This window comes from Strongylocentrotus purpuratus, unplaced genomic scaffold, assembly GCF_000002235.5.
Source record: "Strongylocentrotus purpuratus isolate Spur 01 unplaced genomic scaffold, Spur_5.0 spur5_contig_843, whole genome shotgun sequence".
NCBI lineage: Eukaryota > Metazoa > Echinodermata > Echinoidea > Camarodonta > Strongylocentrotidae > Strongylocentrotus > Strongylocentrotus purpuratus.
The window spans coordinates 794976-910582 of NW_022145550.1; the positions used below are offsets into that span (position 1 = coordinate 794976).

Sequence of the window (115607 nt, forward strand, 5' to 3'; positions counted from 1 at the left end):
CAAACAAGATCATGTTATAAAATGAACGTCTATCTGGAAAAAATGCTATACACGAATGTTTCAAATCTCTTTTGTTGTCATCTCACGTCAATTTTACGCATGTAAAGTGTTAATTCAACCATGGTAGCGTTAAAGCGAAAACACAAAATGAAGATGGCGATGTAATGATCATGATCGTACTTCTAACGTGACTCGCATAAAGTATCCATTACTTGCTGCCGTGTGGACAATCAAAACATTACACACAAAATCACGCCGTGGTCAGGAGAATATCAGATGTTTATAACAACACCGAAATGAAACAGTTTAAAGGAGTTTGGAAGGCGAGGCGCACTAAAACACCATCGGCAGTTGTGTCGCATTCGCTTAAATGCCTTGGAGGAAAGTACTAGATTGATATACACGATACTCTACACGTAATACCCTACGGAAGACCTGACGCAGTCTGAGATAAGGCACTGACAGCCATACATGTTGATGAGGTTGGTTAGAAAGAGATATTCATCTCATATAATCTCACTCTCCTTATCTTTAATAAATTGAGCGCATGCCATCATTAAAAAGGAGAACGAAATTGATACTTAGTAGTGGGTGCATGGGTTTCACTTAACCTAATTGACGGGGATTGTACAACCAGCCTCATGAATACTTAAAAGAATTGTGATAGAGAATCGAAAGGAAGATGGGGGATTATATTTATTTAGAGAAACGTTTTTGGTCACGTACTGGTAAAATGTCGGTACTCCCATTCTCGTAAATGCATCGATGTATAGATGGAGGTGCCGTGGTTCATACACTTACTGACAATCTCAAGGGTTCGAATATCAGCCCAACAGTACAGTCCTTTGGCAAGACATTAATCCTCATTATTTTGTCACTCTATTTTGTTAAATGGATACCAGGGCCCCGTCTTACAAAGAGTTACGATCGATCCAAATCAATCGTAAGTCCTCCTATCAATCGCAAGTTTGCAGTCTCCTATCTCTTATGTACATAGTTACGATTGATATCAATCGCAAATAAGTTACGATTGATATCAACTCTTTGTAGGATGCGAAAGTTTTCTCAGTATGAGCATCTGTAAAATGGCGCCTGTTTGGAATGCTTCCCAGGGGGAGTGGAGAATGTGCATACAATGTGTGTGGGCAAGCTTGACTCTCATGGATGGGGTATCTTTAAAGTCAAGTGCTTTGAAATATCGTCGATGTAATAACGCAGAACCTGTATAAACTCATAATATTATTATCGTTATTATTATTACTATCATTATTGTTATTATTATTATTATTATCATTAATATTATTATTAGTAGAAGTAGTAGTAGAATTAGTAGTAGTAGTAGTAGTAGTAGTAGAGTAGTAGTAGTAGTAGTAGTAGTAGTAGTAGTAGTAGTAGCAGTAGTAGTAGTAGTAGTAGTAGCAGTAGGAGTAGTAGTAGGAGTAGTAGTAGTAGTAGTAGTAGTAGTAGTAGTAGTAGTAGTAGTAGTAGTAGTAGTAGTAGTAGTAGTAGTAGTAGTAGTAGTAGTAGTAGTAGTAGTAGTAGTAGTAGTAGTAGTAGTAGTAGTAGTAGTAGTAGTAACAGTAGTAGTAGTAGTAGTAGTAGTAGCAGTAGTAATAGTAGTAGTAGTAGTAGCAGTAGTAGTAGTAGTAGTAGTAGTAGCAGTAGTAGTAGTAGGAGTAGTAGTAGTAGTAGTAGTAGTAGTAGTAGTAGTAGTAGTAGTAGTAGTAGTAGTAGTAGTAGTAGTAGTAGTAGTAGTAGTAGTAGTAGTAGTAGTAGTAGTAGTAGTAGTAGTAGTAGTAGTAGTAGTAGTGGAAGTGGCAGTAGTGTCATCATCATCGTTTAGGAAGGAGAAAGAGGAGGAGCGCAGTGATATGGATACAGACAGAGAGAGAGAGAGAGAGAGAGAGAGAGAGAGAGAGAGAGAAAGCGGCACACGCATAATATAGATACTATATTGTTATACTAAAGGGAGAAAAAAATGAGTCAATATTGCCTTTCCTCCAGCCTGTAGCTAGTATGATGTTTGAAGCCCGGTATATGATGTGTGACGAATAGATTGTGTGTCTGAATAATTGATTTGAATACCTATTCATTTTTCATTAAGTCTCGCCCCCGTATATTGATATTGCTCTTGATCTAACAGCTCTTCCAGTAAATATAATAATATTGCTCTCTCATCGTCATACGTGCTCTTAGTGATATGATACGACGTTAGCATCACATTTTTCTCAATTCAATTACCTGTACATCAAAAGGTACTTTTTAAGATTTTTGACATGGACGATACTGTAATTGAATTGTATATCAATATGAGTTTTATAAGCAAAGTAAAATTTCTTTTAAAATTACTTAGCGTTTAGTAGTTAAAGAAATTGTTAATTTCATTAAGGATGATGTAAATTGTGTTTGTACAGTGGAACGAATAACGCAAACGTGCGTATACAAAGCCATGTATTTACTGCCATTGAAACGGATAATATTAATAATATAAACCATATTTGTCAAACTCTTAATGACTTCAAATGAAATTCGTGCAAATATCACTTCTGATATCATGGATATAATCTTGCTTGCAGTCATTATTTTCTCGAATATTTCTTACTGTGATAAAATACTTCAAGACGGAATAAAATACAATGTTGGTCTGCTGCTACCTTTTAAAGCGATACGGGAAAGGGAAGAGGTTTTGAAATACCGACTCACCGCGCAAATTTGCCCTCATAAAGACCAACTCCTACACATTCCAAAGGGAATAGCATGTTTATAAACGACTCTCTTGGGAGGGGGGGGGGGGTCTGACATGACATACACTTCCTCTCATCTTGAACTCACTCTAGAAGGCAGACAGTTATTCATTCATATCTCAGTCGATACATAACTGCTCCACATTTAAACTCCGTAATGTGTATGATAATATTATATTGATGTGTAATGTAAGACAAGTGTGAGGAAATAGAAACTACCTTCGGTGAATCTCGCGTCAAAAAAAAACATCGCCAAAGGAAAGGAGAGAATAAGGACTACGTAGCCTTAAACGAAGTTCACAAACATTGCTGGACGATAGTCCATCACTAGACATGTCGGACGTTTCTGTTTTTTTTACAGATGAAAATAAAAATAAAGTAAAGATGCCCTGGAAAAGAAAAAGAAAAGAAAAAGATGAAAGAACAGAAAAGATAAGAATAAAATGGGGTCTTCACATCCGCTGTGATAAACGATCTTACAGATGTCACGCACTTTATCAAGTGTACTGAGTTGTTTTGTTATACAAAAAAAAATCATTATCAATTATATAGGGGGAAATACGATATCGAAGCCCTCCTACAACAATGTAAGATACATTTGATAGATTGTCTACACCTGTATATGAATAAGATATTAGTTTTCAAAGTGTACAGGCTTCTTACATATAAGAAGACCGCTCAGTCAAAACCATCAGGTAAGTTGTTCACTTCGGTAGAAAACATGCGAACTCTGAATGTATGATTAACCGGTAGGGTATTTAGAAAGTGACAAACAAATAAGGGGCATTATATATCTTAGCAGTCACATATATTTATTACAACTACGTGTTTATTACTATTACTATTTATTTTTTTAATTAGAACATGGATAAATCAGTTCTTATATTTTTGTATACTGAACGCCGGATCATGCAATATTTGTATAAATTTGGTCTCAAAGTCACCATAATTGCTTTTTGTTTTGTTTTGTGGGGGGTAGCAATTTTCTGTATCTTCTTTGACCTATAACTAAGCACCAGCTCCGTGTGAGTAGATGGAGCAGAGATCAGTGGGCGTACTGGTCTGCAGTCAGTGGGCGATGCGTGCGATGGGAGAACTAGAGGTGTCGATAATGTTGACAATCCATGGAAGAGTAAATGTCACATTGTTCGTTATACTGCACCGAGTTCGGGGGCATGTTGGGTAAACACGTGATTAACTTGCTAGGCCAATCAGAGTTCATTCTTACAGGGCTTGATGGGTAGTTTAAGGGGTGAAAAATCAACTGTAGTGCAGAAAGGCGTTCTGTTTTTGCCTGACGTTGCATTATTTTTCCAAAAATCAATCCAGCAGCATTTTAACGTGTCTCCTATTAATTAAAAAATGTTTTGTGGGTAAACGAAAAGATGAATATTTTAAAAAGCAATTTGATTAGGTAGCGGGACGTGAAGGCGCCATTTTAAGTAAAACTAGTCAACTTTGGCCTTTTTGGATATTACGATAAAATGATTAATACCATGAACAAGCACATTTTTGCTGAAACAATAAACATATCTGTTGTTCTTTGATCCATCTCAACTTTGCTTAATGTAGTTAGTATACGGTAAACATGTTTTAATTTCACAGAAAGTATTGCTGTAAAACATTCCACAGATAACAAAAACACTCGGCAAGACAATATTATCATAAAGTTTGTTCTCATTTGTCGTAATGGATGGAACTGTATCCTGCTCTACTTAAGGCGTAAAGGGACAGGAAGGGAAACGTGACATGGTAAACTATGTAAGAGGAGTCATTTATCTGATCATTATTTCCATTTTTTATCACAGATCTGACGGCTGCATTATTTTATAACCATGGCAACGCGAGACGGCATCACGGTAAGTTCTGTCTAAATTCATTGTTTTATGTCATTCCAAACTGGTCTTGGAGTTGAAATTTATTCATCACTTTCTGCATGTTTCTCACACAAACAACTGTTTTAAAATGATACGTTAGAAAGGCGTTACAACCATGCATGAAGCAAATCAACGGATTGTAATGTAATACACATAATGCAGCAGTGTGTATGTTAACTATTTCTGTTTGATGTCACCTTTATCTAATATCTTAAAAGAATGTTCCACCTTTAACCAAATAGTTGATGAATTGCGAATAGGCTTCTATGCCGTACTTTATCCTACCTACTTAATAGCATATATGTTTTTATTTCCATGCAAATGGTTTTGGAAATCATGTGAAGCCCATAGTGTCTTTTCATATATTTTCTTAAATAGGATAAGGTCATTCATAGTACATAACGTACTGTATGGAGATATCTATATAATTAGAGACTTTTACATCATTTGCATAGTGATATTATCATCATTATCTGATTTTGGAGAAAATGTACTTCCGTTTAAGAGTCATATATCTCAATGATTCATGCTTTACAATTGATATGCCCACAGATTGCTTTATAATTTTTGTTTACACTTGATTTTAAATATGTAATTCCAGAGTTACTATAAGGAAAGAGATTAAAAAAGGGAAAGAAAGAAATACAGAAAGATAGATAGATACCGATAGAGGGAGAGAGATAGATAGAGAGAGAGAGAGAGAGAGAGAAAGAGAGAGAAAAAGAGGGATATATATATATATATATATATATATAGAGAGAGAGAGAGAGAGAGAGAGAGAGAGAGAGAGAGTGAAAGAGAGGAAAAGAGAGAGAGAGATAAACAGAGGACTGAGAGGGGAGATAAGAGATTGGAAAAAATATATATACAAAATATCTCTTTGATTAGCATTTCGTCTAAACATGCCCTACAAAACTCTTTTGACAAGTTTGGTATGTAACAACCTTTTTCGTTCCGATTCATCCTGCACTCTCATTGCCTCCGAAAATGAAAACACCCGAAGCACATCTTTAAAATAAAAAAGAGGAAAATGTTTTGGCCATTTGTGGCAAAGACTAGTCAGCGGGGAGAAATATGGAGGAAAAAAGAAGAAAGATGAAAAGATATTGATGGGTCTTTCTTTTCTTCTGAGAAATATCTGAGTAATTCGATCGCATGCGTTTTGCCCGCTATTAAGCAGACGAATATCGCCTTTTCAGACCGGAACATATTCCTCTTTCTATTCGTCCTTTGAAAGAGACAGGTAAGCGAGCCAGGTAATGACGTCACTGCCACAATGTCAGTAACTATGGAAACAGATGGAGGCATTAGGAGAAACCTACTAAGATGGAATAAAGTTCGTGGTGAATTATTGGAGTGAAGGGAGACAGTTTGTTAGGTTCTAGATGGCGGAATGTGTCGGGAGGGAGCCCCGAGGCATAGAGCCTTCGTTGGCACCTGCTCTCATGGATTAGCACTAGCTAAAATCTTCACTATTCGATAACTGAGATAGCAACAGAAAAAGAAAATTAGTTCAGCTGCAATAGAGGATAAATGTCTCAAAGTATGAAAGAATGAGGTTGAATATGTTATGATTGATAAAAATTATGTAAAATGAAGGAATAAAAGAGTTAGATAAACGACGGAAGAGAGAAGCGGAAGGACAAAGTGGAAGGGAAAAACGAGAAAGGATGAGAGGGAGAGAGAGAGAGAAAGAGAGAGAGCGTGGGAGGGGGGGGGGGAGATAGTCTTAAATCAGATTTTTTTTTCTTTGATTGCTTTAAAACAATTGAACATGTTGAATACATGTTCTAATTATCCCAAGTCCACATGTCATCGGGAAGAACTCTTTAGTACAGAAGTTGTTAGGCTAAATCCTAATAACCCCTCAGTTTGAATCAGAAATTGGCCAAAATGTGTGAAATACACAAATCCATGATTTGCGCTCAATGGCCTAGCTTTCATAACAAGACTAATTTTTCGTTTCTACTTCGTCATTTTGAGGGATGGTCGTTTGATATCAATTTAAATCTATTTCCTGGATGAATTAAAGTGGTTTAAAATTCTATTTCTAAAATTTCATCAAATGATCGTGAAATGATAAAAGGTTACAGAACTATCAATTGCAAACAATATCTTGATTCACCCTCTTGATATGAACCCCATCGTTTATGAACGGACCCGCAAGGGAGGGATGCCGCCCCCTCCTCCCCCATACGCCTAGATCCTCATCCTTCCGCTTATCGAGTCGATGAACACACGATGGAAGAGCTTTTTAGACGGTCTTGTTCATGAAGAATGATATGCTTTGAGAATCGCGTTGACACAGTGTTGAGAAAAGATGGGTAAAACCGTTAAGCAGTCAGAGTGAAAGAGATAAAATGGCAGGATATATTGTGATTTGAGAAGTGATTGATGTTATACTTCAGATATCTAGGAGGTTTTTTGTAAATGTCACCATAGCTGGTGGAATGAAGGTTATGATGGTTTGCTGATGCTTCTCTGCTCTTTGCGAGTGTTCATATAAAGCATCGAAATTGTGTTATTATTGTATTTAATTTTATTTGACTCGTATCATTTACATTAAATAAAGTTATTTCATACATGGATTATATGCTTTTGCCATTGATTAATAGAACAAATTATTCTTCTGTGACCATATTTCATCTTCGAACTGTTGTGTCTTTAATAAGCACACTCGCATTAAGAAGTATTATTTAGAATTTATCAAGGACTAAGATGTCATTAAAGCAAATTGATTTCATTTTTAGTGATCTGCAACATGATATATTTAAAACTAACGATGGTCAATATACCTAAAGAATACTTATTTGGAATGGCGGTTTGAATGAATTCTCATTAGTTCGACACGAAGCGGCTTCGTTGGTAATGAGATAGGGAAGGAGACCCATTCCGGTCATAATGAAGACAAGGCCTTGTATATTGCTGATATAATCACTTCGGTAGCCTTAAAGGTACTATCAGCGTGTCCACACACAAAACAATTTATCCCGAAACTCTATAACGATACGTCGTATAAAGAATCATCGTATAAATTCCAGGATGTCCACACACAGGAAACGTCGTCACTAAAGAATCATCGTATAAAATGCCCCCTGTCCACACACAACATTTTCCGTGATTCTTTATAGAGTTTCGCGATAGTGATAAGAGGTCTGGTCTCATTTCGCTCGAGGTCACGTTAAGCCCCGCCCAGTTAGTTACACTAGTTACACTCCCCCTGTCCACACACAACATTTTCCGTGATTAGGCGTGATTCTTTATCGAGTTTCAGTTCGAAACGATGCCCAAACCTGCGTTTCGTTAGACTAGTTTCGTTATACGACGTATCGTTAGTGAGCGTCCACACCTACATTTTTGGTCGTAAAACTATCGCGAAACGGTATCACTATCGCGAAACGGTATAGCTAATCATGATTAGTCACGGAAAATGTTGTGTGTGGACAGGGGGTATGTCCCATTTGCAGCCAACATCAAATTCTGTAGAACCTCGCAGGAATTATAAATATGTCACGTACGTCCATCTGTGAAATGTAAACGTTAGCAGTGTCCTAATATTTAAATTGTGCAAGGAAACCTGTTCACTTTCTAGACTTCACTGTCAGACACATTAAGTGACTGACTGACTTTCTGTTTTGGTCTTTGGTAATAAAGTACAGGAAATTGAGCTGCAAAGGATACATGAGAAGTCCACATCTATAACCCACTTTTTGTAATGGCCAAAATTAAACTGATTGAATCTTTGCACAGCACAAAACGTACGACCATTCTGTAAAAGGCTCTGAAAATCAGACTATTACTAAATGGATTGCAATCACTAAAGTAGTTTCGACAACTTACTAATGGTCGATATTTTCCCACTAAAAGACATTTTCAAGCCCTTTCGTTTTGAGGGAAGTTCTAAATTAGTTTTATCTTTCAAATGCCGTTTCATTTTCTTGACCTGCAAATGGGACATAATGCCTTTAAAGGAGTTTAACAAATTGATACAAAATTGTCAATCATGGAAGCAGAACATCAGAGAAACAAATTAGTGAATATTTGGAACGCATCAAACGAAGAATAAGACATCATTAATGTTTGAAAGTTCAATTCATTAATAATTGGAATGACCTCCGTTCGAATATTGTTAAATGGCGTGTGTTGTCGGTCATACATGGATGACTTACTAACAAGCATTTATGCTTTCTTATCAGTCAGGTAAAATAACAACCACTACTGCTTTTTTGTTCATATCGTTTCTAAATCTACTCAAACTTATTATTTTGTTTATTTGTTGATGGAACACATATTTTTCTGATGAAATAATAATGATTAGCAAAATGTGTAAAATCATGTTTGTTTTTCTGCTTTCACTCAAGTCAATATGATGTAAGGATGATAATCCATTGAGGGTTTATTTCTGTATGCTCATTTCAATGAACCAGGAATAAAGAGGCTATGATGTACTGAATTTCAAAGAAAATTACGTCGTAATGAAATGAAATGAAATCTGGAGCCCGTGTTACAAAGAGTTGCGATTGATCCAAATCAATCGCAAGTTTGCAGTCTCCCTATCTTATGTACATAGTTGCGATTGGTATCAACTCTTTGTCAGAGGGGCCCTGGCGATATTTTAAACTGATGGGTAGGTAGGTATTCTAGAAAACGGACTAACTTTAGTCCATGGTTTAATCCACCGACTAAGTATGGAATGCCAAGTGTCCATATAAATATTTTTTGAATAATTTGATATGTCCCTTAATTACCATGATAACAACATTCTATCATAGTTATATCGTTGTTTATTAGTTATGTTATTACATTTCATTTTAATTTAGTGACAGTTTAAATTATTATAAAAAATATTCATTTGTACACTTGGCATTCCATGCTTAGTCGGTGGATTAAACCATGGACTAAAGTTAGTCCGCTTTCGAGAATACCACCCATAGAGACTAAATAGAAGCTCATTATTTGTTGCACCCTAAACACCCAAATTTCATTTTTAAAAGCACAATAATGCATTAGTATAACAGTCATGTTAGTCTCCTGGTCGCAATGTTATATCCATGCTCGAGATGGAATGTGACCCCTATGGTGCAATAAGCTTTGAAAGCTTGTCTCATTATGGAGGTGTCGTGGTCATTCACTTGACCCTCAAACCTAGGGTTGAGGGTTTGTATCCCAGCTCGGCACTAACGTCTTTTGGCAAGATATTAATCCACATTTGCCACCCTCCACCGAGGTCTAAATAGGTAATGACAATTGCAGGGTCGCATGAAGAGCAGTATTTCGATTGACGTGACTACCCTAGGAAAAGAAGACCCAATTAGATCTGTTATAATTATATATGATATATTGTGAGGCACGTTTACATTCCATTTAATTTTGAAACAAGTATCGTTTTATGAAATATAACTTCACTATTCATCAATCTGTTCTCGCATTTGACGAGAAGGACAGCGTTTCTTTTATACACACATTGCATGGCACCACCCTGGTAAATGTTCAAACTACCTATGCCAATGTAAAGGGGTAATTTTGGCACAAAAAGTGGACTTTTTATCGTATAAACGATTCACATTCGACCTCCTTTGTTATTGCACCGTTTTGGAGGCATATTCGAACCTCAGTTTTACAGAGACACGGTTTTGATAATACAATGTACTGCCATCGTTTATCGTATATAAAATCTTGTATGGTATAGATTTCTCATCACGAGTTGTAGCGACCTTTTGAAAATCGTGACGGAAATGTACAAGAGGACAGCCCAGATGTTATCTGCTTCGAAGTTTTTCGAAAACTTCATTCTTTTTAGGTTCAAACACAATTAAACGGACAGGTTGGGACATTGGACACCTTGGCAAATTTGAAACACCGACGTCTGTAGTTGTGAAATATTTTTCATGACAGACTCCAAATGTAAACTATTTAACATTAAATGACGCACATCCGTTTGCTCTGGACAATACTAATTAAGACGACTCAGTGGCCATGATGGCCTTATCTTAGCGCGAACTCTTCCTAAAAGAAAACATAAAACACAAGGAAAACACTTGCGCTGCGTTTCTTTTGTGATTGGCTTCGGACGTATATAGAAAAGACAGGAATAGAAAGAGACCAACGAAAGAAAATAATCGTCTTACAAATCATTTCGTGATGATTGTTTTACAATATTTCGAAACTCAAGTCTGTGAGCGATTGATGCAGTGGAATATTTATACCAGATTTTAAAAAGAACCTAAAATTATCATTGAAGGTTTTTAAAAGATAAGTGAGTGGTCCTGGCAATGCTTCATTTTTAATTTGGAAGAAGCCCAGTAAACTTCTCATTGCCCTATTCAGACCAGACATTACTAGGCAGGGAATCCGTGTATGTCTGTGTGTGGGGGAGGGGGGGGGGGGGGAGGGGCACAGCTCGTACATTCACTAATACCCTTTTCACATCTACCAAATATTGCTTAACCCCGGGAAATAGGTGGGGCTAAGGGGGCTCTTAGCCCCACCAATTCCTTCCTTAGCCCCACCAATTACCCGGGGTAATTTTAGCCGGCTTTCTGTTCACATTACGTTTTGCCAAAGTGGGCTAACCCTACAAATAGTACGGGACTATCTGGCCCTGCAAAATAGCAGGGTTAGCCGGGCAATTGCGGGGTTAGCCGGGCAATTGTGGTGCTAAGCTGCGTAGTGTGAATCCGAACCGGGCTAAGGAGAAGCGGGGCTAAGCAACAGCCAATCACAGACAGCGTGGTCGTGTGGTCGTGAATTTGCATTTATCGCGCGCTATGCATGCAGTTCACGTTACGCATGCATGCAGTTCACGTTTAGTCGAAAGGCGCATGCGCGGTAGCAAAAGCATTAATATTCATGAGCTATCGAATAGTCCGGGGCTAAGGCGAACGTAGTGTGAATCGCGTGAAATTTCTTAACCCCGGCTAAGCACATAGTCCGGGGTTAAGAAAATAGATGTGAACAGCAAAAAAAATAGTATGGGGTTAAGGATAGTATGGGGTTAAGGATAGTCCGGGGTTAAGAAAAATAGATGTGAAAAGGGTATAAGGTATTCCTATTTTGCTCAGGATCGAAGGGGGAATGTACCCACAAACACGTCAAAAGTATTCAAGCCATTAAACTGCATTTAGGTTTTTTCTCGATGCCTTGAGTCTACAGGGGCATTTCCTGGGGTTGTCCTATGCTGGCGATGCCTTAAGTCTACAGGGGCGTTTCCTGGGGTTGCCCTATGCTGGCGATGCCTTGAGTCTACAAGGGCGTTTGCTGGGGTTGCCCCTATGCTGGCGATGCCTTGAGTCTACAGGGCGTATCCTTGGGTTGCCCCTATGCTAGCGATGCCTTGAGTCTACAGGGGCGTTTCCTGGGGTTACCCCTATGCTAGCGATGCCTTGAGTCTACAGGGGCGTTTCCTGGGGTTACTCCTATGCTAGCGATGCCTTGAGTCTACAGGGGTGTTTCCCGGGGTTGCCCCTATGCTAGCGATGCCTTGAATCTACAGGGGTGTTTCCTGGGGTTGCCCCTATGCTGGCGATGCCTTGAGTCTACAGGGGCGTTTCCTGGGGTTTCCCTATGCTAGCGATGACTTGAGTTTGCAGGGCGTATCCTTGGGTTGCCCCTATGCTAGCGATGCCTTGAGTCTACAGGGGCGTTTCCTGGGGTTACCCCTATGCTAGCGATGCCTTGAGTCTACAGGGGCGTTTCCTGGGGTTACTCCTATGCTAGCGATGCCTTGAGTCTACAGGGGTGTTTCCCGGGGTTGCCCCTATGCTAGCGATGCCTTGAGTCTACAGGGGTGTTTCCTGGGGTTGCCCCTATGCTGGCGATGCCTTGAGTTTGCAGGGCGTATCCTTGGGTTGCCCCTATGCTAGCGATGCCTTGAGTCTACAGGGGCGTTTCCTGGGGTTACCCCTATGCTGGCGATGCCTTGAGTCTACAGGGGCATTTGCTTGGGTTGCCCCTATGCTAGCGATGCCTTGAGTCTACAGGGGCGTTTCCTGGGGTTACCCCTATGCTAGCGATGCCTTGAGTCTACAGGGGCGTTTCCTGGGGTTACTCCTATGCTAGCGATGCCTTGAGTCTACAGGGACATTTGCTTGGGCTGCCCCTATGCTGGCGATGCCTTGAGTATACAGGGGCGTTTCCCGGGGTTGCCCTTTGCTGGATACGCCGGTCTTAAGTTTATTTTTTCACATGAAACAGAATATTATCGATAGGTGGATGCACTATAAGTGAGTGGTTCACTATGCGATGTATCCGTATTGATGAGGTCATTCTCGTGTGGAGGATCTTGTTAATATACCTCATTTAAATTAAACGCATTACACAAGACGGTGAGAGAGAATTATGATATGATCTAGGTACCTACGATTATCACCCATGCGTACCATCTCGCCTGGATGATTTATCTTATTTATTTCTCAATCTTTTTTCTAAAGGTCACTGTAAATTTCGTAACTAAGTAGAGTTCACACGCCTCCCCTGGCAATCTTCAGTCGTATGTGGTTTGAATATATTTCATTATATTTCTTTAATGTTATAATTATAATGTTTCTTGAAAATCTGTCTCGCAGTCATGAAGCTGAATTGTACAATTTTCTGTTAAAAATCGATATGAGAACACATATTAAATACATATATTTAAAACACATATTATGAGTAACAATCTAGTAAAAGTGATATATAGTAGAAAAAGATTTAAAAAAAATCAAAGTTAAGGTCGCTAAGAAGAGAAGGCAAATGATATGATTCATAATTTAAATTTAAACAAATTGCAAAGAAAAGAACAGAAAAGACAGCTGAAGAAAAGGGAAGACTGAATGTAAGTTGCTAAGTAAGGGCCCAAAAGATATTTCTTAACTTTAGTAATGAAAATATGTCTGTAGCATGTACACATTCAAGGAGCTTCTACTTCATACTCGAGCAGTTGAAATGTCGTCCCTCACTGGCAAATTGGATAATAAATTGCACAGAACATGAACACTTCCCGAAAGGTTCTCGGTTATCGCACTTTCAAAGTATAGATTTTCGATCCAGTCCTCACCTGTAGTCTGAGTGACCGTCGGCTGGTAAACGAAATTAACCGGTTGTTTCCCATGAGACGTTGTCATGGCAACTCCCGCCATTCTGAGAAGCAGAATGTTCTTCGATTCTTTACCCTGTATTCTCGAACTGTGAGTTTCGTTACTGACGTGCATGAGAAGGGTCTATTTATGACTTATAATACGTGGCGAAGCGTCTTCCAGTTTGACAAACACCGCATCATTGAGCCTAGTGATTCTTCAGAGCGGAAGGCCACTTTAGCAATTTTGCGTTTATCTTTTCAAATTTCATTGAAAAAACATTTTTAGTGCGTCATTCAACCCACATGGGCTTCCATTTATTGTATTCATTAAGTTCGACCCGTCTTAAGATATTTATTTTCACGAAAGTTACAACCAGAATCTCCAGGAAATTGTAACCTATTGGTAAAAACAGTAAATATGAGTAGTAAATCGATTATACGTAAGGTTGTTCCTCTTTTAAAAACATTGCTTCATTGACACTAAAAACGGAAAAAAGGAACATTGAGTAACAGAAAATAATTTATGGTAGAAAAATGCCTTTTCAGTGAAAAGATATTCTGACTCTTATTTCTGCAAAGCACAATTTTGTTTTCGTTTATCATCCTATCTTCATTTGTCTCCTTTCTCATAATATATTGATGACTGGTCAATGTTTTTAATTAATGTCACATAAGAGTCTCCAACAAGTCATGTGGGGTGACGATAGATCAAGAGGGATGAACTTATAATGTTCAAGTACGGTAAAGATTATGTTGATATCAGATGAGAAAATCACAATGTTAATGGAAAGTTTCAAATCTTTAAGACTAAAATTTACATGAACAGGACTTAAAAGAAATGAGTAAACTTCACCAGCACACAATATATTGGAAGAGATGGTTACTTTCCTGTCATTAGAATTCACTTTACAGTGATTTAATTTCTAGTAGGTGTAGAGGGAACGTTCAGAACGGTACTGTTTTATTGCAAATTTAAATGGAATTTATGGGAACATAAATTGATTCGTACAATGAACCACTAATTTCTTTGTTATTCCTTCTTCTGAATTTGTTACAGCGTAGCCCATATATCTATATATGCACTAATTCATTTTGAAAGATCTCGTTCAGCGTGGTCATTTTGTAATCGAGAGCTTAAGCATTTTCTTGTGAAATTGTTGGAATTAAAAAGATTGATGATGAAAATAATTGTTGTCCATTATGAGATTATATTTATCAGTAATTGTAACAATTATTCTGTCATAAACAGATAAACAAGATGATACCAAACTCTATATGTCTGAGTTGTTTTCCTCATACTGTATAAGTGATTTTTTTTATACGGAAAATTTGGAGAGTAACTAAAGGAGATACATCATATTATTAAGTTCGGTGTAAAAATGTCAGAGGAAAAAATGTCAGAGGTAAAAATGTCAGAGGTAAAATGTCAGAGGTAAAAATGTCAGAGGTAAAAATGTCAGAGGAAAAAATGTCAGAGGTAAAAATGTCAGAGGTAAAAATGTCAGAGGTAAAAATGTCAGAGGAAAAAATGTCAGAGGTAAAAATGTCAGAGGAAAAAATGTCAGAGGTAAAAATGTCAGAGGAAAAAATGTCAGAGGTAAAAATGTCAGAGGTAAAAATGTCAGAGGTATAAATGTTAGAGGTATACAATAAAAACAAAAGCATGTGACAAGCTTGTTATAATTACACCCGGGTTATATATTTAATTAGGCTTATCGAAAAAGAACAGCGAGGGATATTCTGCAGTCGTTATTTCACCGCTGCTTTATTTTCCACTTTCCCAGTTTAAATTTATTTACCTTTCGGCCCAAAATTGTGACTTTTTGCCCGATTATTGCCGAAGGAAGACGGGGGGGGGGGGAGGGAGGAGGGTATTCTTCTTCTGGGGCACGGTGACCCGGCTGCTCTCCCCTTCCTCTTATATATATGCTTTGCTTTATATATCCTTCCGAACAGTGGTCAATGCCTAGGCAGAGCAGGCAGACTAATGGGACATGGTTTCTACTCCGAGTTTCGCGCCTTGCAAGCAGTCATGAGGCAACTGATAGCATTCTTAAAAGTACATGATTATCCTACAACCTTGGTACAAATACCCCTAAAATAACACTTATTAATAAAAATACAATTGGAATTACTCATGAGTATTCTTATTGCATTGCATTCAGGTATTGTAGTCTTATTTTTCATTTCATTTCATTTATTTTCATATTTCTCATAAACATACATTTATTTCAAATGAAGTACAAAATTGTTTTTATTTTAATAACAAATAATAATAACAAAGATAAGTGGTCAATATGAATTTGTGATTTAACTAAGAGAAATATGATGGGACCTACATGAAAGCAAGCTTGTAAGGCTGGAGGCCCCAGTAAAGTAATTGTGGTAATAAATGGAGGACGGATATACATGTATTGTATAGCTCTTATTTTGAGCGTATTTATACCAAGGTTGTAGAGGAATCATGTACTTTGACGAATGCTATCAATTATTGTCTGATGATCGCTTGCAAGGCATGAAACTCGGAGTAGCAACCATGCATGTCCCATTAGTCTGCCTTATTCAATATTTGTTTACCGGTATATTATGCTTTTGTATAAGCAAATGGTACTGGTACACTGAGCAAACTTCTGGGGGGAAAGATTTCTAAAATCGAGAAGTTTGGCCATGTTTTATAGGCTGAGTTGTCGCTCCACGGTGTAATCATTAAATAAAAAGAAAATTCAGTACAGCCCACAAAATAGGATCAGATATCTATGAACCTCCCCCCCCCCCCCCCCCCACTTCTCCTTCACTTTTGAAGATTGTTGGACATTTCAACTGCGTGGCAATGACTACTATTATATGTAATTTCCAATAAATGCATATTTCCGACAATTCCACTTTCTTGTGGGCTTGGTATTTTGATACTCTGAAAGTAGGGTCCATGCTGAAACAAAGCAGAAAGCCATGTTATCAGTGCTAACCGCACCATCACATTCCCGAAGTGCGCACGTTGCAATCAAAATATTGTCGATTACTATTGCGGTATAAAATAGTCTGGGAAAAATCAATAAGCAGCTTTAATTGTTACTCCGATACAAAGCAGAAAGCCGCCCACGTTACATCAATTAAAGAGAAGGTTGAGTTCTGGGGAAAAGTGAACAATAATATGTGAGCGTTTGTTATCATTCTTATTATGCAAGTGTGGAAGAACATCAAAGAAAAAAGTTATTCCTTGAAAATCTATTTCAAATGACTTCATATCCCAGATATGACAAGTAACAGCTTTAAAATGAGGCCCGATTTGTATGCCATAATATGTTTGTGTAGTCCCATATCAATATCTTTCTGTGTACAGTGCTTGTTACTTTACCAAGACTGGGCCAAAGATTTTATCATTTTGATGACTCCAAAACCTTGCACTACACACCAATACTTACATGTTTATGCTAGATGATCAACCTTTTCTGATTGCTTCCACACCGTTTCTTTCACAATGCAACTTCGCAAGACCAGAACTCAACTTTATCTTTAAATGCCAACCGCACCATCACATTTTAGAGAAGTGCGCGCTGTGCAGAGGTTCGGTTTAAATGACATCGTTATTTATAATTGTCGGAGAGTTTAAAATGGGGATGAGCTTCTGAATCGAGACAGTCTTTTACTTTTTGGAGCGGGTTTTTAGTTTTCGGAGCGACTTTTTACTTTTCGGAGCGACTTCTTGATTTTCTTATACTTACTCCACTTCCTTTGCCGCCATGAGGTGCTAAAGCTTTAGCAGAGTTCGGGGCGCCCAGCCCTTATATGTAACTTTTCGTGATTCCTCGGGATTATGTAACTATTTTGTACTAAATGCACTACTCACTTTAACACTTGACTTTTGTCGAGAATTTTCATTTCTTCGTTTGGACTTTGTTCGTCTCTGGAACGTTACACGGGCTATGTTGCAGGCTGCCACCGGCCAAACCGGTCCGTTTCACAAACATTAACAAATCAACCAAATCAAAATATCAAAAAATGTTAGACATTCATTATATGCAAGCCTGATCACAACAAAATAAATTTCAAAATCTATTTTCCACATTGTATTATCCTCAGGACATGTACGAAATACTTTGCTAATTTTTTTGCTTGTACCTCTGACATTTTTACGACTGACATTTTTTCCTCTGACATTTTTACGACTGACATTTTTACCTCTGACATTTTTACCTCTGACATTTTTACCTCTGACATTTTTTTCCTCTGACAATTTTACCTCTGACATTTTTACCTCTGACATTTCTACCTCTGACATTTTTTCCTCTGACATTTTTTCCTCTGACATTTTTACCTCTGACATTTTTACCTGGCACCGTCAGGTCTTGCTATCAAATCTTGGATGAGTGATATGAGCTTGTAATCTTCTAATGTATTTGAGAGTTCCAGTGGGAAATCAGACGAACAAGTAGGATTCTTGCTTTTAACCCATAGTGAATTTCACCCACTCCCTCGCATTTCAATCACAATCTGGTTATTTGGAACAAAGCAAAAGAGTAATGAACATGGAAAAATAAAATCCGTTCAAATTTTGTAAGAAATGAAATGTATAGATTTCACTTGTAGGGTAATGAATTTCTTCTTTAAAGAGGAGTACTCGATCTTGCAAGACTTCGTCGGTTGACGTGGTTCGGAATCATTCAAGACTTGTTTTCTCCTTCAAGTTGAAAAATGAAATAGGCCAAACTCTTTGATTACTTCAGTTAGCGACGTCCGTTTGATGCTAAAACCTCGTTTTTTGTATTACACACACCGGTTTTTAGAATTTCTATATAACAGCAAGAGTATAAACATGGAGAAAAAAAAATGAATGGAGGTGCGATGGCTCAGTGGTGGAGCAGTAATCTCATAACCGGGAGATCCCGGATGCGAATCAGCAAAGTCGATACGACTTTGGTAAGAAATGAATGTAATTACCAAGTCCCTCGCAGAGGACTTAAAGCCGTCGGTCCCCTCGATGATTAAAAAAAAAACACATCACGCTTTATAGGAGTCAGGCTAAATAAAAAACATCAAGCAATTGCATGCCACACACAAATATTTTTGCAAAACACCGTAAATTACTACCCTCACACAATTTTATTAGAACATGTTACCTATTCATGACCAAGATCCCGAGGTCTTGTGGTGTAGTGGTTCATTCACTTGACTCTTTATCCAAGGGTTAATGGGTTCGAATGTCAGCCTGGCAAATGATACGTGAAAGGCAACAAATCCATTTATGACTCCTAACTTACAAAACATTACATAACATGACCCCTGAATATTTGAAAGACATATTTGAGTTTAAACCCTCTCCATACTCCTTCCGTAATGCACATAATCTCTCTTTACCTAAGCCAAGAACTAATTATTGTAAAAGAACTTTTGTGTACAGAGCTTCTTTTCAATGTAATAAATTATCCCTTGATTTGCGTCAACTACCCACTTTTGCCACCTTTAAGACTAACCTAAACAGACTATAATCACCTTGTTGTAGTACCTCTTTATGTATGTTTATATGATGTTTGTTTTTTTTGTTTTTTGTTTTTTTGTTTTTGTTTTTTGTTTTTTCCTTTAAGTATTTGTATTAAGTTTTCGACTGATACTTTGTAATTATTTATTTTTTTAATTTGTAATATTATGTATATTTTGTATATTGTAAACTGGCCCCATGGAAGACCAGCAGCAACAATTATCGTTGCAGCTGAATATGGGCAACCAGCCGTATATTTGTATTTGTATATGATTATTTTTTATACGGAAATAAAAACAACAACAGCACTAATTGCTTTTGTAAAGAGACAAGTCCACATGTGCCACTCCTCACTATTGGTACCTAGCAATTTCTTGGGTAGTGATTGCATGGCCCTCAGAAAGAACAGCTGGTGCTGATGGGTAAACATAATTATTACTTTCATATTACTATTATAATACCATTATTATCATTATTTTTATTACGATTAATATTATCATTCATATTATTATTTTCATTATTATTATCTTTATTATTATCATTATTATTATCATTTTTATTATTGTATTATTATTATCATTATCAATATTATCAATATCATTATCATTATTATTATTATTGGAAGACAATTTTTGGTTTGTTAGAAATAGGCCTTTGTAGAAATACCCTTTCGACTATTATCGCCGAGAAACCACCCATCGTAAAAATCCCTCTTTTATAGTTACCAGAGGACATAATATCCCTGGACAACTACATCATAATCTATTTATCCCCTAATTAGTTTTCGTAGGGTAGATGTCATGGTTCTCGGGGCTGGGATGGGTGTAGTGCTTGAAAGGGGTTTTCCCTGAAATGGGGGGGGGGGGGGGGGGGCACCGTCATGATACGGATACTTATTGTTTCGTATTCATTATTTTCCAATAAAGTGCTTCTTACAATTTACTTCTTTCATTGGGTGCATTATCAAACATAAACTGTGTTTGTGTAATAAACACTTAAAGTCACTAATTAAGAGGACATTTCTCCTCTTATTCAAAATCTAAGAAGTTATTATTACTAACTTTTCCGCCCCTCTCTCATTATTTCTCTCTTGTTATGTATACACTTATATAATCAATATCCACTGAGTGACTAAGACATCATCAAAGGCACTCTGCGCCTATTAATTTTGACCCCATTTCCTCCTCTCTCACACACACGCACACTCACACACAATACACACGCACACACACCAACATACACGCACACCCACATGTGTACTCATTCGGAAGGCAATGCATGGCTTGTATTGACGTCATAACAATGTGTGCGTGATGGGAGCACGTATAACCGTCTGCGCATTAAATCCCTTAACGTTTTTACTTGAGTATGGTAGGTGACTAGTAATGAGTCTAATGCTAATCGAACCCACCGGAGGCTAAGCTCTACCGCAACCTTTCTCTCCATTGGAAGCATGGGAAAATGTCAAATGTTAATAAGCCCCTGTATCAGAGACAAATGAAAGTAACTCTAAAAAGGAATCATATTCCCATTCTGGGTGTTCTCTTACCCCTACATCAATGTTTTGTGTTCACTTCTATATAGAAGCGTAGGAAGATCCCAATGAACGCGCACTGGGACTCCCTGCGTGGAGCTTAGCGGGGGCCCACGGGCAGAGGGATACACAAACAAAAACTACCCCAAATCATCAATTAATTTTTCATCAAGGCTTATCAAGTATTCAAGCAGGAGACTAGGATTCGAGGAGAAAGTGAGAGAGAAATGTAGAAGATTCACTCCTCGATCACTTTGGCTGCTTGGTGTTTAGTCTGTTGATCTCATTCTCTGATACCACCGTGTAAACAGTGACCATCGACAGTTGTCCACATTGACGCCCATAATGGCTCATCGATGTTGCTTGTCAATATATGATCATGAGACATCCGGTCAATATTATTGTTGGCGTTTATCAGCTGTATCTACACACTTTCTTCTTTTCGTGTCACTTAGTCCGCCATTGCTTCTGCCAAGTCGGAAATAGAATTCATGTGGTGCTTCAACAAACTTGAATCGACGAATAGAATGTCCTTCCTGTTGTGATGCTTCTTGAGGACATCGTGAAGGATCACACTGTCGGACTTAATTCTATTTCTATTGTTTAGTCCATGAGAGGAGATCGATAGGATTTATGTATACGACTTCTTCTTTTCGAGAACAATATCGTATGACCTAGGCTGCTAAAAACAACTTCTCACCGCAGAAACAATATACTTTTCCAATTTCCAGACGTTGAGACTATTTCTATTCTGCTATATATTTATCTTGAACTAGAGGAATATGCCACTCAGTGATGGATGACGATTATTAAGACTTTCACCCATTCGCAAGATAATCCTTTCACGAAGAAAGAGCGAAGTGCATTCTTGAAAACTAAAGATTCAACTCCGAGCAACTAAGACGGGTGCTGAGAGTCGGACGCTTTCAGTTCTGCTAAACAATCACCACGTAATGCTATTCTTTGCATCGATTATTTTGAACATTAAGGGAAATTGAAAGAAATAAGTTTTTGGGTGTTGTATGTCACTGGCGTATAAAGCTCTCGGACAGCCACCACCGTTAGTATTAGAACTTTAACATTGACTACTACCATCAAAACTACTTGATGAAATGGAATCGGAGGACACTCGGATCGATTGTTGTGAGGAGGTAAGTTATTCTACAGCTTTATTAGTATCATCGAGAGTAAGTATAAAACACGTTGTGAAGGAATTAGATTACAAAAACTTTCCATACCTACCTTTTGCACCTATTGCCTTTCTTCCCTTCGGTAAAGAAGTACAAATGAGTTGCAATCGCAGTGACAAACTTTTGATTCAAAACGTGTGATACTGAATTATTAATGTAGTACCCTATGCCAAAGACAACTATGTTTTTCAATTCCACTGGGGAAAATGTAGATGATTTTTGTATATTTGAATATACTCCGTACTATACATATAATTCATCGATCATGAGGGTCACATTCAGTTATAGTCTTCACGCATTTCTTTTTGACATTTTAACTCAATTTTTCTGGAACTATGTACTTGCCACCTTTGATATTTTTAGTGGCATAAATATTTGGATGATTTATTATCGAACGTCTTTCAGAAAAAGGCTTTCTCTGCTTCAAATCAATCACACTCTGGTGTTCGCTAATGTAGATGTTAGACTGTCATCAGCAGTAGATATGAAGCTGTTATCAGCCAAACACCACTCCTCTCCCCTCCCCTCCGGGGGAATACGATCGGAATGGCGACATGCAAAAAGTATCAAAGGTGGATGGGGGTACCCCACACCAGTGACGGAAGAATTAGAGAAAGAAAATCGCGGAAAGAAACATAGATATGAGAAGAAATGGAGAGACGGAAAAGGAACGAAGAAAATTTAAAAAAGGGCAGAAGAAGAAGAATGAGAAGACGGAGAAGAAGGAGGAGGATGATGAATAAGAAGAATAAGAAGATGAAGAAGAAGAAGAAGAAGAAAAAGAAGAAGAAGAAGCAGAAGTAGTAGAAGAAGAATAAGAAGAAGAAGAAGAAGAAGAAAGGTAAAAGAGGACAGCGATCTGATGCCGTCTCGGCCCAAATACTTGGTACATGTTGTATCTCTGCTATCTTGCATTTTATGAATCACCCCTCTCATCTGCCCCATCCCAAAAGTGCACCCTTATTGAGATGGCTATCCTATTGAAGGGATTATCTAGAAGTCACGGTAAGTATCCAGAGAACGCGAAGCTTAATCGCTATTGAGCTTTCTCTCTCAAGACATGCAAGGACCCCTATATCAGTGGTAACTCAGGTTATCCATATCAAGGTGGTGTCAATATTCTCACCTGTTAAAGAAGAAGGGATACGTTCACCCAACCCACAATTTATCCCATCTTGCTGCGTGTTGGCGGCGAGTTCTTCTTGTTTTCATCAACACAGTTGAACTGATTACGTCTAGCTGAGAGAAGTTTTATCATGTTACCAAGACGAATGAAATCTTGGAATCATAAATCACAATTTGCTCAAGGATCGCGAACACGCCTTTGACGTCAGAGCCAGCCTTTGATAAAACCTGGTGCAAATTAGAAGACATGAATAGCGTTTATGGGAGCATGTGCGTTTGGCTTCCGTTTCCTAAGGCTTGTGATCAAGACTTCATACATCTTAAATATTTACTGAATATCCGGGTACTGAATTGGATGGAAAGTCATAACAACGTGTGTACGTGTGTAAATCATGCGATTAGGTTGGAAATGCATCCAAGAAAGAAAAAAGTTCAGAAACACAGCAAATGAAAAAGACAAAAGTCATTTGAAGGGAAATGGTCATACACACAATTTTGCTGAGGTTGTGGTTTCTTTTGATTGCAAGTTGTGAAATAAAAGCACGAATAAGGAAGGAGATGATTTTTGAAGAAAAAAAAATGATTTAAAGGAGATATAATACAATATGAAGACGAGAGAGCGAGAGAGAGATAGAGAGAGAGGTTGAAAGACAGGGAAATGGGGAAGGGATGAGAGTGAAAATGAAAATAGATCAACATGATACGGATAGAGACACGTTGATTATGCCCATGAAAATACAGTGTCCGATGTATACTGTACTGATTACGTCATATTTCATGACATCCGAGTTATGATAATACAGGCACGTCTCGGCTTTTTGGAAGACTTATTAATTGAGGAAATGTGTAGATATTGAATAAAGCAAAAAAACGTGCACGTTCGATCACATTCATGGAAATGTATTCAGTAATACCATTTCTATTATGTCGAGTATGGATAAGGAATGGAAAATGTTGTTTAAGTTTGCCATCATTCGTGAAATAAACAGAATTAATATCGTTATAGTGATTAAGCATAGTACAACTACCGAATGCGCGGTAAAATCCTTTGAATACATTAAATCCATACTTTTCACTCTGTTCTGATATCATAAATATTCTTCTAGTCCATAACTATCAAGGCAGATGGGATCTACGAGAACAGACATTCCCAAACTGAACATGCTGCCTCATTGTATTGTTATTATTTGGATTAGGTTTGCTTAAGCCATTAATGATGAAGTTGCAATTTGTATTTGTAAAGCACGTTCTTATTACCTATAATACACCCCTTTGTGATACAATGTTGTCCGTAGATATTGTACAGAGTAGTTCATATTTTTTGTCTTTGTTGTCTTTTTTATTTTGTTTGTTACGTCATAGCCCTCCGTGATGCCCGTATATTACGAAACATGATTTATGTTGTTCATGTAAGTTATACTCAAACGGACGTGACGTAACAATTTCTAGTTCCCTCCTCTATCTTCTACTAACGATTGAGTGAGAAAGAGGGAGGGAGAGATAGAGTTATATCCTTACTGACAAGCTCAGCTTCCCTGAAAGCGGGTATACTTGACGAATCTTGACTCTAGTGACCCTCTCAACATACATATTTATAAGTGCATGGGACTGTTGTAGAAAACGAACTTTTTCTGAGAAAACTAAAGTGACAGTGTGAATGACCGTTTGAGTTTATCAAACTGACAGCAAATGATTTTGATAGTCGTGCGGGTTTCTTGCATTTCCTCTCCGTCTATTGTTAACGTAGTATGATGACATATACTATCCATTTCATTTGTTCTGTTTTTTAATTAATGATTTTATAGTCAGTATTCACTTACTTGTACATGACTGCATATAGCAAAACATGGTGACATATTAATTTCTTGCGTTAATATATTTTTAATTAAAGTGAAATAAACAAGGAGATAGAAAGCGTGGTGGTCGGTTCAGTGGTAGAGCAGCGGTCTCGTAACCTGGAGGTCCCGGGTTTGAAACCAAATCGATGCGCTAGTGCCCCCCTCCCTCGGAGAGGACTTTAAACAGTCGGTCCTCTCTTTGCTTATTTACCAGCAAACACTTGCTTTCTTAGCAGTCAGGTAAAACGAAACAAAGCAACCAAAGAAATAGGCGTAAAGGACTACTATATAATGTTGATCGCAGTCGTTGATGTCCAATGTCTAACTGTACACTCTATGAAACTAGAATATCAAATCAACTTTCAGTAGGGCTGAGAAGTAATAGGGCTTCCAACATTGTGGATCGAATTCTTTTTATCTGCTCTATTACGTTGGACCCACACTATTGAAAATCTCACAGGAAATGATATAAACAAATAATCTGTATAATGTATATTTCAAGGCCCTCTCTTGGAGCTGACACGTGTCATTAAAACACCTCTAAAATCTGTAAATAACCTTGGCTTGTTAATGAATTCCCACTACGAATCCGTGCATGTCCCTGGTCATAAGCTTGTATCTGAGTATAGTCATTTTTTGTAACGTATGGCATTGTCAGGAAAAGCATGCACATAATTGTGAGGATCATCGTTTAAAAAAGAATGCTTGAAGTGAACGTTTTAACTGATCATGATTCGTATAATATTTCAGCCGATTAGACTGACATAGTAGATTATCAATTAGTATTGGTAGCGAGTGCTCCAGCTCTTTGTAAGTCGTTGACATATAAGAAAACTATCGAATCGAAAAACAATCAAGATTGTTGGAAATGTAATAGAATACTTCAAGATTAGAATTGATGAAAGTTCGTTTAAAGTGCTTGGGCTTGACATTTATTAATGTCCAAATAAATAAAATGATTTATCTTTTTTTTCTTTAAACAGCGTGGCACTGGCTCCTTCACAAACGCCCTTCACGAGAACCCATACCTGACCATAGTGATTCTAGTAGCCGGAGTAGCCGGGGGTCTGGCATTGGTAATCGCTGTCATCTTCTTCTGCAAATACTGCGTCAAAGGCAAGAGAGGTCTCAACAGGTAAGACATGTGCTGAGAGAGCAAGAAGGGCGTTAAGTTATATAAGGAGTTAAGATATTGTTTAAGATGATGACGTTTGATCCTTATCAAATGACTGGTTGAAAGCGTATACGTGATCAGGCATTTTTTTGCCTAACGCGTAATTTGGATAATGACCGTTCATTATCTAATTATAATGGACGGTTATTAGTAAAATCATGTTATAAAACATCATTTTATAAAACAAATAAAACATAATCTTATAAAAACAAATAATACACAACTTTTTGTTCAAGCACTAGTAAAATTACCCACACCCGGAACCTTTGAAACAGTCCAATCACCCTCGGCTACCGCCTCGGGCGTGTTAGACTGTTCCAAAATTGTACCTTGTATGGGTAATTCTTACTAATGCCCTCATTGCTGTGTACTATTTGTATAATATTAGTGGATTATAGTGCTTGGCAGATGATGAAATGATTTGAGTTTATTTGATTTGATATCATTGATTCTGGCTAAGTGATTGAAGTGCTCAAATCATAAATTTATGCAATAAAACCTGAGGTATATTATTATGTGATTTTTTTTCCCCCAATATCATTCTGGTCTTCGTAATAGTACATGGATGCCAGATAATTAATTCTACATAACTCATATGAGATACTGTGCATGTATAACGTGTGCTTTAGTTAGGTTCAAATGCACAATCTCGTAGGTTATTCATGGTACTATGCCAAGGTCATCTTTTCATTAAATCTGGGTCAAGCTCAAATTGATTGACTAGCAAGAGGAAGGTGAAGAAGAAAGCAGATGCACTCAATATATTGACACGGTTTGAAAAGACGGGGAAAAACATGTGATCACTGGACAGTGAGATTTTTCATTTGGATATTGACTAGCTGATGATTCAGTGTTGGGGGGGGGGGGGGGCACGGGCATTTTTGGTAAAAAAAGGGAAATCGGGAAAGAGAAAGGATTGAGAATGCAAGATGAAAGAGGGATAGATAGAGGTTATGATAAGAGGTAACGTGACAAAGAGCAGGCGGGGAGAAGACGACAGGAAAAATGAGGGGAGAAATTAAGAACATGAAATAAAAATTGCACCGCCCCCACCCTCTGCCGATCACCCTATCTTTTTGTATACTGTAACTGGTACGTGCTTCCTATAAGTTATAAGAGCGCTTACTGTATGATGTGGGGTTTCCCCCTTCTCGATAATTAATTTACATGATCGGTTTTCCATGAAGTATATTTTATTGACAACAAGCACTTCTTCTAATCACTTCACAACGATTATAAAGGACGATATTAGTGTTCGTGTTTAACTCCATCTCTCCCCTGTCTCTGTCTCGGTCTCTCTGTCTCTCCCTCAGTCTCGCGGTCTCTCTCTCTCTCTCTCTTTCTCTCTCTCTCTCTCTCTCTCTCTCTCTCTCTCTCTCTCCCTCACTCTCAGTGTCTCTCCTTTCTTTTTCTGTTGTCTGTATGTCTGTCTGTCTGTCTCTAGTCGCATTTAGGGATCAAGGAATATCGGTAATTCACATATTCCCCCCATCTTCAATTATTAACATCGGTGTCCTTCGAGACCAATATTTCTCCGAAGATACTACCGATCCCTTCTTCAGTCCAATTATTACTAAATAGTCTCACACCCACGCGTACACATCAAAAGATTCTTCCTTTCGAACATTGCTCAATGTAGTGTTATCTCGGTCATTGATCTAGTTTATTGAATACGATCTAGATCATTATCAAGACTAATGCAAATGGCTTTTACGCATTGATTAAGTCAGTGAGGTGGAATAAATTGCGGCATAGTCAGTGTGATCGTCTAATAGACCACAATATTTAGTGAAATTGAATTAAAATTCGCCGAACGAATATGATCAGACTTGCCTTGAAGTGAGTCTATGAGCTGCGTCTCATGACACGGTTTAATCCTCTTTCGCCTGGTTGATTTCTAATATCATTTCGGCGACCAGAATAAGAAGATGCGGAACAGGGGTAATACTATGCCTCTCTTTATGTATTGCAAGCACGGAAAAAGCTCTCTGCAGGGACGTATGAATATCGTAAAAAAGAAAGGGAGACAATATTTCTAGAATTGTAAGAAGAGGCAGCGGTAGAGAGCGATTTGATTTCAGGCTCATGCATGAGTACCTCATGTTCTTGACTTAAGAGATGGAATTGTGCAGGCGACAAATATGTCAAAATACAATGTAAAGTGTGATTGTGCAATCGAATGGATTGGAGGAAGAGTGGGATGGTGAAAGAGAGGGGAAGGAAAATAATAAAGGGATATAGAGATATTGCGAGAGAGAGAAGAGAGGGGGAAGGAAGAGCAAAGATAGGGGTGGGAGGGGGGGGGGGGGGTGAGAGAACGAAAGACCTGAGAGAGGAAAGAGGGACAGAGAAGTCAAGTATATACCTGTGACTTTAAGCTTCCTTTGGGTTAGATCTGGATAATAATAATTAATGTCTGTATCCGACAAATTTGGCCTATGATTGTACCAATGATAAACATTAACCAAGAACTAAAAATGCCATCTCATTTGCTCTATATAAATATATAATTTGTTTTGCTGTACCAAACGGTTTATCAAGGCCATAGTGTACACGCAGTTAAGCAATGCTTCTATTTTGATCGGTAAAAGTCAGACATACTTCAGTTTCTGAGTCAAATGTATTGCATACAGAATTCAAAACCCTAATTTAGAATACAGAAAGTAAAAACGATGCTAGAAACGAACAAATTGGGTCAAAAATAGATATTACATATTGGATAGCATTTCTCATTATGAGCACTTGATTCAATGGAGTACTGGTTCAGGTCAAAGCTCTTCAGTATGGAGAGACAGTCTGAGAGTAATTGGAGGAAAAGATACTTCAAACGTTTATGAAGGATGCGTGGGAAATACGAATGAACTTAAGTATTTCTGGTCATTAAAAGGGCGCTTAGAAATAAAAAAAGGTTTACATTGTTAGCCAATTCAATATTTTATCTTCACAATGGTTCTTCAATCAGCTTAAGATACGCTAATGATTGATTTAACCACTGAAATGATTTATTATTGTGATAATGATGAGACGATGATGATAATAATGTTATTATGATGATGATGATAATTATAATTATATTACAAATATTGACAAGTTAAATATCAGCCAAAATTATTCCGCTTAATTATATGCTTGGTTGAATTTTCTCGCTAATGGAATAGCGTGCACACAGTGGCGTAAGTGATCACGAATATATGTCAATTTCATCCTTCATAGAATGAAAACTAGCTTAGAATGTATTACGTATCCCCTAATGCTCTTAAAAGTACGGTCCATAGTGAGCGAGACTTATAAGCACGTATATATCGCGATGGAGGCAATATTACGCGTGATTTAATAATGTATTCGTATGATAAAACAATTATCTGCTTCCGTCACTCATCGTGTATAGTGATGTACTGATGAATATTATGTATCACACTAATACAGAAGAAAATATGTTCGTCCCTGGTGCATGCAGGCAGAGTTGCTTAACTGTCAACACTAGTTTTAGATAAATTAACGAGAATGGACAATAAAAGTACATCTACACCGGCCCGTTTTTATATTGCATACCCATCCTGAAAGGCAAAACTATACACTATCAAATCACAGAAACAGATTTATAATTGTATAAGTATTATAAGTGCTGAAAATAGTGTCTCATCGTTGTCAATTTGAAACCGCAACTGACTTTACTCGTAGTATACATGACAATGGTTTGAGAACATTAATATAATTGTGTTATCATCAAATAGTCATAAGGATTCCATCGGTCATATGAAAATAAAACAATAAATCAAATTCACTATTATTGTTATTTCTTTCAAATCCTGCCGTGGGCGGGTCTTAATGTTTGCGGGGGCCTTTAGATACTACTGAGGAAGACTATATGAACAAGAATTACCTGATTGTATGAATCAAAAGGACGAGTACCATTAATTCATTGTGATAGTGGGAGAGATAATCAGTCCTTGCATATTTTGTAGGGGGCGAAGTAGCAAAATAAGAACCCCTTCAACATTCCCACCTACCATCTTCACGCATTTTCAAAATGTTATTATGAATCAAAATAACAATTGTGAGGATCGTAGATTCATTGTAACAGCGAGAAAGATAATATCATTAGCTGCATTAAAAAAAAAGGGGGGGGGGTAGCGAAGGAGAAAGCCCCCTCTACCATCCCCACCTACCATCTTGCCACACCCCTGACCTGCATTCTGTTTACCCCTCACCTCCTCTCTCATCTCCTCCTTCACATGATTGAACTGACATCCTAGAGGTATCGTGAATTATGGAGAAGTTAATCTATTTTATGCTCGGGTGTACATCACCCATACGCACCGCATCACACATGCATATTTTCTCTCTCGCTCATGCGGATTTTCTCAAATGTCGACCGCTAGCATCCCCTTCAGTTCATCTGTATCTGACGCAGAGGTTGGTGCTGGTGAGTTTGGATTAGGGATTTTTGAGCGGGCTGAAGCAATGTTTGTCATATTCCAGTGTCAACTTAGATATAATAATAATAATAATCTTTTAAAGTCCACTCCAAATTTTATTAAGTTAAACCAAAAATGGAAATTCTTTTTGCCCAATTGATCGTGAGCCCGGCAGCCACTGAGCAGCGCCAGATCGAGGTTGCTCTATCCCTTATTGTTGAACGCCAAACACAAGGTAGCAGCAACTCCCGTCTTTTAACGTCTTTTGGTATGACGCGGCCGGGGTTCGAAGATGAAAATAATAACAATGACAGTGATGCTAATGATAATAATAATATCATTATAACTACACTAACCAAAATAAAAAGGAAATATTATTCACCCACTTTTTCCTAAAGTGTACATAATTATATGGATTGTGATGATAATAACTTTATGGTGCTATATCTTAAGGGTGTATAGCTTCTACATGCAGTATCAAACGAGTCGACGGTGTACCACAAAGGGATCCCATCTGGTCGCCAGAATGTACTTAGATACCAAATGTGAATTTCTCCCTAGAATTCATGAGTTCTAGAGCGATTGTAATCTATTTTGCCATCGCTATCAAGAGCATAAAATCTACACACTTGACAAATCTATTTGTGACCTGCATGACCTTTCCAGCACTTTAACTTCGATCGATTGCAGAGTGCACTGTAAAATATGAATTCATGGTCAATCTCATAGAGGAAAGGAGAATGAGAGAGAGAGAGAGAGAGAGAGAGAGAGAGAGAGACAGAGACAGAGAGAGACAGAGACAGAGACAGAGAGGGAGAGAGAGAGAGAGACAGAGAGGGAGAGAGAGAGAGAGAGAGAGAGAGAGGGAGGGGATTACAATTTGTAAGGATTAATACAAGACTCTGACAGGATCTTCATTTTGGATGTCCTCTGATGGGTTTGCAGCTGGACAATTTGTGGCAGTCAAGAGATACACTCTAAATAATATAAGCTCTTCACTATTCGACAGAATTATTATTCGACTGAGGGAGCGAAAAAAACGGACGTTAGCGTGAATACTAGAAGTAAACCTTTCCTAAAATGATGATATTCCTACTTGACAGTGAATTGCACCGATACAGTTAAATGGTAATTTCATCGAGCTACAAACAAGACTTATGCGGTTAGTTATGGTATCAGAATTTAATATATATTTTGTTTAATTACGACGTAACTATTACCCATCAAGTAAAGCGATAGATTAAAATATGAAACTCATCGATGAGGTATCGAATTACTTGATATCGATAGCCTTCCTTGATGCGTCTTTCCAAAACCATTCAAGTTCATCCTCGAACACAGATTAGGCGGATGTTTTTGGCTAACTATCTTTTTCTTTCCTCCCCCAGGTGTGTTTTATTTCATGAACGGAAATATAAAACGCTCACGTTTAGCTATCACGTTAATTAATTAATTCTTCAAATTCTTCAAAATGAGGGGTTAACATTTTTTGATTCTGTAGAAACGTCGTCAATTTCCGTCAATAGGGACTTATTTTCCATGTTGAGTGAGTATCGTATCTCCACTTGTGCTCAGAAAGGCCTTGGCTGTCCAATCCCCCTGTTGAATTATTCATCACGATTTGACGTCACAGCTACGGTATCTTTAATAGAAAAAACAATGTTTCATGAAGAAGAAAGAGCGGTGGAGCGCTAGGAGCATGAGAACGTTATCCGTCAACATAGATTAAGAGCCCCGATCACTCATCGGGAAGTAACTATTAAATTGCGAAAGTATGAAATATAACAGAAAAGCTATTCTAGTATAACAACAGAGGTGAAAAACATTCGTCTCGAAATTGGAACAAATTGATTGAGTTGCTGTCAAATGCATCAATTGATAAAGCCTCGTTATATCCGATCGAAATGATTTTTCACGCTTTCCTGTAAAAACAATTTCGTATCTAGTTAAATAATGATGTTGCGCTCCCCCATAATTTGCTATGTGTATGGATATCTCGTCATTGTTCTAGGTTTCATTGAAGGTGTTTTCTTAATCATAATGAAAATGTGTTTTTGATAGTCTTTTGTGTACATGGCGTGTCTAAATATTTTTTCTGAGTAATGTATCACATTCATTAATTCCATTTAATTATTTCCATTACCAACAACAAGCACATTATAATAACAATACAAATATCATAATTTTAAATACTATGCGAAACCCAAAACATTTGAAGAAGATATACCAAGCGTTTTTGTCTTCCATAGCCTATGAAGCATTTGATTTGAACTTTTTTGTCTGCATGCTACTAAAATTCATTTCGCTACCTCAGGCTGAGTTATTTATGAGATCCATTCGTTGAGCAGTCAGTTTCATTGTTCAATTGATCGTAAATTTTGTAGTGCGCCATGTCTGTTCCAATAGACTAATTCGTAGATACAATCTGCGCATGCGCAGATAAAGGTCACCTGTACAAAAATTGTAAAACATACCGAGACTAATACTGGATACATGATCACGAAAGTTATGTAATCATTATTCATGCATGCACCTGTGATACATTCTCTTGAACACAGGTGGAAGTAATCCTGTCAAGAGGGCAAACAAAGAATCACCGCCATTAGCTGTGATAATTGCAAAAGGCACAAAGTAGGATTTATCTATGTTTAAAAAGAGATCTGTTGATAGTTGGGGTCATCTGAACCATGTGCGAACTACGAACTGGTCTATTGACACCTCTCTCACCTAGAGCCATTACGCGTATGTTTGTAAGTTATGCATTTTCTTAGTGTTTCTCATACGAAACAAGTAAATCATATAACATGGTATAAGTATAGGTCCCATTATTGTCGAGCCAATACGAAAAGAGTAATTATCATCTTGGTCTTCTTTTAACATCATTTATTTCTTCAGAACACCAGCGTTTTTTAATCGTCTCCCCTCCGAGGTGGAAGCTGAGAGAGCAAGAAGGAGAAGACTGATTTTAGAAGCAGCAGCACAGAGCAGAACAGAGCAAAAAGCTTTCATCACGGTCGATGGATCACCCGATAGGTAAGCATAATCACATCCCAGGACAAGTAGAATAGCACATCCGGACATTTACCATTGGACAAACTAACCCTAGGACAACTACCCCGAGGACAACTGACCTATGGACTACCACTGCCGGACAAATCAAATTTTGATAAACACCCCAGAACAAATATTCCGCGTACTACACCCGGGCAACTACCCTGATGCGACACTTATACCCATACAAAAACTGCCTCTGGAAGATTATTAAACACAGGACGATTACCATCCATTAATCACCCCCCCCCCCCCCCCCCGAAAAATGCCCAACATTATTTAGGCCCACATGATTGAAGGAAGAAAATAAACGCTTTGAGCAGGAAAGGGACAATAGTTCTTGGTTTGTAGTAGTCTGTTGGCTGAGAACTGCCTGGCATGGATACGGGCCTTTATACGGGCCTTTATCTAAGCAAGTCACAAACTGTTTTCTTTATCAACCTGCAGACTGTCAATACTGATCTTTCGGTCAGTTTATCATCTTTTGTGGAGAATTTACCGTAACTGGGTAATCAAGTACTCATTACCTTGCGGCTTTTGCAGTATCAGAGGTGCTTAACATGTGAATGTCTTTCCACTGAACTATAATGTTGCGATGACCTAGGGTAACATTAAGGTCAGAGTTCAATGGTTAAAGTCAAATGTAAATTGTAACTTAATGCACTAAATAAAACAATAAATTTCAACTTTGGACAAATTATTACGTAGAGCAAATTATATTGTGTAAACTATTTATATAAGTAAAGTCTTACTTAATTACATATTGATTGTTATGCGCTACATAGATTGAATATAATATTCAAAAGAAACTTATCCAGTCATTAGAACTTTGGCAAACAACCTTCACTTCGTAACCCAAGAAGAATATTTACGTACAGTGCTTTGTGAGCTGTGGTGTGTTATTTTCTAGCCTCCATTTCACAAGATGACAGGAGCGTATTATTTCTTCTGTCCCTTCTGTTGAAATTGAGATACCCTTCCCAATATCAATTACCATGACAACGTCACCTCCCAGTCTTTGGTGTAGAGTTACACGAGTCTCAGCGAGTCACTATGACAATGATTTGACAATTTAGGTCGTGGAAGGATATGAAGAGTTCGAGTTTGGAAAGAAATAAAGATGAGGTGAAGACAGAAAAGAGTTATTCGAAAATATGTCAATCTTATTACACTAACTTGGATATTTCGAAAGGCTTACTTATTGAATCCAGATAATTGATTAAGGAAGCGTATACTACGGTTTTTCTTACGCGATTATTGAATTATATATATATATATATATATATATATATATATATATATATATATATATATATATATAGTAACATGGTATTGTCTATTGTCTACTTTAAATAAATTCGCCTTTAAGTACAACAAATCAAGCGCATCCCATGCTACTATCATTATTCAATCTAAACACACACATCTATTGGTAAATATTTCTCAACTACAATGTTTTAATCACAATATATTGCGCTTGTTCAGCATACTTATTTATGAACACGAATTCAATATCCATTATAGAAATTCGGTAATTCAACAAACACGCCTTTTTCAATTTTCTTTAATTAAAGGCTACATCTTAAATCATACTAATCAAATAAACTAAAACGATATTTTCTACAGTTTAGCATACCTATTGGTGAAAGGTTATTACATACCCATTTCACTCAGATAGCTACATAAAGGCGTTTATTTACGTCATTACCATCGATTAGCGTATTATACCTCGGGTGATCAACATACTATTATCTGTCTCGGATCACTAATCATCACCATCAATATCCATCGTGTCTTGAGGTGAACTTCGTGGATGCAGCATACATCTCTCATCAACAGTTGGGATGTTCGAAGAATGATAAGCAATGAGTAAGATTACTCTCTGTGTGACTAAATGGGATATCTGATGAGAAATCTGCCCGAGAGTCGAGACACGGTTAACTGCCTAATAAGTGTGATTTGATGATAAAAGAGTTCCTATCATCTTAACACATATCCTGTAAATAAACATAAGAAGTCATAACGCTGTCTTGTTTTCGTTCTGTCTTTTCCCACTTTCCTACTTCTTTCTATGCTGATTTCCCCCTTAATGTCTTCATATTTTAATATTTACTTCTCTTTTCCCTTTATACAATTTATCCTTCGTCATATAAATTGCCTTGTAGCCAATGTTAAACGGCCATGTTGATAATAAGTCCCAATCCAAAACGGACAAACAAACTTACAACGAAGTTCAAATGTATAGCTTGCAGGGTGAGTCGGAAATAAAGCACAGTCCTCACTTTGAACATGACGGACAATGAAAGCGGACAAAATATACAGTTGCTCAGGTAGACAAAGGAACATCCTTTCACTGCTTTTATGTAAAAATGTGTGAAACAGGTGTCACATGCATATTCACCTGTTCTATACATTTTTACATAATAGCAGTGAAGGGATGTTCCTTTGTCTACCTGAGCAACTGTATATTTTGTCCGCTTTCTTTGTCCGCCATGTTCATAGTGCCTTCGGCTACTTGTTCGTGGAGGCTGATGACGCTCGGCTACTTCCGTCATTGTTCGGGATGACCGATGACGCTCGTCGAGCCGTGGGCACGTTCTCTCCAACATGGCCTCCGGGAGCGTTTTAGAGTGTAGACGAAGGAAGAGGCGAAGAAGTAGGTGTGAATATCCACGGAAGGGTTTCGTTCGGTGAAAACACCAATGTTTCCGAGAATGAAGGCTAATGTTTCAGTTTAATGAGAAGGGGGTGAAAATTTGAGCGAGTCTAGGTTGCCATTGACGTAACTCTGTACGCCACTCGGACATCGTCTCCGCCGGTCGGCTACATGAGGAACATGAATGAGAAAATGAAGAAATAAATACCGGCGCCATGTATGTACATGACTTGCATTGTGGGTTAAAATGATATTGGGTAACATTTGCCCTGGTATCACTTGCCCTAAGGTACTCAAATAGAAAATGTCGATTAATGCACTCATTCTTATTTCACGAAGTAAGAAGACCTGTAATATTATGTTTAAGGTCATGTTGAAGCTCGACACGTACTTCTATGTACTCCTTCCCTCGGGTATGTTGAAGCGGCATTGTGTGTCATTTTGTATTAAAAAAAAGAAAATTAGGAGAGATACACAAATTATATAGGCTGCACGTGACAAAGAAAATGTTTTTTAAATGTCATGCTAAATGGATAGAACATTGAATGAATGTTTGGGAATGGAAATACCCTTTTAATGGATGTTACACACAAATAAGATTAAAACGAATGGTTAGCATTATTTTGTTAAACGTTAAACTTTCTAAAGAAATAGCTACGGTAAATGGATAGAACATTATTAAAATGAACTAGATCTCAAAGATTGTCTGACGAAAGAGAAATATATTTATCGGACAAAAGCTGTATGAGCAAGGTTGAGAGATTAAGCATTCTGTGATTGATATCAACTTCAGTAGACTCAAAGATTTCCAATTAGAATTCATATTTTATGGTATATTTAGCTTTAATGAGTTTTCTCTCTAGTATTAAAGTACTTGACATACAAACGTGTTTTGAATGACGGCAGTTTTTCCTTCAGGCACTCGTCTATCCTCACCCGATTCAGAGAAAATTATGATACGAGTTTCAGAAATAGATTTTCATGGAATTAATATGACGGTGTATTGTATGGTGACATAAATGCAGACTGCTATTTAATTCGTTTTTAAGAATTTGCGGGCATATTATTATAATTCTTCTGTCTTTCTATCTGCTATTTGAAAGACTGATTGTGGGCTAATAATTTGCGTCCCATGATGTATTTGAATTAAACCACTGATTTTTGTTTGGTTTAATTCACTGAATGAACAAAGAACTGTATATTTAATCAATATTTTAATATACCGGTTATATTCTGCATTGTTCATGATACATGGTCATGAAAGATAAGTCTGAACAAATACATCAACTTTGCCAGATTCACGGACACAATATGCACAACACTGGTGTTTTGCTTTGATAATAATAAACATTTCTATGACATACGTATCATATTTTCTAAGTTTCGGTCAGTGCCGTCGTATCGATAAATGTGTGTGTATGTGTAAATCATTGGTTGTACGTACAGTATATGACTTCCAGTAGAGCCTTTGTACACACTGAAAAGCCGGCAGTGTACTTTTCTGGCCTTTTTAAAATCGATATCATCTTTTGTTCATATCAAATGATCTTAGAGGGTTTATGTATGAGTAGCTATGTATACACGATGAGAGCAGCTGAAAAGCTCAACCAGGGGATATGTTTGACACCCTGGTCGTCCTACTCATGTATGCTTTATAGCCTACAATCATCATCTGTTGCAACGTCGTGTACTGAATTCTTAAATTCTCCCTCTATTGTTCTTTCTCTTTCTCTCTCAGTCTCCCATCTCTATGTCTACTTTTTTCCTTTGAAAATTAATTTACGTTAATTTCTTTTACTCACTTTTAGATATATATTTTTTTATATCCTCTCCTCCTTGATTCTCTCTCCCTAATTCATTCATTCTCTCTCTCTCTCTCTCTCTCTGTCTGTCTCTGTCTCTCTGTCTCTCTCTCTCTCTCCCTTTCTCCCTCTCTACCTCTCTCTCTTTCTCTCTCTCTCTTTCTCACTCCCTCTCTCTCCCCTCTCTCTCTCTCTCTCTCTCTCTCTCTACTTCGCTATATTATTTCTCATTTATCAATAAACCCGTGTATTTCATTTTCTGTCTATATATCTTTCTGCCATCCTGTCTCTGTTTTCATATGTGCCAGCAATTGCCGTTGACTATACATTTTTTGATACATTCTGCGTTGAATGACAGTTTACCATAATTCACAAACGAATACGATGAAAGAATAAAGATAACCTTCATCTACACAGTATTTTATATTACAAGCTACGAATTCTTTGATGATTTTTTCCCGGTAATATTTTGATGTCATTTGCCTGAAGCTATAATATTTAATTTTTCATGTATTGACTATTTTGTTAGGGAATTTTAACCAATTCACAAAATCTCAATTGATGCCGTGAATTCTCTCCCCCATCGTTTGTTCATTCAATTTCCCCTCCCTCCCTACACCACAAATTCATCTGAGAGGGCGCCATTATAACTACACATTTGGTCTCATCCTGACCTAATTACCGTGATGCATGTATATCATAGTGATTACTGACATCCCTCGCCTGTATAACTAATCACCCCATTACTTCTCAGTGTCGTTCTGCCTTCCGTGTACAGAAACCTGGCGTTAAACATCATTTTGGCCTTTTCGCCGCCTAAAGGTTCCATTATTATAATGATGTAAACGAAAACCACTTGCATTTTAAGAGACATCGAAGTGCAGTGCCTTTACCCCAAGGCATGACACCTACTTCCTAAACAAGAGAGGAAAATAGGTTTTTAGAAAGAGAGAAGCGGAACAGGAAACGTAGTTTTTGGTGTTAACAATCTTTATGTGTTTGAAGTCTTAGCGTTCCATGCATTGCGATGCAACCACCTCATCCTTGACAGGGTGATATCTACAATAATGCAATCAGAATTTAAAGAAATGTATTAATCAAAATATGAGTAAGACTAAAACAAAATGCTTCTATAGATTTTCTTCATCCTTGAATTTCCCATCATTCATGTTCTCTCCTCTATTAAATAGTTTTAATCGAAGAGCTAGCTATTCCAGGGGGATGTTTCACAAAGATCCTAAGTCTAATATAACTCTATTTGTAGCCTTAAAATAAAATATTTTCAAATGAAAAAATTCAAGTATTTTAGACTTTTCATAAATTCCACATCAAGAACATGAAATCTCCTTGAATCAACATTTCATGCCCTTTTAAATAACTTTTACAAAATATTTTCAAAGAATCTCACGGCTGTCCATAATGATTAAGTCCAACTTAGAGATAAGTTCAACTTAGGATCTTTGTCAAACACCCCCCCCCCCTGTCTTCTTCTTCCTCGCCTTCCTCGTCTTATGGTAATTGCGTTTATTGATTAAACCATAATCATTACTCTGATAGTTATGGATTCGTCATTCTGTTTACACTGAATAAATAAGAGTATTTTCTGGAGGGACCAATGGTTAGCTGCTTCCGAGACCTTTACACACAGACACAGTATTAATGATTCAACCAAATCTAGAGTCAGCGAATTATGATGCAATACACTTTGATACCAACTACATTTATCATGTTACTTTAAACGTTCTCTCATCTCTCCCTTCCTTCTCTTTCTTTCTCCCCCCTCTCTCTCTCTCTCTCTCTCTTTTCCTTCTCTCCCGTTTCCCTTCTCTCCCCTTCTAATAGGTTACTCCGTGAAGATGGAGCGGCTAACGGAGACGGTGAAACATCTGAAAAACTCGTCGAAGATGAAGGTAAGAATATTTATCATCACGTCGAAACAATAACTGAGCGATTCAGTAATCCGACGCTTTGCGTCATCACTGTTTATAAATAGAACATGATAAAGGTTTTAAAGAATGTTTTTGGCAGGAATTATTAATTAACACTTCAGTGTCGTGTTATGCTTTCATCTTGGCATTATTTTTCATTTCATATCGTCTTTCAAGCATATTAACGTCATCAAACCAAAGGAAATTAAAAGCTTTTCTGTATGGTGCATTGTTATTTACACAAATATCACAAAACCTTCGGATAAGAGCTTGGTCTAACATGTTCTAATGCGATCACAGTTCACTTGTATTCCTTGCTTTTATGAGCTATCACCTTTCAACCAACGATGGAAATGCCAGTTAAACTATAATTTCTATTGAGGAAAAATGTTTTTTGATGGCGTAGATGGCACTAGTCACATATAATATTACTGCTGAAGCGACGACTTGGCTTGGCTTGTTTATATTATATTTATATTTTATATTATTTAGTGCGCTTCGTTGCTATCACTGGGTTCTGATGATAATTAATCTTACATATTAAAAAACATTCTTATATTTATACTAGTGATTGCCAATTCTTCTTTATCTCTTCGTTTTCCTTTAGTTTTTTTTTCATTATGGATCATCATTAAAAAGAATAAATATACTTTTCAACACATTTTACTGAACGTATTTTATTTGTTTGTTATTACAGGAGAAAATCGTTGGAGCCCACCAGCTTACATACCCCCTACCTGTACCCTTGGTGAGATTACAGAGTGCGATAGTGAGAATCTAGAGGGTATGGAAACACCCCGTACACCATGCTCGAATCATACATCGAGGAGTAGAGAAGTTTCCTTCTCAATCTCAGACAGAGATAACAGGTAATTACCTCTTCTTTTTCTTCTTCTTCTTCTCCTTCTTCTTCTTCTTCTTCTTCTTCTTCTTCTTCTTCTTCTCCATTTTCTTCATCTTCTTCTTCTTCTTCTTCTTCTTCTTCTTCTTCTCCTTCTTCTTCTCCTTCTTCTTCTTCTTCTTCTCCTTCTTCTTCTTGTTCTTGTTCTTCTTGTTCTTCTTGTTCTTCTTCATTTTCTTCCTTTCTACTTCCTTCTTCTGATTATGTTCTTGTCCTTGCCTTTTGTCGATGTTCTCAAAGACGTTAAAAATTCTACCCAAGGCAATCTCAATAGCCCTGTCCATCACCCTATGAAATGTGCCAAAATATCAACGGCATTTGAACAAGGCCGGTCTCTATCGGTAATTCAATACAGGGTATTGAAACTGTCCTTGAGTTGGCTTCTAGAAAGTCTTTGAAATCGTGTTTTTGTTTCGTTTTTGTCCTGTCTAATTCCCATTATTTCGCTTTCTGATGAGAAAATAGACACCCGGATCAACCAAATAATCTCACTGGCACAATTTTCTTCAAATTATCCTACCCCATCCCCCAATTTTAAGGGCATATTAGGAACAGTCAAAAATGGTAAAAGCAGTGCATCGAATATAGATCACAATGCGTATTACATTTTGAAATATTTATATCTTAAATCTCAAACGTGTTAAGCATGTTTGATTGGATAATCCTTTTTTTAAATGTGCCCAGGCCATGACTCACATTTGTAATACTCAATTTTTTTCTTTCTCCAGATATTGCGATCATAACGGTGACGTATCGGACAACGCTCAGGTTGTGATCAGACGTCACGGTGACGTCAGTCCTTTGCATCCACCTCCCGTCGATGAGTTTGAGCGTGTAGGTCGATACCGAGGAAAGTCACCTAGGACTATGCTCAATCCAGGAGAGGTTGTCAAGAGCGAAGGAACCAAGACGGGTGACTCCCTTACAGTTCATGTCCAAGTCCATAACCATCCTGTCAATGATCATGCAGCCAAATCACCCGATTTCAAGAACAGCAAAGGTGACGTCAGCCAAATACGACATATTGATGAAAGGCAGAGGAGCCCTATCAGGGAGGGTGGAGGAAAGAGAGAACGCGACAGAAGCGCAGATGACAAAGTGCCTATCAAGGGAGATCGTTCACCGTCTCGAACGAGACGAAAAGACACACCGGATACTGAAAGACATCCGCACCCTCCTCCTGAGCGAAAGGAACCCACCATGCACGGTCCAAGGGAAGATGGTAAGAACCAGACCGTGCGAGCGAGTGAATACAAGGACCTTTGGCAGCTGAGGTCAACGCTCGAGATGCAGCATTCGTCTGAAGAATCAGGATCGTCTGAGTATGATCCAACTGTGATAGGAGCGACCGTGGAAGAAAATATGCTACCTCCTCTCCTGCGGAGTCCAACTCTGGAGGAAGAGAGTAGTGGACAGGAGAAGAGTGATGGGAAGAGTGGTATTGATGATAGCTTTGAGCAAGCTGTGAGTAGTATTAGCGCGGAGGAGTCGGACATATCTGAGCGAGATCGGGACAGTGGTGGTTCGGGGAAAGATGGTCCGAGGAATCTTCGCAGAATGCATGGTGACAGCGGCTATGCATCCATTGAACAAAAGACAGAGACTGAATGGAAACGACGTCAAATGTTCGCAGCCAGTGATCACGAAAGCACGAGCTTTGAAAGTGCACAGACCTTTACCATGTCAAGTGATAGTAGTAGTCCGACAGTAGACAAGCCTGTGGTGAATGCTGTCGTAGGGCGAGCAAGTGAAGACAGCAAGCCCATGACACGTAATAGAGGTGATCGCCGTACTGCGTCAACCAAACGACGAGAATTTGTAGCCGGTAGAGAGGAAGCTATATTTGGCAGTTTCAGCTTTCCTGAAGAAGAAACTGAAACGTCTGGAACTGAATCCACTGTTACAACTGGGAAAGAGAGTGATCAAACGTTAAACGAGAGACGAGGGGCGCTGCGTGAGAGGAAAATCCGTCGTACAAGTCCTCTAGCTAGATCAAGAGAGGATGGACTAAGTTGTTACCCTAAAGGTAGAGATTATAGTATAGATGAGAAAACTGATGCCTTGTTCAAAGAGTTTATAAAACAAGATGTTCTCTTTGATACCAATTCTAGAAGATCTCGTCCATATAGAAGCCATAGATTACAGCTTCATAATAAGCAGCATAGTGATTCTATGTTAGAATATCCCACCAAGGTGTTATGTAGCCAAGGGGGTAATGAGCCTAGGAGTATCAGTTTCGATTCACGAACCTGTGGTGAAAGCTCCGCTAAAGAACGGCTGACTACTCTCTTGCCTGGTACCGGTAGAACAAAGTCTCTTATATCCCAGGATAGCATTGAAGAAGAATATTTGCGACAGGAAAGGAAGAAGGCCTATAGTACAGAGGGATCACCCGAGTCGAAATCTTCACGGGAACCTTCCCGTGAGGCGTCCCGGGAAGCATCGAGGGAAGCATCACGTGAGCCTTCTCGTGAACCCTCTAGAGAACCATCACCAACAGGTGATCCCAAATCCCATGCGACCACGCCTTTCAAACATTATGATCGACCTGAAAAGACTCCTTCACACGACCTGCCTCCTAGGTTAGAAGACGTCAAGAACAGAAGAAGCGCTTTCCGGTTAGTTAAGAGGTCGCCCCAGATTCGACGAGCGGGAGCGGCTTCTTTCCATGATGGTGCTGTCACTGCCTACAGTGCTGATACATGCGAGATCGATGATGAGATAAGACGTACGAGAAGAGAAAGCATTCCTTCCAGGCATTCGTTAGATCTTAGAGATCTACGAGACAGACAAACCCTCGAACCACCAACCATCCTTGTAGGAGGATACGAAACACCAGATGATCAACAACACACACCAGAAAGGGATGATAGATTACCAGCACGGCCAAAGGATCCCTTACCAGTTTCCCCTGGTAGAAGACCTCCGCCTGAGGATTTTGCTCGACCGGCTCGATCAGAAGAACGGTCACGTAGCCCTCGAAGCAGAAGGCATCAACGATTCTATGATCCCAGTCCGAACAGAGGAGAATCACCAGGAAGAGCTGTGTCGCCTGGTCGTGGGTCAATTAACGCTCACTATAGGGCTTCTAAATCACCAACAAGGCCTCGGCGAAGTATGGAGAGTCTTAGTATGGACAGAGGGGATCGAGGTTACCACGACTCACTGGACGGAAGGAGAGATTTTCTGCAAGTGCCTGGAAACCGGGGAACGGGAAGATCTGCTAGTTCTTCTCCTCGACATCGGCTCAAGAAGCACGACACATTTGGAGGTGTTAGTCGACCATTCAGCGAGGAGTGTCTCTTGCGAAGTGATGAACCAATTCGTGACCATCCAGAATATCAACAAACCTTTCACCAAGGCAGGTATGTACGACCTATAGATTTCGAGAAGTTAGAGAAGAGGCATCAGAAACCCCATTCCAAACAAGCAGAGAAGATCCTTCGATTCGAAACAAGGTCTGGTTCCGAAACAGCTCTACTTGATTGCAGGGAAGAGCGTAGCAAGAGGGAGGCACGTAGGTCACCGGTGAGGGCGCATAGCGACCAAGATGTCCTGTCTGATTGGAGAAGGAATGGGGAGCACAAAGCTAGATCACCGGAGAAATTTTGATAAAGGTTGAATATTTTGCCCCCTTTTTTAAAATGATTTCCTCAAGTTTCTTTGCAGCTTGCTTATATTTTATTTTTGAATTATGCAATTCCGAATGTGCTTTGCTTTGCCCACATTTATCAAATTCTATGGATTTTTTTTTATATTACAACCTACAGTGCGTGTAGAATTGTACCCTTTTAACAAAAACGAAGTTTGTTATAATAAAGGGGTAATCAAATTGTAATTTACTGTTTTAGCACAGTATATGAAGTCAGGTTAGCTTTATGAATCGTACACATCGTACAAATCAAGTTGTATTAAAAACAGAACAAATTCTTTTGATAGCCATTCGTTTTTCTATCAAACATATTACACACCACGTACATTTGTACCGTCTGACTAAAATGTGAAATCTGATTTCATTTCCCTCTGAGGTAAATGCACCACAAAACATGTACTTGGTTATCATAAAGAGTAGGAATAGTCATTTGTCAAAGAACGTTCCATAATTTATTGATGGAATTTATATGCAGTTAGTAGCCCTGCTAAAGGTCAGACCAGACTAATTTTATGTTCATGTATGTTCACAATACATGGTAATATGTGGGACACTGAAATGATCATAAACCTTGCCTTGCCCTTTATAACCTTTATAATGACATGTGTTTCTCATAAATTTTAATCAGGTGACAATGCAAGATGCAACGGAAACATGGCTACCTCAGTATATGCATTCTGTCAGTTTAAGGTGAACTGACTAGTTACCATCTTTAACATAGCAAAGTTTGCCAGTGACAGTGTTGACTTTAGAATGATAGAAATTCTTTGATAAGGCAGACCGATATGAGGTAGCAGTTTGTTCGTTCATTTACATTTTATAACGCTTTATTCCAATCCTTCACCCCCCCCCCCCCCATGAAATATATTTTTTTTTATCCTTGCCATAAGCTCACAATTTATAACCGTTATAATGTTGCACCACTACTACCAACAAGCTAGTAGTCTCCTTGCTACTACATTGTACTGAGACAGTGGTGTTTCTAACATTGGGTTATGGACCGGGCTAACCCTCATTTCGCCCTACCCCACGCACACTTTCATGTGAGCATGACAAACTACTTTAAAATACCCGTATAGAAAATACATGTATTTGAGGAAAAATGGGCTAAACTCTTTCAAAATACTTGGAAGCAAGCTGGCAAACCCACTATCTTATAGCGCTGGAGTGCTTGCCAAATTGAAGCCCAAATATGTTTCAACCCGTATTTAATCTATGCCTTGATACTACAAGTTGAATGAAATGAATGATGCGTGCTAATATTAAACAAAACCACATCAAAGGCTAGACGAACCGCTGCGGTAATCTGCGTCAATTGTTGACGCAGTAAACCGCAGCGGTTCGTCGCGGCATATTGTATGAACGATGCTTAACGTGACATATTACATGTTATTATCTAATTAATTTTGACAAAATATTACAAAATAGAACGCTTATTTCAAATTGAAAACTTCATTCATGACTAAATACTTTGGGTTTAACAAAACTATCATCAGACGCGTCAGGCAAATGTGTCTAGGCCATTTATATCTATAAATGTTAACTTTGTCTAAATTGGGAGCCGTATATGCTGATTCATCAGTCCTTGCTTGCGATGTATTGTCTGTGATGTTGTGACAGTTAGCATGCAACGGATTAATCAACCTTAAGAAGAGAAAAGTCTGTCGTGCCTTACATATTACATTTTTGTTTCAAATTCAAGACAAATGTCAAAGCCTGCAAAGCGCTAAAAGGTAAAAGAGAGGTCGCTATCTACCTTGAAAGCTAGTATTATGAAGATGTCAAAACTCCCGCGTAAAAATGTCGTTCCTTTATTCATTTAAGGTGCTCTATATGGCATCTATTAGTTCAGTAGTCCATTTTATGCATGATCTGTCTAAGCTTTTTCATGAATACATTAAATGTAATAAAACTCTGTGCCCTCACCGCGTAAAGATGATATCAACACGATTATGCAATCATTGTATTTCGACTTCTCTTGTCAAGTTTTGAAACATTTATTTCTGTTTTTGTATGACATTCCGAGACAAAGTATGTAACAATTTAGATAAGAGATGAACATCTTGGCTGCCTATATGTGTATATAACGTTACAAGAAATATTTTTGTACATACTATACAAATACATTTTCAATAGGATTTAGATTGTAGATGAAGATTATAATAAATGATTGTTGATGACTTGCACAACTCCTAATGCTATTGAATGCAATCACCATGCAATAGAACTATGATTGTAAAATAGATATATGATACAACCTAAATGAAATGCGTAAATAATGTAAAAGTAGTTATTAAGAACGTACAATGTAGATAATTACTTGAATTGGAAAAGCCTTCGAATGAGATTTTAAAGCATGCAAGATAATGACACATGTCACATTGGAACAACGAATAAAATGAAATTGAATATATTGTTTAAATATTATGTCTTACTTTGTTTATTTAATGTCTCTTTTAGGAATTATATCGGTGTTCAGTTATGCTCATTTAGACATTCCCAAGCACTAAGATTTGTATATTTTGGTGGTGCTTAATAGCACAAGATAAACAAGTCTAAAGCGATTACGTAGTAAAATGAGTTATGTCTTCAAGTAGAATCCTATGTATATCTACTAATACTCCTTAACTTGATACTCATTACTGGGTAGTGTAAAAGAGAGAGAGAGAGAGAGAGAGGAGGGGTAACGGGTGAAGAGGGGAAGGGGAGAGGAGAGACAGAGAGAGAGAGAGAGAGAGAGAGAGAGCGTGGGAGGGGTAGAATGTGAGATGGGAAGGGGAGAGGAGAGAGCGAGAAAGAGAGAGAGAGTAAGAGAGAGAGAGAGAGGGCTGTCGTTGTTTGCTAACTTATCAATAATGAGGACATACAGTTAACAACTAAATTGTTCACTCTTACGAAGTTTGATTTTTATTTTTTTTTAATTAATATGTTCAAAATGTATTTGACCCAATTTATGTTTCTTGAGAATGTGATATATTAAAGCTTACATCGAAAAGTATTCAACCAGTCCATCTTTCATTCTTGATTGACGAGGGAAAAAAGAGGGAAATTTACAAGGGGTATGAGCAATTTGGTTGACTGTATGAGTCATTATGTATCATAATGATTAGTTTAATCACATTTTCAGCTCACGCTACTTTCAAATTGCTAGGACAATCTTCTTTAAAATGTTAAACTTATGTAGAAATAAGACGTAGAATAATCTCATTTTATGGTTATTTACCTGTACCTCAAAAGCGTTAAATTAGGATAGAAGTACAGAAAGTTGTCCTGCCCAAATTTAATTCACTTGAAATATATTGGAAATAAAAAAAAAAGGATAAAAATTACTTACACAATCATTAAACCTTAAAATGAATGGGCTTTCGTTAATTTGTATTGAATTTCATGCTCGAACGAAAGGAAAATCATATTTATGCCATCTTTTTGTAATATTATGCAGAATAGAATTGATGCAGATTATCAATTACAGTTTGACAACGAGCAACATTCATTCGACTGTCTTAATTCGGCGCACCATTGAACAATGATATTATATACATGGAGTCAATTATATTGAACTGAATTGAACTGCATTTATTTCCTTCTGCATTATACAAATCAAATTACATTTCAGCGATACAAAATAAACAAAATACACACATTTTTTTGAACGTGTGCACAAGAAGATGTAGAAAACAGCGATTTAGAAACATATTCAATCAGGGCATCTTACTAAATATAACGTGTCTCATTATCCAGCGTTTCTGGGTTTTTTCTTTAACATTACATTTCGCTAGGAATTGAGTAAAGCGGAAGTAATTGTGTACGGTGTGGAACATTATTTGCCCATATAATTCAGTATTATAATTTCCTACTTATCAAATTTATTCTGATATACTTCAGTTTAAAAGCTAGATTTTCTAAGTGTATAGTGGTAGATAATTACATTTATAAATATGCATGGAGACAGTTAAATTAGAAACAAGCCATAACCAAACGAAAATCAATATTATGTATGACTTTTATTTTGTCATCACCAAAATGTATCCATGTTTTGTATCATATTTATGTTCTTTGTAAACTATGTCTGAGCCTTTATTTTAAATGTGAGTGAAACAAATATCCATGTTGAACTTGCATTGTACAAATCAATACATTGAATTGAATATAATAATAATAGATGTTGACATTAAAACAAAATTTAACTGATAACGCACTACCAAAAATTATTAATTAAGAAATCTGCAGATGAAGGGTAAATTTGTATTTATTTTTTATTTAAAGATTGTAAGCCAAACAATACAGTTAGAAATATGTTTCTGATATCAAATTAAAAAAAAAAAACTTTCATAACAGATTAGCATGTGGTCATGCGCACACACCCACAAAAAATCCTTTTCAAGAGAAGAAAAAAGAAATTGTGCATGATCGAGTATAAAGGCATATGCATCAACGTTAGCATAACAGTACTGAATAAGAATCGAAATAAAAATAAACAGAGAGAAAATGTCAATATTTAGATCTTTAACATTATCCTCATTCATGGTCGGACGTTCGTTGGAAGTGGTGGCAGTAAAAACAGATGAATAAATATCACATACCAATCTAATGAATAGCCCCATATAGCACCAATAGTAATAACCAGTGTAGAGGTATCGTGGTATAGTGGTTCATTCACTTGACTCTCAGTCCAAATGTTGATGGTTCGAATCCAAACTCGGCACTAACGTCCTTTGGCAAGATATTGATAATTTGCCACTGTGCATTGCTTTTCATTTGATGTTAATTTGTCACTTAATGTACTTCTGTTTGAAACAATGTCACGCAAAGTTTAATTGTAGGAATGACATGCGTATTCGATAGCAGATATCTGACAGTACACAGGGTAGTGTCCCCAGAGAACTGAGGTGCACAATTTGTGATTTCTATTCTAAGCATATTTATATAAACAGATCCTGGACAGAAGTAGAGTTCAGCTTTAATAGACATGGACATGATGGAAACAAAATACAATGATGAATAACGAAAAAGATGTTAAATGAAAAGAAATAAAGATCACCCACTCAATCAAGATTGATAAAAACAAACCATTTCAAAATTAACCTCAAAGACATTTATAATGAAAGATATGAAGATATGAATAAATAAAGAACGTCGAAAGAAAGAGAAAACATAAAATGCAATATGAATACATCAGACAAATAAGAGGATTATATAACGTGAAATCAGAAGACAGAAAAGATCATAGAGAAAAAGAATAAACAAATTAACATGAAATACTGAATATCCGAATAAACATCGAGCATCATACTAAGATGAGGTCTAGTTTTAACTTGAATAGCCCGATTGCGAAAAAGGTTGGCCATAGACGAAAAATGAAACCGCAATTCGCCAAAGAATTCTCCTCCCACTCAACATTGGCGAAATTGAATAACCCTTACGCAATACCAAATTGACTGAATCAAGCTTTAATTTGAATGAGCATGTTTAGAAAATTCGGTGACTCGGAACGAAATTGAACGCAACAAGTTTAAAAATGAAACAGGGGAGCGAGTGGAGAAAATTTGCTCAAACATGAATGCACGTTAATGAAATTGATTGCTGCTTTGACGAAATTGGCCGGGAAAACCTAGAAGTAGTATTAATCATTCGCAAACTTACAAACTCCTCTATCATTAGAATCGACAGTGATATCTAGTTTCGATAAATATCATTATAAAATAATTTTATTATACAGGAGCCCTGTATAACCAATGAAACTAAACAACAAACAATATTTTTCCGTAAAACTGACGCGTACCGTACAAAAGACCCCATATACAAATTTAAAACAAATTCGCTGTCATATTGACTATTTTCTGTGGTCTGCATAGTCGTTGAATGCCTGTTGTTGTTGTGCTAGTCGTTTACATCATGGAAAAACCCAGTCATTAGCTTGTTCTCAATCCAAGCATCTCCAGTCGGATCTTGAGATCGAACTCGTGCCATCTCTCTCGAAGCTTCGTTCGTCTGATATCGTAGCAAGGGTTTCTCATCGTCGATGATTCTTTCAATGACGTCAACAACCTCTTCCACTGGTTGGGAGATGTTTTTGAGAACATCTCTCCTCATCTTAACGCGATCGCAGAAGTATTTCCTTGTTTCAGGATCAACTCTCTCATCATCCATCTGTGCCAACAGATCATCGGTTATATCCGGATTGTTCTCCACCTTAGTCGCAGTCGGACCCGGTTGGACAGCCGTCACCCTGTAACATCAACGGGAGAGTGTATATTAATACATCGTACTCGTACTTAGTCGCAGTCGGACCCGGTTGGACAGCCGTCACCCTGTAGCATTAACGGGAGAGTGTATATTAATACATCGTACTCGTACTTAGTCGCAGTCGGACACGTTGGACAGCCGTCACCCTGTAACATTAACGGGAGAGTGTATATTAATACATCGTACTCGTACTTAGTCGCAGTCGGACCCGTTAGACAGCAGTCACCCTGTAAAATTAACGGGAGAGTGTATATTAATACATCGTACTCGAACTTATTCGCAGTCGGACCCGTTAGACAGCAGTCACCCTGTAACATTAACGGGAGAGTGTAGATTAATACATCGTACTCGTACTTAGTCGCAGTCGGACCCGGTTGGACAGCCGTCACCCTGTAACATCAACGGGAGAGTGTATATTAATACATCGTACTCGTACTTAGTCGCAGTCGGACCCGTTGGACAGCCGTCACCCTGTAACATTAACGGGAGAGTGTAGATTAATACATCGTTCTCGAACTTATTCGCAGTCGGACCCGTTAGACAGCAGTCACCCTGTAACATCAACGGGAGAGTGTATATTAATACATCGTACTCGTACTTAGTCGCAGTCGGACCCGGTTGGACAGCCGTCACCCTGTAACATTAACGGGAGAGTGTATATTAATACATCGTACTCGTACTTAGTCGCAGTCGGACCCGTTGGACAGCCGTCACCCTGTAACATTAACGGGAGAGTGTAGATTAATACATCGTTCTCCACCTTATTCGCAGTCGGACCCGTTAGACAGCAGTCACCCTGTAACATCAACGGGAGAGTGTATATTAATACATCGTACTCGTACTTAGTCGCAGTCGGACCCGGTTGGACAGCCGTCACCCTGTAACATTAACGGGAGAGTGTATATTAATACATCGTACTCGTACTTAGTCGCAGTCGGACCCGGTTGGACAGTCGTCACACTGTAACATTAACGGGAGAGTGTAGATTAATACATCGTACTCGAACTTAGTCGCAGTCAGACACGTTGGACAGCCGTCACCCTGTAACATTAACGGGAGAGTGTAGATTGATACATTGAACTCGAACTTAGTCACAGTCGGACCTGGTTGGACCGCCGTCAGCTAAATTTTTTTTTTCCCAAACAGGTTTGCCAATGCTAATATTTCCGGTCATCTGATTGGCTGATATGTTACGTCATTAGCAATGACGTAACCGTTAGGGTGAGTGATAGCGTTATAGAAATCATGCAGAATCATCTTTCATCAACCCATCGTTGGCTCAATCGGTAAGGTCAGCGTAATACATTTATAGATTTGTGGGTTCAAGTCACAGTTTATTCCGTTTTTTTGCCTTTATAAATAGTGAGGTAAAAGCAATAAAAAATCAAAGCCTAATTGTTTGTGATCTCTTTCCAAGCTGATAATGACGTATCAGCCATTGAGAAGAACGGAAATATAAGAAATTGCAAACCTGTTTGGGAATAAAAATTTCGCCCGCCGTCACCCTGTAAAATTAACGGGAGAGTGTAGATTAATACAACGTACTCGAACTTATTCGCAGTCGGACCCGGTTGGACAGCCGTCACCCTGTAACATCAACGGGAGAGTTTAGATTAATACATCGTGCTCGTACTTAGTCGCAGTCGGACACGTTGGACAGCCGTCACCCTGTAACATTAACGGGAGAGTGTATATTAATACATCGTACTCGAACTTATTCGCAGTCGGACCTGTTGGACAGCCGTCACCCTGTAACATTAACGGGAGAGTATAGATTAATACATCGTACTCGTACTTAGTCGCAGTCGGACCCGGTTGGACAGCCGTCACCCTGTAACATTAACGGGAGAGTGTCGATTAATACATCGTTCTCGAACTTATTCGCAGTCGGACCCGGTTGGACAGCCGTCACCCTGTAACATCAACGGGAGAGTGTATATTAATACATCGTACTCGTACTTAGTCGCAGTCGGACCCGGTTGGACAGCCGTCACCCTGTAACATTAACGGGAGAGTGTATATTAATACATCGTACTCGTACTTAGTCGCAGTCGGACACGTTGGACAGCCGTCACCCTGTAACATTAACGGGAGAGTGTATATTAATACATCGTACTCGTACTTAGTCGCAGTCGGACACGTTGGACAGCCGTCACCCTGTAACATCAACGGGAGAGTGTATATTAATACATCGTACTCGAACTTAGTCGCAGTCGGACACGTTGGACAGCCGTCACCCTGTAACATTAACGGGAGAGTGTAGATTAATACATCGTACTCGAACTTATTCGCAGTCGGACCCGGTTGGACAGCCGTCACCCTGTAACATCAACGGGAGAGTGTATATTAATACATCGTACTCGTACTTAGTCGCAGTCGGACCCGGTTGGACAGCCGTCACCCTGTAGCATTAACGGGAGAGTGTATATTAATACATCGTACTCGTACTTAGTCGCAGTCGGACACGTTGGACAGCCGTCACCCTGTAACATTAACGGGAGAGTGTATATTAATACATCGTACTCGTACTTAGTCGCAGTCGGACCCGTTAGACAGCAGTCACCCTGTAAAATTAACGGGAGAGTGTATATTAATACATCGTACTCGAACTTATTCGCAGTCGGACCCGGTTGGACAGCCGTCACCCTGTAACATCAACGGGAGAGTGTAGATTAATACATCGTACTCGTACTTAGTCGCAGTCGGACCCGGTTGGACAGCCGTCACCCTGTAACATCAACGGGAGAGTGTATATTAATACATCGTACTTGTACTTAGTCGCAGTCGGACACGTTGGACAGCCGTCACCCTGTAACATTAACGGGAGAGTGTAGATTAATACATCGTACTCGAACTTATTCGCAGTCGGACCTGTTGGACAGCCGTCACCCTGTAACATTAACGGGAAAGTGTAGATTAATACATCGTACTCGAACTTAGTCGCAGTCGGACCCGGTTGGACAGCCGTCACCCTGTAACATTAACGGGAAAGTGTAGATTAATACATCGTACTCGAACTTAGTCGCAGTCGGACCCGTTGGAAAACCGTCACCCTGTAACATTAACGGGAGGGTGTAGATTAATACATAGTACTCGAACTTAGTCACTGTCAGACATGATTGGACCGCCGCAACCCTGTCCAATTACTAGGAAAGTATAGATTTTTATATTAGACTTTTGCTTTAGCCGTATTACCATACAGTTTTGAATATTTACACCATAATGCATTACACATCTAAGACTTAGTAGTCTCTATACAGATTGACAGGAGTGGAAATCCACTCTTCTTATCACGAGTCATAAAAGAAATCAATTTGATTTGGAGTGGAAAACCACTCTTAGAATAGTGGATACCACTCTCAAAAGAGCAATTAGAACCACTGTCTGGTTTGGATTGCGCAATACTTTTGGAGTGGACGCAACTCCAAAATCGAATTGATCCTATAATATGACTTCTAAAAGCGTGGATTCCCACTTAGCATTGTTAGCAACATGTATACTAAGAGTAAGAGAGTGGAATCGAACAACAAATTTGATAAACATATATGTAAACATTCTTCATGTAGAATCAAAAACATTGACTTCAGGGTTTTGGCTTGGGTTTGTTTTATTTTCCGCCTGGAAATTCAAGTACACATGTATTATTGTAGCAACGTCGATCTGGCGCTGCTCAGTGGCTGCCGGGCTCACGATCAATTGGGCAAAAAGAATTTCCGTTTCGGTTTAATAAAATTTGGAGTGGACTATTAGGTTATTATTATTATTATTATTATTATTATTATTATTATTATGTACAAATATAAGAAGAGGAAGATTTAGCATGCCTTTGTTTAGAGCCATTGCCATTTATAAAATGGCGCCGGTATTTTTAAAAGGTCCGATAATGATGACACTGATAAAGTTACAAATAATCACTATTCTTGATAAAATAAAACAAAACTAATTCGATCATACATTAGCTTAATTCTTACCATATATTGAATCGTCTACAGATCATAGCCAAGCTTTCTGAGAATCCTTCGAGAGCAAATTTAGAAGATCCATACAGCTCATAGAATGGGAAACCTGCATTGACAGTACCAACAGTCTCACTAAATAATATCGAATAGGAATATCGCTTTATATTTGCTGTTTCAGGATTAAACATAGATACACGTGCCTGCAATATAGCAGTTTCAATGTTCGGGGTAAATTTTATTGTCAGTATTAAAATGCTACATTATTAAAACGAAATTTCGATTAACACAATGCATTATACTGATAAATATCACACATAGTGCAAATATCTATACGAAATGCCTTTTAAAGTAATGTTATATAGAGAGCAATGTCCAGACTTCATTCAATATCAAATACATGTGTTTCAATTTGTTTACAAGACTATTTTGATAAGTAGAACTGGGCAGCATTGGAAAAAAGATGTGGGCCTATTAGCATAAAATCATATATATCGTTTTCACTCTGGTAGATTAACAAAAATTAATGAATTAAATAAAGTATGAGATTACCTGCGAAACCTCCGATGGAGCTAATATTGACAATTCTGCCTGACCTCTGAGACTTCATGATGGGAAGTACTTCCTGTGTCAGGCGAACCACGCCAAAGAAGTTAGTTTCGAACATCTTCCTGAATATGTCGAGATCTGTCGCTTCCAAAACACAAAGTCCTGCTATCCCAGCATTGTTTACTGTTAAAAAAAAAGAGAGAAGAAAAACTGCAGTTGATACATGATAACAGTTTCGTCAGTACAAAACGAGTTGGGTATAGTCATTTTTCCGCATAATGATACATAACGAGTTATAGATCAAAAGATATATGCTGGTACATTTTTTACATTAAACATTTTGTCGGCAAGCATTAGCTTTTATGTTCAATGTATAGGCACTTTGTCCCTGGCATAAAAGAAAAAATGGCACTGGAATAAATGTGCAACAAATTCCTTAAAAACAGACAAGTAAACATGTGAAATAAAGCATACATGAGTGATGTAGGACCATTGTGAAATGAAGGGGTGTTGGTCGGGCCAGCTTTGTCGACAGGCTAGCCAAAACACATCTCCCCAAAGTCCCCACACGTTCTTATTTGACGACAGAACATTAAAATGCTTTAAATGGTGGGGGTGGGGTATCACACTCCCTCTTTCGACGGCCTCTGGATAAACAACATAATTACCACTAAATCCCTGTCACACGAACGAATCTGACATCAGACCGAGAGCAGAGTGTGCATAATAAATACTTACCCGAACCGCCGAGTGGCAAATAATCGGTCGGTTTGGTGGTATCGCTGATGTATTAACAATTATCTTCTTGCAATTAACACATTGTTAGATTGGATTCAAGAAATATGAACTATATCATTTTTTTTCTTCAAATCGTCTAGTATATTCTTCATATTGTCTTGACTGCATTATATTTGTATAGTACATACCTAGTATATCCAATCGCCCGTGCTTTGACTTGATGTAAGAAACAACATCTACAATCGTATCCTCTTTCGTCACATCCAACCTTCGTACGAATAAACCCTTCTCCAGACAATCGCCAGCTCTGTGCTCGATGTCGTTCTTCGACGTCATGTTCCTCATCGTAGCATAGACGGTAATAGGATCTTGAGATCGTCGGGCGAGTCGCAGAGCCGTCTCCATCCCTATACCAGACGAACAGCCAGTAATCAAAGCGATTCGAGACGCCATACTGAAAGTGTTTCAAACAGGAGGTCAAAAGAACAATTTATTACAATTTTAACGCATTTCATTTGATTAAAATAAAGTTCTTTCCGCAACGCTACCTGAAAAACGACTTTATCAAATACACAGCATCAATTCAAATTTCTACGGATTCGTAATTATAATAGGGAAACGTATTTAAATACCCAACGAGGAAATGAGGACCTGGTAAAACGACGAAAGCCTTTGTGTACGTAATAACCAAATGCCCTCATGATGACCATATTGTAAGAATACTACCCAGGGAGTGGAGATGGCGCATATTGTGCGTGAATGTATCAGATGACCGGGGTAATAATATCAGTAAAGCGCTTAGAGATGGTACTCTGTATTAAGCGCTTCATACATTATGATTATAATTATTATTATTAATTTTATTTAACAAAATATCAAGTTAGTCATTGATCAATCACGTCACGCACCTGTACATCGATTGTCTATACAAGCACAGACCGTACCACATGGTACAATAAAGCAAAGGATATAATGTGGAAACATATGGTTGGTTATAATTATGCAGTGAGAGAGGGGCAGGCTTCTATGAACATCATGAATAAAATATTAGAACTCACTCAGAAACTAATCCTAAGATCGGCATGTAGGGAAGAATAGTCAGAACAGCATCGCATAGCCTTCATTCAACGCATTTATGTCTTGTCCTGCTACAATTTGTGCAATTGCTCTTACTTCATACAAACTAGTGCCATTTATATTATACAGATAAATGCAATGTGTTTGCATGATCTACTGCATGAACCCACTCCTATGAGCGACATATATCTTCAGTGCGACTACAGGAACAATTATTCTCTAACCACGGGCCAGTGATATAGTATACTATCTGCGGGCGCAAACTCTATTTGACATTTTATCACAATTCATGAAGCCTTGATAAGAGCCTAACTCCGTCCGTCTCGGTCTTTTCTGGAGCATAGATATGCAACTTGCATTCAGCATAGTCTCACCGTGCAGACCATAGGTGTATACACGCGAAACGACCAACAAGAGTGTGTGCGTGCAAACTAGATAAAGCATATCGATCCCTGATGATCTGATCAGTGAACTCCCGACCTATATATGCCTGAAATGTATGAGTCGGGGTACATTGTTCCCTGTTATCACTGTAGTCTGCATCCTAAGCTTCCAAAATTAAACGTTGTAAATACATAATCGACACATGTTTGATATTTCAGGTTTTCCTAATCTGATTCTACTCACCTGCTTGTAAGCTTTTAGAAATCCCAGAAATGAAATACTCTATCACGCAGTGTGTAATACTGAACATGTACGAGTACCTGGTAGTATGCACTCGTTGTATCAAAACATATATATGCACCAGCGAATGAAGAGCATTAATGAACTTTGATCTTGACCTCGTGATCGGAGTAGATTAGTCTCATACAGACCGCAAATCGTCTGTGATGATACAGATACATGCAGCTTTTCAGCAGGTACTGCAACACGGCCGTGCATGGGATAGGAACTTTTTAAATTTGCATCTATGTATTTGTTGGAATTAATTTTTGGAAATATACAGAAAACTATAAAATAATACCAGTACAACTGTGATAATGACCCTTCCAACTTGCATTTATATTATTTCACATTTAATGTGCGAGTGTGCATTTGGTGAATGTATATAACTAAATTACTTGATTTCATTTGAGTTTGAGATGTCAAAATTGTTGATGCTATTTTTAATCGTCCTCAATTTTGAAGGGATGCCTATTTTGAGCTTGACTAAATTCCTACATCTCAGTACAGTATTTAGCTATTAACACTTCTTTGAATTTTACTATAATTTCGGTACGAATGCGGCACTCTGTGTCTGGGGAAAGGAGTGGGAGGGGCATTTAATGGAGTCTAAGCATCTCCCCTACCGGTCAATCTCAATACAAAGTATGAACCTTAAAATCATTCGTCCCCATCTAAACATTACATGTGACTAATATTATATTACACTTCTATTTTGGTTTCTGCAAGCTGGATTCATAGACAACGAGAGAGAGAGAGAGAGAGAGAGAGAGAGAGAGAGAGGAAAAGAGAGAGAGAGAGAGAGGGGGTGAGAGAGAGAGAGAGAGAGTTAGAGAGAGAGAGAGAGAGAGAGAGACAGACAGACAGAGAGACAGAGAGAGAGACATACACGGGGAGGGGAGGAGGGAGGGAGACTACCCTCACCCTCCCTCCTCCCCTAAAACATCAAAATCGATGACTGAGGTGAGTTGAGTCGGTATTTCTTCTTTATTTCTTCTACTTCCAAAATAACAATGATACTTCCAAACTTACATACAAAATATAGCAGCCTGACTTATCGAGTTTGGGCGGTGTCTTTGCAACTGGGTCATTGTGATAATTGAGAGATTACGCCTAATCTGATAAACGACGGAATAACAATGACGATGCGGTAATATCATAATTAATAGTAAATATCATACGCATTAACATTTGGGTCTAGCAAAAGGGTGAAGCGATATCGATCTCCGCACTGATACATCACCATGACACCGGAACGCAGACGGTAGACTGCCAATCATGTCCACTACTATTAGGCGCTGAGGATATATTTGTCTGTACCTGGTACACTATCCTGCACATGAAGTCTGCGAAGTCGCATAGGATAGCTAGCATAGAGGGTAGGAGGTGAAAGCTGTCTAGAACGAACATAAGTCGCCGATGTTTGCACGAATATCTTTTAGATATCGCATCTCAAGCGATAAGACCCCCGTCACCTGGCTAATATTTGCCATCATACTAGCAGTAGTTCAAAGTCTACTCCAAGAATATTTTCTACATGACTTTGTATATGAAATGGCTCGAAGTTTTATAGCACTAATATATTTACGAATGGACTTCAAACAAGCCACTATCTGCTTCATGACGAATTTGTAAATATGATTTATAACGTTTGTGGTCATCTAATGGAGCTATAGATGAATATTTTATTCGGTTTTAAGAGCTGCAGACTTGGACACCTATAACCATTCCATCTTGACAAGACTGAAAGAAGAATGATTTTCACGAGATAACTCAGAAATCGGCGCAATGGAAGACTTTCGTTTATGACAGGTGCCTTTATATCTTGGACTGTGAGAGAAAATGAATGTTATGAATAGGGTAAGTTTACCTCCTTATTTAGCTTCTTTTCCATGTATTATACTCATTACAAAAAAAAAAAATTTGCTTTGAAAGACATGAATTATAATCCGATATGTAGTTTTTAAACAAATAATAAAACAATCAAAGAAGATTTAAAAAATAGAAACATATACAAAAAAAAATATCTAGCAGTTGTGTATGGAACCTAGATAGTTTGAAGGCTCAAACATGCGTACTGGTACACTTTGCCTCGGGGCAAATATGATTTACACATTATGTGTGTCTGTGTGTATGTGTGTATTTTGGGGCGAGAAGGGGGCTTAAATCTCGAGCCCCCCCCCCCTCCCCCGTCGACGTCCCCTTTGCCTAGTCTCTAAAAAAAATCGAGTGATCACGGACGTCACTCCTCTGGAGAGTGGAAATGTAGTGAAAATAGAGTGAACATTCACTCTTTTCTTCTTAGAGAGCACTCTAAAATCAATCGATATTCACTCCTAAACTTAGTGATCCTGACATCACTCCCAAGAAAGTGAAAATAGAGTGAAAAGTTATTTTTTTTTTAGAGAGAGTAATGTTCATACATGCGGGGCTTCCATATTAAAAACATACACCCCCCCCCCCAGAGAGAGGTCAACTGAATGATAACACGTAAATACAAAGCTATACTTGGTAGATGTGGTGATACGTTGTGACACTTCATTTTGGGCATCATGTTTTCTCTATTCTTCTTTTTAGACCGCAATGTTCCGTTCGCTGCTCCTCTTCTCATTCTGCTTAGTGTTGATGATAATGATCTTCACAAGCAAATTGGAACACCAATGGGCTATAAACTACACCCACATCCTTCTGGGAGCATCGGAATACACATTCCATAGACGCGGGTTGATGAAAGACATTCCCAAACAGAATTATTCATCAATGTATTCAAATCACTGTCAGAACAATCCCAGAACTCATAACACATCTACAGAACCAGGACTGGCATGTGAAGACTGTGATGGAAAACTTCAAAATGTAACTACTAACACCATGATCACCATCGGAAAGTCTCCTTCGCGAAAGCATGGTTACTTATTGCTGGATTCTAATAAGGTATGCGTATTTCTTGTGATTTATTTCCCTTTAAGAAATCAAATTATATCGAATGCATAATGGATAAACATATCCTAGAGTTTGAGTGTTTGGTTAGGGGCAGGGTTAAACATTGGCTTCATTTAAAAGCCACCATCACACACTACACTATTTTAATTTAACTATTAACTTGCGCTGGTCTGTACGCCACATCACACATTGTTATTATGCTGATAGAAACGAAAGATGTAATATCTACTTGAAACATGCCCTAAAGTCACTCATACCCTGAGCTAACATTGACTCCAGTTACCATGGTGATGTGTTTACCTTCCAACGATTCTAAGCCTTAAAGGTATTACAAAGTTTTGGTATGGGGTCATGAATTTGATTCAAATTAACATATTGGAAGCATATGCAATCCTACAATATCCAGTGATCGTGGTCCCGGTTGAAATCGAGTCTAAAGTTATGAAATTATAAATAATAAACTCTTCATGTTGTATAGCTCCCTCTCAAGGTCAAGATATTAATTTGGCTATGAAACAATGTTTCTTGACTAAAATCGACCGATTAGCTACTCCCGTTTGGAAATTATATATCACAACTACATATTCTGAGATTTTCATGGTCGCAGCTACCATTGTACGGCCGTAGGCGCTATTTGAAATTTATCAAAATTTACCGGGAGCACCGGTAAATTTTTATATTCAATTTTTCTCGAAAACAGAAGTGTTTTAGGGGTTAATTTTTTTAGTGCTTATAATACATCCACAGGGGCATCCAAATATATCAAAATTGTAAAGATTCACTATCTACCCAATTTTCAAAATTTCCCAAAACTTTGTATTACCTTTAACAATGTCTGATTAAAGACATTATACGTGGATGGTCGGAAACCTAAGTATTTCGCTGTATACCCCTCGTCTTTCCATAATGTCTACTCAAACCTTTTTCTCGTATATCAAACTTTCACAAACTCATAAACCAAGAAATAATCAGCTTAAATATATCGTACACCAAGTGATGGAACATATGAAAAGAAAACAATCTTTTATTTCAACGAAATTTTAATATGCGTAATTATCTGCATAAAAAGCATGTAGTAGTTGTAAAATGTCTTGTTCAAATAAAAAAAAAATTTGAATCAATGTTCCGAATTTAGTCTCAAGATATATCACATTTTCAAACTAATATTATCTTCTTATTAGTTTGTGTTTTGAGCACAATACTATATCACATTAGTATATCATAATATCATTATATTTGTAGATCAAATATAGGAGACCTATGAACCCTTATATGTTAATTTATACAATGTGCATTACATATCATAGGCCTACTGAATGGATCATGTTGCGGATCATATCTAATCAAAGAAACTAAAGTTATATTAATGTCGGCGGTGTTGTTGATATCATCATCATCATCATCATTGGTGTCATCATCATTTAATATCATTCAATTCAATTCAATTCAATTCAATTTATTTCAACTATAAAAATGCATATACAATAATTCATGGCAATATAAAAACAGGAGCCCCTAAAAAAAATTGAATGCAACTTGTGGTTGGGGCACCAATCAACAAAAACAACATTAACGGGAAAACAAATAAATACAAGAAAAAAGATTGTAAAGACCTATATATGAGCATAAAACATTACAGCAAAGCATTGTTTTTATTTTGAGTACCATTATTATTATCATTGTTATTATCATCATCATCATCATCATCATCATCATCATTATTATAACATTACTATGAAAATTAATGTTTATTCTTGTCTGTTCGTTACTAATAGGCGAGTAAACAAAAGCAACAAATAATTTTACAGAATTTGGTATAATCCTTGTCAAACATTTTCTCTTTTTTTCTCTCTCTTTTTCAACTCTCTACCTCATCTAAGGAGCTGCATCTCCACTGTAATCAATGTGCGTTAGTCTTCAGTTCAGGCCATCTGCTAGGCTCTAACATGGGAAAAGAGATCGACAGAGCAGACTGCGTCATCAGACAGAACACTGCCACAGTGCGCAACCATATAGACGATGTGGGCATGCGCACTACAGTACGTGTGATTGGCCACAGTAATTTTAAGCGGGGTCTCCTCACTCCAAAGATAGGACAGAGTGAGATACTGTTGAGCCCCAAAACAAGACCCTCGATGATTTATGTTCCTTGGCTTTATAAGGAAACCATTAACAGGACTACTCATGATGTCTTCAAAACTGCGAGGAGGTTTAGCACGAGTTTTCCCAAAGTAAAATTTTATTTCCAGACTGACGATATGATCGATGACATGGAAAGAAAATTTATGAATGAAACGGGATTAAACAGGTAAATAACGATTACAAAAATAACAAGTTTTTGCTGCAGACAATGCATGATGATATAAATGGATAAATACACAAATGAAGAAATAATTAATAGGCCTATATATAACTAAAGAAAATGTTAATGAGTGCAAATACAACCATACATTAATAAATAAATGAATATTAAAACAATTTATATAAATGAATAACAAATCATTCAACCACCCAGCTAGGAAGAGGTTTTATGATTGACCTAATGTTAAGCCATTGGCATTGCATTACACATGAGGGAAAAGGAAAGTCATCTGCAATATTAGATTCATAACCACTTTGTAATTAGAGTGTCCTTAATATGTGCTGTTTGTTTTGTTTTTGATTTGTTTCGGTATCTTTTTCACTTCTATTCTTTAAGTTAATACCTTTTCATAATATTTTGTCTTTTCTGTTTTTATTTCATGGTGCCGTGGTTCACTACCATGCGGTTATACATGTAGTACTCAACGTTGGCTAACCATTGATCGCACTTGTTTGTATCACCATTATTCTCTTAATGCATTTTTGTTTCAGAACGGAGATTAAATCCTGGTTCAGTACTGGATACATGTCTGTCCTCTTTGCCCTCGATGTTTGTGATAATGTCGTCTGCTATGGAGTATCAGACGTAGACTACTGCAGGTACAACTTGCTTTCCTCAGGCTTGAATAAACGTTTGTTCAAAATTGTGAATAATTTGAAATATACATTTATTATTAACCTGATGTGAAATGGCTTTGAATAATCAGAATGATAAAAAAAACGCCCTTTTGATGAATTTAAAGTTTTCGATTAACCGGTGGGCTAGTTTAATAGCATAAAGTGTGGCGGCAGATATGGTTACGTATACTATTTTGTAGGCAGATGACTGGCAGGGATGTAACTGCTTTCTATTTACCAATGCATTGATTGACTCGTGTGTCTTGATCGCTTTTAATGATATTTAATTGAGATATAGCAATTGGCATAGAATTATCGTTTTGTTTTTTCTCTCTATCTGTCCTCATTCCCCGCCCTGTTTTCAATTTCTTTACATCCACTGCGCATCAGACGAGAACCACAATCTCAGGTTGGCTATCACTACTACGACACCGGCAAGGATCGTTCTCTTGAATGCAGCTACTTCAACAACAGAGAATATATGGTCAAAGGCGGTCATAAATTCTTGACGGAGAAAAAGCTGTACGCCAGATGGGCACAACTCAAACCTTTGACGTTCCGCGCACCCACTTGGCCTGAAAGTGCGTTCAACTTGAGCGGGGAGTTTGAATCGCCTTACCTGAGTGTGTATAGAAAGGCGAAGGAAGATGGTTCTTTCGCGAGTATCGCGATCTATGCTAAATCAGTTATTGAGAACAATCCTAAACCCTTGAGTAATGCTAAGGTTCGGAGGCCAATCCTTAAAAAGTCCCATATAATAAGGCGACCAGGAGGTCTACCTCATCGTTCTTTAAAGAAAAAGAAAAAGAGGGGCCGATGACAAAAGGTTACATGCAGTAGAAGTCTAATATAGGTTAACAATGCAGCATTTTTATCAATTTATTAGGAAACCATCATTCAGGGTTTTAAAACATTCCAGTTTATACGACATAAACGAGGGTTGAGGGTTCGAATTCTAGCCCGACACTAGAGTCCTTTGGCAAGACATTAATCCGCATCTACCCCTCTTCACCCAGGTGCATGCACATTGATACCTGAACACATTGATGGGTCATAAAGATTGTAGGGCCCTCAGGAAGAAGAGCAATGAGGCAGTTGAGGCTTCCGAGGGTAAATAAAATTATTATTATTATTATTATTGTTTTATTATGAATTCAAAAAGATATAAGAGTTGGATTTGTCGATATACACAAGAACTTTTGGGATAAGTATGATACGACGGTAAGAACGCTTCATCAAGTCACGTGAAGGAAGTGTTGAAAACAGTTTCTACACAGGGAAATGGGCAAAATAAATGCCGTTGTAGAAGGACAGGCCTTATAACTCACTTTATCCAAGGATTATTCAGTCTTTAGACTGTTGTTCCTATCCATGGTTTCCTTTGGTTGGGGTTGACATCATATTTATCTAGGGCATCTTTCCACCACTTCGCAAGTCCATATTTGAATCGAATGATAGTGGTACTCTCCACAACATCGCCTGGAAGACCATTCCACACATTGATTATTCTCTGGCTGAATGAGTTTTCCCTTAGTGTCTTCCGGCATTTTAGCCTGTAAAGCTTAAAGGCGCACATTTCCGCTAGTGTAGTTATCGCTGCTCTAGTCATCGCCATCTTGGTTCCGACGATCGACTTCTAATTTGCATACAGCTGTCAATCATAGTACGGCCTGCCTTCGGCAAGCCAGCTGATCACTGCCGATCGTGACGTCACGAAAGTGGGCGGAAACAGCAACCGAATCTTAGAGCCGAACTGCGATTGGTTGTACAAGTATCTTGTGTGTTCTTTATTTTCCGCCAAAAAAGAAAAAAAATCAAAATTGTTCTGATTATGTTGATCATAATTTTTATACTCATGACTGTGTCTGTGGATTCTTTGTATGTCAAGCACCCCGATGTAGAGGTGTAGTGGTCGAGTGGATACGTCGCCGGACTGTCGATCACAAGGTCCGCGGTTCGAGTCCCGCCGCCGCACTAATGTCCTTTGGCAAGACATTGATCTACATTTGGCACACTCCACCCAGGTGAAGTAAATGGGTACCTGGTAGGAATGTATTCCTTGAAACGCAGCGCGCGTAACAGCTGCACTGCTAAAGCCAGGGTAGTTATGCTGCATTATTGTAGAGCGCTTAGAGACTTCTGATGATAAAGTAAGTGTTAGGCGCTATATAAGCAAGGATAATAATTATTTATTATTATTTATGCAGGGATATCAATTTTAGGTGATTTCAATGATTTTAACTTTCGAGAAATCGTAAGAGACGATAGGATTAAACAAGTAGTGGATAAACCCATGAGGGAATGTAACATACATGTACTTGACAAGATTTACACAAATTCTTCTGAATTTGATACAGGTATTTTGACTCTTCCACCAATTGGCATAAGTGACCACAACTGTATCATTTGGTCTCCTGATAATTTTTTTAAACAAACAACTAAAAGGAAAACAAGATTGTACATCCATTGATAGACAGCGGGATACGCTTGTTTGGTCAATGGTTTACTGCTCATACATGGGAGGAAGTTTTTCAAAACTCTGCTTTAATGTTAACGTGTACCAGGTTAATCGATACTCTTCAAACTCACCTTGATTTATACTTGCCTACATGTGAAATAAATGTGTGCAATACTGATAAACCATGGATAACTCCACGTATAAAATCACTTATCCGTGACAGACAAAGCGCTTTTAAGAATGGAAATAATTATCTTTGTAAACATTTACGCAATAAAGTTGCTGAAAATGATTGTTACAATTCTCGTATATATACAAAGAGAAAAGTTGAATAATCCGTCAGCTTGGTACAAACATATTAAAATACTTACAAACGGTAAATGTTACCCTGTTCCAATTACTATTCCTGGTATTGAATCACAACAACCTCATTGTTATAAAGAAGCTGCTAATGCAATTAATAATTTGTTTGTGTCTGTTGCCTCTGATCTTCCTCCTTTAAGATAGGAAGACTTTACCATTTTTGTTTACCTTCAAAGTGCAATAGCCCAGAAATTAGTTACAAAATCGTTAGCAATTCATCCAGCATGGCAGAACTGGCTACCTCTCAAAAAAGAAATTAGAATATCATTACGTCAGGCTTCTACATATCATAATTTCAAATGCAAAACCAACCGCTTCAAAAACAGCCCTTTACCATATTTGATCAATCTAACTATCCATAATTCAATGCTTTTTTTTAGCTACATGTTCAATTTCAAACACAGTACTGGTCTTCACCTAAGTCGTCTCCAGTCTTAAAATCCAATGTATTCATTTATAAGCATAAAACTTCTTTTTGTCATTTTTAATATGTAATGTAATTTTTAAATGTATTTTTAACAATCTTTTTAACGTGTCAATATTCAAAAAATGCGAGTTATCTGTAAACATGAACAATCCAACTTCTGCTGCTTTTCATATAAAATGACAATTACGATGCATGTATTTTGAAATTGAATAATGAACCAGTATTGAATTGAATTGCATTGAATTAAACTTCGGCACATGTATGCGATAGTCGGCATTGTTCGGGCATTCGGAACATGCCATTTGCGTAAGGGCCGTGTTCTGTTGGTGTCAATAGGCAGCTAGCACCGTCCGCCAGCGCGTACCTATTTTGAACGCCCTCTGGAATACAGGGAACGTGCGTCTTTAAGTGAGTGGCCACGGGTGCGACTGCACTTTGTTCTGCTGAAAAATTGTTGTTCTTGAAGATTGTCAAATATAGATAGCAGCAGAGGAACCATACATGAAATTATAAAAGTGGACTAAAAGCTCTTTTAATGTTCCTATTCTCGTAAGTGGGCAAACACTGGTTTCACAATACTAGTGAATATCCTTGGTGCCGTGCTCAGACCATTAGATAGGGCTTTAATTTGCCAGCATTTGTCTTTTCATTTGAATCTCAAGAACTTGCTGTGATGCTTGTTGATTTGGATCGAATAATAAGCATCCTGTAGATCGACTGAGGCTTAATAGCAATTCTGAGTCAACAAATAAGTTGCTGTATGAATGCAATCCATGTTGAAATGTTGGTTCATAAGATTCAGATTTAATTCTGAAAGATCGAGGATCAAACGCATACCACCATTTTTCTTTGGTATGGGGAAATGTTAGATATGAAATCCCCCTGCTAGTGCGGTATGGTATGTAATCCCGTAGGATTTTTGTGCCAAAGTTGCTGTTTTGGCTTCAAAAGGGTCCCAATTGGCCAAAAATGATGGGATTCAAATTTTCAGACCCCGCCTTCATTTCCTGGGGGGTCCCTATTGGGCGCCAAAAATGGCTTATATAACGCGCAATAGGGTAATTTGGTGTCTTCGGGAAAATTTGAACCCCATCAATTTTTGATAGCTTGGACCCCAATGAATCCAAGAATGCAACAACAACAACAATCAACTTTGGCACAAAAATCCTACGGGAGCTGTTTCAGTGACATACCGTACCACACTATGCTGTCGAGAGCATGGTTTGATTTCTTCTTTATCAAGAAGTTTAGCTTTTTAGGTAATGCTAGTTTCTTCTGAGCAATAGCATAAATCTATTTGAAATTGCTTGTTAAACGGTTGATACATATCGATAAACCATATTCCCTTTGACAGTGGATATGAATATTCATATTCTTTACGATGTCTGAAATTGTATGTATTAAATAAATCAAACATGAAGCAAAGAAAGTTTTGTTCACTCGGTTTCTACTCAAGAAAAAAAGGCTCGGCAATAAGCAAAATAAACCTTAACACCTGTTTGAAAAATCTGTTCAATGCAACATGTACATTTTCATTTTGTTATATATAGAAAGAGCTTGAAAAAAACATGGAATATGATCTTTTCTCATTGTACAAAATATTTATACAAATATACGACAAAATTACCAGTGCAATGGCAAATAAAGACCACGTATTAATATTTTGGATGTAAGTAAAGTGTTTGATACGCTCAACCACGCTATATTGATTCGAGAACTTGACACAATATGGAATTCGAGAGCAAATTCTATCCTGGTTTAAGGACTACTTGTCAAGGGCGTATCGAGGGGTCGTTTCGGTTGTTCAAACACCCCCACCCTTGGCAAACAGGGGGTGTTTTCCAAGGGGGAGGGGGGGGGGTGAATGTTGAGGTTGGAAAAAGGAGTGTTCTCCTCTCCCCCCCCCCCCTCCCCTTGAAGCAAAACAAGTTCTTCCCCTCAACTGTGTTATTAAAAGGTTTAATTATATTATTGATTTAAATTATGATATGATTATATATGAATTTTAATTCATATTTACCTACAGTGTAATTCGTACATTACTTTCTATTATCGTTGAAAAATGCAGAAATAAAATCAAACAAACTTACAAACAATACTCACCGTATTTAACATAATATAACTCTGCACAATATAATAACTTGAGAAACCTCTTTATATAATTTGATATTGACGGAAGTTTGATTCGAGAAATCATTGACAACATGAAGGGAAGCAAGTAAATGTAGCCAACTACTATGACTGGGTACGTTCATCTAATGATATAGCAGTCACTAGCTTGACAAACTGTAAATATAAGGCGTACAATGTACTAAGCAATAAGGCCTAAGCATGCTAAGTGGTATATAACGGGGAAATGGAAGTTAATCACTTTATCAGTGATTAATAAACCTGGTCCATCAAAATCTCAACCAGTTCAACCTTGACCAGTTTGTTAGGAACTTTGTACTGGATATCACAAGCTCCACCACTGGTGACCGAGTAGTGCTGGAGCTTATTGAACGCTCCTGGTCTAACGAGGTGGATCTTCGGTGGATCTATCCTACCATCTGATCGGAGTCTGTCATAGATACAGTTACTGCCTCGAAGTTCTGTGTCAATCTATAGTAAAAAAAAAAAAAAAAAAAAAAAAAAAAAAAAAAAAAATCATACAACAATAATGATATAATAATAATAATAATAACATTTCAAAATCTTTTTCCCGTTAAGTATCACCATTATTTAAGATAACAATTAGAATAAGTCTATAGAATAACTCTTAGGTTCAACTTCAACAATAAAATTGATGCCTTGATATAGAGTACCAAAAGTGCTAACACCATATTTGCTCGTCGTCTAGGTTACTGGTTTTAAACAACGGAGACTGCGCATGAGGTCCACTGCGAAATCATTCAAGCAACGAGCTGGAGCAAGGGGAATTCAGTGTTTGAGGCTGGTTTGATCACCACACCATGTATTGTTTAGCACAACATTGTTTGGAAACAGCAACCTTGTCATCTTTGCTTTCCTAACGTAACACTTCGGTACCCTTTAAGCAGAAATGACATACATTGCACAAAGGACGAATGATAAAAACTCTTTGTTGTGACACGGCTTTGAAAGAACGGATTTAAATAATGGGGTGATAAATAAGAAAAGGTAGCTAGACGTATAATCTCACCATTTTCTTTTGATCCTCACTGACTGTCACACTGCCAGTTATCTCGATGAAAAGGATATAACATGGAGCAGCATTTCCTGGAAATGGAAGACAGATAAATAAAACTAATAATTAATTCGGTAGTCATAATCCTAATAATTCAAATGTATATTTACTTTGCACTCGTTGTTATTTTCATGAATATATTTTGACATTATTTAGGTTCATCCATATTTGGAAATATTCATAGTACCTTAATATTTCATCTCATTTCAAAGTATCATTCGTGACAGCTATTTCTTGGAAACGTCAACTGGCATGTTTTGTATCTGATAATTAAGTAAGTAGACTATTTCTAATATTACTAGTTGCCTTTGTCTTATTCTGTGATTGCTATAATCAACGAATCGCCATGCACATCGCTTGCTGAAATCGGGAAGATTCTGTATTACACCTAACGGGACATGTTAGCCTGCATCATCACGAGGCCAATTAGTTTACTTCATCAACTCTTTCTGTCAGGCCTAGGAAAAATTTATCCGCCGCGTCACATACTAGGCTTTTATATTATGAAAACGTATTGAGAGCATTCCAACATACCTTGGGTGGCTGTATCGATCAATGTACTCTCAGCCACGGCGTAATTAGTCAACTCCACCTCAATCCACTGATCAATAGCGGTCTTGAGCGAGTCGTAGAAGACTTTCTGATCAATCTTCTCAAAAAATCAGTTCAACATCTGTCCATTCCTAAACAGACACAAACGGAGGTAATATAATATTTTTGAATCATTGGATATTATTGAAATCATTATTTATTTCAAATTCATTATCGTGTGGCTAACATTTTCTAAATCTTTCATATACATGTATATAATTATATTCAAACACATTTGCAATCAAATTTAACACGCGCTGCAATTTTTATACAGATTCTTCAAAGACCAGATTATATATATAGAAAAAGATAATCAGAGAGAGAAGGGAAGGGGGCATGAGTAGGGGAGAGAGAGAGAGAGAGAGAGAGATAAAGAAAGAAAGAAAGAGACGGAAAGACATAGGCAGAGGCATGAGAGGGGAAGAGAGGGAGAGAGATTTACAGATAGAGAATGGAGAAAGGGTCAGGGGTGGGGTATAATTCATAACAATATTACTATCTTCACCCCAAAGTGTATAAATAGACCTAACCTGTATCCGAATTCAAAGACCGGTGTTGCCTGTTCAAATCGTGTAACATTGATGACGTCACCCATGCGATACCGATAGAGCCCGGATTTTGATGTGATGACGATCTCATAACTCTCACCTACTTGGAGTTCTTGGGGTAAGAGGGTAGCAGGTTCTTCTTCATCTCTGATCACCACATGAATTTTAAAAGAAGGCAAAATACGGAAATTTGTAGCGGACCAGTGGGGGACCAATCACTCAAAAAAATATAAGTTGATTGCAGCCAGTAAAACCCATTAACTTTGATGATGATGATGATAATAACGATGAAGATGACGATGATGATGACGATGATAATGAAGGGGAAGGGTGGACAGGACTTCCACATAGTCGGGGTAACATTTTACAATTTATTTATTGGGTATTCAATGGTGTCTTCTTTGAAGCTCAACCATGCATGAACGTTTTAATGAGAACAGCCCTAGCCCGATTGATCTCAACTCCCAAAGCAAAGGGCTCCCTCTGGCAGGGTACTTACAGTTCAGCGATGGGGATGAATTCGTAGAAGTTGTGAAGAAAAGAAGGAACATAGCCGAGCCTCTTCTCTAATGGCCACATGTTCATTGCAATAAATCCCTCAGATGCGCCGATTACGTAAGAATATATTGGAATATCTGAAAGATAATTGTTTAGTTAGAATTGCCATGAGAAATAGCAAGTGAAATATAAATTAAACAAGTTTGGAGTTTAAATCTCCAGTGGTTCTTGAGATATCATGATAACAATCTCAATGTATGGAATTTCATAAGTTGACCTCTGTGACCCTTGACCTTTGACCTACGTGCTCCAAAATCTAATCAGATTGTCTTCCTATGGTGATACACACTATCATTAAGTTTGAAGTTTAAATCTCCAGTGGTTCTTGAGATATTATGATATGGTGATACATACTATCATTAAGTTTGAAGTGAAAATTCTCCAGTGGTTCTTGAGATATCGCGATAACGATCTCAATGTATGGAATTTCATAAGTTGACCTCTGTGACCCTTGACCTTTGACCTACGTGCTCCAAAATCTAATCAGATTGTCTTCCTATATGGTGATACACACTATCATTAAGTTTGAAGTTTAAATCTCCAGTGGTTCTTGAGATATTATGATAACAATCTCAATGTATGGAATTTCATAAGTTGACCTCTGTGACCCTTGACCTTTGACCCACGTGCTCCAAAATCTAATCAGATCGTCTTCCTATGGTGATACATACTATCCTTAAGTTTGAAGTTTTTACATCTCCAGTGGTTCTTGAGATATCATGATAACAATCTCAATGTATGGAATTTCATAAGTTGACCTCTGTGACCCTTGACCTTTGACATACGTGCTCCAAAATGTAATCAGATTGTTTTCCTATAGTGATACACACTATCACTATTAGTTTGAAGTTTAAATCTCCAGTGGTTCTTGAGATATCATGATAACAATCTCAATGTATGGAATTTCATAAGTTGACCTCTGTGACCCTTGACCTTTCACATACGTGCTCCAAACTCTAATCAGATCGTCTTCCTATGGTGATACATACTATCCTTAAGTTTGAAGTTTAAATCTTAAATGGTTCTTGAGATATCGCGCTAACAAAGTCAATACAAGGAATTTCATAAGTTGACCTCTGTGACCTGTGACCTTTGACCTACGTACTCCAAAATCTAATCAGATCGTCTTCCTATGGTGATACATACTATCCTTAAGTTTGAAGTTTAAATCTTAAATGGTTCTTGAGATATTGTGATAACGGTCAAACGGGACGGACGTACGGACGGACAACCCGAAAACATGATGCCTCCGGCACCACCTTCGGTGGCGGAGGCATAAAAAGACAACACCTGAGGAAATATTCGAATACAAAATGAAAATAATGTCTAACCGCCAGTACATAGTATTGATCTTCGTATTGATATATAAAGAGTACTACTACTACTACTACTGCTACTACTACTACCACTACTACTACTGATACTACTACTACTACTACTACTTCTACTACTACTACTTCTACTACTACTACTACTACTACTACTATTTGAACTACTACTACTTCTATTACTGCTCATCCTCTTCTACCTCCTCCTCCTACTACTACTACTTCCACGACTACTATTAAAAAAGGAGAAACCCCTACATTCACCACCTGCAAGATTGAAATTCATGAAAGTTTCAGTACAAAGTAATCCGGGGATCTCAGTCATGTAGAAATACTGTAAGCATGCGTGACAACAGGTTTTCCAGACACTCCCTAAACGAGGATGTCTTCTGAAACCTAAATGAGGATTTCGCGTGGTTTTCTTTCCTGAATTCACACCATGATTACGGGTAATTCAAAAAAGGTGTACTCCTAAACAAGTATTGTAAAATACTAACCCTTGAGCATTTTGAAGAGCGATAGGATTACCATTTAAGTTGTTGACAATGTAAAATATTTCAAATTGCGCTTCTGATGGTAAATTCACAATGTAAAACATTATTTCAATATAGAAGCAATAGCATCCACCTGTAAATTTCTAAACGGGTTTAATGCACAGCCCTCATAAGTCCTTTCTTTGAAAAAATAAAAGAATTACATTTCAAATTTGATCTATTTTTATATAAAGTACATGTAGTGTTTACAAAAAGTGCACAGTGTACAGTGAATAGTTACTATTCTACTTTGCAAAACAAAATATAAGGGATCAGCTATATGGGCGTGAGACTCGGTAGGTCTTGGTCGGTATCGTAGGCATCCGTCTTGATCTACTGAAGATCTTAAGATCGTTTCAAACCGACTCGCACTCATTATAAGCTCCCTCTCGCGGTCGTCGTCCATACTATGAGCAAACTTAACACGACGAATTATTACCCCTTTTTGGCCCTGAGGGCTAGAAAAATACCCTTAAACGTATACGGGCGCGTAGAGCGGGATTTTGCATCATTTTGAAGGAGTACTCTTTTTCGTCAAAATGTCCCAAAATGGACGTTTTTGAACCCCTTAACCCTTACTGTATTGGGGGGGGGGGGGGGGGGGTCACGCATGCTTACAGTAGGGAGTTTTAGATTCGCACGAAGACAATAGGTCTATGCTACGATCGACGTCCTTTTAATGCACTGCCTTGAATGGACGTCACACGTATCAGTCCACGCAAATCTAAAAGTCCCTATTATAGAGATATTGACTGCTACGAGAGGACTGGCTGTTTTTATACGCTCAAGGGAAATTTGCCTCCGCTGCTATTACTCCGAGGCGCGCCTGAGTGGGTGGCGCGCCGAGGGGTGATAGCAGCGGAGGCAAATTTCCCAAGAGCCAGTATAGAAACAGCCAGTTCTCGAGTATTTAAGCAGTCGATATCCCTTTCATACGCCGAATTCAAACACAAATCTACCAAGAATTCTTACCTTATCCTTTTATCGAGTAAAGGTTGGTTAAAACATTACGGAAAATCCGAGACACTGTCTGTTTATCTTTGACGGAAAAAGGACTGAAATTTTCAATCAGTTGGGAATTGCAGACAAAAAGCACTGTGTCCGCGCTCGCTCAAAGAACATTTTAACACTTACACCGATGGGTATTGCAGCAAAATCGGGCAAAGTAAACAGATGAGAGTGCTCAAAAGGTCACACCGTGGAGTTTCAAATTTACGTTTGATTGATTAAAACTTGATTTTGTTTCTTCTTCTTTGTACCCACCTCCTGTATACTTCCTTGCAAGTCGAAATCTGGTGTCCTGTGGGTCTACGCCCATGATCACTTTGACGTGAGGCCACACCCTAGGGACTATGTGCTCGAAACCCTTCTTGAATTCCTTCCTCAACTCCTCCGCCCGAATGGGGTCGCCCTTTCCTTCCAGCTCACGGGAAAGCTGCTCGCGGATTCCTGCGTCGAGATTGAGAGAAGACAGGATGGTCCCGTGTTCGATGTCTTCAACGATGTCTTGCCAACAATTCCCCAGCTGTACCAACATCGTCTCAAAGAAGGTTACGAAGTTAGAAGCGATTATTCCTATAAAGCAAGTACATCACATCTTTATGAATTATTAATCTTCGTTTTATTATTGATAGATTTGAATTTATTACCCCTATGAAATACTGAATTTCTTAGGCTTGAAACTCACTTATCAGGTGTATCTTGGAATATTATTAACGTGGGTTCATTGTCTATTGTATTTATCATGTTTCCATATAGCTCAATTGAAATAAAATTTATTTACTCATATTTAAAGATAAAATTTAGTACTGGTAATGCGATTGCATTGTGAAAGAAAAGGTGTGGAAAGGATCAGAAACAGTTGATCATGTAGCATGTACGTATTGGTGTGCACTGCAAGGTTCTGGAGTCATCAAAATCATAATAAATTTGATCGAGTCTTGGTAAAGTAACAAGAACTGTACACAGAAAGCTACATATGGGACAACACACATGGTGTCGGGGCTAGTACTACCTTGACTTCCTTGTCTTTCTATGCTCATTACTCAGCCAGTATACATTTTCTTCCAAAATTGTTTGGCACATGTCATTTATTTGTAATTTTGAACATTCAGTGTAAGTTTCGTTTGATTCTGTGAGAATTTTTTTTTATTTTTTACCGGAACTGGAGTTTATCTAATGGACTGTAATTTAGTATTTAAAAATTCCCCTTTCGATCCAGTACATTAATATGACTGGTATTCTAGCCCAATTGGCGCTATACTTTACCTATAGATTTGTCTCTCAGTGCAAACAGCAGGTGAATATAAGTGGCTTCATACGCTGTCAGGATAGTGAAGCCAGCCGGGGGTGTGTTGAAGATTGACATTAGGAGGGCGTTGTCTGCTGGGATCGTGAGCGCCGATTCTATTGGTACACCAGCCTTAGAGCGAGATATCACCGGATGAACGTAATACTGCAATCGTTTCTGTAGCGGTCCAAGAACAGGAAACGCCTCTTGGAGCAATCCCGTTACGACTGATGATATGTCCATTAGGATACCTTGTCTATCTACTATCGGGAAGTACTTTGGTTGTCCGGTCGTACCTGAAGTACGAGTGAAAGACTTCGGTCTCACCGCCGTCAGGACGCTACCTTCCCCGTCCATCATGCGTTGCACGTAGGGGCGGTAATGGTCGTATTTGGTTAGAGGATGTTTGCTGCGGAAGTCCTTGATGTTCCGCATAGAGACCAGACCGTAGTCCTTACCATACGCAGTGTCCTTGTTGTCTCTGAGGATATCGAGCAGGATGCGTTCTTGGTAGTAACCGGGTCGTTTAAGGGTCTCACGAAATTTTGGGAGCAGTGAGCGAGCTTTATGAGAAGAGGCGACTGAGAAAACGAAGTGCAAGAGAAGCTTCTTGATGCTTTGGTCAGGGGATGTCTTGAGCATCATTAACCGAACAAAAATCAGAGATACGCTTCCAGATACTACAATAAGCAGTCCTGTTACGACACACATAGATAGGGATAAGATGAGTTAGTAAACGATATTATCATGCTAACGCATTTAGATGTTTTTTCATTTGCAAATTAACATTTGCAGAAAACTTTATACTCCTTGACTGCTAAAGAAAATGCCACCGGTATGGAAATATTGTTATCTGTATTAAAAATTGCTTTAGTAAACGATACGAATATAACATTACCGCCATTTAATGTTTTTTTTTCACAGAAAATTGGCGCCATTTTTAAAAGTGCTGTGAATCATCGCCATCTTCTCATGTGCGATATACGTGAGCTTGTAATGGCATATTCACATGAAGAGGAAGGAGAGACGACACAAAATTCGTGAAAATTACGTACAAGTAATATGCTTACAATGATTAGATTGTGCGAATTGGGTTAGATATGAACATCGGCCAGGGTCTAATAGCACTGATATCTAACAAAGGAAAGACAGAATGTTGATTGAAATTATCGACCAATTAATCTTGTGAATGTGGACTTGAAGATCGGTTCGAAAGCACTGACAGAAAAAATGAAGAAAGTTTGACCCGATTTGATCCACCCTGATCAAGAAGCATTTTTGAAGGATAGATATCTTGTATAAGCTGTTCGGACAGTAAAAGGCGCTCTTTTCTTTTCTAATTATTAAAATATTCCGGATATTCTTTTAATCTAAGTATCCAAGAGGCGTTTGATTCGCTTTAAGTGTTCCAGTCTTTGAACTTTGGATGATCTTTCTGTAACTATTTTAGGGTTTTATATACCAATTTAGAGAGTTGCGTGATGAATAGGGGTGTTTCATATGGCTGTTTTCTGGTTGAATGGGGATAAGACAAGGGGACCCATTGGCTCCATAATTATTTTTCTTAGATATAGAAACGCTTGCTTTTAATATTCGACCAGACGAAGCGAAACATGGTTCGAAAATAATAGCGTACAGAATTAAAAACGTCATTGCACGCTGATCACATAACAGGTTTTTTCTTTCGGACAGTTTGTCACTTACCCACATTTTAGCCAAGCTGTAAAGATTCCGACAGTAATCATCGCTATCAAAACGAAGACATTATTGAAAGGAGCTGCTTGACATAATCAACATTCACTAGAAAATATCCAGTTTGAGAAGTCTCTAACTATTCTCGGCGTGGACATATTTTACTCCCCTAGTGCCTTTTTTTCACAATTACGAAATGTTCTTGCGAAAATAAAAGGGCAATTGAATTTATTAAGAATTGGTAAAGTACACATTTTCGAAACTTTTGCTTTCTCAAAATTATTATACCTTGCAAGCATGTTGAAATACCTTAATGGTTCATTAATAAAGTAAATAACTTATTTTTGGGTTAATTTCCAATGGTCCAAACAGGATTAAACGGGAAGCAAACACCTGATTGAAGTACTAACGCTGATATTTGGGATTTTTAACCTTTGATTTATTTACAACATGCTATCATTTTTGAAAATTGGAGTTGACTTGGCCTTTAATCCCTGTAAATATATCTAATACATATAGTATTAATCTATGAGATCTGTAATGACCAGCATCAATACTGCTCTAAGAAAATCAGAGTTTAAAGAAAATATCCAAGGTACAATCGCCATTAGTTTCCTCTCGAAATTAACTTACTGGGCAGTTTACGAAAGATGTGCGCAAAATTTCGAAATGCTTAAAATCGTCTCAAAATCATTTTGCATACGTTTTAGGCCATTCTAAGCATTTTATAAAAAAAAAAAATTGGGCACACGCAAAAGGGGTGCGCGTTTTCGCGCGTAAAACTAATGCACAACATAGAATCGCCATTTGTTTTTCTTTCATAATATTCCACATATATTTACAAACAAATTGATACCATGTTTGTCTCTTTATGACTATTAATAACGGAATGATCGACCGTTTAACAAATTTTTCCGTGCGAGCGAGCTCTTGTAATACATAGCATATACGGGCAAAAACATGCCTATACAAAATCCATCGTAGCTCTTTAGGATGCAAGGTGACCCCAATTTTTTGTTCATATTTTGATAGAGTATGTATGGTGGCCCTGAAGGGACATCGCGAATAGACCAAATCGTGAAAAATATGCGATAAAATTCACGATATCGTCAATTTTATCGCATATTTTTCACGAAGAAATTCACGAAATTGACGATATCGTGAACTTTATCGTGAACTTTTCACGATGAAATTGACGATATCGTGAATTTTATCGTGAAAAGTTCACGACATAAAGTTCACGATATCGTCAATTTTATCGTGTACTCTATCGTGTACTCTATCGTGTACTCTCCTGACGGGCGCTTCGTAAACAAAACCAGCCCTAGCTGGGGGAGACAGAGAGAAGGAAAAAAGGAAAGGGAAAGAGAAGATAAAAGGAAAGAAAGAATAATAAGAAGAAAAGAGGGGAACGGGTGGGGGGGGGGCGAAGGGCTCTTGCCTCCTCCTCACTCCCCCCCCCCCCTCCCCGCCAAAAAATAAATCAGAGAGAGAGAGAGAAGGGAAAGGGAAAGGGAAAGAGAAGATAAAAGGAAAGAAAGAAGAGGAAGAAGAAGAAAAGAGGAAAACGGGGGAAGGGCGAAGGACTCTTGCCCCCCGCCCCGCCAAAAAATAAATCAGAGAGAGAGAGAGAAGGGAAAGGGAAAGGGAAAGAGAAGATAAAAGGAAAGAAAGAAGAGGAAGAAGAAGAAAAGAGGGAAACGGGGGCAAAGGGCTTTTGCCTCGTCCCCCCGCCCCCGCCAAAAAATAAATAAGAGAGAGAGAGAGAAGGAAAGGGAAAGAGAAGAAAGAAAGAGAAAAACGAAAAAGAGGGAGAATAGGAAAGAAAGGAAAAGAAAGAAAAGAAAGGAGGCAAGAGCCCTTCGCCCCTGTTTCCCTCTTTTCTTATTCTTTTTCCTCTTCTTTCTTTCCTTTTATATTTTCTTTCCCTCTCCCTTCTCTTTCCCTTTATGGCGGGAGGGGGGAGGGGGAGGTAAGAGCCTTTCGCACTTCCCCCGTTTCCCTCTTTCCGTCTTCTTCTTCTTTCTTTCCTTTTATATTTTCTTTCCCTTTCCCTTTCCCTTCTCTCTATCTCTCTCTCTCTCTCCTATTTATTTGTTGGCGCGGGAGGGGGGAGGAGGCAAGAGCCCCTCTTTTCTTCTTATTCTTCTTCCTTTCCTTTTTTATTCTCTTTCCCTTTCCCTTCTCTCTCTCTCTCTCTTATTTATTTTTTGGGCGGGGGGATGCGAGAGCCCTTCGCCCCCGTTTCCCTCTTTTCTTCTTCTTCTTCCTCTTCTTTCTTTCCTTTTATCTTCTCTTTCCCTTTCCCTTTCCCTTCTCTCTCTATCTCTTATTTATTTTTTTGGCGGGGGTGGGGAGGGAGGAGGCAAGAGCCCTTCGCCGTTCCCCCGTTTCCTTCTTATTCCTCTTCTTTCTTTCCTTTTATATTTTCTTTCCCTTTCCCTCCTCTCTCTTATTTATTTTTGGCGGGGGGGGGGGGAGGTAAGAGCCTTTCGCCCTTCCCCCGTTTCCCTCTTTCCTTCTTCCTCTTCTTTCTTTCCTTTTATATTTTCTTTCCCTTTCCCTTTCCCTTCTCTCTCTCCTTATTTATTTTTTGGCGGGGGGGGGGGGGAGTGAGGGGGAGGCAAGAGCCCTTCGCCCCCCCCCCGTTTCCCTCTTTTCTTCTTATTATTCTTTCTTTCCTTTTATCTTCTCTTTCCCTTTCCCTTTTTTCCTTCTCTCTGTCTCCCCCAGCTAGGGCTGGTTTTGTTTACGAAGCGCCCGTCAGGAGAGTACACGATAGAGTACACGATAGAGTACACGATAAAATTGACGATATCGTGAACTTTATATCGTGAACTTTTCACGATAAAATTCACGATATCGTCAATTTCATCGTGAAAAGTTCACGATAAAGTTCACGATATCGTCAATTTCGTGAATTTCTTCGTGAAAAATATGCGATAAAATTGACGATATCGTGAATTTTATCGCATATTTTTCACGATTTAGTCTATTCGCGATGTCCCTTCAGGGCCACCATAAGTATGAATCGGAGATATGATTTCATGTCTCATTTGACCCTCAATTAACTCATGACGTCATCATAATGGCCTCCGAACTCATAATTTCAATTTGCATATTATGACGTCAGCATATTTTTGGAAAAATTGATTGTATCTCTGTAAATATTGATCGATTTTTTTTCCAAATTTTGTTATGTTCTAGCTGAGACAATTCTCCACAAATACAGTCTCCCGATTTTTCATTTTGACAAAGGGATCATGGCGTTTTTTTTGCGATTAAAGGAGGCATGTCAATTTTTCACATTTTGCGTGTATTCTCTATGTGACATGATTTTTTCTCAAAATTGGATTCTACATTCCCGTCTTTCGCGAGCAATATCTCTGTCGTTTTAGCTTCGTTTTCGCTGAGCTTCGAGTATGTTGTAGCTGAGACAATAAACTATCACATTAATGTGCCCTTTACATTTTAATTGAAAAAGCCCACCTATACTTGTTCAAAACAAGTATTACAAATCTAGTTTATTTATTTATTTTTCTTACATCTAACTACTTTTTTGTAAGCACGATTACTTGAAAATGGCTCAATCAAATGCCTTCAAATTTGGCACACATATTTATAGGCATATGTACAAAGCACAATAATGTTTTCAACATTGACCTTTACTGATGACGTCATCTAGGCGCCATTTTGTAAAATTTTACGAAAAACAACTCATGATCATATCTTCATAACCAAAAGCTAATTCTCATTCATATTTATCATGATCAAGGTCAATATCCGTCCGGTCAATTTCAGGTCAAATAACGCGCGCGTGCGCGTATGTCCGCGCGTCAATGCGCGTGCAAAATTTTCAAATGCTCAAAATCGTCTCAAAATCATTTTGCATACGTTTTAGGCCATTCTAAGCATTTTGAAAAAAATCGCACACACGCGCATGCGCGCGTGTTTTTGCGCGTAAAACTACTACACAACATAGAATCGCCATTTTTTTTTCTTTCATAATATTTCACATATTTTTACAAAAAAATTGATACCATGTTTATCTCTTTATGACTATTAATGACGGAATGATCGACCGTTAAAGATAAATTTCCGTGCGCGCGAGCTCTTGTAATACAAAGCATATATGGGCAAAAACATGCCTATGCAAAATCCATTGTAGCTCTTTAGGATGCAAGGTGACCCTTATTTTGTTTCATATTTTGATGAAGTATGATTTGGAGATATGATTTCATGTCTCATTTGACCTTCAATTAACTCATGACGTCATCATAATGGCCTCCGAACTCAAAATTTCAATTTGCATATTATGACGTCAGCATATTTTTGGAAAATTGATTGTATCTTAGTAAAAATTGATCGATTTTCTCATGATCATATCTTCAAAACCAAAAGGTATTTCTCATTCATATTTATCATGATCAAGGTCAATATCCGTCCGGGCAATTTCAGGTCAAAAAACGCGCGCGTGCGCGTACGTCCTCGCGTCAATGCGCGCGCAAAAGTTTTTATATGCTAAAAATCGTCTCAAAATCATTTTGCATACGTTTTAGGCCATTCTAAGCATTTAAAAAAAAGACAATAAGCTATCTCAAATGTGCCCTTCGTTTTGTCTCAAATTTTAGTTGGACCAGTCCACTTATACTTGTTCCAAAAAAGTATTACAATTCTAGTTATGTTTGTTATTGTGATTATTATCGTTAATATAAATTATTATTGTAATTATTATAATCATTATTATTGCTATCATTATGAATATGAACAGGATGATTTTGATGACGATTAGTATAAGTATATAGTATTATTATAATTGTTATCATATCAAATATTATCATCTGTATAATCAGCATAAATTACGATGGCAGTAGTGTAGTATAGTACATGTAGAAGTAGGCCTAATAGTAGAGGTATCATTCCGATCATTATTATTCTGATTGTCTTTTGCAATACGTCTAGACAATAAACTCATGACAATTGGCAATTGTCATGAATCATTGTCTTTAAGCTTACCATTAAATGCATCTGGTTCGAATTTTGCTTAGGTATTTGGTACTGGATGATTTAAATGGTAAAAATGAACTTGTGTCCTATTCATTCTAGTCTTACTCATTTGCATTATGTTTTATTTATTCAAGTTCTAATGTTTCTGACTGTTTTCAAGACAATATCTTTTTTGTCGATCATAGTTCTATGTAGCTTGATATCTCACGGTAATTTTGAGAGAAAGGCAATGCAAGCAATGATTTCTGAATTGTAGCGACAATCGCGTTCGCCTTTGCTGTTCTTCAATAATATTTGACAAGCAGTATTAATTCATTTTTCAAGGACTCATGATAAATTCGTTTAACAGTTGATTACCCTCGGTTGGATCTTTTGTTCGGATTATTTTGCGGGGAAAATAGAAATGAATGTATTCTTATTATTATTTGTTCATCGTCTCTACGATGGACTTTGAATCATAAACAGCTTTTAGTGTTAGACTTTCTGAAAGAAATTTCAATTGTTGTTAAGAACTTTTTGGTTGCACTCTGTAGATTATGATGATGTGTTTAATCTTTTATTCAATACAAGATCAAACACAAGATGAAAATCTACTGGCTGCATGCCAATAAGTTCTTGACAACAATAGCAAAATGTGAGCTAGTGCTATTCGGTGTGGCGTACACATGGCAATTACATGGTAGATAAATTTATGATCATCAGTACTGGGTCAAATAAATTAAAGAGAACTGAATTTGAACTCGGGCCATAGGCTACCCCCTCTCGTTCTCTCTCCCTCTCTCCCTCTTCATCGCCTTACTTTTCCCTCTCTTACCTCACTGTGTATTTGTATGCCTCGATAATACAGAAAATAAACAATAAGATGCTCCCTCTTCCCCTCCTTCTTCCTAGTACATGTAGTAGGAGTAGTATTAGAAGCAGTATCACAATAATAATGACAACAATTATTATTATGGTTGGTGGTGTTACTAATGTTATTTTTGTAATTATTATGTTTGTTATTGTGATTATTATCTTTATCATGATTATTATCGTTAATATAAATTATTATTGTAATTATTATAATCATTATTATTGTTATCATTATGATGAATATGAACATGATGATTATGATGACGATTATTATAAGTATATAGTATTATTATAATTGTTATCATATCATTATCAGGTGGGCTGTATATCGTACAGACCACCTTATAATTTCCTTAGCATTGCCTTTATTATTTATTTTTCCTATGTCGAACCACTTTTTTGTAAGCACGATTACTTGAAAATGGTCATTCTAAGCATTTAAAAAAAGACAATAAGCTATCTCAAATGTGCCCTTCGTATTGTCTCAAATTTTGGTTGGACCAGCCCACCTATACTTGTTCCAAACAAGTATTACAAATCTAGTTATTGAATATTTCTGGTGGAACACAAATATTAGATCTGGTTATATTTATGGATATTTCAGCCGTCTCTGAACCGATTTTGATCAAACAAAGATGTTTTTGTCATTTAAATTGTATGTTCTTTCAAATTTGATACTCAGTTTTCATTATCTCACAACAAATATTTTATGTAGCGCCCTCTGCAACAGAGCTCAACTATCCCTTTAATTAGCCGACACCCGGCCCAAAGACGTACTCGCATTGGCCGCAAGTTTTGACACGCCGCACTCGAGTCCAGTGGCCCGGGTGAGCGATTGTACCCCGCCCTTGCTTCGTACAGCGAAATCTATATAGTACTAGTATTATGATAAAGCGCGGCCATACCACCATGGAGGCATGCATGGCGCATTATGCCAATATTTTGATGCTCAACCCGTCTCAACGCAAATTTAGATTTAAACTGAAAATGCATTGAAAGGTTTAGTTGTTTCATTTTAACGAGAATTAAATTCTCATCTCCGAGAGTCCTTGGCAATGTATACGAAATCGTTATTCCTGGTGGTCCCCCTTCTTTTCTGCCAAAACACGGGGGGGGGGGGGCATTTGATATGATGTCCCCTAGGAAAAATCGTGTGGGGGGGGGGACGGGGACGTGTCCTCGTATCTCCCCGGATTGACGCCCATGTCTTTGAACCATAAAACACAAAAGACCTTTGAAACATTCCAGATTCGGATTAGAATATGGCAAGAAATTGACACACTTTCCTATACTTACCGACTACTAGCTTGACCGGCAGTGACTGGACCATTCCAGTAGTTATATACTGAGATATTATGGGTATGATGCATCCAAATAGAACAACTAACAAGACCAACTTAGCCTTGAAGTAGAACATGAAGCTCATGATGACGACGGTGACAACGACAATGATGATGATGGTGATGATGATGATGATTATCAAGACTGAAATATCAAGTGAAGTTATTGTGAAACTGCGAGTACTGCTAGTACACACTTCCGTGTCTTCTGTATCCGGCCAAATTCAAGCGAAACCGTAAACAGTCTATGATGTAAGTTCAAAGTTCATGTTGTAAGAAAAACCGAATCGTCGCACATGAATGGATCTTAAAGGTACTATGTCCCATTTGCAGGCCAACAAATTAAAAGGTTAAATATCAACGGCATTTGAAAGACAATTCAATTCAATTCAACAATGGACTCAAACCGCGAGTCTTGTGATCGACAGTCCGGTGACGTATCCACTCGACCACAACACCGCTACCTTTAGTCAATGAATGATACTTTTAAAAAAGTGAGATTTATCACACGTTTACAATTTTATTCCATGTTCAAAGAAAAAAGAATGATTCTTCTCTTCTTCATTAAGCCGTACTCTTCATACTCATGACTTTTACGATCTAATTTGCTCATTTCCATAATTGTTATCATTTTCTAAACTTATTCCCATCCTGTCCGTGTTACTAGAAAAGTAAAGTCGGGAAAGAATGGTATTGCAATGCCATGTTAAAATACCAGACATAAAATTCAAAATTAGAGTCATTCTCCTCTCCTTCTCAACTCTAGATTTACTTGTTTGAATACTGTATTTTCATATAAAAATCAATGATTGTGAATATTCAGAAAATAGTATTAATTCTTCAAAGTTCATAACAGATTTTGTAACCTGAGCTAAGGCAGGGGAAAATAAGGGATAAAAAGGGAAGTTAGTGCGATAAAAATACATAAAGCAATTGATGAATAATAAAGCAATGGCGTCACAAACTGATAACCAAATTGGCTATTTGTCTAGTGATTTTCTAAGTTCCATAGTTGTTCATACTCTAACCAAAAATGAATAACTTCCTCATTTTTTTAATCCGATTTTACTCAATTTTTTGCTCTGTTTCTCTTGATTTTCTGCATCTATTCAAAGCAAAATATTGTTGGAGTGGACTTAGCCTTTACGTATATTGATTTGCTTGTTTGAATACCATTTATAACCTCCAGTACAGTGGTTAGTTAACCCCCCCCCCCACCCCTCTCTCTCTCTCTCTCTCTCTCTCCCTGTGAATGATTATTTCTCATTTTTCTTGATTTTGCTTTTTTGAATACTGTTAATCAGACTCAAAATGAATTATCCTTGTTTTCTGTTTGTCACTCTATTATTTGTTAAATGTATAGATTTGCTTGTTTAAAATATTATTTATTAGATTCATTTCAAGAAATACAGTGTATTCCCATTATCTCCCTCTATTACCTTGTGTAGTTCCTACTTCTGAAATTGATTTACTTTTGTGGATGTTCCACGCCCGGTTTATTATTTAAAATTCTCCCTATTTTCCATTTAAGACATTAATAAGTAGACATAAGTCAAAATCTAATTTCTTAAATGTATTTCATTATTCTTAATGATTTTGAATTTTGATTTACTCATTTGAATATTTTTCTCTGCAAAAGTACATTCCGGCAGATTTACAGCAAGCTCTATTATCATTTTCTATGAATTGTAATTTTTTGGCTCATTAACATAATTAATTTTTTTTTTAACACTACAACGTATTGAAAGGAACGACCATCTCTCTATTATTGTTTATAGTTGAGACCTTTAAATGTAAGATTTCCTTGTTTATTGCACATCATATTCAAATCAAAAGATGTCCCCACCTCTCTCTCTCTCTCTCTCTCTCTCTCTCTCTCTCTCTCTCTCTTCCCCCTCTCCCCCTCTCCCTTTTCAGAACTCTGCAATTTCTTGAGAAACTCTCTGACAAACAAACAAATCCAGGTGGTCACCAGTATTATGACAACAGTAAAACAACACAATCGAAACAGAAATTGATATAAAGTAAAACGCAAAGCCTTGTGGGAAGGTGCCAATTTTTATCCTGAACATAAGCGCTTGCTCCCTCTTTCTACGATAAAGCCGTAATACACTGTTGGTCATAATGGTGGAATAATTATTTTTACCCCAGTTTAGGGAAGGACTTTAAAAAATTATTTATTTCTAATAGATCAAGACAATGGCATACATTCTCAGATTTTATAGAATATTAATTTGCGAGTGTTTGTTTTGCGTGACTGCTAAATCGTATGTGTGCTACTATGCTAATCAGCTAGGGAACCTACGTCCTTAAATCATAATTGACAGTAATGAGGATTAATGCCTCACAAAAGGGCACTAATAAATAGCTGATCGACATGATTTTTATCCTGGAGCCTCACAGTAACGAGGCCATTGCTTAGCCCCTGAATCATGACTGTACGCAGTGTTTGCTAGGTTACGCGGCCGCCCCCACAAATCCCCCAAAACGAAGAAAATGCAATAAATTGTCAAACATTCATTGCATTTTCCCCCGGCCCCCAACAGGAAAAATTCCTCTGTGTGGCCATGCGTTGAACCATAATGCATGACCCTACAGAGGAATTTTTCCTGTTGGGGGCCGGGGATAAATGCAATGAATTTTTGACAATTTATTGCATTTTCTTCGTTTTGGGGGATTTGTGGAAGGGGTCGCGTACCCTAGCAAACACTGCGTACAGTCATGATTCAGGGGCTAAGCAATGGCCCCGTTACTGTGAGGCTCCAGGATAAAAATCGTGTCGATCAGCTATATATTAGTGCCCTTTTGTGAGGCATTAATCCTCATTTCTGTCAATTATGACTTAAGGACGTAAGTCCCTTAGCTGATTAGCATAGTTGCACACATACGATTTAGCAGTCACGCAAAACAAACACTCGCAAATTAATATTCTATAAAATCTGAGAATGTATGCCATTGTCTTGATCTATTAGAAATAAATAATTTTTTTAAATCCTTTCCTAAACTGGGGTAAAAATAAATATTCCACCATTATGACCAACAGTGTATAAGTCGTGCACCCAATGAACATAGTAGTTCCATAGCCCAACGAAATAGTGTCGGGCAGCTATGAATAAACCTGAGAACACTTTTGTGAAAAAGTAAGAGGAATACTAATCACCATTTACAAAAGAGGTTACAGAAGAAAGAAATATATTTTGCAAAAAGTGGTGATGTAAAAAAATATTGCGACACATGATATTTCAAATGATTGGTGTCAATCCTTATCATTATTATTATTATTATTATCACCATTACTACTAGGCTTACTCTTATTATTATCATACTTTAATCCCTTCATCATTATTATTTACTGGTATAAATACCCTACAAGCGAATAATAATAGTGTAGATTCTGTTTATTTGTGAACATGGCCGAAGCTTCGAGACGCTCGGCATTCCTCGGAATAAGACGTGACCTCACCACCCCCACTATTCTCCCAAGCCACACCATGATGCCTGCCTGGAATCAACCTGCTTGGTGTCCATTTCCATGGAAACACGCCTGCCATTGCATCAACAAGTTTAACCCTCTGACTGAGCAGTAGTGTTAAGATCGACATGACCCCCTTTTGTGACATCTCTTATATTTACTTTCTGTTGACTTACTTCTTGGAAAGAGGAATTCAAACAGTCAATGAAGGCGGTGACGTCACAATAGATAGAATGACTTTCTCAAGTCTTTTCTCAGAAAGTTGGTCCTTTGGTTCTCTTGAATATATGATCAAATTATAAACAAGTTTTTGGTTTCTCTTTGTCAAATTCTTCGACAAATAAAACCGCCGTTGTGTTTTCAGGAATGAGTGGGAATGCATCGTTACTGGTCATACCAACCAACGCGCTCAAAACCTATAAAGTTACCCTATTGGATGTGAAAATATCATTCAGCTTTTGAGGATTCAAAGCCCGAGGCCAAACAGAAACTTTTAAAATCAACATCGTTTATATTGTTCGATCGACTTCAAAGATATTGATCAGAGACCATGACGGCCATTACCATGCCATTAACCAGTCAGGACGAAAAGGATGTCTCTCAAACACATAAGGTAAGTTTGACAGACGTTTACAACTTCATTTTAATTGAATTGAATTGGACTTATATAAAGTAACACACACACACACACGTGCATAATTATGGAAGAATTCAAAGAGAGCCGATACTCCTCCTGTTTAGAATCCAAATGAAATTCATGTGAGTAAATTGTTTTTAAATCCTGTTTTCTACTTCCTTTGAACCCCGAATCGTTACTGATCCATGATATGTTAGCATTAGTGTCTTGACTTGTGTTACAGGTGGGGGAGGGGGTACGCCAATCAAAATCACATCATTTGATAATATGAATAGATTTCGTCCGTTTTTCCTCAACTTACAATGATTCGCTTACCTGCTAAACTAATAGATTATAACAAGTTGTATTCTTTTTTCTTGATCGGAAATTTGTCACGAGGGACGAACTGCTCTCTTGCCTCTCCTCTGAAACGATTTTTGTGATTATTACCATTTTACAGACGAAAGGCTGCTCACTGTGGGTGATAGCTGTGTTGATTTCGATGCTCACTCTGCTGGTTTTTGCAGGGTTCGTCTTGTTTGCGACTGTTTCATGTATAGCGCCATCATGCGACTTGCCGGTTCATGATTTGGTAAGTTTGTTTTTGTTCTTCTACTTCTCCTCCTCCTCCTCCTCTTCCTTCTTTTTCTCCTTCTCCTTTTCCCTTTTCTCCTTTGTTTTTCTTCTTCTTGCTATACTTCTGCTTCTTCCTGATAACTAATATATCAGGTATTCTTGCATTTCCCTTTGGTGCTTATTATTTAACTATATCATAACATTTTGGTCTAGTTAATCAAATGATCAATAACCTAGGCTGATCAAAAGTTTCGGATCGCCCTTGTTCTAAGCAATTTGGTAAGAGAAAAAACATCTATCGTTGAATTTTGCAGGATTTTAAGGCACATGGAAGGCTGGGCGATAACGACTTCGATGATGACTTTCATTACGACCATGAACACAACGTTCTAGTCAAGAAGACCACCGGCCAAGGTTCAATGGATAACACTACAATAACTGTCTTGCATGATTTTAAAAGGGTGAGTACAAGTTTTGTCTTATTCCTCTGCTTAGACTATTTCCGTGTCAAGCGCCCAATTAGCTGAGAAAAAACACACCTTCAACGCTAAAACGAAGACCGTCCTTTCATTCATTTCTATCACGATCTGTGTCGAATGCGCGTAAGGGAGGAGGACATAAATGATTGAAGAATAAAAATATGTAAAAACGGACATAATCTGGACAAATTTAGTCTTAGCCATGCTTACTTCATTTGTTGATAGACCGTATCTTAAACCAATATGACGAATAAAACCAATATTGGAGATATATTTTCGTTCCAATAAATGACCTGTTTTCAAGAAAGCAACCACAACATATACTGCACATTTACTTCCACATAATCCGTAGAGTTTGGTTTCATGTATTTATCCTCTCATATCAATTGCGTCGGATGAACGGAGCAAGAAATTAAATTATCTTCTTTTAAGCGTGAGTTTAAAATCATAAAATAATATACTCCAGACAGAACACAATTGATTAAAATGTTGCATATTCTGTAGAGACATCAGTGGGCATCCAATGTTCATGAACAGCTAACATGATATATATCATCACACTTGTCATGCTTAAATCGTTGAGCCGTTAGGGAGGCGGAGGGGGTAGGTTTTATTTTAAAAACACGATAGTGTTATTTGAGAAACAGGCAGATTTTCGTCAATAAGTTGGATTTAAGATTTTGGTTTAGTCTTTCTTTAACCTAACTACTTGAATGTACCTTTAACTGAGTGGTTGATGTATCGGTTTATTTTGCATTATGACGTGTATCATGTCGAATTGTGAACAACCAGAGTATGCTTTCATTCCTTATATACATATACGATTCCCAGAAAGTAATTATCGATAAACATCAGTAACGTACATCTAACTGCTCAGTTGTTCACATTTCTTTACATTAACCGGTATAATATTATATTGCGATAAATTTCCTTTGTTTTGCAGGGTTTTACAACATATGTGATTCCATCCCAGAAGAAGTGCTTTTTAGGGGTGTTAGAATCAGACAGCTATGACATGCTCTTACATGCGAACAACGGCGGTTTCATGGAGGTAAGCATATCGATCTATACTTTTCTCTGTATCGGGGTTGGTGTTAGGAGTCGACGACCGTTTAATGGAAAACAACAAGAACGAGTCAGTGGACGAGAATGTAAGGATGAAAGATGTGGAAATGGAAACTAAAGGAGACAACATTATTTATCTCAATTTTTTTTTTTACAATTTGTGATATCCAGGGAACAGGTGTCTTGGATATAAGAGGTAGGGTGGGGGATATCGTCTGGATACGTTTTTGAAAGGTTTGATAGCTTCAAAATTGCCGGGAATTGCCGGATTTTCCCTTCCTGTGTGGAAAAATCATTTCCTTGATCGCCTTTGCCCCATCTCACCCCTGGAAACCTCCACGCCTAGTGATACCGTTATCCCCTTCCACCCCCTCTCAAATTTCCTGTTCCAAAACTACGTCACTGGAACTATCAGTTTACATCTACTCGAGATAGTTCTGAATTATAAAATACAAAAATGTAGAAGGAGGCACCGTAACAAGGGTTTAGATAAAAGACATCGGGTAAAGCGTCAAAATGAAAAATTACTCTTTTAGTAGAAACGAAGATCTCCATTCTTTAACATTTAAAATGTTTAAAATACCTATAAGGTATATTCTATCCCTATTGATCCTCGTGAAAATTTGCCAAAATACTTTTCCCAATAATCGGTTTTACATACACCTCCTTCTACGGTTATCGAGCAACAGCCTGAACGACTTGCTTGGAATAATAATGAGTAGAAATATTGATTTGAATTATCGTCACAACATCGAATTCCAAGAACATATCTAGGATCATATAGCACTCAACAGGGATGTCTCGCTTCTCAGATGTTATTCTTTCGCATGGCTATTTGAATAATATATGGGTTTGTAGATTGATCGAACCACAGTCGAATGTTTTTGATTCGATGTTTTTTGTGTTTGGACTCCTTTTAACCTTTGTCTGTGGGAGCCGGGTATGGGAGGCCCCCTTTATGGGAATGATAGAACTCAGTTGTCAGTGGCTTAACGATGTGACATTGGGACTCGTTTCATAGGGGGTAGAGCAAGGGTCAAATATAGCTGCTTCCTTTCTTTTTAAAAATTCTCCATCTCCGTTTTCTATCATCAAGTATTAATAGTACTTTAGCGTAATATGTGAGCTATCAAGGGAATCACGTCATCATCACGTATTGCCTTTCCCATTTCGTTACGAATGCCCATCTTTTATAGTTGCATGTTCAAGTAACGCATCCTGGGGTGCTCCGTGTTGGAGAAAAACACAGTGGACGAATTATCTCATCCTCGTCGTCTTCCTCCCCTTTCTACCTATTGTTCTCCTCCTTTTCATTATTATTTGTATTTCATAATTTCCACATTCCCCTTTTTCTCCGTTTTCCATAGTGTTAGGGTTTAGAATAGGGGGGGTGGGTCCGAGTGTGGGGTATTATTTATTCTTCCTCCCGTCTCTGAATTGATATTTCTTGTGGTTATATAATCATTCCTTTCTACTATTATCATTTCCCATTGCAGCTCTCCAACCCAATGGGTCATCAATACCTCTCACATGGTATCATATCCCCGTCTTACCTGGAGAGGACAGCGAGCTCTCTCGTCGTCAACCGCTGCTCAGGTCTGGAGACGAGCTGGATAGAACCATCCATAGAGGGCGCTTCAATACAGAAGAGAGGAGCCATTCGAAACGGTCCGGGAGATATTATGATCAAAACCTCAGATGGCACTGTTATTATCATCAAAAGATAGAATTGAAATCTTCACGTCGAAAATGTGCAGATACGACATTGAGATACGAGTAACAAGTTCGCATTGCAGGCAGATGTAGGATACTTGTTGCAGGAAAACAGAATCCAGAAACGGTCTGGAAGATAGCCGAAAGGAACAAAAACATGAATGGAAATGGATTTTTGGAGAAGTTGGCTCAAAGTAAATCAGTTTATTTTGCAGAAGATGAGGCGAACGGGACCAGAAAATTAAAAAAAATAAAACAATTAAATGAATATCGTTGGAATACATTTTGCTGTATTACAGATAAGTCATGAGTTGTATGCACATAAATAGACCCGACAACGAGCGGTCGTGCCGACTATGGTTAAACTTCCTTTGTACCCCTTTTCAATAATTGATGTTGATTTATTTACACAAACAGTTTTACCGAATGCGTTTCGCATGTATCATTTATTGTTTTGTCGAAATGATACAAATGAGAGAAATCGACATTTCCTATGAATGTGTGTTTATGGTTTCGCAAAAATATTTATTTTCGTAAACTTTGAGCTGAAATAAAAGTGTACATGTGTGCAGTAATTGTTACCAAATTTCCTCGCAAACTCACTTTAACTTGTTATCTTGTAAGATTTAGAAACAAGTTTGGAAGCAGATGTGTGTGAGAGGAAGAGAGAGAGAGAATGAGAGAAAAGGAGAAAGAGAGGGGAGCCGGGAGGTAGGAAAGAGAAAGAGAAAGAGAAAGAGAGAGCTAGAGAGAGAGAGAGGGGGGGGGGGCGGGATGGAGGGAGAAGCCCGGTCCCCCACTCAGTGTTATTTAGGGTACGCATATGCTCGTTCCCTCTTTTTGAAAGCACCCCCTATCTGAGGACTGCCAACATTTCCGAACCCCCCTTTCGCGGGCTTTTCGCGGGCTTTTCCTGCCTTGGAGACCCCCCTAAATCAGGATAAATGCTCAATGTACCCCCCTAAATTCGGAATAATTTCTCAGGAGTCCAAAGAGATGAGAGAAAAAAAGAAAAAACACCCCCTTTTTTAAAGAAATCTCCGGGTGAAAAGTCAAATACACCCCTTTTTTTTTTTTACAATTCTCGGGCCGGACTTTGTCGCACGAAAAGTACCCCTTTACCGGACATTTTGGCGACACGCATGCGGTCATTTCGAAACCTGAATGGGGGGGGGGGGCCGGGGGGAGAAGGAGGAGGAGGAGGAGGAGGAGGAGAGAGAGAGAGAGAGAGAGAGAGCATACCCTCGTAGTCATATTGTAAGGATAATGTTTGGGGGAGGGGTAGAGTGATGTATTCTGTTTGAGAAAAGTGAGCTAACTCGGAAGCTATACATGACCTGCATGAACACACCCGAGTACGTCCAGTTCAGTCTGAAGACAAGTCTAATGTTTTATCCCTCCCTAGCTGATGAGGGTAGCTACAGCGTGAGGTCATACCGACACACGTGTCCGTGGATAGGTGGTACGTCTCGGGGACCTAACCCTACAAGAGACATTGCACCGCAGGGGTATGCGGCTGACCCCTACTTCACATGAAACCACATCGAGCTCGGAATGCTAACAAGCGTGCTGGTTATCGTCGGAAAATAGATAAAAATCAAACTTGTGACGTGGCTCTGAACATTTTTTGTAAGGTTTCCAGCACAAAGCAGACATTTTTGATAATAAAGAGGAGATCATAATTACAGAGGACCGTATACATGGGCATCTCAGATTCATTATTTGACCGGTCTCGTGTTGCATAGTGTGGTTTTGTTGCGATCAACTCATCAGGGCTGGCGCGTCGTACGAACTCGTGTATGACGGTGATGACGGTAGACTGGGTTGTCTGTACTTTGCATTCTTAGCCACCACCTGTTATATTGATCCATTCCATTAGATGAACCAGGGATTGTATGGCATGTCTCCGGATGAACAGATTGGAGAGTGAATTTTGAAGGCTGAAAGGCAGAAAAAGGTATCGTATAGAGGTATATTCGCTCAATATCATGAATATAGAATTGAACGAGATAATCTGACGGTTATTTACAATATAATATACCTTACACTCATGATATTGCATCAAATTGTTCATGTCAAAGGATAATGATATGGCTTTAAAGTAAATGTTTCTTGACTTCAGCAGTAAATGTGTTATAAAATGTGGTTACATTTAACAAGCACAATTCACCATGCATAGGCATGGTCATGACCAATCAGTGTTTCTCAAGAAAAAATCTTCGTCTAACGGCGGATCCGGAATCGCAACAGGAAGAGAAAAAAAAATATCGTTCATGAATTATAAAAGTCAACATCCCTTTTCAAGCTTTACCTTCTACATTTTCGATCGCAAATGGAAGGGGAAGATTTTCCGTCACATGGATCTACCTGATGTGCTCTTGTTTTCCCTCACATAGAAAGGAGGACATGTTTTCCTGCTTGGGGGACTGTTCCTGCCTATAGATATCTCCAGCCCATAATGACTAGTGGGTGATTTTATAACGTGTATTGTTAAAAATATGTCCCATTTGCAGCCCCCCGCTCCCCCCCCCAATGCAAAGGTTAAATTCCAACGGCATTTGAAAGATAACACTAATTTAGAACTTCCCTTTGTTTGAAAAATAAAAGTTTTAAAAAGATAATTTTTTTATAGAAATTCCCTCAAATGTCTTTTAGTGGGAAAATAACGAGCATTAATTGTGAAATCGACTTTAGTGATTGCTATCATTTTTAGTAATAGTCTGATTTTTAGTCCCTTGTAACGAATGGTGTTGTAACATACTAACATGGTTGCTACTGTTAGATGTGTATGTGAGATAACTCGAATAAGACAAGCAGATGAATCAAGTTTGAACTCAACATGGTACTTTATTCAGCTTCCATTATTCACCTGTATTCTTATGCTGCTGAATCTAGCAGCTCATTTCTGATTCCGCATTCTATGGTATCTTAGAATACTACATCCCTCCCCATGTTATTTGAAAACATGCATTACAATGAGAAAGCATATTGTGACATAAAACTGAAATTAAATCTTCTTTAAATTTAACCAGAACAATGTTTTCACTTGCTGTGTGAACTGTTTTCTTTCCTATGTAACATTTGTATGTGTGGCAACGACTATCAGGCGTATTTCTCATGATCGCCCTAATTGAATGTGTGAAACTATGTACACTTATATACACTAAGGATCGAACACTTTGGAGACTTACTTTTAGAGTAAGTTTCTTCAAATACAAAGTTTTCCTTATCAACCCTGAACGACTTTGAATGGTATAACTTTAAAACTTTACAACAGCATGCAGCCCTGAAAACAAACATGGATTGTGTTTGAAAACACGAGTCAAAAGTTAAACATTTTGAATAACTAAACACTAAAATGGCTAAACTATTGAATACAATGTAAACAGCCTATTATTATAAAATGGCTAATCAATTGAATACAATGTAAACAGCTTATTATTATAAGATCACTTACACATACTGTTGTAGTTTGTCAGTACGCCCAAAAGGCATGCAATGATTTGTCAAAACTAAAAACTAAAACAGCAAAGACTAGGACTGTGACAATAGCTGACTTGCTATTATATGCTTTAAAACGAAAACGTTTCCTTTAGTTTGTATAGTGTGTAAGTACCGTACAGGCTTTCGTGCTGCAAAGTAGTAAAACATCAAGAGTACATATTTATAACTTAAAACTATTGAATATCTCTGTTTTATTACAGACTGTTGTTGCATACACATTACACATAAATGATTAACAAAATAAGATGAATGATGTCGTATCATTACTTAACACTTTTGATGAATGTTAGTCTTAACATGTATCACGCTACTTCTTGACCTTAACTTTGGTTACGTAGTCTTTCAAGTAAGCTGGAGGGTTTCGAGTACGGCTCGAATACCTCTCAACGTTAGGGGTAGTCGGATTGGTTTGTTCATTGTCATCTGACAAGTCATCAGGAGCACTGAATTGTTCTATTTGCTCTTGTTCAGTTTCTACAAAAACTGGTTCAGCTGGGAGGTATTCCTTCAAGGCTTTGAAGAAAGACGTGTTGCGTGTTATCTTTTGTGATCCACGACTTGCTGTGACCATCGAGCCTTTGACATCGGTGACTACCAATGGCTCTAGCTCATAGGGTGTCATTGTTTTAGTAACATACCCTTCACGCTTCACTAGAACCGTGTCTCCTATACAGAGGGGAACACGTCTGAACGACATGTGGCGTTCAGCATCAGCTTTCATGGTGTTTTTCTTTGCTTTGTCGCGTTCGCGTAGCTCTGAGTCACTTCCTTCACGTGATATCTCTGGCAGGCGTGTGCGCATAGGTCTCGAGAACATTATTGTTGCCGGAGGTTGTGCTGTGGTTGTGTGTGGTGTTGCGCGATAGTTGCGAAGAAATCGATGTAGCTCTTGCCTCCACGATTTGGATTCGGCATGTGCAGTGCGGAGGACTTTCTTCAACGTGCGCATAAACCGCTCTACCTCACCATTTGCACGTGGCCATCGCGGCGTTATCTTGCGATGGGTGAAGCCTAGGTATTCTGCGAACTGCTTAAACTCATCGCCGTTGAATGGCGGACCATTATCGGATTTTACAATCTGCGGGACTCCAAACAATGAGAAAACTTTATCGAGCTTTGGAATTGTAGCTTTCCCTGACGTCGACGATACGACTTCTACAACTGGGTATCGACTATAATCATCAATAATCACTAAAAGATGATCTCCAGAGGGCAAATCAGCGAAATCTACACTTACTTCTTCCCAAGGACCATTCGGCAGGTCAGACATTTGAAGTGGTGCACGAGGACTTGGCCCTACTGTCGTGGCCTGGCATGGTAAACACTGACTTATTTTACGCTCAACTATGCGATCAATTCCAGGAAACCACACTTTTTCTCTCAGAAGTTGCTTGGTTTTCACGACGCCTTGATGGCCTTCATGTGCAATCTCAATTACGCGATCACATAGGGATTGTGGGATGACAATGCAATTTCCGCGTAACACAAAATCATCACTGGGTGCGATTGACAACTGGTCGCGAACATTGTAGAAGCTCTGAAGGCATCTCGCTACATCTGAAGATGAAGTGGTTTCTATCACTTCTTTCCAATTTCGCGATCTGAGAGCTTGCATACAAAGACTCAACGCGACGTCTTGTTTAGTCGCGTCTTGGATTTCGCTTAGCTTCATTGACTTTGGTACTGCATTCACGCTCACGAAGTTGATATGTTGCTCTGCCGCCTTCTCTTCGCGGCTTGTGCGCTCAGTAGTCGGCAGCGGATGGCGGGACAGGTAGTCTGCTGGGTTAGACTTTCCAGGCTCATACACGACAGTGAAGTCGTATTCTTGAATTTTGAGGATCCATCTCTCAATTCGCGTCGGAGGCTTGCTATGAGCGTTGTTAAATATAGTCACCAGAGGCTTGTGGTCGGTGACAGCTTCGAATGTGTTTCCGTAAAGATAGAGATGGAAGTGCTGAATGCCCCAGGTTATCGCCAGGGCCTCCCTCTCTATCTGTGAATACCGCTGTTCTACTGGCGTAAGAGATCTGCTGGCTAATGCGACTACGGAGGGCTCTCCATCTCTGCTTTTCTGTGCCAGCACAGCACCGATGCCAACTGGGCTGGCATCCACGAGTAGTTGAGTATTTTTGTCTGGGTCGTAGAACGCATTCGTGCATCCTGCTGCAAGGCACTGTTTCACGTTAGTCATGGCTTTCTGGTGATCTCCTGTCCACTGCCACTCTACCTCCTCTCTCGTAAGATTGCGTAGAGGAGCAGACAGCGTCGCAAGATCGGGGATGAATCGTCCGCAGTAGTTAATTAGTCCCAGAAGACTGCGCACCTCCTGAACGTTTGATGGATTCGACGCATTGATGATGGCCTGTACTTTCTTGGGGTCAGGTGATACTCCTTCAGCGCTCAGAACATGGCCGAAAAATTCCATCCTTTCCTTGCGGAATTCGCATTTGTTCTTGTTGAGAGTGAGGTGATGGTCTTGCAGTCGCTTCAGGCATTGTTCAAGCCTGTCGTTGAGTTCCTCTGGTGTACGGCCATACACTAGAATATCGTCGCTGATATTCAGAACTCCATCAAGACCACTGAGGGTGGTTTGTATCATCTGCTGAAACACCTCTGCTGCGGAATTGACTCCGAAGTTGAGTCGCTTATATCTGAACAGGCCAACATGAGTAGAAAAGACAGTTACATAACGCGACTCCTCAGCGAGCTCTATCTGGTGGTAACCAGCGTTGAGATCCAACTTCGCGAAGTGTCGAGCTCCATTTACTTTCGCGATGATCTCGTCGATAGTGGGGGTCAAATGGCGTTCTCTCTGAATAGCTTTGTTAGGAGCACGCATATCCACGCAGATGCGGATCTGATTTGGACTCTTGGGTTTTTTGACAATTAGAATCGGCGAAACCCAAGGTGTTGGCTCACCACCAACCCGTTCAATGATATCCAAATCAAGGAGACGCTGCAGTTCCTTTTCTGTCTGTTTGCGAACGTGGAATGGAATCCTGCGATGGGGCTGGACTACTGGCTTTACAGTTTCGTCAATGTGAAGTTTACACTTCACGTCCTTGAGTTTTCCTAGCCCGTTGAAGAGGTCGGCATAGCTTGATGACATGTCGTCAGCTGTTACGGCATATGTGAGCTTGACGATGCCTAGCGATTCTGAAGTGTCACAACTCAACAGATTATCAGAATCTCCGTAGACCACGTAGAAGGTTGTTTGAGCGGTGTTGTCTCTGAAGGTCAATTCGGTTTCGAAAGTTCCACGAACCTTGAGAGGAGTCTTGCTGCCGTACGCATAAACACGTACTTTATTACTCTGGTCTAGTGTTGGGTGCTTTGTCAGCCGCTGATAACAGGTGTCCGTTATTACATTGACGGTTGACCCTGTGTCGACGAGCATACTAATGTCGGTGTCTTCAAGTGTCATGGAGACACGGGGTCGTTTTCCTTTCACTTGCTTGATGCCAAAAGTATATTCGCAGTCTCTCCCATATTCCTCTGTATCGCCTGCAGCATTACTCGTGGTCAATTCGCTAACTTGACCTCTGACAGACTTGGAGTGATGGGCTTGCTTCCGTGACTTACAAACTTTTGCAAAGTGATCAAGTATCCCGCAATTACGACATTTCTGTCCTCTAGCTGGGCATTCATTCTGATGGGGATACTCGCCTCCACAGTAGAAACACTGCTTTGCATTATTAGACAGATGCCTGGACTGAGAAGTCTTGAAAGTTTGTCTGCGATTTGGTGTGCGCTCATGGCGTGTGAAGACTTTGTTGACACTAGCACTACCAGATCTTTCACGCCCGACTTCTGCAGCTCTGGAAGCAGATAGCGATAATGATCTAGCAAGTTCAAGGAGATCGGTCAAGGACATATCCCTCTCCAGGGCTTTGCGTCTTAGCTGGTCAGAATTACAGCCTTCGATGATCTGAGTTTTGAGCTCTCTGTCAAGGTTACCAAATTCACATTTGGTTGCTATCTGCCTAAGGCATGTGCAATACTGATCGACTGACTCATCGGCTTGCTGGGTTGTACGCCTAAATACAATGCTTTCATATAGAATGTTCTTCTTCGGAGTGAAATAGTTTGTGAGGGCACATTTAGCTGCTGTGTACTCACGTTCATCTAATTGAGACTGACTTGGCGGATCTGTTTGCTGAGAATCCACCGTTCGCTGCTGCTGGTTATCAGTGTCGAGAGTCTCAAATATATCTTGGAGTGCTTCTCCTCCAAAATGAAGTAAAAGAGCTTTCTGGCGCTTGAAATCAGTTATGCCAAACCCGACCATAGCTCCCTCGAATCTGCGTAGCCAACGTTCCCACCGCACGAGAAGAGACGTGGGATCCGACGTTGGGTCGAAACACGGTAAGCTCGGCATGCCTTGCGATGCCATGGCGAAAAGTTAGCAGTCAGCTAGTAAAAATCAAACTAGAGCATTTCACAATCCGTTTTGTCCACAAGCATCCTCGTCGCCAGTGTAACATACTAACATGGTTGCTACTGTTAGATGTGTATGTGAGATAACTCGAATAAGACAAGCAGATGAATCAAGTTTGAACTCAACATGGTACTTTATTCAGCTTCCATTATTCACCTGTATTCTTATGCTGCTGAATCTAGCAGCTCATTTCTGATTCCGCATTCTATGGTATCTTAGAATACTACAGGTGTTACGTTCTGTGCTGCGAGAAGATTCAATCAGTTTAATTTGGGCCATTATTAGAAGTGGGTTATTGATGTAGACAAACTCTCATCTACCTTTAAAACTCATTTTAAGGAAGCCTATGTTAAAGGGATAGTTGAGTTCTGTTTTCAGACCGCAAATGCCTTCAAAGTGTATGGTTATTGCTCTTATTCTTATCTATGATATTTCTAGTGCCCTTATAGAACCTTAAATTGCTATGAAGGTAATTTTAGACCCCAAAATGTGTGAAATTGAGCCAATACGATCATATCAATTCAGCTCCAGTTTAAAAAAAAACACGGTGACCGTTAATTAATTATTTAATTAAGAATAACAATACATGAGCCGGCTAATTGTGGGTAATAAAAACAACACGGAAATGCCAACAAAAAGCCAACATCGGCATTGGCTGAAATACGACGTAAAAGGCGTTATTTTGTTTTTTTCAATGTTTTTTTTCAGATTTTTCAAAATATCTAATATTTGTGGTGGTACACAAGTATTAGAAATCGTTATATTTCAGCCGCCCCGCCGCTCGCTGACTTTTTTCCTTCGAGTCTTGCACAACTTTTAATTTTTTTTTGTTGAAAATTGGACCTACGATTACAAAGTCACGTGAACTTTTGTCTTTGCATGTCAGCTCGAAAATTGCTCATTTTCGTGATTTGTGTACAAAACATATGGACATTTTTTCCTAGAAATAGATCAAACATGAGTTTTGGGTCTTGTTAAAAGTTTAGGTGGTTGTTTTGGGGGTCAAAATAGTTGAATTGTAATTAGAAATGAAATAAAACAACAAAAACAATAAAATACATAAGTTAAAAAACAATGAAATACATAAGAAATTATAAAAACAAGTGAAAAAGAATGCTTAAATATGAATAATATATGATTTATGAGTAAAAATGTGATTTTTATGACCTTAATTGCATAAATTACCATAAATATGCAAATGAGTAATTTTTTCAAAAAATTGAAATTATCGTAGTATTCTATACACTTCACTTGACATGCGTGCAATTTTTCGCGGAGATCGGCCGATTGACGACCGACATCTTATGGGGGGCCATAATGCCCCCCCCCCCCCGGCCGTACTAAGACCCGGCCATTTTAGGGTTAAACAGATGTGTTTTTAGCATTGGTTTAAATGTATTTAAAGAACTATCATTGCGAACTAGAAGGAGGAGATTGTTCCAAAAAAATGCACCATACGTGACATATTCATAATTCCTGCAAAGTTCTACAGCCGGAATTTGATGTCGGCTGCAAATGAGACATAGCACCTAGTGACATTTATTCCCAAGTGATTTCGAATGAAATTTAACCTATTCTCCTGAGCTCTATTACTACTATAGGGCTTCACGGATTTAGCCGTATAGATCTGCCTAAAGTCGAATATGGTACAAATGACTTCAAATTCAAATATCCACCGATACTTTTACAATGTAAACGTGGAGATTGCCACTTCGCGCATCTAAAAACGAGATGAAAATGCTTTATATTCAATAAAATTTGTTTGCCCTTTTGGGATTTAAAAAAAAATACCTACGCCTGTGTAGCAGTGCACAGTTGGTCAGGTGTCGGAGCATAAATTCATTACAATACATTACTTTCATGAGCATCCATGATGATCTATCCAGTATTCATTTCTGTGGTATTCAGGGGCGGATCTAGCTGGCGGTGAGGGTGGGGGCCCAATTTGTGAGAAAATAGTTAGCGGCGAATAAGCGGGGGGGGGGGGGGAGGGGTAATGAGCCCTTTTCTTTCTTTTTTCGTAAGAAATATTTAGCGGCGAATAAACGGGGGGGGGGGGTGTTATGGAGCACTATTTGTTTGTACTCAACACCTACGGCCAATAGCGGTTATAGGACCGCCGCAGCATTCCTACGGTCACAAACTGTAGCGGTCACATTCGGGGAAACCGCACTGCATAATTTAAATTTGTGGAGACAGAAAATCTGCGGCTGCCGTACGGCCTTTGAAGTGATGACGCACGGTCGCCTTAGGGCGTCCCCGCGGCGGCCGTAGCTTTTTGACAAATACAATGAGGCCGAAGGGGTCGAAACGTCGACCGTGCGGCCATACTGATGCTACCGCTTCACCCATGGAGTGTATAAATCGCAAGGTGACCGTAAGGCTGACGTACGGTCTCCGTGGAACCGCTCTACGGCATGACTACCGCGTGTCTAATCGCTACGGCGATCCTAGAAATGAAAACAGTTATAACTCCGCGTTATAATCCCACGGTGACCCGTACGGACTGTAAAGATAGGGATACGCCCTATGGTGACCCTGAGGCCACCGCAGATTATCTGCGGCTGCCGAAAGTTATTGATGAAGACAAATGCTCATGTATTCTTTACAGCTCATTTTTTGGATGTTATTACCAAAGAAGAAAAAAGCCAGTCGGTCACTCAATAGTGTATGACAGTGAAGTCTAGCAAGTAAACAAGTTTCCTTGCATAATTTGAAAACAAAGAAACTGGTAACGTTTAAATTTCACAAATAGGACATACATGACATATTCATAATTCTTGCAAAGTTCTACATAATCTGATGTTGGCTGCAAAAGGGACATGGTATCTTTAATATGATCATTCGAAAACAAAAATCAATGATTAACCAAGAAGTTACTAGTAACTTCTTGGATTAATCTTTGTCATTTTAACCATGTGGTTTTCGTAGAGTAAAGGAACTGGAAGCATACCCGCAGCTTTGTATCACTCTAATGAAACTAGTGCTGAAAGACATGTCAAATTCGTAGTATGAATTTTCTGAACCTCAACATGTTTCTATGTCAGTAGAATCCCATTATTGCAATGCTCATGAACACGATGTTTAAAGAGAAAGTTGAGTTCTGGGAAGAGGTGAAAAATAATTTGTGAACTTTATCATTCTTATTATGCAAGTGTGGAAGAACATCAGGTAAGACATTTTCCCTGAAAAGCATGGCTCTTCAAATGCCTAATTCTTATTCTAAATATGTCATGTTCGTAAAACTCGGGGGGGGGGGGGGCCGGTTTTTTACGCCAAGTGTTCATGTAGTCCCATATACATCTTTCTGTGTACAGTGTTTGTAACTTTACCAAGACTTGGCCAAATTTCTTATCATTTTGATGATTCCAGAACCTTGCAATACACACAAATTCTTATATGCTAGATGATCAACCTTTTCTGGTCGATTCCACACCGTTTCTTTTACAATGCAATCGCATGACCAGAACTCAACTTCATCTTTAACCCATATTATCGAGGTCAATCAGAGAGGGGAAGAGAGAGAGAGAGAGAGAGAGAGAGAGAGAGAGAGAGAGAGAGAGAGGGAGAGAGAGAGAGAGAGAGAGAGAGAGGACATATACATAAAAGTGATAAATAAATAATGTTTTGGATAAGATAAAGTAAAAGGAGGGAGACAAGGGTAAAAAACGAGAGGGGGCTGAGCAAGTGACAGAGAGAGAGAGAGAGAGAGAGAGAGAGACAGACAGACAGAGAGAGAGAGGAGAGGGAGAGAAAGAGAGAGAGAGAGGGGGTGGGGAGAGGCAGAAAGAGAGACAACGACAATGATTTTTTTAATTTATTTAACGGCCCATTCTGGGGCATGGGAGAAATACAGTTGAATAGTACATGTATAATGTTCAACAATGATTCATATAGTTTTTGTTTTTTTTTAAACACACACAGGAAATCTTTAAAAACAAAAAATTGCGTGGTAGCGAACAACAAACAAATGAAGACAAGCTTTAGGATATAGGTCTACTTAAAAAAAAAAAAAAAAAAATACATGATACCCTACATCTCAACTGGCAGTACTAACACTACTTTATACATGTATGTACACTATGCTACTAAAAACGGCAACAACCAATTAAAACATATAACTCTAACGTATTCAAAAGGACAAACAAAATTATCCAAAATTAGACATAATGATCTTACAAAATTTGGAAAGGTTCTTTAACTTCTTTAGCAGAATTTGCATTGAAAAACTGATGAAATTTGATAACGTTTGATCTACTGTAATAATATTCTTTAACATACTGCTTACGAAAGTCATTTAAAGCTGGGCACACCAGAACATAATGAAATTCATCACCCTGTACCTTAATATTAGATAGGGAACATAACTCAAGATGTTGATCAGATGAATAACGACATTTGGTAACTGGCAGCTTATTATTAACACAACGAAACTTACAAAGAGGTATCCTGTCACCTACGTCCAATTTCAACAAATAGCTCTCCAGACCACCTTCCTGTTTAAAAAGCCTATAATTTAAACGATTTCTATAAACTTCATTATTCCAATTTTGCAAATCAATATCGTTTAATCTAAGGTCCAAAGCTGAGAAAAAGTAGAGAGAGAGACAGAGAGAAAGATAGAGATGGGTGTGGTGGGCAGAGTCGTAGAGAGAGAGAGAGAGAGAGAGAAGGGGGGGGGGTGATGGGAGTAAGAGCATGGGCATAAAAATTGAATCAAAGACGGCTGTTGCATATGAAGCAGTTGGAACTTTCGCACCTGTGAATAACAGATGGAAATATCGCTTGGGCGTAGATTTAAGATACCTTTTCAATAAAAAAAAAAAAATGTGTTTACGCCTAAATCCTAACTGCATACATTTTCTTTTAATTCTTGAATGCACTATGTATATCTATGAATGTATCAACATTTGAATTGAATTTATTTCTGATTTTCTGATATGTTTTCTGAGTAGATTTCTTAAAAATAAAAGCCCTTCTAGGACTTTTATTTCGCAATGAGGCAGTACGCCCAGTAGCATGTTTTTTAAGTATTTGTTTTCTCGTAATGTCTTAATGTCCGAAACAGGTTTAATAGATAAAACAAACAGCCCCCCCCCCCCCCATCCTAGCGGCTACCTCATCAGGTCTATCCTATCTGATTTGTTTGCATTGCTAACAAGTTATGATGAGTTCTTTTCATTTCACAAATTTTCTTTTTATCTCCATTTTTGGCTCTCCATACACGTTATGGAGTGGCTCTATACTCACGAAATTCTGTGAACCTAGTATGAGCGCAATCGAATTTTGCACATTAAATTTTTGTTCATGTTTGTACTGAGAATATGTAGGATTGATAATCGCATTTGTGGGGGCGATGGGGAACATAACGTCCCGGAATCCGCCTCTGCTCTGTCGTGTGTATTTTCAATAATTGAGTGACGTATCACCCCCTCTAAACCCACAATGTGTGATAATGAGAATCCCTCAGAGAGAGGTCAGAGGTCATTACTCCTGGAGAGATTGAGTTAGAGTGAGTGATTTCAAGAGGATGGTGACAGACTAAACCACTTTAGAATCATTTCTGAATAGAACAGTTTATTTTGCATTTTGTAGATCAAACAATTCAGGTGCTCGCTATGTATTGTTGTCGTCATTACCCCCACCCCCTCCATATTATGTGTGGAGATGCAACCAGTGGGTTACCAATTTTCTCCTTTAAAATTCAACCAAATTGTCGCCCCCATATCCATGATACCAGACGTTTAAATTTCAAGTACTTTTAATCATTGCAATTTTCATTTTCACGGTAACGCACTTTATCCTGAACTGGCTGTCTGAAGAGAGTCATTGACCTGAAGTAAAAATATGCAAACAAATCCAGTAACTGAATTATAACAAAACAAAACATACAAAATATACAAATCACATCAAAACAAAGGGAAACATAATTGGCGTGAATTTTATATGAACAAAATCTAACAAATTCGATGTACAAATAATGCAAGCTAACAATAATAATTGTAAGGAAATTATCACAGAATAACTACTGTGAACCGGGTGTGTTGACTGTGGAGTCTCCTCAATTAGGGTGTCGCAAATCCCATCTTACTGAGGCAAAAAGAAGGATACGTAAAGCAATCATTTGGTGAATTATTCGAAATTCAAACATGTTGTGGCCATTTGACATCTACAACTTTTTTTTGACGAATGCATCCAATCAGAATTTTGGGGAAAATCCAATAGAAAATATTTCGTTTACCACGCACGAGTGCGGTAATTTGCTTGAAAGAATTTTCTTGCGCCTTTCTTAAAACTTGAAGAAGAGCGCTTTAACCCTGCAACAAGGACTTCATTGTGGAATACAAGGCAAGGGGTTATGTTTGGACAAGTTCAGATGAGGATATCGACTCACACGTGTGGAAGAATCCCTCTATTTATAGCAGAATTACTGAAAAACGTTTGTCTAGAAGTGAGAAAGGTTAATGGAGTCAAATTGGTATTTCGTTGAGTAAATAAACGAGCATCTCTTCACAAACTTGGGACCAAAAGACAAGCTGATTGAATTTGCGCTATAGGTGCATGGATAGTTCACTACACACAATTCAGGTCCTTATACAGAAAGTTGCATTTTCTGAGAATAAAATTGCATTTGTGAGCTTGTAGTCCCTTGTAGTCCGTTCTATGAAGTAATACCGTTCCAAGAAATGTGTGCTTATGTTTTATTTGTTTATATAAAAACTGATATTCCCTCCTGGCCAGGCTGTTTGTTTTTGTCGAATTTGCGTTCTGTTCCCTCAATCTTTGTTGTAGTTGTCTTCTTGTTGATCTTATTGTGAATGATGATGGAGAAAACGATTGCAGAAAACCTTGTTACTTCTCACCTGGTTGAAGATTTAAATCTAAATCTCCAGTGATAATTGAAAATCAGTAATTTCAATATCAATCGCAAAAATGGAGTAAACAAATCTCTGTTGAAGCAGGTAACTTTTATCTAGTTTTATCTCAAATTAACATTATTTTTTTAATTTTCGTAAATAATGATACTTGAAAGTAGTGTATATCATTACTGGAACCACCCACTGTCCATTACCGTGGCAACTGACTCAATATCTACCCCCCCCCCCCTTTCCTTCCGTCTTTACTACCTGTGGTCAGAGTCTGATCTAATGCAGAGTCTGATCTAATGCAGGACAAGTGATAGCTAAGGATGTAAATATTTAGAAGGGTCAAGAGCGTATTGACAAGTTTGTTATCAGAAAGAGAGCATGTTAATACAGTTACCAAGCCATTATTTAATCCAATGAAGCATAACATATATCATGTATGCTTGCACAGAGCGAATGTAAATCCAAGTTCATTTATTGCCCCATGTTATTGTTTTGTGTATTTGTTTTGTTGTGGTATTGCTCACTGTCTTGTTCCCCATCACACGCACATCATGTATGGGACAATTGGCAAAGCCCCCCCCCCCTCCTCCCATCATCAACACGACTGCAAATACATGTGTACTCTCAAGAAATCTAATTAATGTAAATTTGATTGTCCTATTGCATGTCCCATATAAGTCATGTTCAGATTACGTAATACGTCATCATCATGTTCGATCATGCCAACAGATGACACAAGAGACATTCCAAGTTTTATCAGGTTTAATTTCGTAAATTTTTGCAATGGCGTTGATCATACATGTAGATGTTGTTTCTCAAGAGTTGTGATTGATCCAAATCAATCGTAAGTCCTCCAATCAATCGCAAGTTTGTAGTCTCCTATCTCTTATGTACAGAGTTGTGATTGATATCAATCGCAAATAAGTTGTGATAATGTGATTGATATAAACTCTTTGTATATAAGACGGGCCCTGATTGCCACACCGAACATGCCCTTTGCATACTGGTTCACCCTCCATACATGGCTGTCTGAAAACCTCAGGGCAGTTGATATATTTAATAGCTTACCCAGAAGCTAAGGTCAAAATCGTTACTAGATACAGGACAGTCATTCTGTTAACGATATGTCTCTTGCGATGGGGCGGTACTGGGGCCTCATTATCCATTCATGCGGAATTTCACGTTATTTATTTCATCATTTGTTTCTTCTGCTTTCCAAGTCACGACGCCCTCATCATCAGTTTGTTTGTTAGTTTGTTTGATTATATAGCTCACGGTAGCAGACAAATAATAACAAATAGTTTAATATTTGTCGCTACATGTATTCAACCATATTCATACCTTTAGAAATATGTGATTGTATTGTAAATATATATTTTTTTTGGTGCAAATTTACATTTGTTTGTAGGTTTGTCTATACCTGGTTTGGGAAATTATTCTGACATTTGCGGATTATCACAGAGTAAGTGCATGGTTTCTGTGTTTTTTATAGCTCTAAACTTACCCAGAAGCGCTAAGGGCAAAATCGTTACTAGATACAGGACAATCATTCTGTTTACGATATGTCCCTTGCGATAGGGCGGTACTGGGGTCTCATTATCCATTCATGCTGGATTTCACGTTACTGATTTCATCAAATTTTTCTTCTGCTTTCGTCACGACGCCCTCATCATCAGTTTGTTTGTTAGTTTGTTTGATTGTTTCACCTAACAGCTAATAATGAATGTGTATACGCTTGTCAGTAAGCAACCGCGGGGATTATGCAGTAAATGAATTTTCTGGGTCGTTTGAAAGCACAAATCTGCTGGGGTCACGTAGACCGAGAGCAACAACACGCACGCATCCCTATAAACACAAGAGTAATTTAGATGCAGAAAATGGCCCTTTGAGACTTCGCATACCCTATATCTATGACACACCAATAATACAGATTCCAGCACTTTTAAAGTATGCTTTTGTGTTTCCAATCATCTGCAAAAGATTAATTATCAGACATTCTCTAGAAAATGTTTTGTTTTGTAATATGTTTTGTTTTATGACAAAGATGGGATTTCATTTCAGTTTCTTAAAAGGCTGTTACCGTATCTGCATATAGATTTGTTTCACTCTCTCTCTCTCTCTCTCTCTCTCTCTCTCTCTCTCTCTCTCTCTGACTCAATATTAGCCTTGCTTTACTATCTTCGATTTAATCTTTCGTTTCTCTTTCCTTCTTAAATATCAGGGATGCCAGTTTTCAGGCAATAGCCTGAATTCAGGCCCTGGCGAGTTATTTTCAGACCATAGTTTAGGCTTTTGTTTTTGTGTGAACAAAATAGCTCATGCTAGGTTAATTTTAAGGCCTTCTGATCAATTCGAACTGGCATACCTGTACATCTCAAGTAAAGTGAAGACGTGATGCTTGGGTCCTAAGTAGTTGACATTCGGAAAAAAGGGATGACGAAATATGAAACGATAAACATGACAACGGAGATAATTTGTGGTTGGCTGTTTGCATTGACACAAAATATAAGATTTTGTTTTTGTTGCTTTAAATTCGAAACGTTTGTGCGATTTTCTAATTGGTCAATCCATTGAAAAATATATACACTTATATTTTCGCTATAATTACTGTAGCAATGTAGATGAATAATATCCATCTACAGAACTACAGTATTCAATTTTAAGGGCATTTTCATGATCACTGTGTTTAATATAGGCTATTTAAAGAACACGTAGAATAATGATTTCAGCATTTGAGATGCTCAGGCTGTCAGGGGTAGCTTTATTTGTTCAGCTATTTTACAACGGAAATCATATGTTAGTTTGATCATGAACTTGAACTTGAACTTTGTGATACCTTGCCTGAGTAGTCTAATCTCTGTTGCACTGTCACTAATGCTCTATAGTTCATGAAGAGTGGGTTAGTTTGCACTGTTCATTTTAGGAACGGCGGGCAAGGGACGTTTGGACGGGAAAGTTTGTTTAGAGGATATGGAAATATGCGACGGAAATTGATAGAGAGTGGGTTTCATCCGCAGGGAAATATGCTGACATTTCATTCTGGGTCTTGATTGGTCAATCCTAGACTTGCTTCATCGATGCTTAAATAAACATACTAGCTAGTCTGATCTCCAGTCTGTAAGATGACAAGAAGTTGTCTCATATGATCCTTTTCAATTATACGATACATGTTTAAGAATTTGAGAGCCTGTATTAGAGGCTAAAGTGTGATAGTTTTCGACCACTTTCTGGATCTAGGTCCTCTTGTCTGCAAGCATATCCTACTATTCCTAGCCAAATCAAAACAAGAGTGCAGGAATCGTATCAATGTAGGCCTAGCATTGTTTAACGTAGAAGGATTGCAACTTGTTTGGATTATTGAAACCTTCAAGTTCAGAACGGATGATGGCGTACAGTTGATTTAGCTACCCCATGGATATATGCCTAATCCCTGCATTTTCAACTTCATTATTTTCTCTATATTGATTTCGTCACTTGTTGTGGAATCTGAAATGTGATTATCACATGTTTTGTCGGAGACGAATTACGCAATAAACTAATTTTCTTCTAGAAAATGTTTTACGGTGAAAGCCCAGAAGAACAGACGTCGAATGTGAGTTGAATATTATAATTATCATTTTGCACCAAATAATGATTATAACTCTCATGTCAATATGTATTTTACATTGAAAATGTGTTTGTTTGTCCTTTTCTTTCATTTGTTTGTTATTTTCCGTTTTTTCCGAAGATTACTGTTTTTTCTCTGTATCCGATCGTCATGCAATTTCATGGAAGTCAATTGTATTTCATCAGCTATCAGCTTACTGAAGCACTGGATTAAAATTTCATCTCGAAATGTCTTCATGCTCAAAATTGTTGTTATTGTTTTAAATGCTGGGATCAATTTTCCACAAAAATGTTTTGGATGTGTGGGAATAAAATTGTTACCCTCGTCAGGTTCCCGGCAGTTACGCACAATTGAAGAAATTTAGAAAAATTCTTTCCCTTGATTAAATAATCTTCTTAAATTACATCAACCTTCATGATTTTCTGCCATATCTTTCACTCACTACAGTACAATCCAAGCAGAACGTGTCTTGATTTTTGCCTTCTCATGTATCGTATTAATGTAGACCGGTTAATAAACCCACCCACCATTCCGGTCACGTGATACCAGGGTCCCATTTACCATGTCACTGGCCTAATGGTTAATGATTTTGATTTTGTTGGTTAACCAGGCAATCAATGTTGTGGTTTTATAATCATCGAGAGCGACATGATATACAATGGAGCTGATGTACGCCGTTCGCCCCGCCCCCTTCCCAGATCCGCGAAAAAAAAAATCAATACAACCGGGGCTCCCCCAATTTATTACGCCCCTCCCCCCCCCCTATCCGTCATCTGACCATCTTCTAGATACATCACTGTATGGTTATGATAATCAATGGTGTTGCTTGAAATTGAATTTCTTCTCCAATATCGTGACGATTTGTATGCTTAAAAAGTAAAACAGCATCATTTGCAAGATTTCTCAGTTTTTTTCTTTCTTCGTCTTTGTTTGTTTGGAAGAATATCACATGCGTGTTTAAGTCTCCTATGACCATTTATTTGTACGTTGCCTGAGATTTTCGGCAAGATTGGGTCAATTTGTTATCATTTCGGTTATTCCTCAACCTCCATTCATGTATGTACATACTACATTATAATCACCTTTCCCAACTTCTCCCAGATCCCTTATTTCACAATACTCAATTGTATCTTTTATTTGAACAAAAGCTCATTCAAAAACAGTTCAAGCAGTATGATAAAGAGAGCAGCCCTTGTCACCAGAGAGATAAAGGCTACCGTGTAATGGCTACTTGGACACTTGAGTCTCGACTCAGGGTTTCCCCCTTGATAATGAATTGATATTGTATTTCTTTGTTGGTCAAGTACCGGGTATCAGGTTTGCCTCGAACCGTGACCATAGGGGGTGTCCTGAGTGTATCTCCGATGATCATTAACTAGCTCCCCTGCCTGCCTGCCTGCTCGCGTATCAAAAGTAGGGATATTATCACTGTGAGAAAAGTATCACCTCCTTTGCTTTATCGACAAGAGACGGAAGAGAAAAGATGCATGCATTTTAAAAACAAGATTTACAATGGGGACATTTTTGTCTCGCCTGCGTAGCAAAAAGCGAGACATAGGCGCCGCTTTTCCGGTGACGGCGGCGGCGACGGCGGCGGCGGCGTCAACATCAAAAACTAAACCTAAGGTTAAGTTTTTGAAATTTTGATATAATTTTAAAAGTATAAGTTCTTAGTCAATGAAACTTTGACTATAGGGTAATCAAGTATCCCCAATCATGTGAGTAGAATTTCAGATCACAAAGTCAAGGTCAAAGGTCATTTCAGGTCAACAGACTTGGACTATGTTGTAGCATCATCATCGAAAACTTAACCTAAGGTTAAGTTTTTGAATTTTTGATATAATTTTGAAAGTATAAGTTCTTAGTCAATGAAACTTGGACTATAGGGTTATCAAGTCGCCCCAATTATGTGAGTAGAATTTCTAACAATAATTAAAACATTTTGTAATTTATCTTGCCATGTAAGACTCTATAAAACATGGGATCTGACGAAAGTTTTGGTCTTTAAATAATGATATCATGATTGGCTTTTAACCTTTCTTGTGGCACGATCTCCCCAATCATCATGATCATGACTGTTCACAAATCGATAGCTTGCTCTTTTCTTCAGTCATGTCTGTAGGGGCTCAAACCAGACTCATTTCAACGGCAGGTAAGTGCCCATATAAGTTCATCCCAAGAAAAAAAATGTAACGAGTAATCAAGTAAAAATATTGATAACTGTGGCTTCCGGCTCCCCCTATAAACCTGAAATGTAAAATAGAATAATATTCCTCTATTTCATTACATTTCTCTTTCGCCCACTCTCTCATACCAACCCCAACGTAAAAAAGCTATAGATACACAAAATAGCCTCTGTTTTACTAGAAATATTTGTGCTCTATATTGGCTAACTTTATATTGTTTTACCATTTCTAATGAATTAACTGCATTCATTTTGTATTTCGCATATAAACAGTACAAATTCCCATTTATGATTTGTTTGTGCTTAAGTAGAATTAAATGGAATTAAATTCCTTTTTTAAATTATTATTTGATCACGAAATTATATATTCATTGTAGAAACGCTCAGATTCGGTCGGATTACGATAGCAGACGAAGTCAGGGACAGGTTTAGGATGTTTATGATAACAAGAAAAGCAAGAGAATACGAGAAAGAAAACTATACTTGATACTTACGAAGACAACTGCAGTATGAGCAAAAGGAACATTTGAAATGATAGTTATCATGGTGTAACGATGAAAGTGGACTGTGAATATTGGCCTAATTGATACGTGATCGTGAGAATAAATATAAATGAATTTGTTACATCTTCTTTACTCTCCAATATACAGGTATATAAACAACAAAGAAAATTACCTCAAGTATTACACCACCAGCAGCAAAAAACGAAACAAACAAATACAACTACAATGTACTACAACAACAATCGACCGATTCGAGTCTAACGTCAATATACACAATGTTGTATGCCAACAATAACCCAAACTATTGGACAAAATTTTTGTCTGAAATATTCTGTTTGACAATCTTATAAGTAAAGAATGCTTTTATCATTGGTGACATTATAAAGGTCAATCCTAGAAGAGATTAAAATTGCGATATTTGGACGGAAGAAGGTCGTGGAAATGCCATGGAACGAGAAGTTTGAACTTCATATCAACTATTCTCATTCAGGGTTTAAGCCTTGGTCTCCATCTTATGCTTTCGAGCTATGGAGTGGGGCAATGTCATTGTCAGCAATATTTCAATGGCATACTTGTTTTTCATTAAATTGTCACTGTCGCCTCTTATGTCCCCGTTCTCTGTGAAGAGTTTTGGCATGATACCCTGTATGTTGATCATTTTCTTTTCTTGTACTCGGCATGCTCTCTCTCTCCCCCTCTCTCTCTCTCTGTCTCTCTCTCTCTCTCTCTCTCTCTCTCTCTCTCTCTCTCTCTCTCTCATCTCTCTCTCTCTCTCTCTGCTCTGTCTTCATGGGTATTTTTTTACCCCGATTCCTCCGTATGCTTACTGATTTAAATCTCGGATGATAATTATGTTTGCCAACTGGTTTTTTATAATTAAGAAAAAGAAAAGGAGAGAGGGGAGGGAGAGTGGAAGAGGGAGATAGAGATATATATATATATATATATATATAGAGAGAGAGAGAGAGAGAGAGAGAGAGAGAGAGGGAGGGAGAGAGAGGGAGGGAGAGAGAGGGAGAGAGGGGGATGGTTAGAGGAGAGGGAAACTGAGATGATTATAGCTCACAGTAGCAGACAAAAAGTAACAAATAGTTTAATATTTGTCGCTATATTCTACCATAATCATATCTATAATTTTTTGTTTTTATTTTTTTGTAGACTATGACTAATATTATATTAAAATGAGATTGGAAAAAGAAAGAAAGAAATAATAATTTTACCAAGACATTAAAAGAAAGAGATGCGATGAAATTGGCAACAATAGTCAAATTTGACTAATAGCCATTATAATACCAAACGAACAACGAACAACAACAACAACTATACACATATGAATATGGTTGTATTGTAAATATGTTGTTGTTGCAAATTTACCTTTGTTTGTTTGTGGAAATTATTCTGATATTTGCGGATTGTCACAGTGTTAGTTCATGGTTTCTGTGTTTTTTTATAGCTCTAAACTCCCTGTGGGATTTGGTTGATATTACCTGATAGGCTGATAACTTATATGCATGCTTGTGCCCATGAACTACACGCAATTGCTTAATAATTTATGGCAAGTTGTTGTTTCCCCCTATATTTCCCACGACTTTTTTTCCCTTAACGATTATGTATTGAAGACGTATGTATGCTCTTTAGAAACAGTTACCATGGCAACCGGATGAGCTTCTCAAGAAACAAGAAATCAGGGGTGATGTGGTCTTCCGCCACTGGCCTTTGTTCCAGGCTTCTTGACAAAAGAGTATTGGTCATTTGGCACAAATATATATATGGTGAAGCATTGCGTCGTTCTTGATAAATCACAAAATCAAAA

At 38.2% G+C, this 115607-nt stretch overlaps 6 protein-coding genes and 1 long non-coding RNA gene across 7 annotated transcripts; 3 read left to right on the forward strand and 4 right to left on the reverse strand.

The window, feature by feature from the left end:
• The first annotated feature begins 20791 nt into the window (after positions 1 to 20791).
• LOC115917932 (serine/arginine repetitive matrix protein 2-like) lies at positions 20792 to 46858 on the forward strand. The gene is made up of 6 exons (XM_030990040.1): positions 20792 to 21837; positions 25823 to 25974; positions 33327 to 33464; positions 39783 to 39850; positions 40566 to 40737; positions 41498 to 46858. Exons 1-6 carry the CDS (start codon positions 21799 to 21801, stop codon positions 44379 to 44381), a joined length of 3453 nt encoding a protein of 1150 aa, XP_030845900.1. The 5' UTR covers positions 20792 to 21798; the 3' UTR covers positions 44382 to 46858.
• A 2866-nt stretch (positions 46859 to 49724) lies between these two features.
• On the reverse strand, positions 49725 to 57714 carry LOC100888213 (retinol dehydrogenase 8). Its single transcript, XM_011673123.2, has 5 exons — positions 57615 to 57714; positions 56099 to 56364; positions 55176 to 55355; positions 54639 to 54732; positions 49725 to 50650 (listed from the first exon to the last, which is right to left on the reverse strand). Exons 2-5 carry the CDS (start codon positions 56361 to 56363, stop codon positions 50302 to 50304), a joined length of 888 nt encoding a protein of 295 aa, XP_011671425.1. The 5' UTR covers position 56364; positions 57615 to 57714; the 3' UTR covers positions 49725 to 50301.
• Positions 57715 to 62539: 4825 nt separating this feature from the next.
• Positions 62540 to 64392, forward strand: LOC100888285 (alpha-N-acetylgalactosaminide alpha-2,6-sialyltransferase 6-like). Its single transcript, XM_030989781.1, has 3 exons — positions 62540 to 62901; positions 63447 to 63554; positions 63963 to 64392. Exons 1-3 carry the CDS (start codon positions 62540 to 62542, stop codon positions 64390 to 64392), a joined length of 900 nt encoding a protein of 299 aa, XP_030845641.1.
• Positions 64393 to 68942: 4550 nt separating this feature from the next.
• LOC115925966 lies at positions 68943 to 70704 on the reverse strand. Its single transcript, XR_004064897.1, has 3 exons — positions 70560 to 70704; positions 69981 to 70057; positions 68943 to 69421 (listed from the first exon to the last, which is right to left on the reverse strand). It is a non-coding gene; the product is annotated as an uncharacterized LOC115925966 (long non-coding RNA).
• Positions 70705 to 71097: 393 nt separating this feature from the next.
• LOC105441721 (jasmonoyl--L-amino acid synthetase JAR1-like) lies at positions 71098 to 76356 on the reverse strand. The gene is made up of 4 exons (XM_030989786.1): positions 75852 to 76356; positions 74847 to 75158; positions 71664 to 71799; positions 71098 to 71311 (listed from the first exon to the last, which is right to left on the reverse strand). Exons 1-4 carry the CDS (start codon positions 76306 to 76308, stop codon positions 71098 to 71100), a joined length of 1119 nt encoding a protein of 372 aa, XP_030845646.1. The 5' UTR covers positions 76309 to 76356.
• Positions 76357 to 89316: 12960 nt separating this feature from the next.
• LOC115918776 lies at positions 89317 to 93271 on the forward strand. Its single transcript, XM_030990059.1, has 4 exons — positions 89317 to 89444; positions 89743 to 89889; positions 90851 to 90958; positions 92469 to 93271. Exons 1-4 carry the CDS (start codon positions 89355 to 89357, stop codon positions 92697 to 92699), a joined length of 576 nt encoding a protein of 191 aa, XP_030845919.1. The 5' UTR covers positions 89317 to 89354; the 3' UTR covers positions 92700 to 93271.
• Positions 93272 to 96496: 3225 nt separating this feature from the next.
• LOC115925823 (uncharacterized protein K02A2.6-like) lies at positions 96497 to 100585 on the reverse strand. The gene has a single exon (XM_030989797.1). The coding sequence runs from the start codon at positions 100583 to 100585 to the stop codon at positions 96497 to 96499; it is 4089 nt and encodes a 1362-aa protein (XP_030845657.1).
• Positions 100586 to 115607: the final 15022 nt, after the last annotated feature.

What these genes read in the sequence shown, in the direction of transcription:
- LOC115917932 (XM_030990040.1), top strand. Translation starts at nt 21,799, where the DNA reads ATGGAATCGGAGGACACTCGGATCGATTGTTGTGAGGAG. An exon ending in GGATCGATTGTTGTGAGGAG is followed by an intron (nt 21,838 to 25,822) that starts GTAAGTTATTCT and finishes TTCTTTAAACAG; the next exon opens with CGTGGCACTGGCTCCTTCAC. An exon ending in GTCGATGGATCACCCGATAG is followed by an intron (nt 33,465 to 39,782) that starts GTAAGCATAATC and finishes CCCTTCTAATAG; the next exon opens with GTTACTCCGTGAAGATGGAG.
- LOC100888213 (XM_011673123.2), bottom strand. Translation starts at nt 56,363, where the DNA reads ATGGCGTCTCGAATCGCTTTGATTACTGGCTGTTCGTCTGGTATAGGG. An exon ending in CGGGCGATTGGATATACTAG is followed by an intron (nt 55,356 to 56,098) that starts GTATGTACTATA and finishes TTTTTTTAACAG; the next exon opens with TAAACAATGCTGGGATAGCA. An exon ending in TGTAGACGATTCAATATATG is followed by an intron (nt 50,651 to 54,638) that starts GTAAGAATTAAG and finishes TTGATGTTACAG; the next exon opens with GGTGACGGCTGTCCAACCGG.
- LOC100888285 (XM_030989781.1), top strand. Translation starts at nt 62,540, where the DNA reads ATGGGAAAAGAGATCGACAGAGCAGACTGCGTCATCAGACAGAACACT. An exon ending in AATGAAACGGGATTAAACAG is followed by an intron (nt 62,902 to 63,446) that starts GTAAATAACGAT and finishes TTTTTGTTTCAG; the next exon opens with AACGGAGATTAAATCCTGGT. An exon ending in TCAGACGTAGACTACTGCAG is followed by an intron (nt 63,555 to 63,962) that starts GTACAACTTGCT and finishes ACTGCGCATCAG; the next exon opens with ACGAGAACCACAATCTCAGG.
- LOC105441721 (XM_030989786.1), bottom strand. Translation starts at nt 76,308, where the DNA reads ATGCGGAACATCAAGGACTTCCGCAGCAAACATCCTCTAACCAAATAC. An exon ending in TGCAAGGAAGTATACAGGAG is followed by an intron (nt 71,800 to 74,846) that starts GTGGGTACAAAG and finishes ATTATCTTTCAG; the next exon opens with ATATTCCAATATATTCTTAC. An exon ending in TTCATCCCCATCGCTGAACT is followed by an intron (nt 71,312 to 71,663) that starts GTAAGTACCCTG and finishes TGTGGTGATCAG; the next exon opens with AGATGAAGAAGAACCTGCTA.
- LOC115918776 (XM_030990059.1), top strand. Translation starts at nt 89,355, where the DNA reads ATGCTCACTCTGCTGGTTTTTGCAGGGTTCGTCTTGTTTGCGACTGTT. An exon ending in ACTTGCCGGTTCATGATTTG is followed by an intron (nt 89,445 to 89,742) that starts GTAAGTTTGTTT and finishes TGAATTTTGCAG; the next exon opens with GATTTTAAGGCACATGGAAG. An exon ending in ACAACGGCGGTTTCATGGAG is followed by an intron (nt 90,959 to 92,468) that starts GTAAGCATATCG and finishes TTCCCATTGCAG; the next exon opens with CTCTCCAACCCAATGGGTCA.
- LOC115925823 (XM_030989797.1), bottom strand. Translation starts at nt 100,585, where the DNA reads ATGGCATCGCAAGGCATGCCGAGCTTACCGTGTTTCGACCCAACGTCG.